This window comes from Cervus elaphus, chromosome 14, assembly GCF_910594005.1.
Source record: "Cervus elaphus chromosome 14, mCerEla1.1, whole genome shotgun sequence".
Classification (NCBI taxonomy): domain Eukaryota; kingdom Metazoa; phylum Chordata; class Mammalia; order Artiodactyla; family Cervidae; genus Cervus; species Cervus elaphus.
In genome coordinates this window covers 72,259,674-72,403,852 of record NC_057828.1, presented here as the reverse complement: position 1 = coordinate 72,403,852, position 144,179 = coordinate 72,259,674, and the positions used below count along the sequence as shown (strand labels likewise).

Here is a 144,179-nt window from a genome sequence, read left to right as displayed (position 1 = left end):
CCAAAGTATCAACAAGGGTAGGTTTCATTCTGACGTCCTTTTCCTGTTGTAGGCGACCTCCATCTTATTGCGTGCTCACAGGACCTCTTCTTTGTGGAAAGAGAGACAGAGAGAAGGTTTCTTGTGTCTCTTATTAGGCAGCAATCCAGTCGGGGCGGGGGAGTCCCACCCTCACGACCTCATCTGAACCTGGTCACCTCCCGAAGGCCCCACCTCCAAACACCATCACACTGAGGTCGGATGTCAGCACACGCGTCCTGGGGGAACAGGGTCATCCAGTTCACAGAGCAGTTAAGGCTGCTGGACTCTGCTTTGGTTCGCATCCTGACCTTACCCCTTATTACCTCTGTGACCTTGAACAAATTACTCTGTGATTGTCTGTGCTTCTGTTTCCTCATCTGTAAAATGGGAGATATAGCCAGCCCCCAAATCCAGCATCTGAGGGGAATTGGTTCTAGGGTTGCCCATAGATATAAAAATCCAGGGTTGCTCAACTCCCTTATATATAAAACAGTGTGGTATTTGCACATAATACACACATCCTCCCATATACTTTAAATCATCTCTAAAACGACATACTATACCTAATACAATGTAAATGCTATAGAAATAATTGTAAATGCAATGTAAATGCTATGGAAATAGTTGCTGACATGCAGCAAATTCAAGTTTTGGGGGAACTTTCTGGAATTTTTTTTCTTGAGTATTTTCTATCCAAGGTTCGTTGAATCCTCTGCAAGACTGGTTGAATCCTCCGATATGAAACTTTCAGGATCAGAAGGCTGATGTAGTAACAATACTTACCTTGCAGGTTTCTCTGCGGATTAAACAAGTCAATGTGTATGAAGTGCTTAGAACAGTGTTGGCATGTAAGTATCAGTGAATGCTATCTGTTATCATCATTATAATGATGCAATTCATTAGCTCCTCCTGGTGATTTTCTCAATGTATTATACATAAAAGTTGTCCTGAAATCAGATATGTTTGAGAAACACAGCAACAAACAATGGGAAATCTTTTTTTTTTTTAAAGGGTTTTGAGCAGGGAGAATCCGCCCCCAGTGTTGTACTTTCTCTACAGATGTGCCCATCAAAGGCGCCGGCCAAAGTGACCGTTTCCTTCCTATGTTCCTTACCTCATTTGTCCGGCTGGAATTTTATGTTCTTGGCACATACTGACTTTTAACTTAGGGGGAAAAGGATGAAGTTATACACACATTCAGTCAATAAGACTGCAAATCTTGACTCCGTCTCATAGTCTTTTTCAAAGGGAGTGAACTATAGAAATAAAAACAGACATCTAATGAATATAGTACTTAGTTCTGCATTCAATTCCACGTGCATTCCAAGTACAATTTTAATTTCTTAACAAATGCCTCCCTCTATTCCATGGTTGAGTTTTTAACAGTTATTTCCTTCCTTAGCTAGCTTGTGGTATATCACAGTTATTGATTGCACTTCCCTCCAATTAAGCTAAAATCTTCACCCATCTTCCACCATAACTTGTACTCTCACATGTTCCATTGCTCACCTTACTGCTCTTATTTTAGTGCCTGGCACCATACACAGACTGTGGTTTGTTTGTTTGTTTTCAGTTTCTAATTGTGGTAAAAATACAACATCAAATACATCATCTTACCCATTTTAAATGTCCAGTTCAACATGGACTATATGTTTATTGTTAATGCTTGTTTTATGGACTTGCCTGCATTTAACTTGTGGACGGTGTAAACCCAATGAATGTGTGCTCAGGTGCTAAGTCATGTCTGACTCTTTGCAACTCCATGGACGGTAGCCCACCAGGCCTCTCTGTTCATGGGATTTTCCTGGTAAGAATACTGGAGTGGGTTGCCATTTCCTCCACCAAAGGATTTTCCCCACCCAGGGATTGAACTGGTGTCTTCTGGGTTACGTGTGGATTCTTTACCACTGAGCCAGCTGGGAAGCCCCTGAACCCAATGAATATGTATTTTCTAAAAAACAGAAAAACAAAAAGTCCTCAGGTACATGGTAACAACCTCCAGAAAGAATCTGTGAAAGGTTTTTCTTTGCTTCCTTTTTTTCTTTTAATGGTCTAGGTCTGTTCCATGGGAAAAGACTTGGATTTCTAAGAAAATCTTAATAATATAGATAGTGGTAATTACTGTTGTACAACTCCCTGAACGGTTGATAATGCTTTCTGTTTCCCTGATACTTTATCTTTTGAACAAAGATAAAGCCTTCTAGTTCTCCCAGCCTTCTATTAAGGTAGAAGCGGTTCCTGTTTGGTCCAGAAGGGAACCAGGAGGGAGTCAGCAGAAGGCAGGGTGTCCCAGGGCATGCTGGGAATGGGAAGCGGGAAGGTTCCAGGCTGATAGCTGCTTCCCTGGGCTCCTCTCTACAGCTCCTTGCTCAGCTCAGCTAGACACTGTCTCTCACACAGCTCTGCTGGTGAAGGGTCTACATCCTGGGAGCATCAAAACCATAGTTAAGTGGCAAATGAACAGTGCAGATAGTAAAGTCAGATGTTCTGTGGTTGAAGCGTTAGAAAAGCTTCATGGGAGAAGCAGAATTCTTTTTTTTTAATAGGTGGAATCTTTGATGCACCTTTAAAGAATAGATTGTTGGAGAAACGGAGGGAAAATCAAGGACCTGCTGTGCAGGAAGTGTAAAAGCAGAGGAGGAAATGAATAGAAAAATCAAGAAAAATTGTATCTCTTTAAAACATTTTACTATGAATTTTCACCTTCTCTCCACCTTGAGTTGGTTGGATTGGCTTTCACCAGTTGCAAAGGCTTTTTTTTTTTTTTTGCTTTCACCTCTTCTTGAATCCTTGATGCAACCTCTAGCATTTACCTTTTTATATTTCCATGAATGAAAAATAGATCTATCTTTTCCGTGTTTTGGACCTTGACTTCCTGAGGGTAGAGGTCATGGCTGTGATGGGCAGTAAAGTTCCTGGGAAAAATACAAGGAGCTATTCCTTGCCTGAATGTGGCATGGACCCAAGGTTAGACCTCTCCTGGCAAGAGATCCTGGGAGCAGTGTTGGGGGGCAGGGGTAATTATATCTTCAGACACTTCTGGGGTGCCTGTGACCGCTTAGCCTTGGGAAGGACCTCCCCCATCAAGGACCTTGAGTGTCTCCTGACCGAGATCACAGGTGGAATTTCTGTGTTCATCCAGCAGCAACATTGACCAGGTCAGGGGTCAGGTCTGGCTGACATCTGTACCCTGAAGGTATTGATCAGTTTTGCAGTATCTCCTGACCCTCTGGGGTCTTGATTTGGTTACTCAACTTATCCTGATCATGTGGTTTAGACAAGAAGAAAGGGCTTCTGGGCAGAAGGCCAATAGGAAGATTGTCACTCAGAAAACAACACACCCTTTTATTTATGGTCTTTTCCTTTTCCACCATCAAATTAGATTTTGCTTTCTCACACTACTTAGATGAAAGAGACAAAGACCTGCGTTTAATATGCAAAAGCTGTAGTTCACGTCCCACTTGCTATTATCGTTGCAAAAAGATTTCTTTCAGTGCTTTAAAATCCTTTAGCTATTTACTTTCATTGCGTGGGTTACATTTACCTATTTTTTGTTACAAGTTTTACATAGCATAATCACAAGGAAAGGGAAGCGGTTCTATTCCACCTTTTTTTTTTTCTAGCTAGTCATCCCATTGAATTTTTGTTAAAAGAGAAAGAAGAAGAAAATTCTACCTGGATTTCATGTAAAGGAAATGTAAATAAGTATAAGGTTTGATTTTAAAAATAATCTTTTATCTTACTTTTCAAAACAGAGAATAAAATCACTGATATAGTAAGTATAAAAGCACTATATCCTCTAAATTTCTTTTGGTTTCCTTATCTGTAAAATGAGACGTTTACCCTGAATAGATTATTTTTAAGTTTCCTTCTAGTTTAATATTTATGACTTACAAGAAGGTATGGTACTATTGTTGTTGGAATACATGATTTAAAAAAAAAAAATAAGAGACAAAATTTGGCCTAGAGTAGATTGGTGATCACCATTTAAAACCCCCAGTTTTGAAAATGGTCAGAATTGGAGTGAATAGAAGGAAGTAGACTGTCCTCCCAAGGAGTCATTGTATCTGGAGTTTAAAATTTGCAGCTAAGGATTTTGAGGCAAGTAACAAAGAATGTGAAGTGGTGGAGTGAGAGTCCAAGCGGAATGGTAGGAGCCCTAGGTGACAGGAGAGCTGCTGAAAGTGAAAATTGCTCAGTCGTATCAGACTCTTTGCAACCCCATGGACTAATACAGTCCATGGAATTCTCCAGGCCAGAATACTGGAGTGGGTAACCTTTCCCTTCTCCAGGGGATCTTCCCAACCCAGGGATCGAACCCAGGTCTCCCGCATTGCAGGTGAATTCTTTACCAGCTGAGCCACAAGGGAAGCCCAGGAGAGCTGCTGACCCCTACTTAAAACGATGTAAACACACAGATCTATGCCTGTATTTGGTCTACAGGCTTCTAGCTTCCCACTCTTAAATTCAAATCCAGCCAATCTCTTTATTTTTCAAGTAAAATCAGAGGTCCAGAGAGGGGCAGTAATCTGCCTGAAGTCACGCAGCTATTTAGTGATATAGCAAGGATGAGAAGCTAGGTTTCCCAAGTCAGTGTTCTTCCCTCTGATTCACCCCCAGCTTAGATCTATTCAGGTCTACTGATTGTCAACACAGAATGGGTTGTTATAGTCTTGCTGCCTTTGTCTGAAAATTGGTTATAACAATATCTACCTCTTAAAAATATCAAAAGGAGATCTATGTTTTAAATAGTGTTGGCCTGATAAGTCACTATTAAATCATGAATATTCTAGAACAGTACCTTCCAACAGCCACAGAGGTAGTTTGAAATCTTCCAGTAGCCACATTAACAAAAGTAAACACATATGTCAAAAATACTATCATTTCAACTTTTAATAAGAATTATTAATGAGGCACATATTCCTCTTTTAATACAAATCTTTAAAATCCAGGGTGTATTTTATACTTGTAGCATATTCTTAATTTGGACAGTCACATTTCACATTTCAGCTCAATAGACACTGTGGCTACCATACTGGACAGTGAAATTCTGGAAGCTTCTTTATAATTCATTCTCACTCTTCTGAAAGCCAACCAGAGCAAATGTCCCCAGAGGTTTGTCTCTTTCAAGCCTCCGATTGCTAGTTAATTAAATCCCTAAGCAACGGCTGAGTCATTGTAACTGCGGAAGACAATTTAAGAAATCTGTCTTAAAGCCAAGAACACAGCTCCCCGCCTTGAAGGTGGAAGAGTCTGCACTGAATCAGATGCCCTTGTGTGGGCGTGGAGAAGAGATGTCATTGACAAGGACTGAGGAAAGCAGAGAAATGAATCCCTTTAGGGTCACTATTTCCCTCCAAGCCGCTATGAAGGAGAGTCTACAGTGCTTTCCTCAGTCCTCACAGCCTGTCCAGAGGTGAGAACTACATTACATCCCATTTTACAGGGGAGGAAACTGAGGCACAGAGAGGTCATAGAGCTTACCTGAAGTCTGTAGCTAGTAATCAGCACAGCTTGTGCCCAATACCTAGATCTGATGGACTTCAGCACCTAGTTCTTAATCTCTAGACCGTACGTGGGGGTATTCTCACACCATCTCCAAATACCCTGAAGCACCACATGAAATACTTGTATTAAAATGTGCATAATTGTTTGGTGTTTACATATAATTTATTATTGTCTGTATGACTGCATGGTCTATTTTTAGGCATCTTTTCATCTAAAATGGTATCACTGCTTCCCAATAAAGTGGTCAGTTCCGTTCAGTCCTCAGTCATGTCTGACTCTTTGTGACGCTACAGACTGCAGCACGCCAGGCTTCCCTGTCCATCACCAACTCCCAGAGCTTGCTCAAACTCATGTCCATTGAGTTGGTGAGGCCATCCAACCATCTCATCCTCTGTCATCCCCTTCTCTTCCTGCCTTCAATCTTTCCCAGCATCAGGGTCTTTTCCAGTGAGACAGTTCTTCTCATCAGGTGGCCAGAGTATTGGAGTTTCAGCTTCAGCATCAGTCATTCCAATGAATATTCAGGACTGATTTCCTTTCGGATGGACTGGTTTGATCTCCTTGCAGTCCAAGGGACTCTCAAGAGTCTTCTCCAACACCACACTTCAAAAGCACCAATCCTTTGGTGCTCAGTTTTCTTTATAGTCCAACTCTCACATCCTTACATGACCACTGGAAAAAGCATAGCGTTGACTAGATGGACCTTTGTCAGCAAAGTAATGTCTCTGCTTTCTAATATGCCATCTAGGTTGGTCACAACTTTTCTTCCAAAGAGGAAGCATCTTTTAATTTCATGGCTGCAGTCACCATCTGCAGTGATTTTGGAGCCCAAGAAAATAAAGTCTGTCACTGTTTCCCCATCTATTTGCCATGAAGTGATGAGACTGGATGCCATAATATTAGCTTTTTGAATGTTGAGTTTTAAGCAGCTTTTTTGCTCTCCTCTTTCACTTTCATCAAGAGGCTCTTCGTTCCTCTTCCCTTTCTGTCATAAGGGTGGTGTTATCTGCATATCTGAGGTTAATGATATTTCTCCCAGCAATCTTGATTCCAGTTTGTGCTTTATCCAGCCCAGCATTTCACATGATGTACTCTGCATATAAGTTAAATAAGCAGGGTGACAATATACAGCCTTGATGTACTCCTTTTCTTATTTGGAACCAATCTGTTGTTCCATGTCCAGTTTTAACTGTTACCTCTTGACCGGCATACAGATTTCTCTGGAGGCAGGTAAGGTGGTCTTGTATTCCTATCTCTTAAAAAATTTTCCACAGTTTGTTGTGATCCACACAGTCAAAGGATTTGGCATAGTCAATAAAACAGAAGTAGATGTTTTTTCTGGAATTCTCTTGCTTTTTCTATGATCTAACAGATGTTAGCAATTTGATCTCTGGTTCCTCTGCCTTTTCTAAGTCCAGCTTGAACATCTGGAAGTTCTCGGTTCATATACTGTTGAAGCCTGGCTTGGAGAATTTTGAGCATTACTTTGCCAGGGGGTGAGGTGAGAGCAATTGTGTGGTAGTTTGAGCATTCTTTGGCATTGCCTTTCTTTGGGATTGGAATGAAAACTGACCTTTTCCAGTCCTGTGGCCACTGCTGAGTTTTCCAAATTTGCTGGCATATTGAATGCAGCACTTTCACAGCATCATCTTTTAGGACTAAAATAAAGTGGTAGGTTTTTTTAAAATTGAAGTATAGTTGCTGTACAATATAAGTGATTCACAATTTTTAAAGGTTATAATTTTTAGTTATAAAATATTGGCTATATTCCCCATGTTGTACAATATATCCTTGCCGCTTATTTTATACCTAGTAATTTATACTTCTTGCCCCTCTACCCTAGTATTGCCCCTCCCCCTTTCTCTTAAAGGGGTAGTTCCTTAATCATTCTCTGTGCTATTCCTTCGCACCCACCCACTGTTTCTTGTGGACTTTTAGAAGCAAAACTGCACGAAGAGGAGACAGAGAGAGCAAAGAAGTAGGAAGCAGATGCCAGGAATCAGTGGCGCTGGCTATTGGCAGAGGACTTGGCATATCTATAGCATCTGATCTGATGTGGGAGGGGAGGGAAATAGCAGCAGCTCTGTCTGTTAATTTTTCTTCCTTCAATATCTCCTATTAGAATGGATGCTGATGTCTGAACTCATATGATGTCCGTAATCCAAATGTGGCTTCAGCATAGATTGTATTCGGTTATTTCTCAACATTCTCAGAGATGTGGCCCGCACTGTGTTCATGGAGGCAGCACCAAGAGTGTTTCACAGACTCAGCCCGGGGGTCGGGCGTGGTCCTGAAGCTGAATGGGAATGACCTGGGTGTTACAGCTTCAGAGGAGAAAAGGCTCCAGGCTGCTTTAGGGACACAAACCTCTAGGACAGCCTCAGGCTAAGCTCGGTCTGTGAATGGCTCGCTTCATTGGGCTCCCTTCAAAGTGCTCTCCTCACCTTGTGGACTTACTGAAACATCCAGCCCAGTGCCTAACACACGCTAAGTGCCTAAAACCTCTGGGCCACAACACTGAACCCGCTAGTGAAACCTCTTTACAAAGAATAAAGACTGTCACTCACATACTTCTTTATAGAACGTATTCATAGAAACCTTATTTCTTGAATTGTCACAACCTCTTTGTGGGGCAAGAAAGGAAAATCCTACATTTTCTTGGAAATCAGCAAACAAACTGAGGTTCAGAGGGCTTAAGTTAATGGTCCTTATAGTTCCGGGTTTCAGATTCCACATCCCGGGTGTCTCCCGTGGCCTGGGGGAGGAGCTGGAAATCTGTTGATTCCTCTCCTCCCACCACCCCTCGTAGACCCTTCTGCTCAGTCAAGCCAGTGATGGACAGAGCCACCCTTCTCTAAGTGAGTCTCATTTCTGGGACAATAACAAGCTGTTCCCCTAGCTCAGCACCCATGACTGGGGACCACCCTGATGCCAGGTACTGGGCTAAGTGCTGAGGATGTAACGCAGACAAGACAGGTGAGGAACTCACATTCCAGTGGAGTTCCTGGAGGTTTCCACTGCACACCTGAGAGAAATGGGGTGCATGTGCTGCTGGAAACGGGGCAGGAGCCAGCCAAGGTCAGAGTAAAGGCAAATGTCAACAAGAGCCCCAAAGCCAGAAAAGTCACAATGTGAACATCAAAGAGACAACTGCAAAGAAAGCTGAGACTGAGCTCCAAGCTCCTCATCCCACCCCTGTTCCCAATATTCCCTGAGAATGTCTTGTGGCTAGAAAGGTCTTGGTAAAGACTGGCCATATCTTGAACTAGTTGACCCTAAGAGCAGTGGGGAACAGCTCCCCTTTGAGGGCTTCCTCCTCGCCCGGACAGATGGGGGGCTACAGCTGGGGTGCCAGGGTGGGAGGTGGGAGATGAGAAGGGGGTGTAGTGTCTGTCGTTTCTATTGACTAAGCCTCTTATGGTTCTGGTTTGGCTGTGAGTTACTGGTTTTATGTTATAAGGTGTGTGACTCTGTTCGTGAACTTAATCTTGGGAGTTAGATTATTTCATCACAAGAGTGTAACTCAGGGAGCAAATGGAGGCAGACATCAAAGAGACTCTTCCTCTGGCCGGGTGGTTGGATGAAGGGGACCCCACCACCACCAGCCATCACAGAGCTTGCTTTGCTCTTCAGTAGGGTGCCCCCCAGGCAGGAAGTTTTTGTTCCATTGGCAGGGAGGGAATACCCCGTAGGCTAATATGAAGGCTCTTAGCTTCTGGAAACGAACTGGAGACCATTTTTCAGTAAGGAAGAAGCCAATGCACCTCTCCGCACTGCCTGTCTCAGCCCTGCCCAGCTTCCCAACTACTGTAACCTCTGAACTGTTACCCGTCCTCAGTGACCCACCCACCAGGAACACTGACCAGCGACCTGGCAGATGTTCCCCCGGCAGAAAATTCAGCTCCATTTAATGCCTAAAGGCCAGCTGCATACCTGAACGGCTCCATTACTGCCGAGGATGCTCTCAGAAGCTCTATCTCCCACCTTCTCAGAGGGGCTTGGTATTGAATGGTGTGAGGGCCCCATCCTGAAAAGACAAGTGATGCTGACATTGACTGACTACTAGGCACTGTTGGGCCTAAATGAATCCTCACCACAAGCTTAAAGAAATCTATAGTGATCTCTACTGCACAGATGAGGCCACTGAGGTTCAGAGAAATGAAGTGCCTTGACCACAGTCACACAGCCAGCAACTGGCTGGGCCTGCATCTCCTTGCAGAGCTGTGTAACACCAAGGCCCGTGCCATCCCCACCACGTCACATGGCCTTTGGTATTTTGGGCACCACACAGGTAACAACTTACTATTCTGGTGCAGAACTGCCAGCCGAGGCAGGGGACAATTGTGGCTTGTTTGCAGCCCCTCCCCGTCTTGGGAAAGTAAATCTGCTCAGCCCCCAGGGTTCCCCCTCCATGAAAGACCTGGGCCCTGGTATTTTAGTAAACTCCTGGTGGTTCCAGTGGGAAATCCTGGTCAAATACCACCGGACGAGGCATTCTCTAAGCCCACACTGCACGCACCCTTGGATTACTGGCTACTAACTGTCCAGCACTTTATGTTCCTCATCTCATCTAATCCTCCTAAAAGCCCTGTCAAGTGAAGAAATGTCAGTAAACTGTGCAAGCTACCACAACTAGAGAATGGCAGACCAGGGACACAGACACAGGCACCCTAGCATCAGAGGTTGCAGAATTAGCCACTACCCCACATGGCTCAGGGCTTCCCTTGTGGCTCAGTCGGTAAAGATCTGCCTGCAACGCAGGAGGCCTGGGTTCGATTACAGGGTTGGGAAGATCCCCTGGAGAAGGGAACGGCTACCCTCTCCACTGTTCTGGCCTGGAGAATTCCATGGACAAAGGAGCCTGACGGGCTACAGTCCATGGGGTCACTAAGAGTCAGACGCGACTGAGCGACTTTCAGTTCACCACATGGCTCACCACTCACTCTGCCACCTCTTAACAGGGAAAATATCTTCCCTCTGGGGACATGAATTGACTAGTAGGAATAACTCACTAACCACAGGCCTGAGGTGGGTAGAATATTTTGAGACAAACAATTTTCAACATTTCCCTCCTTTTCTACCTCAGATCAGCTGCCACAGATATGCCAACTTTTCTGATGTTGGCCAGTTCCACCAATTCCTGGAATTTACCTCCTACTTCTTTCCTCTCTGTGTCCCCCACCCCCCCACACCAACCCCATGCAGTTTGCTTCTGGGAGCACCGGAAACAGTAAGTGAGTGAAAAGGAATAGCAAAGAGAAAGATTAAGAAGCCACCTCTTTGTTGGGAAGCAGTGATCCTGTTTCAGATTGAAATTTGCCTAAAAATGGACCACTGAGTCATGCTGACAATAATAAATAATGTTAGCTAATACTTGCTTTTACCCATGGGCCACAGGCACTATTTCGAGTAATTTACAAATATAATTCATTTAACCCCACTAAGGAAGGTTGTATTACTATTTCCATTTTCTATGTGAGGACACTGAGGCTGGCAAGATTTAAGTAACTTGACCCAAGTCTCTCAGATTTGAATGTTGGGGGCATGGTTTGAACCCTGGCATTCTTGCTCCAAAGAAAACTGGGTTAGCTGCTAACCTTAGGAGCAGCCTTTAAGATAGTGGTGGACTCTGCCCAGAAGTAGGGGAGTACACTCTGAATGACCTCCCACTGGTCATCACCTCTGTCCAACTGGTTTCCATATTACAGTCCATGGGCTTGCAACGAGTCAGGCACAACTGAGTGACTGCACTTTCACTTTTCACATATATATGTTTATACATATGTACAACTGATTTACAATGTTTCAGGTGTACACAAAGTGATTCAGTTTTATATATATATTTATATATATTCTTTTTCAGGCTTCCTTGGTGGCTCAGACAGTAGAGAATCTGCCTGCAGTGTGGGAGCCCAGGTTCAACTCCTGAGTTGGAAAGATCCCCTTTAGAAGCAAAGGGCAACCCATTCCAGTATTCTTGTCTGGAGAATTCTATGGACAGAGGAGCCTAGTGGTCTACAGTCCATGGGGTCATGAAGAGTCAGACACGACTGAGTGACTTAGCACACACACACAATGAGAGGAGTAGGCAGATGTTCCCACTGACTCAAAGGAATCCAAAGGACAACACATTTATCAATCAGGAATAGTGCAAAGAATTTGCAAATAGATATAAAACTGGTTTTTCTAGGGTGGGGAGAAGAAATGTTTCCCTCCACTGGACAGAATTCATTTGAATGTCCATAGGTGAGCATAATTAATTTATACTGCTATCAGTTCTCTACTACCCACAGAGTTTTAAAATAAATCAAAGGCAATGAAAAGTTAGAATCAAATAATCCTGAAGGGGATGCTTTAAACAATGCACAATCTCTGCAGTCTGATTCTTCTGTTGGTTGTTTCTTTGGACTCTCATTCGTGGTATTTTATTTCCTTGTATATTTTGCCATTTGTTTTTCAAAACTGTGAGTTTTGTTTTGCTTTTGGCCATGCCACTTGGCCTGTGGGATCTTAGTTCCCCAACCAGGGCCCTCAGCAGTGAGAACATACAGTCCTAACCACTGGCCCACCAGGGAATTCCTTAAAAAACTGTGAGTTTATATTTATTGGGTCTTTACCTGCTGGGATTCTCTGAGACCTGGCTAAGCCTGGTGTGTTCCTCAGGAGAGGATTTACACTTGTTTCTTATAGGCGCTCAGAGTCACCACCTACCTAGAAACAATTTAAATGAAATTCTCAATTTGAGGTTTTCTAGAATATGTAGGTAGAGTGAATTTGAACCCTAAACCTGAGTCAAGAAATGGCTTATGCTGACACATATCTCAAGGGAAGTTTTTGTTTTTTTCTCTCAAACTGAGAGCAAAAGCCAAGAGAAGTAATTGCTTGTTAAGTCCTTTTGTAGGGTACCCCACTTCCAGTGCAAGTCAGCCCTGCAGAAGTCCAGGTGTTTACTGGGGTATCTGATCCTTAAGCTGGGCCTCTGGTTGCTAGAAACTGACAGATGTCTCTTCATGGTGCCTCTGGCTTTAGCACTCACTTACCTCTCTAGACTTTTCTATTGCTTTGATTTTTTGGCCTTTTAGTTTTTCCTTTTCTGTCTGTGTGTATATGAGGAGGGGGGTGATATATAGGCATAGCAGCTCAGCAATACATTTTTAAAGTTTTTTTAAAAAATTTAGGTTATTTTTAGATATTTGAGGTATTTTTTACGGACAGGATTTTTAAGAATGTCTGCTCCACCATATTGTGGGAAATAGAAGTTATCTGCTAGTGCTAAAGTGTAGATCACAACAAACTGTGGAAAATTCTTTAAGAGATGGGAATATCAGACCACTTACCTGACTCCTGAGAAATCTGTATGCAGGTCAGGAAGCAACAGTTAGTTAGAATTGGACATGGAACAACAAACTGGTTCCAAATAGGGAAAGGAGTAGGGCAAAGCTACATATTGTCACCCTGCTTATTTAACTTCTATGCAGAGTACACCATGTGAAATGCCAGGCTGGATGAAGCACAAGCTGGATTGAAATATTGCTGGGTGAAATATCAATAACCTCAGATATGCAGATGACACCACCCTTATGGCAGAAAGTGAAGAGGAACTGAAGAGCCTCTAGATGAAAGTGAAAGAGGAGAGTGAGAAAGTTGGCTTAAAACTCAGCATTCAAAAAACTAATATCATGTCATCTGGTCCCAACACTTTACGGCAAATAGATGGGGAAAAAATGGAAACAGTGGCAGACTTTATTTTCTTGGGCTCCAAAATCACTGCAGATGGTGACTGCAGCCATGAAATTAAAAGACGCTTGCTCCTTGGAAGAAAAGCTGTGACCAACCTAGACAGCATATTAAAAAGCAGAGACATTACTAGGCTGACAAAGGTTCATATAGTCAAAGCTATGGTTTTTCCAGTAGTCATGTACGGATGTGAGAGCTGGACTACAAAGAAAGCTGAGCACCAAAGATTTGATGCTTTTGAAGTGTGTTGGAGAATTCTTGAGAGCCCTTTGGACTGCAAGGAGATCCAACCAGTCTATCCTAAAGGAAATCAGTCTTGAATATTCATTGGAAGGATTGATGCTGAAGCTGAAACTCCAATACTTTGGCCACCTGATGAGAAAAGATGGCTCACTGGAAAAGACCCTGATGCTGGGAAAGATTAAAGGCAGGAGGAAAAGGGGATGATAGAGGATAAGATGGTTGAATGGCCTCACCGACTCAATGGACATGAGTTTGAGCAAGCTCCAGGAATTGGTGATGGGCAGGAAAGTCCGGAGTGCTGCAGTCCATGGCGTCACAAAGAGTCGGACACAACTAAGCTACTAAACTGAACTGAACTGAAAGTAGTAGCATATGGTAATAATATAAACCTGGGATTTGGGCTAGTTCATTTAGAATGGCTACTGTATGTCTGGCACTGTACTAGACATTGTGGACAAAATTCTGCCCTTGGCCTCAGGTTGATGCCTGGTTCCATCTCTTTCATAAAGTTAGAACTGCACTGAATTTGTGCTATTTACCAGGTGTATTAACTTAAATACATTTCTTAAACTATAAAAAGGAGCTATATTCCTCACAGACAATGGTGAAGACTAAGTGGACTAACCTATGGATATCAGAACAATTTCTGATGCAAGTACTAGAACCTCCAATTTAATATGATTTAAACAATAAAAACAGTATCACATCACGTGCTAGGAAGTTCTGAGTTATCCCAGGCTTCAGGGGAGAATAACAGGACTCTTGGCTCTGCCCTCCTCTCTGTGCTGACATTCATCCTGAGGCTGATAACAGGATGAATGCAAATAATTTCAGGAATGTCATCCAGACCCAGAGAGAAAAGCTATCTCTTTCTGAGTCTCTTTCCCAGAACCCTCCTCCTCCCCTCCAAAAAGAGTTCCCTTCTTGGTTTATTGGCCAGAATTATATCACGTGACCCTTCCTAAGCCAGTTAGTTAATATCAAGGGAAATGGAAATATTGTGATTGGTTTAGACTGATTAATATTTATCTTTGGAACTGGGGGATAGGATCACCTTTCTCTGGGCCTCAGAATGAAAGAAGAGATGAATAAGACTGCGGCCCTGTCAACAGGAAAGAAAGGGAGAAATCCAAGTTGAGCAGGCCACCAACAGTTTCTGCGGCAGTCTGCAAATGCCCAGGATAACGACGACCACTTGGCAGATGCCTGTCCCAGAAATGTTAGTCACCAGTGCTCTCAACTACAACCAAACCTAATCTATACAAGCTGGTTTGAGGGCAACCTCTTAATTCACCTCTCCACTTGGAAATCAAGTCATTTGTCAGTGCCAATGAAAGATTTTCAAAAGCCTGAGATTACGTCGTCTCCAGACGTGGATGCCGGCTCTACACGCCTTGTTGCCCGCTGCACAGCACAGCATATGGCCAACCAGTGTTCTTGGGTTGACCAGCTGTTCCTTCTGCTCTCCTCTGTGTTGAGGCTGGGCTTCCATACAGCTTTTATTCCACAACTGGTAAAGAAAGCCTCATCTGGATAGCACCTCCGTCCTCCCTGTCCCACACACAAATGCCCTGCCTGGGTGGCATGACAGCCAGCCCTGTCCTTCTACTTCATATAAAATACAAGAAATATGGAAGTAAAAAACCAGACAGGCAAACAGCAGGCTTAGAAAGACAGAATAAGGAAAACACACATATTTTCACAAAAGCAAGTAAGGACAAAAGGAGGCAGAGGAACCATCTCTGAGTCTACTGGGGGGCTGGGAAATCTGGTATCATTTTTTTTCATCATTTTTTACTTTTGAGATTTAAAGATTTATTACTATCTTCCCTTCCTAATAGCCCTCTTTTCAGCAGTTTCATTATTCATCTGGAGGCAGGAGGACGAACAAAGGATTTTTCCTCCTCGAGAAACACCCTCTCCTTCCTTGCCTCCACACCCCTGTCCTAGGAATCCATGACTCCAGGAAACGTTTTCAGATAAAACAATTCCAGTTACTGGAAAATCTTAAGGTTTTCCTCTGTGGGTCTGCTGCAGTGGCCTGGCCTCTGACTCACAAATAAAAGAGATTTACTGAGAGATAGTAACACCTTTTGTGTAATTACAAATTACTTTTTCTTTCCCATATTGACTTCTCAATCGCATAGTGATGAAGGTTGAAATGAATTAGTGGTTTTCAAATTGTGTATGTGTGTGTGCATGCATGCGTGAATATATGTGTCTGTATTTAAACAGCAGAACATCTTTTTGAATTATTCTATTTTATGTGGAACCCTAACATGAAAACCAGATAAAAGCAGATATGTTTTGGTTGAAGGGAGAGTGGGAGTGGAAGGATGGAATAAGTGAAGAAGGGGTGTCAAGCGAAGAAATAAAACTTGGCACATAAAGGTAAATTTGCTTAGTTCATCTCCCCCATTCTATTTTCTTTCTTCTCTCCTCAGATAATGGCTATCAAGACAATTTTGTTGCTGCTTAGTCACTCAGTAGTGTCTGACTCGTTTGCAAAACCCATAGACTGCAGCCTGCCAGTCTCTTCTGTCCATGGGATTTCCCAGGCAAGGATACTGGAATGGGTTGCCATTTCCTTCTCTAGAGGATCCTCCAGACCCAGGAATCAAACCCACGTCTCCTTCTTTACCACTGAGCCACCAGGGAATACTGGCCTCCTAAAATTGTTTAGGTCCTAGTCCACTAGCAGCTGTGGATACATTGCTTTACATGGCTAAAGATAATTTACAGATGTAATTTAATTAAAGATGTTGAGATGGGGAGATTATTCTGGGTTATCCTACTAGGCCCAGTGTAACCATCAGTATCTTTACTAGAGGGAGGGTCAGAGTCAGAAGACATGTCGTGATAAAAACAGAAGTTGGTATGGTGGAGCCAAGAGCCAAGGGATGTGGGCAGCCTCTAGAAGCTGGAAAAGGCAAGGATTCTTTCCTAGGACCTCCAGAAGGAACTCAGCCCTGCTGACTCACTGCAGACTTCTCCCTTGAAAACTGTAAGATAATAAGGTTGTATCCTTCAACATTACTGAGCTGGCGCTAGTTTGTTATAGCAGCAATAGGATACTAGTACAATGCGTTAAACATGTTTCTGCCTGGTCCGTGGTTTTATACTTGAACTAAGTGGATAGATAGAAATAAATAGAAAAGATAATTTTGTTTTATTTATTTTCTATCCTCATTTCATGTTTTTGAGAATTTATCTATTTAATACATGAATAAAGTTCACCTGGTTTAACTGCTGTATAGCATTTTGTCATATGACCATATCATAGTTTATGTCATTCTCTAACATGGGGATTAGGATGTTAAAAATTTTTCACAGCAATAAATATCCTTGTTCATAGTTCCTCACACACATATGTCCTGTACATATACATGGAAGTTTCCTAGAGTATATAACTAGAATTTTCAGATTCTAGCTTTTCCCCAGTGTCCAGATTACACATAGCTCCAGCCTGCTGAACCAGAGGCTGCCTCTGAGAAAGAGAATAGGATTTGAAGGGAAGGACTGGGAGAATAACGTTCTCATTCACCTTAATTCTTTGATGTTTGTATTTTTTATGGGTATGTATTATTGCAGTAAAAACAAACATTATTCAGATGTTTAGGACATAAGATGGAGAGCCTCAGGCTGGCTGCGGCTGGCAGACAAGTTTTGTTTGGCTTGCACAGGGTTTAAAACATATTAAAACATAAATTACAATGAGGTAGCACCTCACACTGCTGGGAATGACCATCATAAAAAAGTCTACACATAATAAAAGCTGGAGAGGGTGTAGAGAAAAGGGAACCCTTCTACACTGTCGGTGGGAAAGTAAATTGGTGCAGCCACTATGGAGAACAGTATGGAAGTTGCTTAAAATACTAAGAGCTGCCCTATGATCCAGCAATCCCACTCCTGGGCATTTACTTAGAGAAAACTCTAATTCTAAAAGATGCATGCTCCCCAGTGTTCACAGCAGCACTATTTATAAGAAAATATGATACAAATTAACTTACAAAACAGAGACTCACAGACACAGAAAACAACTTCATGGTGACCAAAGGGGATTTCTCCAATGGCTCAGCAGGTAAAGAATCTGCAGGATGCCCACTCTCACCACTACTATTCAACATAGTTTTGGAAGTTTTGGCCACAGCAATCAGAGCAGAAAAAGAAGTAAAAGGAATCCAGATAGGAAAAGAAGAAGTGAAACTCTCGCTGTTTGCAGATGACATGATCCTCTACATAGAAAACCCTAAAGACTCTACCAGAAAATTACTAGAGCTAATCAACGAATATAGTAAAGTTGCAGGATATAAAATTAACACACAGAAATCCCTTGCATTCCTATACACTAACAATGAGAAAACAGAAAGAGAAATTAAGGAAACAATATCATTCACCATTGCAACAAAAAGAATAAAATACTTAGGAGTATATCTTCCTAAAGAAACAAAAGACCTATACATAGAAAACTATAAAACACTGATGAAAGAAATCAAAGAGGACACAAACAGATGGAGAAATATACCGTGTTCATGGATTGGAAGAATCAATATTGTCAAAATGGCTATTCTACCCAAAGCAATCTATAGATTCAATGCAATCCCTATCAAGCTACCAATGGTATTTTTCACAGAACTAGAACAAATAATTTCACAATTTGTATGGAAATACAAAAAACCTCGAATAGCCAAAGTAATCTTGAGAAAGAAGAATGGAACTGGAGGAATCAACCTGCCTGACTTCAGACTCTACTACAAAGCCACAGTCATCAAGACAGTATGGTACTGGCACAAAGACAGAAATATAGATCAATGGAACAGAATAGAAATCCCAGAGATGAATCCACGAGCCTATGGACACCTTATCTTCGACAAAGGATGCAAGGATATACAATGGAAAAAAAACAACCTCTTTAACAAGTGGTGCTGGGAAAACTGGTCAACCACTTGTAAAAGAATGAAACTAGAACACTTTCTAACACCATACACAAAAATAAACTCAAAATGGATTAAAGATCTAAATGTCAGACCAGAAACCATAAAACTCCTAGAGGAGAACATAGGCAAAACACTCTCCGACATAAATCACAGCAGGATCCTCTATGACCCACCTCCCAGAATATTAGAAACAAAAGCAAAAATAAACAAATGGGACCTAATGAAACTTAAAAGCTTTTGCACAACAAAGGAAACTATAAGCAAGGTGAAAAGACAGCCCTCAGATTGGGAGAAAATAATAGCAAATGAAGAAACAGACAAAGGATTAATCTCAAAAATATACAAGCAACTCCTGCAGCTCAATTCCAGAAAAATAAATGACCCAATCAAAAAATGGGCCAAAGAACTAGACAGACATTTCTCCAAAGAACACATACAGATGGCTAACAAACACATGAAAAGATGCTCAACATCACTCATTATCAGAGAAATGCAAATCAAAACCACAATGAGGTACCATTACACGCCAGTCAGGATGGCTGCTATCCAAAAGTCTACAAGCAATAAATGCTGGAGAGGGTGTGGAGAAAAGGGAACCCTCTTACACTGTTGGTGGGAATGCAAACTAGTACAGCCGCTATGGAGAACAGTGTGGAGATTTCTTAAAAAACTGGAAATAGAACTGCCATATGACATAGCAATCCCACTTCTGGGCATACACACCAAGGAAACCAGATCTGAAAGAGACACGTGCACCCCAATGTTCATCACAGCACTGTTTATAATAGCCAGGACATGGAAGCAACCTAGATGCCCATCAGCAGATGAATGGATAAGGAAGCTGTGGTACATATACACCATGGAATATTACTCAGCCATTAAAAAGAATTCATTTGAATCAGTTCTAATGAGATGGATGAAACTGGAGCCCATTATACAGAGTGAAGTAAGCCAGAAAGATAAAGACCATTACAGTATACTAACACATATATATGGAATTTAGAAAGATGGTAACGATAACCCTATATGCAAAACAGAAAAAGAGACACAGATGTACAGAACAGACTTTTGGACTCTGTGGAAGAAGGCGAGGGTGGGATGTTTCGAGAGAACAGCATTGAAACATGTATATTATCTAGGGTGAAACAGATCACCAGCCCAGGCTGGATGCATGAGACAAGTGCTCGGGCCTGGTGCACTGGGAAGACCCAGAGGGAGCGGGTGGAAAGGGAGGTGGGAGGGGGGATCGGGATGGGGAACACATGTAAATCCATGGCTGATTCATGTCAATGTATGGCAAAAACCACTACAATATTGTAAAGTAATTAGCCTCCAACTAATAAAAATAAATGAAAATTTAAAAAAAAAATAAAAAAAGAGCCTATTGGAGAAGCAAAAAAAAAAAAAAAAAGAATCTGCAGGAGACACAGGAAACACTGGTTCGACCCCTGGGTTTGGAAGATCCCCTGGAGGAGGAAATGATGACCCACTCCAGTATTCTTGACTGAAAAATCCCATGGACAGAGGAACCTGGCGGGCTACAGTCCATGGGGTCACAAAGAGTCAGATACGACTGAGCGACTAAGCACACACGGCACAAAGAGTGGAACGGGGTTAAAGGAAAGTCGCTCAGTCGTGTCCGGCTCCTTGCGACCCCATGGACTATACAGTCCATGGAATTCTCCAGGCCAGAATACTGGAGTGGGTAGCTTTTCCCTTCTCCAGGGAATCTTCCCAACTCAGGGATTAAACCCAGGTCTCCCTCACTGCAGGCAGCTTCTTTGCCAGCTGAGCCACAAGGGAAGCCCAAGAATACTGGAGTGGGTAGCCTATCCCTTCTCCAGCTGATCTTCCCAACCCAGGAATCAAACTTGGTCTCCTGCATTGCAGGCGGATTCTTTACCAACTGAGCTATCAGGGAAGCAGGGGAAAGATAAATTAGGAGTCTGGGGTTGGCAGATGTAAGCTACTGCATATAAAGTAGATAAACAACAAGGACTTACTGTATAGCACAGGGAACTATATTCAATCTCTTGTAACAAACCAGGGGAAAGAATATACATATATTTATATATACATATATTTATATATCAATCACTTTACTATATACCAGAAACTAGCACAACATTATGAATCAACTATAGTTCAATTAAAAATATTGAAATGTTTATTTATATTAGATAGGAGATTTCACATTAAATGCAAAGTTCCAGCTTCCCTTGAAATGTTAGAAGAGTTGGAAACACTGGCAATAATTGGCAAGAGCAAAGTTGGGTTGCTCCCCTAAGTGGAGTAAGTGTTCTCTTGTTTTGCTGCAGTCCCCATCTCACCCTGTCGCCTGACACCCTGCTCATATTCCTCATTCATTTTATATTCTAGCCTTCTGTAGGCATTTGAACTTGCCACCCCAGCTACAGTTGCCAGACAGAAAAACAGAACTTCAGTTAAATTTGAACTTCAATCAGCAAATAAGATTTTAGTATTTGTCCCAAATAATGCTGGCCCTCTTGAATTTTTTTTTTCCTCTTGAATTTTTTTTTGTTAAATTTATCAGCTCTGACCCCAGGTCCCCAGCTCTCCATAACCTGGCCTCTTTATTCCAACTTTATGTCTCATTAATCTCCTTTACGGACTTTATCTTCCAGCCACACCAGACTGCTCACCAGTTTCCTGAACATGTTATTTACAGTCTTCTCCTGTCTTGGAGACTCTAGTTCTGCTCCTCTCCGGTCACATAAGATTAAATGAACACTCTTCTAGAACAAGTGGGTGTCTCCACCCCTGCAGAAATTTCCTCTGCCTTGGGGATCCCTTCTTTCTGCCAGCTCTTGTAGTAGTATTGGTAGAACTCCCTCAGCATTTATCATTTTGAACTGCAGTGATACTTATTTTTTCTAGGTAGAACAGTTCTCCAACTAGATTGTAATCTTTGAGCTCTTACTCATTATTGTATCCCCAGGGCCTAACAAATCTTTGAACATAGGCGGGGAGTTGGTATGAGTGCATACATACATGTAAGACGTAAGGATGGTGTATGAGTTAGCTTTTCATAACAAACTACCCCTAAACTTCATGACTTAAACTAATAAGTATTTATTGTAGCTCATGATTCTGTAGGTTGATTGGGTGGTTCCTCTAATCTGGGCTGGCTTGTTTGGGACTGGATGGTCTGGGATGGCTTCACTTGTAGATCCGGAGCCTCAAGTGACTTGCAGGAAAACAGTGGGTATGGTCAGAGCCTCTTTCTCTTTGGTACCTGTCATACCCGAGGGGACGTGTTCACGTGGTGGCAAAGGGTTCCCACCAGAGAGAGCCTCCATGGTGTCAAATTTGCTATCATCCACTTGCCAAAGCCTTCCCTGGTGGCTCAGACGGCAGAGAATCCACCTGCAGTGCAGGCGACCCAGGCTTGATCCCCGGGTTGGGAAGATCCCCTGGAGGAGGAAATGACAACCCACTCCAGTATATTCTTGCCTGGAGAACTCCACGGACAGAGGAACCTGGTAGACTACAGTCCATGGGGCTGCAACTCCACGGACATGACTAAGCAACTGACATATACACACTCGCAAGAGAAGGTTGTACAGCCAAGCCCAAGTTCAACAAAGGGAGAAATAGACCACTGCTTTTGGGGGAGAGGGACAAAATCACATGACAAGAATAAACTGAGGCAATTACTGCAACAGTCTACCTGAGATGATAACAAGAACCCAGCTTTCATCTCAGTTGAAGTGGTATGCTTCAATCTTGGTCTCTACCCATCAGTTAAACTGGACTTCTTGTGATATGCCAAACTCCTTCCCCCAAGGACCTTTCCCTTACTGTTTGCTCTGCCTGGAATGTTCCCCCCCCAACCTCCTTGGCAGGATAATTGTTGCATTTCCTTCAAGTCCTTTTCTGAAGTGACCTCATGTGGTGAGCCTTTCCTGACTCTTCAGACCATGTCAGGTCTCCTGCTCTGCACACTCAGGACCACAGGCGCTGCTTTTACAGGACTCACACCATTGTTATGAATTTCTTTGCTGTGTAGTTTTTTTTTCTTAATATATATATTTTTATTGACGTGTAGTTGACTTACAGTGTTTCATGTGCCCAGCAAGGTGATTCAGTTATACATATACACATATATTATTTTTGAAATTATTTCCCATTATAGGTTATTACAAGATATCGACTATATTTACTTGTGCTAGATAGTAAACCTTTGTTGCTTGTTGCATATCTATTTTTTTTTAATTAGACATCTAGCATTCTGTTCACACTAAGTCAAATGAGGGGAATGAAAATGTCATAAATTTTTTAGTTAGGCAAAAATTCGTTACGTTTTCTAATGTTGTGTAGTTTTTGTGTTTAGTGTCATCTCTCCCTCTTAGCAGAAAGAGCTCTAGGACAGAGATTGGGTCTATCTTGTTTGATGCTGGAATCCTCAGCATCTAGCATCATGTCCGGCACATCGTAGGTGCTCAGATTTGGAGGAATAAATGAATAAACATATGAATGAATGGCTGACGTTATGCTCAGCCATTCCATGCTCAGAATGGAATAAGACTGTTAAGAGTACTCTGACTCTGTGGGGGTAAAAGACCATGGAAAACTGCAGTCTGTCGGGGACATAAGAATGGGTTGCACAAAATTATTCAAGAACAACTTAGGAGCAAATAGAAAAGTAAACACCAGATTAGTTCAGTTCAGTCACTCAGTCATGTCTGACTCTGTGACCCCACGGACTTCAGACGTCCCTGTTCATCACCAACTCATGGAGCTTGCTCAAACTCATGGCCATCAAGTCATCCTCTGTCATCCCCTTCTTCTCCTGCCTTCAATCTTTCCCAGCAGTTACAGTCCAGCCTCTGATGTTTCATACTGAGAACCCCATGGACAGTATGAAACACCAGATGCTGGACTATAATTGCTGTGGGAGATTAGGGAGAAGAAATCTGGATATGCCAAGTAGTTACTGAAGGCTTCACCTAGGAGGTAGCACTTGAACTAGGTCCAGAGAGGAAACAGGATTTCGATGCGATGAAATTAGGGAAGGAAGATAATAAGTTGAGATTATGAGTTTGATCCGCTATAACACTTAGTGTACTGGGGTCCTCATAAGCCGCTGATCACAAGAGGAACCAGGAAGGAGAGTAAGTGGAGCCATTCCCGAGATCACTGAAGCAGCTCAAGATTGTTTCAGAGGACCCTGCCAAGTCCAGTGTCATCCACATGAATAAATAACAGTTCATGCGGAGACCAGACCCCTCTGCCCGGTTAAAAGAGAACAACGTAAACATCTGCTACCACTCTCCTGGAAACCTTGTAGTTCTAATGCTCTGTCCCTCCCTCACTTGTTTGTCCCCTTTTGTGTTTATTTATTATGAAAACTTCCAAACATACACAAAGAAAAGAGTACAAGAAACCCCATCATTAAGTTCAACAAGCATCAATGTTTTGCCATACTTATTTCACCTCCCTTCCTCTCTATTTTCCCCCAAAAACATTTAAATTTTTTATTTTCTTTTTGGCTGTGCTGGGTCTTCATTGCTGTGCAGACTTTTCTCTTGTGGCAGCCAGCGAGGGCTACTCTTTGTTGAGGTGTGTGGGCTTCTCGTTGCAGTGACTTCTCTTGTTGCAGAGCACAGGCTTTTGGGCCTAAGAGCTTCAGCAGCTGCGGTGCGTGGGCTTAATTGCCCTGCAGCTTGTGGGGTCTCCTGGGTCAAGGATTGAACCAGTGCCTCCTGCCTCGCAAGGCGGACTCTGTACCACTGAGCCACCGGGGAAGTCCCCCACAAAGCATTTTAAAGCAAATCCTAGACACCATGTCCTAACATTCTGAACCCAGAGAAGGCAATGGCACCCCACTCCAGTATTCTTGCCTGGAAAATCCCATGGATGGAGGAGCCTGGTAGGCTGCGGTCCATGGGGTGGCTAAGAGGCGGACACGACTGAGCGACTTCACTTTCACTTTTCGCTCTCACACATTGGAGAATGAAATGGCAACCCACTCCAGTGTTCTTGCCTGGAGAATCTCAGGGACAGGGGAGCCTGGTGGGCTGCCGTCTATGCGATCACAGAGTCGGACACGACTGAAGCGACTTAGCAGGAGCAGCAGCAACATTCCAAACCACGTCAGTATGCATCTCCAAAGGAAATAAGATCGTTTTCTTACATAACCACGATACCTTTTTCACACCGAACAAAATGAAGCATTATTCCTCAATGTGACTTAATATCCAGTCCATATTTAACATTTTCTGAATATTTAAAACATCTTTTTGCAGTGGGTTTATTTGAATCAGGATCTAAACAGGTTCACAGATAGTTGACACATTTCTTGAACCTCTTTTAATCTAGACAACTGTTAAATCAATTAAACAGGGAAGTCATTAGGCAGAGGTGGCTCTAATTCTGTGGCAGACTACAAAAGCAAACCAAAATCTAAGCCTGTGAACGCCTCACGATTATGAAATCAAAATGCTGAGGAGAACCAATGACAAGCAGCCAATGAGGCTTTAAGCCAAAGCCAATCAAATAATTTCCTTTCTCTGCTTCCTCATTTTTTCTATATAAGCCCTTCCCCTGATTCCTCTTGTAGAGTGCTCCTAATCACTTTGTTTGACGCCACCCAGTTGGGAATTGATTTTTGCTCAAATAAACTTTTTAAATGTTTACTACGTCTCAGTTTATCTTTTAACACTGCGGATGTTCTCTTTTAATTGGGGCTTCTCTTGGCTGCCAACCACCTCAGCCTCACAGCCTTGATCTGTCCCCTGAACAAGCAGGGAGCTGAGAGCTTAGAAGATTTCAATATGGGAAGAGGACGGGTGGATGGAGTGAATATCAGAGTCCTCAGATCTTACAGAAAAAAAAAAAAAATTCCTAATGGGCTCTAGAGCAAACATTCAAATAAGACACTCTTAAAACTAGAATTGACCTACATACTCTCCTAGCACTTGAGAATGACAAGAATTTACCAAATTGTAAGAATCTGATTCCTATAAACAAGAGAGGGACGGTGAGAGAAAGGAAATCTGAATGAGCTGATAGACAATATACAAGCGCAGGCAGGACCAGTTACACAATTTGCAGGGGCCCAACACAGAATAAAAATCCCCGAGCCCTGGTTAAAAAATTATTAGGAATTTCAAGATACTACGTATAAAATAGATGACTAATGAGAACATATTGTACAACACAGAGAACTCTACTTAATGCGCTTTAGTGACCAGAGTAGGAAGTCAGTCCAAAAGGGAGAAGAAATATATGTATATGTACATGGATGGCTGGTTCCTTTTGCTGTAGAGTAGAAACTAACACATTATAATGGAGAAGGAAATGGCAACCCGCTCCTGTATTCTCGCCTGGAGAATCCCAGGGACAGAGGAGCCTGGTGGGCTGCTGTCCATAGGGTCGCACAGAGTCAGACACGACTGAAGCGACTTAGCAGCAGCAGCAGCACATTATAAAACAACAATACTCCAAAAAAATTTTTTTTAAAAGATGACAACAGAAGAGCATTAGAACAAAATGCAGGGCCCTCGTGAGCACAGGGACCTAAACGACAGCATAGTTCGCATGCCCACCCATGAAGCTGATCCTTGCACAGGTGGCAGAGTTAAGAGGCCCCAGGGAGTTGTTCTATAAGACAAAGCTCTATCAGTCTGTCTGTCTCTTGCATTTCAGAGACATGAAAACACAGTGGGAACTGGTTCCGTGTTGGGTGGTCACTACCAGCACCTCAGGGTGGTGAATGGCTTTAGGAGCATCACAGTGATGGGCACTACATGGTTCTCAAATCACAAATAGTGATGGTTCTGGCTCTCTTAGCCTTTACACTAATCTATGTGAGCACGGGCCCTACAGCCAGAACGCCTGGCTTCCCGTGCGGGCTCTATCACTTACTTGGTCAAGTTACTTGAACTGTCTGTGCTTATGTCCTCATCTATAATATGGAGCTAATCAAAGTACCTGCCTCATAGGGTTGCTTGAAGATTAAATTGGTTAGAATTTGCTGGCACATGGCAAGCACTATAAGTGTTTGTTAAATCCAGAATCTAGAACTGGAAGGGGGCCCACACAGATCTCTGGTAACGGTGGTAAACAGGGTGAAGACCAACTCTGCTCTTCTAGTGGAAGGGGGCTCTGCCTGGCGTGTTTATCCTGCTCCCCAGCAACTTACATAATGGTCATTCACCCCACAACTATTTACTGAGCATCTGTAATGTGGCAGACGCTTACCGAGTAGAGAGTGAGCCAGGCATGGTCCTTGTCTTTCTGGTGCTGACTGTCTAACAAAGGGAGGACTCTGCTGCAGAGTCAGCCCTGCCCGGGTGTGGGACCAGGCCTGATGCCTGGTAGGAGGAAGAGGAGACGTCCTGGCCTGTTTCCCATCCAGTTCTGCAGCAAGTAACTCGGTTTGACTTCAGTATCCTGATTCCCTGTTATCAATCCTCTTGTAAGATTCTATTTTGACCAAGCCCCTGCCTGATAATCCATCATTCCCCCTCTAAGATTCAACATTACTTCCTGCCCTGGAACCTAGACACCCCAATAACTGCTGTTGAAACCCTGAGGTGCTGTCCGCTGCCTGACTGACCCCCTTGGAGAGGTTCCAAGGAACTTAGGCTAGATGAAGTCCACCTTGATTAACAACAACTGTCACACTAGCCTTTCCAGGGTAACCTGAATACGAGTGTCCATGTCTCCATTAATTAGTCTCCACCCTTGCCCTCCTGTCCGTAACTCCTGGTCATCTCTTGCCTGTGAGCAGCTGTGTAGATCTGAATCTCTCTCCTATGAACAGTCAAGCCCAGCATCCAAAGGATACAGGCAGGAGGGGCTGTGGGAGCCCACTGAGGGGAAGGCTCCTCCCCTTCGACTAACAAATTCTTGGCTGCCTGCCTTTGAGGGGAGTTTGTGGCAGGATGACGTGGGAGGGTAAGGTCGGGTCATAGAGGTGGAGGGTGAGTGGTGCGTCGAGATGCCAGCTGATTTCCCTGGGACCATTTTGAGGCTGTTCTAGAGCATCCTAGTGACACTGTCTAGTTCATCACCATCCTGGCTCAAGGCCTCGGGGCAGCTGGACTCTTCCGTAGCTGGTGATAAAAAGTGGCAGGTGGGAGCCAAGGGTGAGTTTTTCTGCATATTGTTCTCCTCCCCGAGATCTGCACTTTAGAATTTCTGAAATGGTGAGGCTGAAAAAAATTTCTCCAAGGTCACTTTGAAAGCAGCAGTGTCTATGAATTTCCCTGCTTAGGGCCACGGAGACAATGTAAGTTAGAGAATTGCAGGACCTGTCTGTGAAGTATTATCGGAACATCAGAGATCCACACACCACAAGGGTAACCCTGAGAAAGTCGGAAGGGGACTTCAGTGTGTAAATCTAGGGTTGCCTCGGAACACATTCACCCTGGGAAGGGAGCACAGTGCCCAGCCTTCAGGAGCCCAGGCGGCAGGACACACAGAGGGGACAGTGCCAGGGCCCAGGGCCAGGACCTTTCCCCCTACTAGCCCTTCACTTTCCTGCAGCTTCCTCCATCCTATAGAAACCCTGGCTTCTGAATGGAGAACAAATGGAGTCAGTCTTTAGGCTAAACTTTGTAAACTGAAAGATTTGAAAACAATTGATGTTGATGTCTTAAAGAACAAGCCAACAAAGCAATCAACAGTATCTCCTAAACAAAACCAGAGGGGCTGGTCGGGGAAGGGAAGGAGTAAACAGTGCGACTTCCCTAAAGCGTATTCTAGTTTTGTAAACTTTTTAAATTCTAGAAAATAGTAGCAAAATATTCAGGAAGAGAGAAGTAACAATTTACAGACCATATAGGATACCGAGTTCTGCGGTGGCAGAAATCTTGCCTGTCGGGTGTCTGGGAAGACATGGACAGGGTAGAATTCGAGCCCTGGCCTCGCTGGAAAGAATCTGCCTGCAATGCAGGATACCCAGGTTTGATCCTGTGTCGGGAAGATCCCCTAGAGAAGGGCATGGTAACCCACTCCAGTATTCTTGCCTGGAGAATCCCATGGACAGAGGAGCCTGGCGGGCTTCAGTACATGGGGTCGCAGAGTCGGACACAACTGAGCGACTAACACACTTAGCACACTTGCTGGCTGGGGAGAATCTAGATTCCTTCCACATTATGAAGGACCTACTGGGAGCCAGGCACTGTGATAAAAGCCAGGAGAGTGAAGATGAGCGCTGGGTGGGCTCTGTCTTGACGTTAGTGCTCCCAGCCCACGTAGGCAGCAGGTATGCGAACAGAGGGCAGGGCAGGGCCCTGGGAAGAGATGTGATGCTTGAACGGCCAGGGAGGTAAGCTGGGAGCATGGTGTGTGTGTGTGTGTGTGTGTGTGTGTGTGCGCGCGCGCGCGTGTGTGGCTTCTGGTATGTAGAGGGAGAGAGAGTTTTCTGGATGGGCTCCACTGAGGATGTGAACTGAGTCTTGAAGCCTCAGTTTCGTCTGTGGACCCAGAGGAAGGAAGAAGAGCATCTTAGGAGGGGAACAGCTAGTGAGAAGGTATTGTGGGGAGCCACAGATTAGAGACAGGGCGAGAATTCAGAGAAATCTGTGTGACCGGGACAAAGGTTGCTTGTGAGCACACCCCTATCCCATCATATCAGGGGAAAGGAGGCTGAAGGAGTCTTGAAGTCCTAGGTGTCAGATAAATAATGTGTATGTTTATCATATAAGGCATCGGGAGCCAGCCACAACTTTTAAGCAGGAGAGGGTGGCTTCATGCTGACCTTTGCCAAGATCATTGGGAGCGGGGAGTCCTGGAGCTCAGAGAAGCCAGAGGAAGGGGGACCAGTTCTGGCGATGAGCAGGTGAGGTTTGTAAATGAGGAAATAGCAGCAGCTAATCAGGTGCTTACAGCCAGGCGGTGTTCAGGATGGATTAAGGACAGGAGTACTGTTTGAGGGGGAAATGCCCTGTGAACGCTGTTTATTTGGACAAATGTTCTCCCATTGCTGCTTCCCTGCCCTGGTGCCTGTTTCATTTGGGGATTGTTAAAAGAGCTGTCATTTCTGTAGCTTTCTGAAGTTTGGGTGATGGTTTCCTTTCCCACTGAGTTGAAATTCCTGCTTCTCAGGAATCATGAGAGACAACTTCAACGTTTTGATTCCTGAGGGCTGCTTGAGAGTCTGTTGCTCCTGGTCTTTGGCTGAAGAAGGGTCTGTAACTGTCACAATGGTGTGAATTTTCTAGAAATATCTACTGAGATCAGCTGGCATGATTGTGCTTCTTTAAAAAGCAAGCAAACTTGCCAGGGCAGTCCCTAGATTCTGCACAAGGCAACCCTCTGCCTCCCTGCACAAATGGTTAATCCCATTACTCAGCACACCCCACTAGATGGAGGTTTTATAAAGTAGTTCTGCCCTCAGAGGAAAAGCTGGGCTATAAGAAAAGGGCACTGAAGGAAGCGACTTTTGTTCTAATGCCAAACCCCTGGGAGACTGGTGTTTGGAGTGTTTACATCCTCCTGACTTTTTACCTGATTTCCGCAACTCTTACATTTCATACACCAAGAGCAAAATAGAACTTGACCCTGGTTTATTACACAGTAGGTCTGCCAGGCTGGCTCCGGAATGGTGGCTTTGGCGTGTGCATGGGCTGGTTAGTCAGGAGACAGGAGCAGAGGGCGAATAAGTTGAGGTCATGGTTGAAATTCCTATAGAGGCCATTGGCCGGGCACACCCTGCCCTTAGCGCTCTCTGGCCCGGGTCACCAGGGGTAAGAGGGTAGGGATGGCAGCCCAGCCCCGCTCTTGTAAATCATATTGCTTGTCCTGAATGGTGGGTCAGTGAATAGGAATTGCAGACATAATGAGACCTTGATTAAGAAGCCCTGTGGGAAGAAGATACCATGATAAGTCTCAGCTGTGATTTTTTTCCCCCAGCCTTCGTTAATGATGTGGAGCAGTGTTGATTGTAGTAAATTCTCTACTAAACAGAAAATACTTTGCTGCTCCAAAGAGAAATACCTGCCTTACAGCTTCAATCTGTCCCCAAATCATTGTGGGTGCACAAGGTAAGACCCAGCTTCCTCCTTCTCCGCCCTTCCCTGCTCACTGGTAGCCTCTCCTCCCCTCAGCCCCTGGAGGCCTTTCTTCTCCTTATCAAAGCAGGACAGGCTCTTGTTTGGGCTCATAAGCTGACAGATTGGCCTTCTTGGAAACAATTTCTATTACCATCTCTTCATCTAAACGTTGCATTTCAAAGTGTTTCCTGGGGATTGTGGCTAAGAGCTCCTGGCCTAGAACCAGATCAAAGCCAGGCTGGGATCTGGTCCTGAGGGTTACCAGCGGTGTGAGGTGGGCTGAGTGCTTCCCCTGGCCGAGCCTCAATTTCCCCTCTCTGTGAAGGAAAGCCCACAGTGATGCAGGGCTGTTTTGAGGACTGAAGGAGAGAATGCATGCTGGGTCTCAGAATTTCCTGGCACCTGGCAAGTGTCAGCTACGATTGCTGGTTGGTGAACTGCTCCATAAGCGGCTTTTTCTACTGGGAACTCACTGTAATAGCTAGCAATGGGAGAGAATGTTTTCAACTGATTGTATTAGGAAAAGTTTCAAACGGGTGGAAAAGCTGAAGGAATAGTACAAATGACACTGGAATCCCTCTTCTTGATTCTACAATTGCTTTCATTTTGCTATATATATACATTTTTTTTTTCTGAACCATTTCAAAGCAAAATATAGATGTGACCCCTAAACAGACATCTCTTGAGCAATAAGGACATTTTCCTACATATTCACAATAATCTTTGTTACATTTAATAACATTAATGATGATTACCCGAATTACCTAATTCCTAATCTATATAAAGGGGGCTTCCCTTGTGGCTCAGCTGGTAAAGAATCCGCTTGCAATGCGGGAGACCTGGGATCGATCCTTGGGTTGGGAAGATCCCGTGGAGAAGAGAAAGGCTACCCACTCCAGTATTCTGGCCTGGAGAATTCCATGGACTGTATAGTCCAAGGGGTCGCAAAGGGTCAGACACGACTGAGCGGCTTTCACTTTCAATCTATATAAAGAGTTTCAAAATGTCCCCCATTAAGCCTTCTAACAGATTTTAAAAATATTTTTCTCAAGGCCTTGCAGAGTTTAACCTTTATTATTTATTAATGGCTATGTGGTATGTGGGATCTTTAGTTCCCTGATCAGGGATCAGACCTGTTCTCCCTTCAGTGGAAGCTCTGAATCTTAAACCATGGACCTCTAGGGAAGATCCTTCTAATAGTTGTTTTTTTTTTAATCTAAACAAAATCCAATCAAGAGTCTGACATTGAATTTATTTGTCTAGTCTCTTAGTTCTTTTATATTTGAAGCAGTGGAGAAATACTGAGAATGACCTTGCTCCTGAAAGGCTGCCAGGTTAAAATGGCCACGGTTCCCACTGAGGTCCCCTGGGTCTGGCACCTCTCCTAACACGGGCCCTGTGATATAACTGTGTTGTTTGCTTTGTTGAGCACATTCACTACTGGTTTTACTGCTTGATAACGTGAGGTTAGGAACTCTTATTATCTTCACTTTCCCACCACCCACACGGGACTGACACACAGACGGTCAACAGAAACCAACGGAAGGAAAGCAGGCGGGGAGGGAAAGAGGAAGAGGAGGGGACTGGGAAGGAGGCCGGCCTGGTCCCACACCTGCTTCTCGGCCCGGTGGGTGCCTTGGGGGACGGGGGACCTTCTGCTGTCCCGGAGGCGCTGCCCTCCTTGGCTTTGGAGAGGACAACTCCCCTCTGTGGCCTGCGCCTTCTTCCTTCTCAGGCTCTTCCCCACTTCCGCCTCCCTTGCCTGAGCGCTAGCTGGGCTCCCCTCGGACCCTTTGTTAACTGTCATCTCTTCCTCTCCAGAGACACAATAAACGTTTGACAGTATTTTTAGAAAGTAGTCTATCATAGATTGTCTCCTCCTACCACCACATTCATTTCTCCAGTACCCTAGGGGGTAACTGCCACGTGATTTCCACCTTCAGGAAGGAAATTCCTGACACAAAGGGAATCCTGGGGAGCATGCACTCTTTGTCTGGAAGATGTCATGGTACCTATGAGAGCAGGATCTGCTGAAGGGAGAGGACAGGTGCGGGTGGATTAGCCCCCGAGGCCAAGGGGAGCTGTCTCCAAACAGGACTGACACAGCTGGGCTCAGGCTTCAGGGTCGTATTATTGCTCCCCTTCAGTGTAGAGAGAACAAAGACTCAACTGGCTGGAACAGACCAAAGTCTGTAGACCAAAGTTTCTCATGCATGCATGCATGCATACTAAGTCTCTTCAGTCTGTCCGATTCTGTGCGACCCCATGGACTGCAGCCTGCCAGGCTCCTCTGTCCTTGGGCTTCTCCAGGCAAGAATACTGGAGTGGGCTGCCATGCCTTCCTCCAGGGGATCTTCATATCTAATCCCTCTGTAAAATTCTGAGCTGAACAAATGCAGAGAAGATATAGGGGATGAAGGTAGGATACTAGATTATCTGTATGGTGGGTTGGCTAATTTCCATTCCAGGCTCACCTCGTGGATATGGTTCTCCATCACCTCTCCTTGCTGAGAAGTTGGCTTCCAGTCAAAGTACACAAGGCCATTTAATTATTAATCTGAGCAAAACATTGTTAGGAAAGTTAAACTGTTGAGTGTGCGTGTCTATGTGTACACACGTGGATGCTTTCTGGGTTATCTGACTGTTTTGTTTTTCCTGTTTACTTTTCTGGGCCCCTGTTCCTCCTCATTGGTGGAGATACCTATAAGGTGATCATGACCAACAGTGAACCCCTATGAGCTGTTCGGTCCCCAGCTCCTTGGATGTGTGTGGAAATGTTTGTCAGCGGTAGACGGCTCTGTATGCCAGAAGTGACTGACCTTGACCTTTGATTGGACGGTGTATCTATGACCATGGAGAAGTTCAGTGTTCGTGTTTGATGATGGTTTTATGCCCTCCTGTCAGTAGAAAGTATTTTATGGAGCTTGCTGATGGCCCAGGGCTCCAGGAACTACCATCATTATTTAGCCAATGATTTTAATGAGTCTATATAAACTCACTCTATTTTTACATTAATAACAGGGAGGGAGAAGTTGGAAGATTAAATAGAGGGGAGGATGGGTTTTAGCTTCACTGCTCAGGGTCACTGGGAAGAATTTTACAGAATTAGATCCAGCCTGTTCTCATTATTTCCTTCTTCTTATGGCTGTTGTTCTTTCTTTCTCTTTCTTCCTTCCTCCTTCCCTTCTTTCTTTTCCTCTTTCTTTCTTCCTTCAATATTTACTGCTTGCTTACAATGTATTACACAGAGTGCTAAGTGCTAGGTATACAGAGATGAACAACACATGACCCCAGCCCTCCTGGAAAGTGGTTTAGCGGGGAGGCAGAGACACAGTTCATTCCAACACAGTGGGAAACAATGGAGGTAAGCTTGGTGGAGAGGCCCTAAATCCAGCTTGGCTTGAGAGAGAAGGCAGAAATCTTCCTAGAGAAGATAACTGGATGATTGATTAGGAGTGGGCGTTGGGGGTCAAGCAGGGCCCAGAGCCTTTACCTGGGAAACCATGTTATTCATGTGGTTAAGGAGTGCTGGACAAAGAAATTGGGATGAAGAACTCTGGGGCTGTGGGTTTTCCATGGATGAATGACCACAGACTTTGATGTCACTTGGTATGGTTAGGACCACATGGACAGGTAGAAATGAGGCCTCCTTCTACTCTGGGAAAGTATAGGTGACCTACCCAGGAAGTACTGACTATGATCCAAGGTGCCTGCTCAGATAGCTGACCCCAGGGAATCCTGGCAGACACGAGAGAGAAAGTGAGGGGAAGATCACCATTGAAGACCAGTGCTCAGGTCTGAAGAGTTATGTTAAACGTAAGCAGGCAAAGTAATGACGTATGGATAAAGATCAGTGTGTACCAGGGTGGGGCAATGCGGGTTGGAGAGTCAGAGAACTCCTCGCCTCCTACCAAACAAGGTCTAACTTGCGCTGCAAGTTTTATTGGGAGCTCAGGACTCAGGAGTCCTTTGGTCAGTAGTCAGGCAAGTGGCCACAGTAGTTCTTCTGTTCTCTAAGAACAGAGCCCTTCATGAGCTGTTTCATGAGCTACAGGAAGCAGGAGAGCTTAGATAATCTCAGAAACGTGAGAAGGAGTCAATTAAGGGAAATTTGATTCCTGTTTCTTGGAGGTCTCAGTTTGAGTGGAAAACGCATATGAGCCAGAAAGATATGTATCATGTCCAGTAATATCAACTGAAGCAATATTAATACCACCGTTTCAGTCAATGTCTCCTCTGTGGCAGTGTTTCATGTATATTTCATTTAGCCTTCACACAACTATAGAATATGTAATAGTAGAAGTTATTATGACTCACTCATTTCACAGGTGGGGAAATTAAAGTTTAGATGGGTCATAGGTGTGGAATCATAGAATCGCATTTAAACCCAGATCATTCTAATTCTTAAGCCTCTGATCTCCTTACTGTGAATATTCAGCGCCACCCATCTTGGACAGCAGTCCAACAAAAATGGAGGCGTGGAGAGACCCTAGACACAGGTGAACTGCCTTTCTGTAGCATGACTAGCTGTTATGAAGATGTATAATTTTTAAATTTCCATTCCTTTAATTAATATAGCCCTAATACAATAAAAATATTAGTATTAGCCACAAAAATACGATTTATCAAGAAAAATATGGAACAGAGAATGGGCTCTCTGAAGTCGATTACTTTGATAGTTATACTGTGTCCCCACAGAATTCATCTCTTGAGGTCTGATCCCTAGTGTGACAGTATTTGAAGGGGGGCCCTTGGGGAGATAATTAGATTTAGAGGAGGTCATGAGGACAGGGCTTCCATAATGGGATTATAACCCTTAAAAGAAGAGGAGAGAGACCCAGAGTGCTTTCTTTCCCTTCTCTCTTTGCTACCCCTACCCCTGCACACCATATGAGGACACAGTGAGAAGACAGCCAGCTATATATAAGCTAGGAAGACTCATCGAGAACTGAATATACCAACACCTTGATCTTGAACTTTACAACTTCCAGAACTTTCAGAGAATAAACCTCTCCTAAATTACCCAATCTATAGTATTTTTCTAGAGCAACCCCAAAAGACCAAATTAGTAGTTGGTACCAGCAGCTGGGTAGACACATGTGTGTATGTCTGCAAACTAGATCCCCTTAGTCAGAGGGTTGTTGGCCATATCTTGAAGCTCTTGCACCTTCCACGTGACTTTTGGGTGTTCTTTGTCTCACTGATGTTTATGAATAATTCTTAGCACAATAGGCGGCATGTCAGTCTCATAATCTGAAGGTCCTGAGTTCGAGCCTCAGAGAGGGCAGTTTGTTTGGCTTCCCTGATAGCTCAGCTGGTAAAGAATCCGCCTGCGATGTGGGAGACCTGGGTTCTATCCCTGGCTTGGGAAGATCCCCTGAAGAAAGGAAAGACTACCCATTCCAGTATTCTGGCCTGGGTCACCGAGAGTCTGACACGACTGAGCAACTTTCACTTTCACTTTCGTGCAATAATGACTTTTACAAAGTTTTCTAGGGGAAATATGTGAGTTGCCTTGTGACTCTTCAGCAGATGACATGTTGACCATTGCCCACCATCTGTGGGGCCCAATGAATGAATGGGGAGGCATGCGATAGTTCTCACCACTGAGGGGAGAGCTAGGGTCTGCACAAACCGCTGGATTGCCTGCCTGGCTCCTCGCTCTGGGTGTCCTTGAGGGGCCTGAGGGAGGCACACTTTAAGTGTCAAATGTATTGCAGCTGCAGTCCTCTTGACCACCCACTGGACTCCCAAGCTATGTGGTCTCCCAGCAATTTGCCACAGGGAGTCTGGTATGTGTTCAGAGGGACTGCAGCTGCGGTCCCTGTGAGGAGAAATGTGTCCTCTAAAAACAGATGAGCAGAGAACTGTGGCTTGGGATGGGGACAACAGCATGCCTCAGACTTCCTTAGCAGCCTGGTCCCCCCTCTCAGAGGGACCACATTGCTTCTCAACATGGGCAGCCCGCCAACTCCCTGACTAGGAGGAACCTGCAAAGTTCATTCAGTCCAGTGCTTCTCAGTCTGTTAGGTACAAGAGTTTCATCTGGGAATTTTGTCAAAGGGGAGATCCTTACTCAGTAGCTGGAAAGTTGGGCCTCGGAGTCTGTATCCTTGACAATCTCCCAGGTGAGGCTGACGCTGTGGTTTGCATACCACTCTTGGAATAGCAAGCATCTACTCTTTTCCTCTGTGTCAATGTAGGCTGAACTTCAGTGACCATCTCAGTCCAATAAGAATCTGTCCTGCTGTAGAGAAGGAAGTTCTCTTATTCAGTTTTCTTACCTTGCGGGAGTTCTTACTTAGGAGGACCAAATCCCTTTAGTCAAGTCCTCTGAGACCCTTTGGCCAAGTGTTCCTCTCAGTGGAGATGGAACTCTAAAGTAGCCCTCTCTCATATCATAATACTTGATTATTTAAAGGCTACTAAGTCAGATCTACTTTTTAAATATAATTTGATTTATTTATTTGGTAGTACTAGGTCCTCTTTGCTATGCCGGCTTTCTCTAGTTGCAGCAAGCAAGGGCTACTCTCTAGATGTGGTGCATGGGCTTCTCATGGCAGCTTCTCTTGTTGGGGAGCACAGTCTCTAGGACTCATGCACTCAGTAGTTGTGGCTCCCAGGATCTAGGTTCAATATTTGTAGTACATGGGCTTAGTTGCCCCTTGCTATGTGGGATCTTCCCAGACCAGGAATCAAACCCGAGTCTCCTGCATTGGCAGGCAGATTCTTTACCAATGAGCTACCAGGGAAGCCTGACCTGTTTTATTTTTTTAATATCTATTTATTTGGCTGCATCGGGATCTTCATTGCAGTGCTTAGGGTCTTTAGTTATGACATGCGGGATCTATTAATGTTCCCTAATCAGGGATCGATCCTGCCCCCTCTGCCTTGGGAGTGTGGAGTTTTAGCCACTAGACCAGCAGGGAAGTCCCAGACCTATGTTTAAAAGCACTGCTCCTCTTTATGTTCTTACCCCTGCATTATCCAGTTTGGTCAGGAGGAATGAAATTATTGGGATGCTTTTGGTGGAGGAATTAGCATTTGGAACATTCATGTCACGGCTCATCCAACTGGAACATCCTCACACACCCAAACTCTATCCACTCTGTTTTCTTTAATAAACAGGGTGGCAGATGTTACAAAAGTCAAAGCCTGAGGGGAGAAGGAAAATCTCCACTGAACCTTGAGCATCATCACTATACTTATCAGAACCTGATCATAGCATTGATCACAGGTGACAAGGACCTACTTTGGGTTTTCCCTTTTCTCCCGGACTTTATATTTCTCCCAGTTGAGAGACGGGGAAACAAGGATTCAGTCATCTACTCTGGCTGAGCAGAGGAATGTGAATTACCCACAATGTGAACAAAAGTCAGTAAATTGTATTTTAAGTACCCAATCATCTGTGATAGGTACCTCATCACTTTCGTCTCTGCTGTAAACCCTGTTTACTTTCTGCCCCAGAAAGGTCTGCCATCTACTTTTTGCACCTTTGTATGTTAGTCCCTCAGTCGCGTCTGACTCTTTGGAACCCCAAGGACTGTAGCGCGCCAGGCTCCTCTGTCCATGGAATTCTCCAGGTGAGAATCCTGGAGTGGATAGCCATTCCCTTTTCCAGGGGGTCTTCCCAGGGATCCGAACCGTGGTCTCCCGCTTTGCAGGCAGATTCTTTACCACTGGAACGAACAGGGAAGCCCAAGTTGTATACAGCACTCTTTAGAGTGCCTGACACTTAACAGGCACGTAACTAATGTAAGCTGTTAGCTTCTGCCAAGAAACAACTGGAATGGGACTAAGATTACTGATATGCTGATATGCCTGTTGCCACAGTTAAATCATCCCCTGAACCCGGGGGACTTAACCTCATCCTCACTCATTTGATCTAAATGGAGCTAGGTAATCAGTTAGTGCTTGATGGTCAAGATAACAATGATGATGATAAAGAATCTGTGTAAAGTGTAACTTAGATATATAGTCATTCATTTTATGAACTCAGTTTTATAGTCATCATTCATATCCACTTTAGTATGGGGAGTCACCCAGTCAGACAGCTGCACAATGAAACAAAGTCTGGGAATGCCAAGGTGTGTCATTTGTCGTAGTCCCACACTGGAAAGGGGAAAGTCAAATTGGAAAGTCAGTGATGCCCGCCTTCAGTTGACAAACTCTGCTGCTTCTAGGCCTGCAGTTTCTCTGGACCTCAGATTCTTCTGCAGGTCTCTGTCTAAGTGAAGTTTGTGGACACCTGCAAGTACTGGTCGCTTATGGTTGGAGTACTCACATAAAACTCCTTATAGACATCTGGTAAGACAGTCTCACAGTGTTATCATTATGAGTAGGTGAGTTTCTCAATGGATCCTGTTTCTTTCTAAATTCCTAGTGATCCTTCTAAGGGCTCCTTCTGTTTAGAAAAAGGCAGAGTAAGCCCCCTGCCTTCCCCAGTGAGGACCTGGCTCCTGGTGGTATTAGGAGACTGGCAGGCAAAGCCGTTTTGAGAAGACAGTGCCAGCATCAGCCTCCATTTTATGATTCCAGGCAAGTCCCTGAAATAGCTCTACCACTAGTCAGTCACTGAGCCCATTAATAAGGAGCAAGTCTTCTTCCTCAGGTCAAGGGGAAAAGATTTAAACATACAATAAGAGGTAGAAGTTGCTTTAATTAGCCTTGACAAGGGACATTTATTATCTCTAAGGTTCCTTCCAGTTCTGGGATTCTAGAATCAGAACAATCTTGAGCTGAAGATAGTTTGAAGCTGGGCTGGAAAAATCCCAGTGGGAAGAAGAGAGAAGAAAAACTACAAGATGGTTTAGAAAGAGAGTGAGAAATGCTTTGAGATTTTTCCATTTAGTGACCTGGCTGCATTTAGAGTCATTTTTTCAGCTCTAGTGGGTTCACCTTTCTAAAAGGCCTGCCACTCTGAGATTTAAATCAGCTCACCCGTGTCGCTAACTGGTACAGGTTGAAAGTAGCAAAAGAGCAGGTAATTCGAGGTCTGGCTCCTTTGTTGTGCTTGTGCAACCTCCAGTTCGCACATCCCCGATCCTTGTGGTCCTTCAGTGGCCTCCTTCCTCTTACAAGGACTTCTCTCTGTATCAAGATGTCATGGAGTCAGATAGGCCTGGCATGAATCCCACTGATCGCTACGTGACTTGAACATGTTTAAGCTCTCTAAGCTTCAGTTTCCTTACCCATAAGATGGGACCACACTAACCTATAAGCTATTATAGAGTTACTATGAGAATCAAAAGTGGACATCCATACATGATCATACTTAGACATTAACTGAAAAGCTTTGGAGACTTCCCTGGAGGTTCACCGCCACCACGTTAAGTATCTGCCTTCCAGTGGAGGGGTGGACTCAATCCCTGGTCCGGGAACTAAGATTCCAAGTGCCAGGGTGGGGGGGCGGGCAACTAAGCCTGCATGCTGCAATTAGAGAGCCCACAAAAAGCTTGCACTCCACAGTGAAGACCCAGTGTAATCAAAAAAGGGAAAGCCTCTGATACATGTCCAGGTGTGCCATTTAGTAGCTGTGGGACCTTAAGTGAATTCTCAATGTCTCTGTGGCTCGGTTTCCTCATTTGTAAAATGGAGATAATAACACTACCTACTCCATCGGTTTGGGGTAGTGATTAAGTGAGTTGATATGCATAAAATGCTTGGAATAGTCATTTGCAGGTGGCAAGTACTACGTGCTGTTAATATTATTGTTATTATTGTGCAACACACCCAGCATAATATCTGGCACAGGGTAACACTAAAAAAGTAATTCCCGGTTCCCCAATAGCTTTGGTACTAAACCTGCTGCTGGGCCTCTGGGATGTCTTCCTCTCTGGTTGCCCTGCTCAGCCAAGCTTCTCTCCAGCTAACAGGAAGCTGGGGCTCAGGAGCCGCGTAGCAATCACGCATTTGAGGCGCGTGTTTGGTGGTGCAGGTAAGTCAGCAGCTGTGTCCAGAGGAGACTGAAAGGGTGTTGTTCAGTCAGTCAGTCATGTCTGACACTTTGCGACCCCCATGGACTGCAGCATGCCAGGCTTCCCTGTCCGTCACCAACTCCCAGAGCTTGCTCAAACTCATGTCCATCAAGTCGATGATGCCACCCAACCATCCCATCCTCTGTCGCCTCCTTCTCCTCCTGCCCTCAATATTTCCCAGCAAGGGGTGAGAAGGACCAACAAATTTCACTGTTTTTATTCCATTATTTGTCTGCGGCTCTAACCTCAGTGGGGTTCGATCCTTGGGTTGGGAAGATCCCCTGGGAGAGGGCATAGCAACTCACTCCAGTATTCTTGCCTGGAGAATCCCCATGGACAGAGGAGCCTGGGGGGCTACAGTTCATGGGGTTGCAAAGAGTCAGACATGGCTGAAGCAACTGAGCACGCACGCTAACCTCAGGGAGACCCCGGAAGGGGAAACCAGAGAGTGGTTTGGAGCATCTTTAAGGAAGCAGGCAGATGTACTGTTCCCTGGGGGGGAGGAGTCCCCAAAACAGATTGTACCCCTACAATTTGTCGGCTCTTGGCACAAGCCAAAGGAGGATCTCAGTGAGCCTTGGTGGGGATGTTTTCCTAAGCCTGCAGACGAGGATACAAGATTCTAGTCCCAAAATTTCGGCTCTGCACGCAGCACTAGGCTTCCACACGCTGGGAAAGGTTCCTGGCGCTGGGCCATCCAGGGAGAACAGCTTCAGGAAGGCTGTGGTGGGGGAGGGCGAGGGGAGCAGACCGCGGTCCACTGCACTGGTCCAAACTGGTTGTGCTGAGGCTGCGCAGAAAGTGCTCTTTCACCAAAGAGCAGAATCAGTCATGAATCAGACACTTACCTGGCAGGCCTAACCCATGCCCTCAAGGAGGTCACAAATCCGGTGGAAGAAACAGAAGTACTTAAAAAGTAAACGAATAATAGCAAGATATCTGAAGTCATCTGCTTGTCCTTGCAGATATCAGTGACCTGTAGGGCTCTTTAAATTCCTGAGATTCTAGGTAGTGCAAACCCTACTAGCAGAGGCAGAATAATAATATCTGCTAGATACTGGGTACTCTTCCAAAGGTTTTTCTGTATTACTTCTTTTAGTTTTCACAGTAGCCTTTTGTTGTCGGCCTTGTTGTCCTTATTTTCACATGAGGAAACTCGGGAACAGAGAGGCTAAAAGACTAGCCTAAAGTCATACAGGAAGGAGCCAGGATCCAAACCGAGGCTCTCTGGCTCCAGAAAACACACTTTCACCCTCCTGGTTAAACTACCTGGAGCCAGGAAAGGTGAACCCGGGGCCTCACACACGAAGGGATCCTTTTCTCTCTCAGGTTGTAGGGAACCCTCTGGTTACAGTTAATGGGGTTTAACTCAGAGTTAACACCCTGCCTGCCCCTTGTACAGAAGCTGCTGTCTCACTAAGTCCCTCAGTCATGTCCAAATCTCACATGTAACCCCATGGTCTGTAGCCCGCCAGGCTCCTCTGTCCATGGGATTCTCCAGGCAAGAATACTAGAGCAGGTTGCCATTTCCTTCTCCAGGGGATCTTCCCGACCCAGAGATCAAACTCGAGTCTCCTGCTTGGCAGGTGGATTCTTTACCACTGGCAACAGAGGTCACTAATTCAGTCACCATCCAGGAAAGGAATCCCTCTAAGGGCAGAGGTCTCCTGCCAGGCCCCACACAGCCCTTTGGCCAGCCTCCCGATGGCTGCCTTTGTGGGGGAGAGGATACCAGTCCAACCAGCTGTGACCTGGATGGTGGGAGGTCATGTAGTGCAGAGGAATCAGATGGTTCCCTGCAGCCTCAAAGAGCCTGACTCAAACATGTGGATGGGCTGCATCCCTAACTGCACTGAATTGCTACTGGCTGCTCACTTACAAGTCTTAAAATAAATGTATATATGGGCTTCCCTGGTGGCTCAGATGGTAAAGAATCTGCCTGCAATGTGGGAGACTGGGATCGATCCCTGGATCAGGAAGATCCCCTGCAGGAATGCATGGCAACCCACCCCAGGATTCTTGCCTGGAGAATCTGGTGGACAGAGGAGCCTGGCAGGCTCCTATATAAATATATAGAAAATATATATATATTTATATATATATAAAAAATATATATATGTATGCTGTGTGTGTGGGCTTAGTCACTCAGCTGTGTCCGACTCTTTGCAACCTATTACTCCTTTCTGAACAGATAGTAGACATTTTTTTGTCTTTTTTTTTCCATTTATTTTTATTAGTTGGAGGCTAATTACTTTACAATATTGTAGTGGTTTTTGCCATACATTGACATGAATCAGCCATGGATTTACATGTGTTCCCCATCCCAATCCCCCCACCCACCTCCCTCCTCACCCCATCCCTCTGGGTCTTCCCAGTGCACCAGCCCCGAGCACTTGTCTCTTGCATCCAACCTGGGCTGGTGATCTGTTTCACCCTTGATAATATACATGTTTCGATGCTGTTCTCTCAAAACATCCCACCCTCGCCTTCTCCCACAGAGTCCAAAAGTCTGTTCTGTACATCTGTGTCTCTTTTTCTGTTTTGCATATAGGGTTATCGTTACCATCTTTCTAAATTCCATATATATGCGTTAGTATACTGTATTGGTCTTTATCTTTCTGGCTTACTTCACTCTGTATAATGGGCTCCAGTTTCATCCATCTCATTAGAACTGATTCAAATGAATTCTTTTTAATGGCTGAGTAATATTCCATGGTGTATATGTACCATAGCTTCCTTATCCATTCGTCTGCTGATGGGCATCTAGGTTGCTTCCATGTCCTGGCTATTATAAACAGTGCTGCGATGAACACTGGGGTACACGTGTCTCTTTCAGATCTGGTTTCCTCGGTGTGTATGCCCAGAGGTGGGATTGCTGGGTCATATGGCAGTTCTATTTCCAGTTTTTTAAGGAATCTCCACACTGTTCTCCATAGCGGCTGTACTAGTTTGCATTCCCACCAATAGTGTAAGAGGGTTCCCTCTAAATATATATATATACATATATATATATTTATTTATTTAGGCTACACCAGGTCTTAGCTGAGGCACATGGGATCGTTCATCTCTGTTGCAGCACATGAGATCTCTTTAGTTGCAGCATACAAACTCTTAGTTGTGGTTTGTAAAATCTAGTTCCCGGATCAATACCACGCCCCCTGCATTGGGAGTACACTGCCTTAGCCACTGGACCACCAGGAAAGCCCCTAGACATTTATTTTTATGCAGTAAACTTATTTTTAAAATTTAATGGTATATTAGAAATAACCCTAATTTTATAAAAAGAATCATCTCACCTTAAATATGAGAAAGCAAAATGATTGAATTTCTTCTTCTCTCTCCCACTTTTGGTGGAAAGCAAATAGTAGTCACTGTGGAGAATGATACTAGGCCAGTAGCTTACCTTTGAATCACAGCATATAAGGGCTGGAAGGGATCTCAGAGGTCATCCAGCCCAAACAGAGGAGCCTGGCGTGCTGCAGCCCATGGGGTCGCAGAGTCAGACGTGACTTAGAGACTGAACAGCAGCAACAACAACTAGCCCACCCAGTTCCTTGTTCAGCAGATGAGGAAACTGGTCTTCTAAGTGCTTGGTGGCAAAACCTTGACTGAAATCCCAGTTCAGGGCATTTTCTACACCATCATGCCATGCCAGTCCATTTGCCCCATTGACACACAGAGAGGATTGGAGTCATTTAGTGTGGAGGTGACAACTCTAGGCAGGGGACAGGCTTTCTTCTGATGATGGTCTGTTGCATTTTTCAGGTCTACTGAGAAGCAGACATGGAAATTGGGTTTCACTTACTGTAGATCTGATAGTGAGAGTTGATATCTTTTTTTTTTAATCTATACTTCTATATTTATTCCAGTGGGATGAAACTCCTAGATCTAGAGTTACTGTTTCAAAAGGAACACACGTTTATAAAGCGGACAGGTCATGCCACATTGCCACCCCGAACCAAAGCAGACGCATTGACACGGGTAATGATGACCAGCCTCCTGTTTTCCACACTGAAAAGGTATGGCATATTAACCAGGTAAGATTTTAACCCATCTGAGAGCCAAGATTTGTACTAAATTTGTAATTTTCTGACCAATGGGATTAAGAACCCAACATGTGTTCTTTATTCGAGTTCTTCGAGCATGAAGCATCTGTTGGCATGCACCACCTATTTCCCTGCTTTGTATGTGTCAGAGCACTCTGTTCTTAAATGACACATCTATTTGTACGCATTGTTATTTTCTGCCAGTTGTCTATTACATCTTTTTGGCACCTTCTGCCATGCCAAAGTTGATTTAGTCGTGTCCGACTCTTGCGACCCCATGGACTATAGCCTGCCAGGCTCCTCTGTCCATGGGATTCTCCAGGCAAGAATACTGGAGTGGGTTGCCATTTATTTCATAATTAGAGCTGCTAAATACAATTGTCTCGTATTTCTTTGTAACATCTAGGTATTTTTTTTGGAGAGTGGATAACTGATTGTTTTTTTTTTTTTTTTTTGTCATACATTGATATGAATCAGCCATAGATTTACACGTATTCCCCATCCTGATCCCCCCTCCCACCTCCCTCTCCACCCGATTCCTCTGGGTCCTCCCAGTGCACCAGGCCCGAGCACTTGTCTCATCCATCCCACCTGGGCTGGTGATCTGTTTCACCATAAATAGTATACATGCTGTTCTTTTGAAATATCCCACCCTCACATTCTCCCACAGAGTTCAAAAGTCTGTTCCGTATTTCTGTGTCTCTTTTTCCGTTTTGCATATAGGGTTATCGTTACTGGATAACTGATTGTTAAAACATCATTTCCCCAGTGATGAAAACCTAATCTTATAGGTTGTTGTTTAGTCACTAACTTGCATCTGACTCTTTGGGACCCCATGGGCTGTAGCAGCCAGGCTCCTCTGTCCGTGGGATTCTCCAGGCAAGGATACTAGAGCGGGTTGCCATTTCCTTCTCCAGGGAGAGTTGATATCTTAATGGGAATCTCCTATCTGGAAAACTTCTATGTGATTCCACGTGAAGGCAGGGGCCAGACCATGAGTCTTCTCCCCGTATTCCTTCGTCTTCTTCAGTAGTTGAGTCATACATACTGTTTGGGGTATTTTCACCATTTATCTTTCTGGGAAGTAGGGTAGTGACAGCAATTCAGTCAGCATACTATAAATACTTCTCTTAACCCTTTGTGAAACTAACTTTGAGAAGCTGCACTGATAACATTACTTTGTCAACTTCCTAGAGAATTCTTGGCATCTAGCCATATTAGTCAAGGCTTTTCAGTTGCACATATCAGAAACCTCACAGGAACAAGTTTAGGCAAAAAAGGGAATATATTTGTTCATGGGATTCAAGGGAAGTTGAGTATCTAAACTAAGCAAAGCTTCAGTCAGTTCAGTCACTCAGTCGTGTCCAACTCTTTGTGACCCCATGGACTGCAGCACACCAGGCTTCCCTGTCCATCACCAACTCCCGGAGCTTGCTCAAACTCATGTCTATCAAGACGGTGATGCCATCCAACCAGCTCATCCTCTTCAAAGCTTAGGGATGCATGGATTCAAGAACCACTAGAACCAAGGACTTCAGGGCCAGGCCTTTGTCCCTGCCTCGTGTCTCTGGTTCTCTCTCATGATTGCTTTGTTCTCTTTCATGGCACAAGCTGGCTCCACTTTCCATGGCCATATTTCTTCTAATAGCCTTCTCTAGAGATGAACTTTCCTGATGATTTTTTCTCATCCCAGGTTAAGAAATCCCATGGGAGGGCCGGTGTGGGTGAGCCATGACCAGGGTGCTGGGATGTGTAAGAACATGATAGTGCCAGCAGGAACACATTGTTGTCTAGAAGGAAAAGCAGACTTCCCTGGTTGTCCAGTGGTTAAGACTCCACACTTCCATTGCAAGGGGCATGGGTTCAAGTCCTGGTCAGGGAACTAAAATCCTCCATGCCACACGATGGGGCCAAAAAGCAAAAACAAAACAAAATAAAATAAAATAAAAGGAAAAGCAGGTCCCAGAAGACTGGGAGGTATTTAATGAGACAAGGATAACCTCCACCCTCTCCTTTGAGATAATGAGTTTGAAAAGAGACTGAAAAACTAGAAGGTGAGTGAGAATCTTAAAAACATCAAAATAAAAATCTGGAAAAGGGGATGTGCCTCACCAGGGACATTCCTTTTTATAATGATTGACATCCAGTGGAAAAAAAAGACTATGGTGAATCTTCCTTGACAAGGCCCCCAAAGAGACACACCTGGGTATTTTAGTACTTAAGTTTCAAGAGCTGTGCCCCCTCCCTCCTCCCAACCTGTCTTTCAGAGACCTAAACTGTGGGGGTAACAATCCTATAATTTTAACTGTATTTATAAACCCCTGATCCTTTGTGTAGTGCCTTTTTCTACTCGGCGCTTAGTCTGAATGTTGCTATTTTCACAGAGGAAATCAGAGGAAAGAGGCTGTAATTACAGGTCCAACAACAGCTCCGGAAGCAGCGAAGGCAAAAGAGAGCCGGTGGCTCCATGCCCTCTTCCGGGTTGCAGCCTGGACGTCTCCCTGCTCTTCTCCTTGGGCCTCGGTCAGTTCTTCACAGCTTTATCTCATATCTTTCTCCCTTTTGTTTGCCAGTCCAGCATGTCACAAGACAAAAAGAGAAAGTTAGAACTAAAAGCCAAGGACTTAAAACTGCACGATGCTGGGGCAGACCTGTGTCTTGGAGATAATTCAAATGGAAAAGAAAAGGGGGGGAAAAAATCCAAAAAACCACCATTTCAGGTCATTGGCCTTTTTAAACAGACCGCCGGCAATATTTACTCCTCCTGAAATAGCACAGTCACATGAAATAAAACCGTGTTCAGTAAAGCCTGCAAAACAAAAGGACAATTTACAGGCTGGCACGCTCACTGAGGGCCCTCTGTTTGCAGGCGGATCAGGGCCTCTGCTTCCTGACTCTCCTGGCTACCTTCTGCCCAAGGCCTGCAGGAGGTCTGTGGGGGGCAAGGTCAGATTGCCTTGGAGACCCTTCCAGCCAATTTTTCCTCCTCAAAAAATTTGGAAAGGTAGCCAGAGAGTTGAGAGAAGGGTTGGGTGTGACAAATGGGGCCTCCACCACAGCACCAGTGCCTGGGGAGCCCAGGACATGGGATGTGGTCGTTACAGGAGCAGCTGCCAGTGGAGTCCATCACCCTCCTGCAAGATCCACTCTCTCCCCTCTCTTTCCTTTATCCCTACTTCTTCATCTGTCACCTACCCACCTGTCCTCTCTCATCCACTTTCCCCCATTTTCCCCTCACCCTTTCTTCTATTCCTCTTTTGCCTTCTCTCCCTACTCTTAATTCTGCTGGGGCTCCTCATGGACCTTTATTATTTTTCTTTCTTTTTTTATTTTTTAAATTGCTAAAGAATGGTAGCACATTTACAGGAGGCTTGGGAAATACAGGACAAAGTTACATATAGTTCCATTATATATTACAAATTATTTTTTAAGTAGATAAATTAAGATTTTTAGTTGCGGTTTCAATATCAAACTCTCAAAAACAAATAGAATGAATAGACAGGAAAGTAGAAGGCTATAGTAGACGTGAAAAACACTGTGAACGAATTCAACATAATTAAGATTTATACAATTTTCACCCAGTAGCAGGATATAAATTCTACTCAAGTTCCCATAGACTATAAACCAGGAGACACTAGAACATATCCAGGGACATAAAACAAGGTGCAAAAATGTCATGGTCTAAATGTATTGAAATCACACAGTCTGTTCTCTTACCACTGTAGAATTATGTTAGAAATCAGTATCAAAAGATATTTGAAAATAACCCACATATTTCCAAGTATAATTGGACATTTGTCAAGAGACATCTTTGACTTGGCCATTGAAAGCCTCAATAAAGTTAAAAGACTGATTGCAGAGAAGAAAGCATTTAAATGAGAAATTGCTATCAAAATCATAAATTAATACAAAAGATACTTTAAAAACCCTATGTATTTGGAAATTAAATGTCCACTTTTAAATGACGGGTATATCTAAGAAACCATAATAAGGAAAATTAGAAAATATTTATAATAGAATAAAAATTAAAAGAGAATCTATCAGAATTGTTGCATGCAGCTGAAGCTGCTCAATACAACTAAATACAAAGGGGAATAGAGTAAGGAATGAAAACAAATAATGGACATTAGCATAAAATTTTGTGAAATTTGAACAAAGTCTGTACTTTAGTTAATAATACTGTAGCACATGTTAATTTCTCATGGACATTTATGGATTAGCCCTGCTGGAAGGTCTAAACAGGCTTCTGCTGGTGGGTGGCATGGTCACATGCCAGGTCTGGTCATGGTAAGACCCAGACCCCGCTGAGGACTCAAGGGGACATTCTCAGCCTCACTCTTTGAGACATCCCCTCTTAGTTGCCCAAGATTCTCTTTTTAAAAAAACAGTCAAATGCTATTTTTTAAAAAATTCTTTATATTTGTGAGTATGTTTCTCAAAACCTTCTATATCCATTGATTTAAGCTTTATACCTTGGAAAAAAGAGAAGTGTTAGTTGCTCAATCGTGTCTGACTCTCTGCAACCCCATAGTTTAGCCCTCCAGGCTCCTCTGTCCCTGGGATCCTCCAGACAAGAATACTGGAGTGGTTATCCTTACTCCAGGTTATCCTCGGGATGTGAGCAAATTAGCTGAGAAAACGGAAATATAAAGATGTTTGGACTTGACACACCCAAGTCAGTCAGAGTACTCGGTCTCTGTGGCCGGCCCTGTCAGTCCCTGGTTGAGGACCGTTCCCCGGGTGTGTAGACTGCAGACCCTTCAGCCTACAGAGACCCCAGGCCAAGGCCACCCTGAGGCCTGAGAGCAGCCCTTTGACATAGCAACACAGGTGCTGACTCCTGGGAGTGAAACAACACACAGGTTCTGCTATCCTTTCTTCTTTTTTATCCTCTTTTTCCACAAACATGTGTGCGTGCATGCTCAGTCGCTTCAGTCGTATCTGACTCTTTGCAACTACATGAACTGTAGCCCACCAGACTACTCTGTCAACGGAATTCTCCAGGCAAGAATTTTGGAATGAGTTGACATGGCCTTCTCCAGGGGATCTTCCCGACCCAGGGATTGAACCTGCGTCTCCTGCATTGCAAGTGGATTCTTGACCACTGAGCTACCGGGGAAGCCCTTCCACGAGTGTATCAGAACCTAGTACATATTATCGTGTAGCATGGTGCTAAGACCCAGTATTTGTTGATAGAGAAATCACATGCTGATTGACTAATCAATCAATGGACAGACTTCATTGGAGTCCTAAAAGTAATTGTCTTTGCAGCTACTCAGTTCTCTGTTTCTTTGGCTTCTGTGCTTCAAAAGAGACAAAAGGAGACCCATGGCAGATGCCAGAGAGAGGCCCTTCCAGAATCCAGGGTGAGAAATACATTAGCCTGAATCCCTGGCTTATCAAACTTGGACACTGTGTTGATAATCAACTTTGTCACCTGGAACTGCATGAAGTCAGTTTCCCTACGTGTATACATTTCTTTCCTTCACACCAACAATCCAGCAGGTACCACCTTCATTTTCTTTTGTACGTACAATAAGAGGGAAAGAGCCAGAGACGTATATACAGTGTTCCATTTCCCCAAGTCTGAATGGGATATGGCTCCAGTTCCTAGAGGGCAGAACTGGTGGGAACTGAATGCTATTTGATGTTTCAGGTGTTTCCAGTTCAAAGAACTGGAAGACAGAACCAAGGCATGGAAAACAGCATCCACACAGAGGGCAGAGGTAGCCGCTGGAAGGCACTTCTCCCAAGTGGCTGCTGGAGAGCAGGTGTCCATGAGCACACAGGCCACCATCTAGGATGCCCAGAAGAAACTGAGGAAAGGAACAAAGTGCTGGTGCATGCCACAGCATGGATGAGCCTCGACTGTATGCTAAGTAAAAGACGCTAGACACACAAGGCTGCATATTGTATGACTCCCTTGACTTAAAAATATCCAGAAGAGGCAAATCCATAGAGATGAAGAGTAGATTAGTGATTGACAGGAGCTGGGAGGAGAAGGGAATGAAGAGTGACTACTTACTGGGTATGGGCTTCCCTGGCAGCTCAATGATAAAGAGCACCTGCAATGCAGGAGCCATGGGAGATGAGGGTTCGATCCCTGGCCCAGGAAGATTCCCTGGAGGAGGGCATGGCAACCCACTCCAGTATTCTTGCTTGGAGAATGCCATGGACAGAGGAGCCTGGCAACCTATAGTCCTTAGGGTCGCAAAGAGTCAGACATGACTGACATGACTCAGCACGCACTTACTGGGTGCAGGGTTTCATTTTCAGCAATGACAGTGTTCTGGAATTAGATAGTGGTGATGGTTGCAAAACCCTGTGAATGTATTAAAAACCACTGAATTGTGTACTTAAAGTGGTAGATTTTTGTGGTATGTAAATTATATCTCAATTTTTTAAAAAGGAAGGAAAGAATTGGGAAACTTTGGGGTGATAGATGGATGGCCCAAGGTCCTAATCCACCAGAGCTACAAGCTAATAACATTTTGGTTATCCATTTAATGCACCTTCTTCTGTTATCCAAATTGTTCCTCATTAGGCTGGTGATGATTGGGATTATGGCTTTCCATAAGCACTGAAGGAGGTGTGGTCTTCCACATTGTACAGGGGTTATGACCTCTGTGGCTGTCCATGGTGGCCCTATATCTCTGCGAACTTCTTCAACGCTTAGAATCCCCACTGCCCGTGACAGAGGGATGGAGACTTTTTTCTAATTGTTTCCTGAGTGTCCATTTTATTTTCCTAGCTGCAATGTAAACTTTTTGAGGGTAGAAACTGTGTCTTTTTAGAAAATTAGAAATTCTCTCTTCTCCTGCCTTAAGCTGAGCACCCATAGGTGGTCCTCGATCACGTGACCTTCTCACGCTGACTCTAAACTGGATATAGACCTGGAGTCTGGCAGCAGGGCCCACACTGTGTGAGCCTTCAACTCTGGACAGGGCTGCATTCTATTTGCTGCTAATCTCTTCAGATTCTTCTCTGAAGGTCAGGGATGGTTCACGGAACCAGAGATTTTTCCTCATTTCTGTCCTAATGCTTGGCATCATTTGTTCCCTTCAATGGAAAACCTAGAATGATCTCCGCAGGTCATGTGTCACCTGCTTCTTCTGGGTCACAATATACTCTGACATGGAGCAGGCTGATTATGATAATAGATTTGATATTATTAATAAACTCCATCAAAACTGAGGCCTAAGCAACAAAGCCAGTTCAAAAGTCACTACAAGTTTTCTCTTTTTTTGTTATTGATACTTTTTCACTGAAATATAGTGGATCATAAAATGTTGTGCTAATTTCTGCTGTGCAGTAAAGTGATTCAGTTTTATATATTTATTTATATATATATATATACATTCTTTGTTTAATATTATTTTCCATTATGGTTTATCATAGGCTATTGGATACAGTTTTCTGTGCTATACACTAGGACCTTTTTGTTTATCCATTCTATATATAAAAGCATACATCTGCGCATGCCCATTTCCCACTCTATCAAGTTTTCTCTTTCAGTGGAGGGAAAAGGAACTTCCAATTAACGTGTTAGCGTTTATCTCCCTCCATCCAGTTCCTCCTACGTTTCCTAAACTTTCGGGAATAAAAACAAATCATTTCTGACAGTGGTGAGCTCCCCCCGCTCCGGGAAGCCCGGTCGGGAAGGTCGTCACGTCCCAGCCGTCCTTCGAGCGCTGCACAGCCGTCTGCCTCTCACTCCTCCAGCAGAGAAACAGGCCCGCACAGCCGGGCCTCCCCTTCAGGGCCTGCACTTTGGAGTCTCCAGACACGCAGGTTGGATGTTGACTGGAAGGCTTGGATGAATAGGAATGTCACTTCCTTGTTGCAGAGCTGGCAGACTGCCCGCCGTTCCTGCTGGCTACGAGCCAGAGATGGCCTGAGGTCTACACGTCCTCTCTGCAGCCACATTCTCAGCCTCCCTGTGGCTGGGGCACGTCTGGACTCAGCATTTCTGCCTCCCAAGGGGATATGCGTGCTTGTGTGCATTATGTGGATGTTTGTGGAGTTTTATGGCGAGTTTATGTGCATGTATGGGTGTGTGTATTTTGGGAAGTGAAGTTCTAAGTATATGTAAAAATCAGTATTTGTTGTAGAACAGTCTAATAATAAAGAAAAATGTAAGTGAAAAGCTACTCAACATCACCTTAGTGAACATTCTCCCTTGTCTCTCTTTCTCTCCATATATATATATATATATGTGTGTATATATATATATAGTTCAATTTCTCCATCATGTTCGACTTTGTGACCCCATGGACTGCAGCACACCAGGCGTCCCTGTCCTTCACCATCTCCTGGAGTTTGCTCAGACTCATGTTCATTGAGTCAGTGACGCCATCCAACCATCTCATCCTCTGTCGTCCCCTTCTTCTCCCACCTTCAATCTTTCCCAGCATCAGGTCTTTTCTAAAGAGTCAGTCTCCACATCAGGTGGCCAAAGTATTGGAGCTTCAGCTTCAACATCAGTCCTTCCAATGAATATTCAGGGTTTATTTCCTTTAGGATGGACTGGTTGGATTTCCCTGCAGTCCAAAGGGCTCTCAAGAGTCTTCTCTAGCACCACAGTTTGAAAGCATCAATTCTTTGGTACCTATATATATATATATATATATATATATATATATCTGGCCATTCTATGAGGTAGGTACTATCAGTATCCCTCTTTTACATATGAGGAGATTAAGTCACAGAGAAGGTCAGCAATGTTAGCCTCCAGTCAGTGGCCTCACAGCTGGTAAAGGTGCAAAACCTGGATTTGGACTCAACTGATTCAAGAACTCTGTTCTTCACCATAGGGCCCAGCAGCCATGGATTACACAAGCCAGCAAGGGAGTTCATTCATTCATTCATTCAACATTTACTGAGTGCCTAAATGACATGGGCTATGTCATGAGGGTAAAAATATGAATAAGACCCAGATCTTTTTGAGACTCAAAGTCTTTTGAGGGAGGAAGATATGTAAATAAATCATTGCAGTTCAGAGTAATAAGGCAGATTACAGAGATAACAAAGGGGAAGCCATTAATACTAGCTGGAGAATTTATAGAGATGACATTTTACTTGTGTCTCAAAAGAAAGAAAAAGAGAAACTATTTACAAGAGAGTTAGGGTGGGGGACCTTAAAGGGTAGGGACATTTCAGGCTGAACAAATAGCATGTGCAAAGGTACTGGAATCTCAAGTCTGTGGTGTGACTGCAGGGAGAGTAGAAAAGCCAGAGCAGGTGTGTGTTGGAGGGTAGCTTACAGATAGGAATGCAAGACTGTTGAGGGTCTGGATGCTCCACCGAGGAGTTTGGCCTTCATTATATAGCCAGGGGGGAGCGACAAGGGTGTTTGATCATGATGATGTTTTAAAAGAACAGCTAGGCGGTGGCTCAGATGGTAAAGAGTCTGCCTGCAATGCAGGAGACCCAGGTTCAATCCCTGGGTCGGGAAGATCCCCTGGAGAAGGAAATGCAACCCACTCCAGTATTCTTGCCTGGGAAATCCCATGGACAGAAGAGCCTGGCAGGCTATAGTCCATGGGGTTGCAAAGAGTCGGACACAACTGAGCAACTAGTACTTAGCGTCCTGCAGGAAGATTCAGAGTGGAGTGGGATAGGGAGTAGAGATGGTATTAATAGTTATGTGTAAGTCAGAAAAGCAACGATTCTCAGTCCTGACTGTCCAGGAGCACGCCTGAGGAAGGAGCCTAGAGCTCAAGAGAGAGGTCTGGGCTGGGAAGATTTTGGAAGCTATGAACATATGGGTGGAAAGTTGGAAGTTGTAGAAGTAGATAATGAGGTGAACTCAGGTGAGTGAAGTCACTCAGTAGTGTCTGACTGTTTGCAATTCCATGGACTGTAGCCCGCCAGGCTCCTCTGTCCATGGAATTCTCCAGGCAAGAATACTGGAATGGGTTGCGATTCCCTTCTCCAGGGGATCTTCCCAATCCAGGAATCAAACCCAGATCTCCTGCGTTGCAGGCAGATTCTTTACCTCTGAGCCACCAGGGAAGGAGATAATGTTTTGATGCAATTAGCCTAGGGTGGGGCTGGATAACAGGAGGCTTTAAAAACTCCCCAGGTGATTCTCCTATGCCCACAAGGTTGGAAGCATGTTAGCACAGGGTACTGGTTATGGCTACAGGCTCTTAGCTCTAAGGCTTACCAGCAAGCAGGGGACCTTGCACAAATTACTTAATATCTTTAAGCTTTCAGAAGCCTTCTCATCTGTAAAATGGAGATGGTAATAACTAACTCATTAGCTTGAAATTGAATCAGGTAAGGTATCTAGGAATTTGATCACTGTCCTGGCACATAGTAAGCATTCAATACCTAGTAGTTATTTTTATATTGCTGTGATTTACAATTCCAAGAGCATTGAAACTGAGTCAAAGGCAGGGAAGATGGCAAGAAGAATATGAAATATAAAGACATTTCAGGGTTGGAAGGATGGGGCTCAATGAGCAGGTAGATAGACGGTGGGTGAGGAAAAGAGAAGTGAAGAGAATTCCCTGATTTCAAGCTTGAACAACTCGAGTGGTGCTGATGCTGTAACTGAGTTTGGAAATGCAGGAGGAATAGTGTACAACGCAAGAGAAAAGAGAAGAGAAGTGTTGGGATGGAGGAAACAAGTCGGACTAGACGCTAGACATACTGACCAGGGTGCTTGAGGGCCACGCAGAGAGGCATCTAACAGGAACTGGAGTTATGCGTGGTCTGGAGTCAAGAGAGGTCTGGGCTGGAGATGTTTTTATGGGAGCCATGAATATACAGGTGGAAAGTTGAAACTAAAGAAGTAGATGTATCTCTCAGAGAAAGTATACGTAGTGAGAAGAGATGAGGGCCAAGTCTAGAAATTCGAATGCCACAGGTAAGGGGCAGGGGGTAAGGAGTCTATCCCCCAAGAATGAGGTAGAGAGTAGAAAGAATAAAGTAACAGGAATTAACATAAGGAAAACACTCAGAAATAACTGACTGCAGGGAAAGAAACAAGCCCAGGATGGAAAGAGGTCTGGTTAAGAGTGTTGAGCAAAATAACAGATTTTTAAAATTTGGTCCCTTTGATTCAACGGTGCTCTTAAAAGACTTTCCAGTTCCCTCATCTTGCCCACTCCTTTCAAAGGGCATCTTTTCCTTCCAAATCTGGATGGCAGACCTGGGGGCAGGAGCCATGGCACAAAGCCTCAGCCACACCCAGCCCGGCGACTGGTCTAGACAGGACTGCTGTGAATCACTGTACGGAGCATCATGGCAGGCCGTGTACGTGGAGAACCTTGACGGAAGCTCTCAGGAACCAGCCTGGGGAAAGCCCGTGCCGCCCAGCACTCTTCCCCAGCTCTCTGTGACTCACAGAACCTAGCTGACCTCTTCCTCCTCAACTCTACCCTCCAGTCAGGCATCCTCACCTCCCCCTTCTCCACTTGGAGGAATGTTTTCAAAGTAGCTCCTCCCCAGGAAAGATTTAGAGGAACCGGCTTACTCACTGAGCCCAGAGAGAGACCACAGAAGCGGGCAGTGTTGGGAACCGGGACTGTGTAAAGAGCCTGGCCGCTGAGGACTGGTGGAAAACCTTCTGAAGCTCAAGTCTGATTTTAGTGGTTCTCAAAGTTTGGACCAGCAGCATCACCTAGGAGCCTGTTAAAACTGCAGATTCTCGAGGTGGGTCCCAGACCTACAGCTTCCGGAGCTCTGGGCATGGAATCCTACAAGCCCCTCTGGGTGGTTCTGACACATGTTCAAGTTCCAGAGCTGCTGTCCTGCATCTTTAACAGAACTGGAAACACCAAGGTTGAGAATCTTTTCTGTCTCTCTCACCCTAGTACACAATTCTGCAGAGAGAAGAGCATAATAAATGCTAATCAGCAAGTATTTCTTGAGGATTTGGTATGTGAAAAATTCTTCACAACACTGAAGCTAAACACACACACACACATTCACACACAGACTTTATCTTTGAGAGCTCACGGCACATGCAAAAATTAGGTTGAAGACTAGGTAACACAAGGTTTAAGTGTTGAAATGAGTGGATTTAGACAATACTACAAGGAAAGTGAAGTCGCTCAGTCGTGTCTGACCCTTTGTGACCCCATGGACTATAGCCTGCCAGGCTTCTCTGTCCATATGATTTTCCAGGCAAGAGTACTGGAGTGGGTTGCCATGCCCTCCTCCAGGGGATCTTCTCAACCCAGGGATCGAACCCAGGTCTCCTGCATTGCAGGCAGATTCTTTACCATCTGAGCCACCAGGGAAAGACACGTTGCTTTAAAAGGAGTTAAAAGAGATCTCACAGACAAAACTATTATGATAAGTAAGTGTGACCTTGTTTGGATCCTAATTAAAAAACACAGCCAACTCTAAAAATGATTTTTTTAAGAACAACTTGGGAAACTTGAATATAGACTGAATAATAGGTGTTAAGAAGGAATTATGATCAGTTTTATTAGGTATGATCATGGCTTGTGGCTATGTGTAAAAACATCCTTTGGAGGGATGCAAGCTTAAGTATTTGCGCATGAATTTGCACTATGTCTACAATTTGATTTAAAGTGTTCTACCCTCCCCCGCCCCACACATACCCCTCCCCCCCCAAAATGTGGAGACAAGATAGACGAAATAAATATGGCAAAATTTGATGGCTGTTAAAGCTGGCTGGTAAGCTCATGAGGGTTTTATATGAGTTTGGAAATCTTCATACTCCAAGTTTTTGCTTGTATGTCAGTGAGTGATGTAGACCTGAACGGCAGAGCAATTTGGAGCTGGGTGCTAGAGAAAGGACTGGAGCCCCCAGAGAAAGATTTGTTAAGGGGATGTTGCCAAGTACTTCCTTCCTCCTTGCCTGTCTCTCTCCCTCTCTAGGAGTTAGCACCTCCCACATACCAAGTGGGGTACAGTATAGTAAAAGCAGCCCAATGGGAGCAGCAGGTGTCCTTTGGGGAGAGGGGAGGTGGTTGCAGAAGTCAGCTGCCAGACTGCAGAGGAGTGTGGGAAACGCCAGGCTGTGTGTCTGGCTGGACTTTGTGTTGTAGGCAGTGATGAGGCTTCTGTGCAGAAAATGCAGTGATGAGATCTGTGCTCTGGGTGGATTCATTTTGACACGCTGGGCAGGATGGAATGAGCTGGAGAGATCTGGGAGGGGGCTGTTACCAAGGTCCAGGCATGAAGAAGTGATAAGGGCTTGGGCTTTACAGGAGTGACATTTTAAGATGAACCAAGAAGCAGACAGAGCTGCTGGTGACAATTTAGGACGGTGGCAGGTGTGAGTCAAAGATTCACCTGAAGGACTGGGTACATGGAATGAAATGACGAAACTGGGCTGATTTGGGAGATGAGGATGAAGAGTTGATTTCAAAGGTGCAAAAAATCTAAGGTGAGGTTAGAACTGAGCTGAGTTATATCAAACAATGCATGCATGCTTAGTCGCTCAGTTGTGCCAAACTCTTTGGGACTCCATGGACTGTAGCCCGCCAGGCTCCTCTGTCCCCAGAATTTTCCAGGCAAGAATACTGTTGCTGCTGCTGCTGCTAAGCAGTGGGTTGCATTTCCTTCTTTGCAGTATCTTCCCAATCTAGGGATCGAATCCGTATCTCCTGTGTCTCCTGCATAGCAGGCAGATTCTTTACCTGCTGAGCCATCTGGGAATAGACTGTTCCAAGTAATAGGCCAATTTGAGGGGAAGTGAGGAACTCAGAGTCAAGTAAATAGACCAGTTACGTAAATAAAGCCTGATGAAAGTTTGGAGACTAGTCTGAAAAAGAATACGGAAAAGTGAGCAGCTGAGCAGAGATAAGAAGTGAAACTCTGGGGACAGTGGGGGAGGCAAGTGGGTGTTTCCAAGATGCTGAAGAAACCCTGCTTTTGAAACCCTGCTCTCCTGTGGCGTTTGCTTCCCGTTTGAGATGGGAGAAACTTCCTAGGCTTCCATCCATTGGGCATGGCTCTAGGGGGCATCGGTCTGCACCACGCTGCATCTCGGTTGGATACTGATGGCTGAAGGACACAGCCCCAGGCTAGAAACTCCAGAGGGCAGGGATCGATCTATTACTCCAGTCCCAAGGGTCCAGGATGCAACATGCTTTCTGGAGATGCTCTGCTAGCTGCTGCTGAGCTCCCAGCTTTGAGCCTCACAGAACTAGGTGACTAGTTCTTGCCCTGAGAACCCCATGAACAGTATGAAAAGGCAGAAAGATAGGACACTGAAAGATGAACTCTCCAGGTCAGTAGGTGCCCAATATGCTACTGGAGATCAGTGGAGAAATAACTCCAGAAAGAATGAAGGGATGGAGACAAAGCAACACCACCACCCAGTTGTGGATGTGACTGGTGATGGAAGCAGAGTCCAATGCTGTAAAGAGAAATACTGCATAGGAACCTGGAATGTTAGGTCCATGAATCAAGGCAAATTGGAAGTGGTCAAACAGGAGATGGCAAGAGTGAACATCGACATTTCAGGAATCAGCAAACTGAAATGGACAGGAATGGGTGAATTTAACTCAGATGACCATTATATCTACTACTGTGGGCAGGAATTGCTTAGAAGAAATGGAGTAGCCATCATAGTCAACAAAAGAGTCCGAAATGCAGTACTTGGATGCAATCTCAGAAATGACAGAATGATTTCTGTTTGTTTCCAAGGCAAACCATTCAATATCACAGTAATCCAAGCCTATGCCCTGACCAGTAATGCTGAAGAAGGTGAAGTTGAACAGTTCTATCAAGACCTACAAGACCTTCTAGAACTAACACCCAAAAAAGATGTCCTTTTCATGATAGGGGACTGGAATGCAAAAGTAGGAAGTCAAGAAACACCTGGAGTAACAGGCAAATTTGGCCTTGGAGTACAGAATGAGGCAGGGCAAAAGCTAACAGAGTTTTGCCAAGAGAATGCACTGGTCATAGCAAACACTCTCTTCCAACAACACAAGAGAAGACTCTACACATGGACATCACCGGATGGTCAACACCAAAATCAGATTGATTATATTCTTTGCAGCCAAAGATGGAGAAGCTCTATACAGTCAGCAAAAACAAGACCAGGGGCTGACTGTGGCTCAGATCATGAACTCCTTATTGCCAAATTCAGACTTAAATTGAAGAAAGAAAGGAAAACCACTAGATCATTCAGGTATGACCTAAATCAAATCCCTTCTGATTATACAGTGGAAGTGACAAATAGATTCAAGGGATTAGATCTGATAGACAGAGTGCCTGAAGAACTATGGACGGAGGTTCATGACATTGTGCAGGAGGCAGGGATCAAGACCATCCCCGAGGAAAAGAAATGCTAAAAGGCAAAATGGCTGTCTGAGGAGGCCTTACAAATCACTGTGAGAAGAAGAGAAGCAAAAGGCAAAGGAGAAAAGGAAAGATATTCCCATTTGAATGCAGAGTTCCAAAGAATAGCAAGGAGAGATAAGAAAGCCTTCCTCAGTGATCAATGCAAAGAAATAGAGGAAAACAATAGAATGTGAAAGACTAGAAATCTCTTCAAGAAAATTAGAGAAACCAAGGGAACACTTCATGCCAAGATGGGCACAATAAAGGATAGAAATAGCATGGACCTGACAGAAGCAAAGGATATTAAGAAGACATGGCAAAAATATACAGAAGAACTATTCAAAGAAGATCTTCACGACCCAGATAATCACGATGCTGTGATCAGTCACCTAGAGCCAGACATCCTGGAATGTGAAGTCAAGTGGGCCTTAGGAAGCATCATTACGAACAAAGCTAGTGGAGGTGATGGAATTCCAGTTGAGCTATTTCAAATCCTAAAAGATGATGCTGTGAAAGTGCTGCACTCAATATGCCAGCAAATTTGGAAAACTGTGGCCAGCAGTGGCCACAGGACTGGAAAAGGTCAGTTTTCATTCCAATCCCAAAGAAAGGCAATCCCAAAGAATGTTCAAACTACTGCACAATTGCACTCATCTCACACGCTAGCAAAGTGATGCTCAAAACTCTCCCAGCCAGGCTTCAACAGTACGTGAACCGTGAACTTCCAGATGTTCAAGCTGGATTTAGAAAAGGCAGAAGAACCAGAGATCAAATTGCCAACATCCGCTGGATCATCAAAAAAGCAAGAGTTTCAGAAAAACATCTACTTCTGCTTTATTGACTATGCCAAAGTCTTTGACTATGTGGATCACAACAAACTGTGGAAAATTCTTCAAGAGATGGGAATACCAGACCACCTGACCTGTCTCCTGAGAAATCTGTATGCAGGTTAGGAAGCAACAGTTAGAACTGGATATGGAACAACAGACTGGTTCCAAATAGGAAAAGGAGTACGTCAAGACTGTATATTGTCACCCTGCTTATATACAGAGTACATCATGAGAAACTCTGGACTGGAAGAAGCACAAGCTGGAATCAAGATTGCTGGGAGAAATATCAATAACCACAGATATGCAGATGACACCACCCTTATGGCAGAAAGGGAAGAACTAAAGAGCCTCTTGATGAAAGTGAAAGAGGAGAGTGAAAAAGTTGAACTTTTTCAACTTAAAGTTAGAAGTGAACATTCAGAAAACTAAGATCATGGCATATGTTCCCATCACTTCATGGTAAATAGATGGGGAAACAGTGGAAACAGTGACAGACTTTATTTTTGGGGTCTCCAAAATCACTGCAGATGGTGACTGCAGCCGTGAAATTAAAAGACGCTTGCTCCTTGGAAGAAAAGTTATGACCAACCTAGACAGCATATTAAAAAATAGAGACATTACTTTACCAAGAAAGGCCCATCTAGTCAAAGCTATGGTTTTTCTAGTAGTCATGTATGGATGTTAGAGTTGGACTATAAAGAAAGCTGAGCACCAAAGAGTTGATGCTTTTGAACTGTGGTATTGGAGAAGACTCTTGAGAGTTCCTTGGACTGCAAGGAGATCCAACCAGTCCAGCCTAAAGGAAATTAGTCCTGAATATTCATTCGAAGGACTGATGCTAAAGCTGAAACTCCAATTCTTTGGCCACCCGAAGTGAAGAACTGACTCATTTGAAAAGACCCTGATGTTGGGAAAGACTGAAGACAGGAGAAGAAGGGGACAACAGAGGATGAGGTGGTTGGATGGCATCACCGACTCAATGGACATGAGTTTGAGTAAACTCCGGCCGTTGGGATGGACAGGGAGGCCTGCTGTGCTGCAGTCCATGGGGTCACAAAGAGTCGGACATGACTGAGCGACTGAACTGAACTGAACTAGGGGACTGTTTGTCAAGACTATTTAATTACTGGGCTAACAAACAAGGAAAAAAAAAATGTCACACGGGGCAAGATTTCAAGACCAGAATTACTTCAGCTGCCTGTGGAAATAACACCAAGTTGTGCAACAAGGCTTTTGGGGTGAAAAACACACATTTGATCTTGGTCTGACAGTCTGACCATTTGTAAAGCACAGCCCATTTTTCCTTTTTCGGAGCTGTGGACAGGACAGTGGTGAGATGCCCACCCTCCACCAGGAAAAAAAAAAAGAGAGAGAGAAAGGCCTGATATTTTGCAACACCCTAGAAGCTTTGTGTTGGGTTCTGTTTCTGATTCTTTGTTTCCGGAAAAGGCCACCAAGGAGCCAGTAAGACCCAAGGTGGGTTATTTTTTTTCTCAACTGCTTTCCTTCCTGCTGAACACCTCTCTAGCTCTGCTCATCCCCTCTTCTTCACCCCACCCTCACCCCACCGCAAAGCCACTTCCTCCCCAGAGTCTGAGCTCGCCCACTGACACCCCATTTCTCCTCTGCTCCACGCTCCTCCTCTCACAGCTGCCTGCCCAGGGCTCACGTCCAGGCAGCTCAATCCTGGCCGAGATTCCGCCCTCACTCAGCAGCCTGTACAGAGCTGGCATGGCCAAGAGGGGTCACCTTGGGAGAAGACAGGCAGCAGTGACTGGGGTGGTAGCCTGAGAGCCCGGCCCATCTGGGCCCTGTCTTGCTGGAATCATTTTAAATATGACTTCCTATTATTACTCCTCTTAATATCCTTAATATATGAAGAAAAGCTACCATTGAGTGAGTACCTGATTACATGCCAAGCGCCTTACAAGACTTCTCATTGAATCTTCCAGGAAACACATAAAGTAGGTGCTGTCACCGTCCCCTCTGTATCCATTCATCCATTGATGGACACTTAGGTCTCTTCCATGTCTTGACTTTGGTAAACAGTGCTGCTATGAACACAGAGGTGCATGTATTGAGTTGATCAAAGAATTTGTTCGAGTTTTTCCGTAACTTCCTATGGAAAAACCCAAACAGACATTTTGGCCAACCCGATACCTTTTTGAATAAGAGTTTTTGTCTTTTCTGGATATATGCCCAGAAGTGGGATTACTGCATCATTTGCTAACTCTAATACTATCCCCTTTTAAAACATAAGGAGGTAAGGGTCAGAGAGGTTAAGCAACCTGCCCAAGACCAGACAGCAGCCAAGAGGCCATGCTGGGATATAGACTCAAATGCCTAATTCCTGATCCCCTGCTCTTAACCGTCATGTTACGCTGCTTAAATGGCATTTAGCTCAACTTATTCCCACCCACTGAAGTAGGGAAGACCAATTCAAACAAGAAGGTCTTTGGAAAATGAAGCTGGTCACCAGACGTCTGGGGTTATACTTAGCCCCAGAATCCACAGGGACCTGTACCCGGTCATCTGCAGGGAACCCTGCTCTTTCTGAAGCTTGCAGTCACCAAGGCCCTGCTTTGCCAGGCCTCTCAGACCACATCCTACTTGGGCAAGTGGTAATAGGGCCAAAGTCACAAATCTGATTCTTTAGTGGTCATGTTCACATCCATCTAACCTGTGGTAACATGTGGTACTCCTAACTTGGGCCAGCATTTCTCAAGTGTAGACCCCTGGATGGCAATGGAAGTGCTTAATATGATCCTCTATTTTAAAAAAATAAACAATAAACTATGAAACTATGTCCCCTAGAGATCAATTGTCAAAAGTTACAACTTTATATAAAGATAGTTATCTATTTGCAATAGAGACCTGGCACCTCATTGAATCCTAATCTCTGAAAGGCTAACTCCCAAATTTACTCCTTTTTCCTTAAAGGTATACTGAGAAGCTGTAGAGGTGTTCTAACCCAGGTGAGATATCAAACTTTGTTTAATTGTTCTGAGCTTGTTGAGGTCATGACATACCACACCCTGACATCCCTGAGACAGCAGCGATGAGACAGCAGTGAAGAATCTAGGGTTCAGTACCTTGGCACAGATCTGGTCTCGGGCTAGGTGTACTGCAGAAATGAACAGCTCCAGAGAAAACCATACAAGTTGGCCTCCTGCAACCATGGCTGAAGACTGTGGGGATTGCGAGTTGTCCAAAACAGGCTCAAGGCCAATGAAGGAGGTGAGTTCCTCTGTGTACACAGCACCGCAGAGGGCCTGGTGGAGAGCCAGGGCCATGTGCAGAACTTCGACCTGAGTGGAGGTGGCAGGGAACACACTCATGCGGGTGAAAATAGGCATGGAGACGTGCACCCAAAAGTACAGTACATACCGTGATGAGGGGGGCCGAGACATGAAGGGAAAAGAACCCAGTGGGTTGAAAAAGAGAATAGATGTCCAAAAGAGGGAGAGCATGGAGCTTGGAGTTGAACAGTTTAAGCCTAGATGGGGAGAATAATGTGTCCCTGTGTGTGGACACGGGGCCCAGGTCAGAGAGTGCTTGTGGACCTCAAGGCTTATGCCCAGGAGAACACTGGAGATGAGACCAGCTGCTTTCTGTGGCACCATGCCAGTGCCAGATGGTTGGGATGGTTTTACCCCCAATCTATAACCTCATTGATTAATTCATCAACATTTTTTGCATTTCAGTAAGTGACTAGCATTGTGCAAGACAGCAGAAATATGATTACAGTTTAAAGATGGTCTTACCTTCCAAGAGCTTATGGTCCATAAGTCTAGTTAGGGAGATAGTAAAGCAAAGAGATGATCACAGCAAATGGTAATAGAGAACAATGATAGAGACACGGTCTCAGGTGCTCAGAGATAACCTAGGAAGGAGACCAAGCTGGGGGTGTGTCAGGGATGGTGGCACCCGAGGCATCTTAAAGAACAAACAGAAAATGGAAGTGGTCCAGGTGGGAGAATGCATTCTCAGAGTTCAACATGGGCGATGCTACTGAAAGGAGAGAGCACATGGGGAACTAGGAGTATTTAGGTGTGGCAGGGAGTGTTGAGGAAGAAGATACAGGCAGGACTGAATGTCAAACCAAGGTTGCAATGGCAAGCATCTTGGGATTAAAGATCTTAAGGAGGGAAATAATGGTATTAGCTTTAATTCTTCAGCAGTTGATAGTCATGGGTCTAGAGTGAGGAGAGAGAATAGTTTTATGGAGAATAACCACAGCGCCTCTCCTGAATGCATGCCCACCATCTCTCCCAATATCTTTACTCCCCTCCCTTAACATTTCTGTTTTCTTTTTTCGCCCTGTACTATTCAGTGCCCACACCAAGAATGTTGTGACTATATCTTGATTCTACTCTGCTAAGGAACAGGAGCAGGCTTGGGGTCAAGTTCAGAGGCCTCCATGTGAATTTCTAGATTTCATTCCAAGGTACCCCTCAAAAGTACCCAGGAGACTGAGAAGTAGTTTGGCAGGAAGATGTCTTGCAAAGTCTTGCAGATATCGCTTACCTCTGCTCCAAAATCCCAGGGTAAAGGCAGGCTCTAGGAGACATGAACATGAACACATGTTCATGATATTTTTGATATTAGTTCAGAACAATCTGAGAATAGGTAGAGTAGGTAGATGGATGGATAGATAGATAAACAGATGGGCAAATACTACTGTTGGTATCACAATCATATTCTGCTACCCAAGTTTCTCTTTTCAATAGCTACCTTCTCTGTTGTAAGAACTTTAACCTATTTACATATAATTATTTTCCCTCTAAAATGATTTAAAATGTCCATTTGATTTCTAAGACACAGTGGGTATTGGGGGCACGGACTAGCTTTTTAAATGGACTGGTTTCTTTGAAAACAGGAAGCAGTACTGGCCAAGTTCATTAAAAATCAGCATCAGAGAATACTTACTAAGTACTTAATTATGTAATCAGATTTTGGCTTGGGGGCTGGGGACAAAGTTAGAAAGGAAGAGAAAGAGACTGGTTGTACCTGTCTGGGTGAAAAGAGAGCAAGGGACTGAGACAACTGGGTCCCTCTCCACACATGCTGGCCTCTGTCGGCCCATGTCTCTGAGCCTGGGGGCCAAAGCCCCAGACTTGAGATGTCCTACTTCTCCAAGTCCAGTGATTAGGGACCCTTTTCCCTGGGGAGGATTAACCCCCTTCTGGGAATGATTGTCATTGGTGCACTCGGCCTAATGACACAGTCTAACTTCAGAATAGAAGAATGGTTTTAAAGATGTACATGTATGTTTAACTGGGAAGATATTCCAGGGGTTAAACCCCGCCTCTTCCCTGCCCTTGCTATGTACTCCTTTGTACCTCCTTTTGATTTACCTCTCTGTCTCAATGTAGCAGTCAGCCTTTTAGAAAACATCTTCGTTATACTTTTTAGATTTCATAGCATTATATCATTATACAGAATAATAGAATTTTGAGGAGGGAAGGCACCTCCTCAAACCCACATGAATTGCTACCCAAACTCACACTGAACCTAGTGATAAAGCCTGAATCCTGTCTCTCTTGTCTCTACCTTATTGCCTCCCTTTCTCCTTGCCAATTCACCATCACCTTAAAGCCACAAAAATGCAAAACAAACTTGAACCTTGTGTTGAGAGCTAAGCCCATGAGTCATGGTTGAACAACAGCTTCTTTCTCTCCACATTAGCTGTGTTTCCTCCACTGTAACCCAAACAAGAATCACCCGTGCTACCATGAATGTCATTAAAATGATGTTGCTTCCCTCAGTGGCGCTGGAGTGGCATTCAGGGGCTCCTGTCGTGGAGCAGGCACTGTTTGGATCCTGTAGTAACCCAAGTAGTAAGTTGTCTTCTCCTGATGGAGTGAGCAGGGGGATTTGTGAGTGCAGAAGGCACCCGACCTCATTAACTTTCAGATGGTCAGCAAAGCCTCTGGTGGAAAGGAGGATTTCCAAACATCTGAAATACCTGAGGATAGGGAAGGCTCCCAGGGCAAAAGGAAGGAATTTCTGGGAATAAGCTGTCTGAGATCAGCAAAAGAACTGATTGGAATGAGACCTTGTGTCACTTTCTAAAATTGGACATGGCTAAAAATAGCTGTTGGAGGGACTTGGGAAAGAAGGAGCTTTGCCTTGAGTTCTAGGAATGTCCCGCAGGGTGGGTGTCTGCTTTGCTTCCTGACCTCTGCTCTGTCCTTTGCTACCACCTCTGCCCCTCTTACTTCCCACATCAGCTCTGTTCTGCCTGTTCAAGCTTATCTCAAACTTTTGCTAAAAACTTCCTCTCTCCAGTGATGCTCTATGTTCTTTGTAGAGGATACTTGAGTCTCCCGAGTTCAATCTCAAAAAAAGAACTTCCCTCTAATGTTTTCAAATGTTCCCCACTTGTGGACCAAATATTTTTTGAGCAATTATCATGTGCTGTTGGAAAACTCACAATTTATAAAACATACACCCTACATGATTACTTTAAAACAATACGAAGTAATATATGATTAAATGTCAAGGAAATGGCAACCCATTCCAGTACTCTTGCCTGGAAAATCCCATGAACAGAGGAGCCTGGTGGGCCACAGTCCATGGGTCACCAAGGAGTTGGACACGACTTAGGGACAACAGCAGCAACATACACACCGGGTAGGAGGTGTCTCAGGAATTTAGAAGAGACAGAGAGATCATGTTGGGGCTGGAGTCCATACCGAAGGCTCCACAGGAAAGCAGACCTTCAGACTAGATGGTAAGACGGTGGAACTGGGGAGATTCGAAATAAAGCCAAGCTGAGAAGTACTTCCCCCCCTCTACCATCCCTACACTATTGAATTTAAGAGCAGTGAGCTGAAACAATGTCCTGCTGTATAGAGGGGGAACCATATCCAATCTCCTTAGGATAAACCATGATGGAAAGGAATTTTTTAAAAAAAGAATGTATATATGTGTTAAAAAAAGAATCTGAGAGTGGATATGTATGTGTGTTGTATATCTGTAACCAATTCACTTTGCTGTATGCATGAAACTAATGCAACTTGTAAACCAACTATATTCCAAAAAACAAAAAAAAAGAGTCATGAGCTGAGCCAGATCACAGAAACTTCTGAACACCAGCTAATGCATGGAAGATTCAGCAAGTTTGTGGTGGGCACCTACCTCCTATCAAACAATTCTGCATCCCTTATCTCATTTAATTCAATAACTAAACTTGTGAGAAACATGTTGTTATCACTATTTTACAAATGAGTGAATTAACAGTTAAGAAATTTCTCAAGGATACATAGTTAATAATAATAATAAAACTACAGCGATGGCTATTACACATAGTAATTCCTAGGTGTTAGATACTATTTAAGAATTCTTATAACAACTCTTATAGTGAGGTAGGAACTATTGTTATTCCCCATGTTTTAGATGGGGAAAACTGAAGCATGGAGATGTTTAGCAACTTGCTATACAATTAAGAAGTATCAAAGTCTAGACTTGAATTTAGGCTATCTGAAGCCTAAATCTTAGTCTCTGAAGTCTCTACCCTAGAGTAGAGTTGCCAATAGAAATACAATGCAAGATACAGATATGAGCCACGTATGTAAATTTAAACGTTCTGGTGAAAGTGAAAGTTACTCAGTCGTGTCCAACTCTTTGGGACTCCACTGACTATACAGTCCATGGAATCCTCCAGGCCAGAATACTGGAGTGGGTAACCTTTCCCTTCTCCAGGGGATCTTCCCAACCCAGGGATTGAACCCAGGTCTCCCACACTACAGGCAGATCCTTTACCAACTGAGCCACAAGGGACGCCCAAGAATACTGGAGTGGGTAGCCTATCCCTTCTCCAGCCAATCTTCCCAACCCAGGAATCGAATCAGGTCTCCTGCATTGCAGGCAGATTCTTTACCAACTGAGCTATCAGGGAAAGTAAAAAGAGGCGATTCCCTGGTGGTCCAGTGGTTAGGATCCCATCCTTCCCCTGAAGGGGGCACGGGCTCAAATCCTGGCCAGGAAACTCCCTGTAAGCCATGTGGTGCAGCCAAAAAAAAAATTTTTCTTTAATAAATAAAAAGTTTAAAAGGTAAAATTAATTTTAATAGCATATTTTATACCAAATATCTTCAAAACATTATCATTTCAACATGTAATTATTATCTTTTTGTATTATTTATATTTTTGTATATTCAGTTCAGTTCAGTTCAGTCGCTCAGTTGTGTCCGACTCTTTGTGACCCCACGCACTGCAGCGCGCCAGGCTTCCCTGTCCTTCACTGTCTCCTAGAGTTTGATCAAACTCATGTCCATTGAGTCGGTGATGCCATCCAACCATCTCATCCCCTGTCGTCCCCTTCTCCTCCTGCCTTCAATCTTTCCCAGCATCAGGGTCTTTTCCATTGAGTTAGTTCTTTGCATCAGGTGGACAAAGTTTTCATGTCACATTTTTATTCTAAGTCCAGGGTGCATTTTTAAACTTAGACCACATTTCAATTCAAATGTTAAATTTTCATCAGAAATAGTTATCTTCTATTTCATACAATTTATGGTTTAAAAAAGTAGAGTTTTTTCAAATTATTTCAAGCATACTGAAGTTTTCCAATGACTGAGTTCAGTTCCAAATATCACTCTTCCAATGTGGGCATCTGTATTGTCAAACTTAGTTTTTTTGTTTTAGAAGAAATGACCTGACTTTGAAACAAATTGAAATCAGTTTCGGTTCTATCTAAGTTAAGTAATTCACTAACTTTTCTGCAAACCCAGTATTATTAACGTTCAAGTCAAAGAAGAATTGTACAAATTGAAAAGCAACTATGAATTCATCGATATTCATATTTATATAAAATATTCATGTTTTTATTTTAGTTTTTGCAGCTGACTTACATAATGCTCTTGGTTAAAATGAAAATCTTCTGTATATTAATTCAAGTTTGAAAATATGAAAATAAATTATTATTATTATTGTGAAAATTTTCAATTTCAATATAAATTCTTATACCTTCTTGATAGTACTGGTGCCTGTTGGGGATCCCTGCTGTAGAGTCTCTTCTAAAAGCAATAGGAGTTCAACAAGTTCTCTCCATTCTGCCTGGTTGGAACTTCATTGTTTCCCAGCTCTGCTAAGAAGCTTGGTTAACTTTTAGCAATCTGAATTCTCTTTCCTAAGTCCCATACAGTTAGTTGTACCTTATGCAGTTTAGCATTCAGCTTAAGATTCAGAGGGACTCAGGATTTCTTTCTCCATATACCTCCCTGTTCTCTGGTATTCTGCCTCAAAAAATACAGCCACCTCATCCTGCCCAAACTCTGATCGTTTTGCCCTCGTTTTAGCAAGACTGTTTTGTCTACTTGGATCCCTCTTCTTGTGATCTGGAAAGTGCCCCCAGGCAGAAAGTTAGGCACATTGTACAGATACGTACTTCCTTTGTTTCTCTCCTCCCAGGAATCACAGTCCTGCACTATGTGTTGTATGATGAAAACAGTTATTTCATGCATTTTTGCCCAAATTTCTTGTGTCCTGTGAGAGGGTTAATCCAGTTTCAGTTAATTTTCATGTCTGGAAGTGCAAGTTTTTTCACTGTGATTTCTTTTTGCATTACTAAAATAGCTCTTGCTTAAGTCAATAAAAATATTTTTCTGTACACGTCAAACTGTCTTCTAACTTTCCTCCTTGATGTCACTAACAGGCTATTACTTCCTTTCTCCCCAGGAATCTAAGTCAATGCATTTCCTTTGTTTTTGTTTTTGCAACCCATCTGTTCTGGCTTTTACTCTGCTGGTGCTACTTCAGTGTCACTTTTCCTGTGGGTGGACATTCTCTAAAGTGGTGCTCAAGTCTCTCTTTCTTCCTTTAGCAAGCTCGCTTTGGGGAATCCTTACTCTGCTACCTGAAGGTTGGCAGTCTGTCTGCTGGCTGGATCTAACGCACATTGCAGAGCATTCTCTCTGCGTCTGGGTTTCCCCTTTCACAAATGCCCAAGTCTCAGCAGGAGGAGAAAGGGGCGACAGAGGATGGGATGATTGGATGGCATTGCCGACTCGATGGACATGAGTTTGAGCAAACTCTGGTAGTTGGTGATGAACAGGGAAGCCTGGCGTGCTTCAGTCCGTGGGATTGCAAAGAGTCAGACATGACTGGCCGGCTGGACTGAACTGCTCAGCTCAATTTCACCATTTTTAAAATACAGTGACCCCGACCGGGGAGTTAGCTGGCGCCACCCTGCATTGGAAGCGCTGAGTCTTAACCACTGGGCCACCAGGAAAGTCCCTGCTGAGCCCTATTTGTGAGCGGCAAGGGCCGCTGTGTTCCTCATCCCTGACTCGCTGCCACAGCGGCTGGGCCCTGCTTCTCCTAGTGCAGCCCTTCTTCGTGTTTAGCCCTGGAGATCCCCGAGGCACACGGCAGGCTGCACATCTTTTGCCCATTTGCTTCTGTCATTCTTTTTTTTTCCTTGAAGAAGAAAGAGAGGTTTGTGTTGTTTGTGTAATTTCCCTCTTTGCTCTGGCCTACTCCAGGTGGTCAGCCCAGTCTAGTCTTCGTTTTTCCCTCTGTTAATATCTAGCATATCATCGCCTCTTTTTAAAAATAAAGATCCAGCTCTCCGCCTCAGTGACCTTAAGAAACTGTTAACTCGACGTGCCTAGCCTCAGATTCATCTTTGCGTCCCCTTTCCTTCCTTCCTCTGACACTCCTTTCATTCCCTAGTCACAAGAGAAAACTGGCTTAGCTTTTGACCTTTTGGTTAAAGGCCTCCAGTTCACGTTGCCCACCAATTCAAATTCTTGGCACCATTTGTAATTCTTCCCTTTGAATTGCCATCCTCACATCCATTCAGTGTCGCTAGTATTCCCTTGTAATGTCTTTCATACCTGTTCTCAGGGCCATTTTAAGTTAAATCCTGTGGTCATTAAGGAAGGGGGAATGGGGTGGGGGGCTGGGTAGTCTGGACTGTCATTTGGGAATTTTTTCAAAATACTGTAGAGCTTAGAAAATCTCCACAGGGGGCTGATACACTTTGCTTAGCACCACTCAGCCAAGTCCTTATCCTGGACACTTATCCTCACTTCCACCTAATCTCATTGGCTTCCACTTTCCCCACACAGCACTGTTAAAACACTGCTTTCCAGGAGACGTCTTCCATTCAGACATTCTTTGACATCTCTGCACTGACTCCAGCATGAAGTCCAGACTTACAGACACTCCATCTTCTGATACATCTTCTTTGTCTGCTGCTTCCTCAAAGTTTCCATACCAAACTCCCTTCAACTTCCTGATGTATGTACCTGCTTCTTTCAGGGCTTTGCCTTAAACATCTTCTTCCTGCTTCTTGGAATAAGTTCCCCTTTCTGCGTTTTCCTGACTAACACCTTATGTGCTTCAATTCTCAATTCTAGAACCTCTTCCTCCAGAAAAGCTGTCTTGCTCCCCACCCCCATAGATTCTGCATTCTACTTCTCTGCTTACTTCTGACACAGCAATTATTATACTGTTTATGGTGGTTTGTGGGGTTTTTTGCTTTTGTGATTTGCTTTTGCTTACTATCCCAGACACTCTGAGGGAAAAACCTATTGTTGTTGTTGCTTTCTTTCCTATCCCCAGAACCTAGGGCACCAACTAGCCAATAATAATCATTGAATGTTTCTTGAATGATTCAATAATCATTGAATGACCAACCTAGACAGCATATTGAAAAGCTGAGACATTACTTTGCCAACAAAGGTCCATTTAGTCAAGGCTATGGTTTTTCCAGTAGTCATGTATGGATGTGAGAGTTGGACTATAAAGAAAGCTGAGTGCTGAAGAATTGATGCTTTTGAACTATGGGGTTGGAGAAGACTCTTGAGAGTCCCTTGGACTGCAAGGAGATCCAACCAGTCCATCCTAAAGGAGATCAGCCCTGGGTGTTCATTGGAAGGACTGATGCTGAAGCTGAAACTCCATTACTTTGGCCACCTGATGTGAAGAGATGACTCATTTGAAAAGACACTGATGCTGGCAAAGATTGAAGGCAGGAGGAGAAGGGGACGACAGAGGATGAGATGGCTGGATGGCATCGCTGACTCAATGGACATGAGTTTGGGTGAACTCCGGGAGTTGGTGACGGACAGGGAGGTCTGGGTGCTGCGGTTCATGGGGTTTCAAAGAGTCAGACACAACTGAGCGACTGAACTGAACTGAACTGAATGTTTCTTGAATGACTGAATGAATACAGTTTTTCCTGCTTTCTCTCCCACTACTCCTTCAGAAATCATCTTCTTGAGTCAAGACATCTACATGCCTATACTTCCCAACCCAAGTGCCTTCACACCCTTCCTGCCCTCACTGACTGGTGGACACTCATTCCAAGCAGTGAGACAGAGGGTGGGTGGAGGTGGGGCGTAATAAACTGGACCCTTTGTGTTGGAGAGGTGTGTAATAAGCGCTTAAATGGCACTCTCCCTCAACACTTCTACTTTACTTAGTTAATCATGCCCACTCCTCTGGCTCCAGCCAAGATCTCAGCACCAGCACCACCTGTGAGCTCCCTTGGACTTTGTCTTGGCTCTCATCAAATACTGTCCTGAGAGAGAAGTCATTAATGTCTTTTCCTGGGCTTATGCCTCATCTCTCCCTCTCGAGTTGGTGCTCCCTTAGGGTTGGGACCACATTATTTAGCCATAAGCTGTGTGTTTATAACAGGCCTCATAAATCGGTGATGGTGCCTGTTTGGTCCATAGGATGACCAGCCCTCCTGGTTAGCCCATCTGTGTTTGTAAATTATACCCTATTTCCTCTGGTGTATATTCCCTGCTTTGTTCTCTTAGTTGAATTTTTTTTTAGTTGAATTTTTAAAAAAATATTTATTCATTTATTTATTTACTTGGCTGTGCTGAGTCTTAGTTGCAGCATGCAGGACCTTCCATCTTTGTTAGGGCATGTGGGATCTAGCTCCTTGACCGTAGATTGAACCCCGGCTCCCGGCAATGCAAACGCAGAATTTTAGCCCCTGGACCACCAGGGAAGTCCTCATGGTTGAACTGTGATTGGTGTGCGCTCTCCCCACTGATGGTCAGCTCCAGGAAGTCAGCCTTAAGTCACTCACAGCTACCCTCCGAGCACCTGGAATAAACCAGGGACATTACAGATTAATGAATATTTTTTGAGTGAATGAATAGGAAACATTGGACATCATTATATCTCTTGATAAGCTCATTTTCCCACTAGGTAACAGTGCTTCAGAGCGTCACATTTACAAATTTTTTACAGTGCTAGGCGTCATAGCAGTGAGAGTTCAATCCAGTCAATTAAATTTCTTTGTGAATGCCTCTATGCAGACTGAATAAACAGAACTCGAATTTCCACTTCTTTCTTTTTTTTTAACTTTTGGGTGTCACTGTGTACAAGTTTTGATGCCTGAAATTCTTTAGATTATCTTACAACCACAAATAAGTAAGCAAGTGTTAGTCACTCAGTCTTGTTTGACTTTTTGTGACCCCACGGACTGTAGCCTGCCAGGCTCCTCCATCCATGGGATTCTCTAGACAAGAATACTGGAGTGGGTTTGCCATTCTCTTCTCCAGGCTCTACTGATTTCTACAAGAGAAGAATAGAGAAACCCAGAGATGCTAGAATATTAAAAAACTGTTCCAGGACATGAAAGAAGTCATTGGAAACAAGGAGAATAGGAGAATCCTAGGAGAATAGAGATGAGTGTCACACAGATGAGAGAGACCTTAATAATCTTGTTTGATCTCTTTCTGCCAGATTCGTTGTATGAATAGTGCCTGGTGTATGGCAGGTGTTAAATTTATGAAGGTGATTACATATACCTACCCAGAGACACACACAGTTTAAAAAGAAAAAAACAACAGTGTCCTTTGGCACAGAAGTCAAATCTTAGGATCTGGAAACACTGGAGAATTTCCAGTTCAATAATTCCTGAAAATCCTGTAATGTTACGAGTACTGCTTCTTCAAAGCATAGACATCACCTGATATTGAGGATATAAGGTTAATTTCTTAGATTTTCAGACTGACTATTTTTTGGAAGTTTGAGCCAAAGTAGGAAGCCAGTAAGAGGAAAAACATTGCTGGCATGCAGCCACTAGGTATTTTAAGACAAGGACTGCTCCAAAACTTGCTATATGCTTCCTCCAGGCAGATGAAAGAAGATCAGTTACAGGTTTGTACAAAATCTTCATATGAGTGGAACAGTAAGGAGCCATATAGTAATTTTATGGGCTTTCCAGGTAGCACAGTGGTAAAAGAAAAAAAAAAAAAATCCACCTGCCAATGCAGGAGACGCTGGAGATGGAGACATGAATTTCATCCTTGAGTCAGGATCCCCTAGAGAAGGAAATGGCAACCCACTCCAGTATTCTGCCTGGAAAATTCCATGGACAGAGGAGCCTGGAGGGCTACAGTCCATGGGGTCATAAAGAGTCAGACAGGACTGAGCAAGAATGATGACAGTATTTTTAGAATTACTGTGCTGCAAAATACAGCCAGAGAGCAGTTCTGTTTTGAATTTAATATGCTTTTTTTTTTTTTCTTTTTGCTCATTCACCTCCATGTCAAATTTTGACTCAAGGTGTTGCATAATATATTCTTCTGCTGAAATGGAATTTTTTTTTTTTTTTGGTAGCATATGTGAAATAAGTAAATTCATTGGCTGAGATATTGAAATCTTTTTCCTCAGTTCCCTGACCAGGAATTGAACCAGGAACCATGGCAGTGAAAACCCAGAATCCTAACCACTAAGTCACCAGGGAACTCCCTGAAAATCTTTTTAGTAATGAAGAAATGTGGGTAAATTAATTTCTTGAATGGCAAGTATTCTCTGTTGTTTTTGTCCTTATCCATATAAAATTTTTGTTTTGTTTCAAGACTCACTTCAAACACTACTCTCTCTGTTACATTTTCTCTGACCCTCTTTGCAAACCAAATTTGCTCTTTCCACTGTGTTTACACAGCGCTGTAAGGAACACTTAGGATATATGCTTTGATCATTTGTTTGTGCTATCCCTCCTCACTAAATTGAAAGGTCCTTGCTTCATTTATCTTTTCATTCCTAGTGTCTGGCATATTGCCTGGCACATGGATGGCACTTGAAAATACTTGCGGGGTTGATTTAAAGAGTGGAGAGTTCACCAATATCGGTCTTTTAAACCCCACTCTGCAAGGATGAAAAGATATGTCATGAGCTGAGCTCCTTCAAACTATTCTAGTTCCTCATCTAGTATACAGGTAAATTATTGCCCACATCAGGGGTTATCCAGTATTTTCGACTCAGCCCACTTAGATGGGGCAAAAGACCTCACAGCTATGGGAAAAGGATTCAGAGATAATCATAAAGTGTAAGTGTATCAGCAAATATTTTGGGGGAATTAGTAATACCTCTGCTGTACCAGCAGCTCACATTCATTCCTTCTGAAAGTCCTATGTAATCCTCCACTAAGATAAATCTCCAATCTAATCATCTCTACAGCCACTGACCTAGTCTGGGTTCTTGGTTGGCCAACACAATAGCCTGTACAATAGCCCACAACAAACTTATTTAATCATGACAAGCTTAACTGACAGCAATTTATAGCAAAAATGGCATCAACTGAAAACCATGACTACTGATCTTGCCCTGTTGACAAAGGGTCCTTCCTGAAAATTGCTGAAATTCCACTTGTCTCAATGTGCACTTGTGTTTGAACAGTGGCCAGAAAGACAACACAGAATCAGAGTTCTTGGGAAAAAATCTAAAAAGTGCTGAATTTAGTTTATGAAAACCAAGTGCCTGAAATCTTTGACCACTTGGTGAGTAAGTTATTAGTCAGAAGATTTCATTGTATAAGAAACAAAAGTCTCCTGTAAGTCTGAGAAAAAAAAAAAAGGACTTTCCAGTTTGGATCAGTTTGAGGTCTGTGAGGAGGACCTGCTTGGTCTACCTGGGTTCAGGTAACAACTTGACCTGATTAGCATTTAAGGTCCCTTCAAATTTCATATTCTGTTGATTCATAGCATGCATGTATAATGTCTGTAACATGAGTGAGTTAATAAGATGATGAAAGAATGAATGCATAGATATGAATAAATCTGTAAGAACTCTGGAAGCTTCACTGAAGTCTAGAGCGGTGGTTTTCAAACTTCTTCAGTGATGCGTGCTCAGCTGCTTAGTCGTGTCCAACTCTGCAAGCCCATGAACTGTAGCCCGCCAGGCTCCACTGTCCATGGAATTTTCCTGGCAAGAATATTGGAGTAGATTGCCATTTCCTACTCCATCTTCAGTGATGAAATACCTATAAATCATGTAGCTTTTGGTGGAGCCTCTAAAAATGTTAATTTATTAAATCTTAAGAGAATAAACTGATTCTCTCTCTAGAAACACAAAAAAGAATCTGATAGCATTGATTGCCTCCCAGGAAGGCAATTTTACATAATTTAAATGTATTTAAATAAGAAGGAATGATATATTAAAAATTAATGGTTTATGATACTATCTTGATTTAGATTCAAGTACAATAGCACAGTTGTAAGAATCAAAATTCTAAGAAAGATACAAGGAAAAAGTTTATTTTGTTTCTGTAAATTGGGAAAAGATCACTACTATTTGATTTTCAGATAAAGCATATTTGTTTGGTGTTCTATAGGAGTACCGTTTGGGAATCATCTTAAGGAAAGAGAAATGTTGGCAGCCAAAACTTTGCTTGGACATGCTTTAGAGAATTTCACAGTGATTTGCACATAATAATGTCTCTGATGCACTCTTTAAAAAAATTGCTTCTAGTATTCTTGAAATTTAAAGCATAAATAATATGCTTAGCCAACAGAGTTGCTGGAATGTTTTTTCCTCTAATGCACACTTTAAACCATTAAAAGACCATGATTCTGCTATTGTAGATATTGTCATCTCATTCAGTTCAGTCGCTCAGTCATGTCCGACTCTTTGCAACCTCATGGACTGCAGCACACCAGGCTTTCCTGTCCATCACCAACTCCTGGAGCTTGCTCAAACTCATGTCCATCGAGTCGGTGATGCCATCCAACCATCTCATCCTCTGTCATCCCCTTGTCCTCCTGCCTTCAATCTTTTCCACCATCAAGGTCTTTTCCAGTGAGTCAGTTCTTCGCATCATGTGACCAAAGTATTGGAGCTTCAGCTTCAGCATCAGTCCTTCTAATGAATATTCAGGACTGATCTCCTTTAGGATTGACTGATTTGATCTCCTTGCTTATTTTCCCCAGCAAGCTAGTCATTGTGAATAAAAGAATGAAATCAGTAAAGAATTCAAGTCTTGTAAGGATAAAGTAAAGCAAAGAATTTGCCAGTGATGAAGTCTTGGCCTCTGACTTATATATGGCTCTTCAAATATGGGGAAAAACAGGAGTTCTACAGCATGGAATCATCACTGACACTCTTGCTTGTCAGGGGTACAAACAGTTCAGCACTGAGATTGCTGTTTTCTGTTAGATGATTCTTAGGGACCAAATCTGTTTATGAGTCAGATACCTTATTTACTTAAGACAGTGCATGGAAGAGAAGTGATTAATATCATGTACATGATAATACATATGTTCATACATATGTTCATAAAATTATCAAGTGCATGATATTCACTTTTCCAAGTGTTGTTATTTTATGTATCATATTTAAAACTCATGCCAATATTGTAAAGAAGGTTGGTTACTTTTTTTTTTCTGACATAAAAATGTGGAAACCAAGCCTCTCAGAGGGTAAGTGACTTGATGGGACCATAGTATACTTAATAAAGTCAGGCCTTTTGAGTCTTTGGCTATGGTCCTTTCCATCCCACCGAAAATGTTTGGTAACTTGAATCTAGAATGCCATCTTGCTTTCTTCTTCGGTTTTGACTCACACTTTCTTTAAAATTTTTCTCAAAATTCTTCTCCAAGAGGCTGTTTCAGAAAACCCAGACAGTTTTGCTGGTTCCAAGCCTCCCAAGAATTTTGTTTCCAGTATCTATTTTCTAACTGTTCTGTTCAGTCTCTATTTTCCATTATTTATTATCTGTCATATTCCAGTATGAATTTTACCTTTGTTGGTGTGCTTTCTGCTATCTATTTCCCCTTCTTAGCCTATGCAAATTCTCTTTATTACAAATTCTGGACATTTATGATCTATTTTAAATAACATCCAGGTGACTAGAGAATAGAGTTTCAAACGTTCATGTGCATTAGAATGACCTAGGAAACTTAGTGAAAATATATTTCTCAGGGGACTTCCTTGGCAGTCCAGTGGTTAAGACTCTGTGCTTCCAATGCAGGGCGCACAGGTTCAATCTCTGCTTGGGGAAGTAAGATCCCACATGTTACGCCATGCGGCAAAAAAAAAAAAAAGTTAGTGCTTTTCCCTTCGGTTCTGATTCTGTGTGTCTGGGAGAATTCTGTGTGTCAGGCCCAGGAATCTGCATTTTAAATAAGCCCCGCAGAGGATTCTTATGCAGGTAATCCAATTAATATACTTTTAGAAACTTTGTGCTTGAGAATTAAAAATTAGATTGGTACATACTGCATATTTATACTTTGTTCAGTAAGAGATACGAAGGTATAAAATAACCGAGTCCTTACTCTTTTTTTTATTAATTTCATTTATTAATTTCTTTTTGGCTGTGCTGGGTCTTCATTGCTGAACGCAGGCTTTTGCTAGCTGCAGAAAGTGGGGGCTACTCTCTGGTTGCAGCGCTTGGGCTTCTCACTGAGGTGGCTTCTCTTGTGGCAGAGCACAGGCTCTAGGCTCGTGGCCTCAGTTATAGCGGTGTCCAGGCTGAGTTGCTCTGTGGCACGTAGGATCTTCCCGGACCAGGGATGAAACGTCCCCTGCACTGGCAGGCAGATTGTTTACCACTGGACCACCGGAGGTCCCTTATTCTTTCGATGTTTACAAACATCCAGGGAAGAAAGAGCATACATAGCATCTGCAATCTCTGACCTTATATGAGGACAGACTTTGTGAGTGGTGTAGGTGATAAATGCTTTGTGCTTAGTCGCTCAGTCGTGTCCGGCTCTTTGCGACCCCATGGACTGTAGCCCGCCAGGCTCCTCTGTCCACAGGGGTTCTCCAAACATGACTACTGGAGTGGGTTGCCATGCTCTCCTCCAGGGGATCTTCCTAACCTAGGGATCGAACCCAGGTCTCCCACATCGCAGGCCGTTCTTTACCGTCTGAGTCACCAGGGAAGCCCCAATAAATGCTTTAGGAATGCAAAGAAGGAAGGCATCACTTTGAGCCAGATTATCATGAAAGGCTTTGGGAAAGATAGGGGTTGAGCTAAGATTTGAAGAAAAGATGGGCCTCAAAACGATGGGGGGGGGGGGGGAGGAGTGGATTATTTCAAGATATTAGAGCTAGTGATGGTCAAGGAAGCTGCTTCTAGGATATCAGTATGTAGAATGATGTGTCTAAATTGAAAAAAGAATTTGTGTAGAGACATGGCACAATTTATGCCTGGAAAGACATCCGCGAGTTAGAATGAGGAGAACCTGGAATTGGGACTTTACTCCACAGGTACTGGATGGTTCTTCACACGTGCCAATAAAATAAATGTGGCATTTAAAAAGACTTATCTGGCAGTGAGTTTGAAAGCCCTGAACTATATTTGGGGATCGGTTAAGCAAATTGTAAGGAAAGCTTGGTTTGAACGTTTGTTAAGATAGATTCAACACAGTCTGGAGCTTGATTGGATGAGAAAGAAGTCTAAGACACTGCTGAAGTTTGAACCTCCTTGACTAGGACGCTTGTGTACAATTTCACTACTCAGTGAATATAAGGAGGGAAATATTTTAAGGTAGCGTTTGATTCTAGATCTAGAATTCAACTTCCTACCACCTTCTTTACCTGTGCATCAGGTAGTGTTGCTTAAATATATGGCAGCTATTTTTAGCACGTCGAAAGGAAAAGATCTGCGGCTGGTGGAAGAGAAATGGAGATTGGGGTCCACTAAGCCAAAGACAAGCTGTGCAGTTCACTTATTTTTATTAGGCATCATCATACAGAAAGAATCGGACAAAAAACTAAGATGACCAGCATTTCCGGTCTTTACGAAAAATCTGGATGTAACCGGTAAGAGATCCTAGTAAGAGTAAAAGGCCAGTCCTCAAATCTACAAACTTCTGATCAGCGAATTCATACTCGTCCTGTAGAAGCAGTTCAAGGTCTCCGGCTGAAGAAAAGGGAAAATTAGGATGTTAAATTGGGAATGAGAAACCTCTTCTTGGAGGATGTGGATTTGGGAAAGGGTTTGAAGTAGTAGGCACCAGACAGTCCGAACTCGCGTTAAAACAGCTCTCAGGAACTGAGCTGCCAGAACTTTGAGAGAGCTGTAAATTTATCCGGTAACTTCCAAGTGCGCGGCTCAGGGCCAGAGAGGCTCCAAAGCCCGCCCAAGAGTCCAGCGTCTCTCTCCCATTGGACAAGCTCATTTCCTCGCCTTCCTCCGCGGGGCGATTTCAGCCATCAATCACACGGCTTGTTGCTCCACCCCTTTCCAGTGACATAACACTTGGCACGCCTTCGCGCTCCCGCCCTCAAGCTCCCCACCAGTCGCTTCAGCTCCTTATTGGCCAGGAGAGAGGGGAGGAAAGGGTACGAGCCTTCCCTTTTGCTCTCTAAACTCCCTATTCTAGTTTCCCGGTCTCCTCATAGGCTGTCCACGTACCCATCAACTTGATCTGTCGCGCAGGCGTGCACATACGCTCGCTGCTGGAGCGGCACCTCCCCTCAAGCCTTCAAGAGTTACGCGGTTGTGACGTAAGAGGGGCACTCCGCTCAGCCGTCTTCACTTACGATTGGTTGTGGCCGAGGTCCGTCACGTAACCACGCCCCCCTCGCGCCGCCCGACCTCCCAGTTTGATAAGACCTTGCAGGAGGCCACGCCTCAGCCCGTTGGGCCGCTTCGCCCTGCGATTGGTTGAGGGAGCTGGCATGCTTTCCTACTCCCAACTCCCCAACTCCTTCCCTAGCTTCCGAGAGGCTGGCCGGACCCCGCGGAAGTTGTCAGTCAATCTCTTCCCTCCCCATCCCCCCCGAAGCCCCGCCCCCGGCCCGCGCGCCCCCAACGCGCGCGCGCACACACGCTCGCACTCCCCCTGCAGCCGCCCGCCCCTCTCCTCTCCCAGCACCTTCTCAAGTTGTAGCGGCCGCTCGCCAGGGGTTCTCTGTGGGCGGCGGAAGGGCGCGTGGGGGAGGGGGTTCGGACCGCTGGGCGCTTCGAGGAGCGAGTGTGTGTGTGTGTGTGCGCGCCCGGGGCCGGGGCATCGGGTCACCGCCCCGGGAGATGAGGGGTCGGCGCTGACAGGGAAGAGCGCCGGCGGTGGAGACAGCGGCTCGGAGGGCCCCGCGATGGCAGCGCCTCGGGAGGAGGCTCGAGGCAGGGCGGGCTGCCCTGGCAGCGGCCACTGAGGTGCTGGCGGGCCGGCCGGCCGGGGACCCGGGCCGGCAGGGACGAGAGGCGCGTTCGACGTCCGCGCCCTCGCAGCCCTCGCCTCAGTTGTCTGAACTTCGGGCTCCTATCCACTCGCCCTCGGAACTCGGAGTCAACAACTTCTTCACACACCACCCCTCCTCCGCCCCCGCCAGCCCCGGGGAGCTCGCCGAGCGGCGGGGACCGGGAACCTCCGGCCCTGAGATGTGGCCGTGAGGCGTCGGCGGGCGGCGAGGAGAGAGCTCGGCGGGCACCCGGGAGCGGGAGGGCGGTGCGGCCGGGGGGCACGGGGCGGAGGGGCGCGAGCTCCTCGGCGCCTCTCCCCCGCCTCCTCCTTCTCGTGCCGCTGCCCGTTCCGTGCAAGCAGCAGCCCGAGCTGCCAAGCGCCAGGGCCGCGGAGATGTCGTCGTCGTCGCCGCCGCCGGCGGCGGCGGGGGCTGCCAGCGCCGCCATCTCGGCCGCCGAGAAAGTGGACGGCTTCACCCGGAAATCGGTGCGCAAGGCGCAGAGGCAGAAGCGCTCGCAGGGCTCGTCGCAGTTCCGCTGCCAGTGCAACCAGCCGGAGCTGCACCCCTTGCCCCAACTCAAAGGTAGGCAACCTCCGAGGGCGCAGCCCGGGGAGGAACGCACGGGTTCTCCTCGGCGCCGCTGGAGTCTTTGCTTTCTCGGGGGCGGGAGGTGGGGGGTACCTTCTGCCCACTTGGGGCTCGCGTTGCCCAAGCTTCCTTGGCGTCCTCCCACCCTCTTTATGATTTCAGACAGGTTGGATGTTAAAAGAGTCTTGCTTTTTCTCCCCCCTCACTTATCTGAGTTCACTTTAACTCTTCCCTTCTTGGAGGAGGCCAGCACCCCTCCCTCCCCACCTGCGCGCTCAGGTTCCTGCCCTTGGGATTGCAACTCTCCTCCTGAATTCGGAGGGGTAGACTTTTTTTTTTTTCAATCTTCTTCCTCGAATCTTGCCCTTCCCCATCTTGTTGTAACAACCTGTCTTACGTTCCGACCTTCACTTTTCTGAGACCTGCCTCCTCTTTTCGGCCTCTCTTAGCTAATCTTTTGCTTTTCCACTTATAAAGCGTCTTTGCGCGCACTCTTTTTCTTCCCTCTGATCTTTCCAAAGAGTCTTAGGACCAGGAATCCTAATGCGTACACCGGTTAAGAGTTGCCTGCCTTCAGATTGATTTATAAAGGAAAAGCCTAAGAATCTGACCAGGGTAGTGTCTTACTTACTGGGTCATTAGATTTAAATGTTACTCTTTAGCCCAAAGAATGGGGAGGCTTAAAATATTGTCTGAGAAGATACACACGGTAGAGTTGGAAAATTATTAAGGAGTAGGTCGTGGTGCCTTGCAATGGAATGGGAACTCGGTTCGCCAAGCAGTGATTCCAGGGACTCTGTAGGTTTGTACAGTAATTCAAATTGGTGTCCGTGCCTAATGCCTCACAGGAGAGCTTGGCACTCCTTCTGGCTCACTTACTTTTCCCACTAGGTTTAGAGGATTTAAAAAAAAAAGAAGTTGGTTCCTGACGTTCTAGTTTATTTTTTGTGGATTACTACCTTTTAATTTTATAATTTTAAGGTCTGCTTTTTATGAGATAGACATTGTCATGGAACAAGATGATAATGGTTCTAAACATTTGAATTTCTTTCTTCTGCAAAAGAAACCTGATTGAAATCTAGATCATCTGTTTTGCAAGACCAGGAAATAAAGTTTCTGTTCCTAAATAGATAATGTTCAGGAGGTTTTTCGATCAATTTAAAAGAGCTCCAGCATCCGGTTCGAGGCCAGCTTGGTTCTGATTTGTCTTTAGGCCTAGGAATCCAGTTTTGGTTTGGCCAGGAGTCTAGAGAAAACCCCAGATCAAATCACAGTTGACCTGCAGTAACTTTGGAGCCCCATTCACATTCTACACTACCCTGCTTCTTGGGGTGCTTCTAAGCATCCCACCGCCATAATCAAACTGGCTTTTGAAAGAAAGTTTTATTTAAGATGAGTAGCCTGTGGTACTGCGTTTATCATTTGCTCTTTAGTATACAAAAATTGTTCAGACGTACATATCATAGCCTACAGTAGACCACGATGGTAGATATTGCCAAGACTTTAATTCTTGAGTGATGTCATAGCTATAAAACAGTATTATCTTACTTGTTAGGACATTGAACTGCTATTCATGAATTTTAAATTTTAAACTTAACTAAAACATCATAGTTATTTTTACATTATTGGGTTTTTTCCCCATTAAATTGGCAAATTATTTTTGAAGGTTTGGTGGTAGTGTTAGTGTTTTTCTTTCATATGTCTTTGCTTTTCAGTAAGATATTGTGGTTCTTTATATTGTTTTTTCATTTTTTATTAATTTTTATTAGAGTATAGTTGCTTTACAATATTGTGTTAGTTTCTACTGTACAACAAAGTGAATCAGTTCTACATATACCCTCTGTTTTTTAGATTTCCTTCCCATTTAGACCACGGAGCACTGAGTAGAAGTCCCTGTGGGTTCTCATTATCTGTTTATTTTCTACATAGCAGTGTATATATGTCATGCCCAGTCTCCCAGTTCATCCCACCACCCTCTTTCCTGCTTGGTGTCCATATGTTTGTTCTCCACATCTGTGTCTCTATTTCTGCTTTGCAAATAAGTTCATCTTATATTGTCCTTTTATATATAATATTTATTTGTATTTAATAAAAATAATTGAATTTTAAACCTATATTGATAGTTACTTCAAGCCAGGAGATGCAACGTTAGTATATTTTGCTTTTAAAAGCCTAGCAAAAATACACAGTCAGTAATCATCTAAGTTATATGGTGTATAGTTCAACAAGTTGAAGGTGCCATTAAATGTTTTATTTATAGTATTTTGCTCACTAGTAGAGAAAAAAATCAGAATTTTAGATTTAATCTATGTGTTTCACATGAAAATACAGTATTCTTTATAAGGAAATTTATGTATTCAGGATAAATTTATGTAAATTTAATTGAGGAATAAGATTCTTACTTAGATTACCCACTAATAGGAAAAATGACTTTTACTCCAGTTGCCAAAATGCTTGAAAAGTGGTTTTTTAAAAATTCAGTTGCTTCACTTAGTACTTTGGCAGTGTCCTTGATACCACATGTTGTGTGCTTTTTCTGTCAGTAGTAGTTTTTTCCATTTGTGGCCTTTACAGAAACCAGTGGAAAGCCCTGTAATATGTGTATGAAAGAGAATTTTTCTTCCTTTTCTGAAATACCATCTTACAGTGGAGTGATTCAGATATTTGTGGGCATCCAAGATCTTTTCAGTGTTTATACCAACCTGCTTATATTACACTTTGTCCACATAGATCTGAGCTGGAAAGGTGCCAGCTATTTTCCTCAAAGCATACTGTGGGTAAAGATTAACAAAATAACCCCATTTTTTCATCTAAAGAAAGTTATTTGTGCAAAATAACTTAGTAATGGTAAAAATGTTCAGAGACTATTTTATTAAAGAAAGTATTTTAAAAACAAGCCTTGTTTAAAAGGAGTTTTTAAAAATGAGAAACTGTTATGTAGGCCCTCAAATCTGCCTTGTATAGCTTAAAAACAAGTTTTTTCCAAAACACTTGAAATTTGTTACGTTAGTTCTATAAGTTCCTCTGAGAACTAAGTATGAGAAAATAAAAGTAGGGACATTCTATTAATCATTTCTCTGTATTTATATTTACATTGGTATTGTCCTTAATTTTTCTACCTTAAAATTTTCCGCTAGTAACCAACAGTTAGGAAACGTTTAACTTTCAAAAAGAATAATAACCTGTTAATGGGAAGTTTTTCTGTCGGTTTAACCTGTTTTGTGTCTCTGAAAGAATTGGTTTGGTTAGAATAATAGATGTCATACAGTTATATAACAGCATTTATAAATTATTTTCTACTTTTCCTTACATTTGTAAATTATAAAAATAATATCAATCATAATAAGTGAAACAGTCCAGAAAGTTGTGTAATACCTAATCCCGGCTATCTGTTTCTTTTTCGCACCTACTGAGGTAATGTTGTGTGAGAATCCACTACCCTGTATTTTTACAAAAATTACATATCATTGTGTTATCCCAGCAACTCTGTGCAAGACCAATATTATTCCCAGATGTGACGTTGAGACTTAAAGAGCTTAGTTTCAGGCCTGTGATTATTTCTCTGGATGGCAGTTGACACTGGCACCCAGGTTAAATGATTTCAGTATTTTTGCTGTTAACCTGCTTTATGAACATTTGAGCAGGATGATAATCAAGTTGGGTCATTGGGGTCAGCCCTGGGTCAAAGGTAAACGTTTAATCTTTCTGAGTTGCTTTCCTTATCTGTAAAATGGGGATAAAACCTTCTATCTCCCTAGGATTGTGGAGTTTATGTGAAATAAGGTAATTGGTGCCTAAAAATAGGCAAAGAATATTAGTTCCCATTCTCTTGATATTTGGAAATTCGAATTAAAAGTATTTTTTAAATGAAGGGTTCACATAAATAGTACAACTTTGCTAGTGTAAAGTATTAATTATTTATAATCAGATCTCAGATATGATTTATGTGCACTGAGGTGAAGCCATACATCAGCATAAGTGTGGATATGGAAATAGGGTAGAATGACTTTTTAAAATGTTGAATGCTATAGTTAGAAGTTTTTTTTATCAAGCAAAGAAATTGAATTAACCAGTAGAATTACACAGGTGTGCGTCTCTCATAGGAGACAGACTGTAAATGGCAAAGAACAGAATGAAACTGGTGTTGAGATTAAAGTCCCCTTCAGATGAGGTAAAGAATTTCCCAAATTTCCTCAGTTTCTTGGTTGTTACATTCTTAAAAGTTGGGTCCTCCTGGAGGTATTGAGGCTTGTAATAGTGGTGTTCATTTGAAGTGTTCCCTTATCTATAGGGAACATTTTTTGCTTTTGTTGTTGTTTTTCTTGATATATGTGGTCACAAAGAGTCGGACATGACTGAGTGAACTGATGTGGTCTTTTAGGGTATCTGGTACAAGAGCACTGACATGATTTGAAATTTCCTAACTAATGACTTTTTTTATGCTGGTGAGGAGCACTACTGACTCAACTTTTAAGGTTTATAGATTTTTTTTACCCAGAGTTCATTCATCTAAACCCAAAACCCATTTTAGTAAATGGGATAGCATTAAAGGAGAGTTGACATTCACCTGAATATGTTAAAAGTGTTTGTTTACAAAGGAATATATAACATTTTAGTCATTTTACAACTATCTTCTGGAAGTATTAATAATACCATATTTCTTCTAGTCAACTTATTTTTTAATTTTTAAAAACTTTTAGGTTAGGGTATACCTCTAGAGAAATTACTATAGTGTCATCGTTGGCCTTCACATGAAGGAAAAATGTTTCCATTTAAGTCTTAACATTTTCAGAATTCCTGTTTAGGGTCAGATTTCTTTTTCCCCCAGTTTTATTGCCACCTCTGATTCTTAATTGAACTTTGGATCCTTTTATGAAGTGCCTGTAAAGTAAGACTCCAGTTAAATGTGTTTAAGTAAAATAGTGTGATCATTGGGCCAGAGTACCGTCCTGTAAATAGACTGAAATTGTCTTCCTGCATTATTGATGAGTCACAATCACTTTGGGCTGGTTGGTTAACCCTTCTGAACTTCAGTTAATAATTTTTACTTGTAAGAATAGTATTTTCCCTTGATACAGTCTTAAAGATGAATTAGTCTTTAATGAGTTAAAGACTTTGGATGACAAAGACAGGTTTATCAACAAAAATAATACATTTGGGAAATAATAGATTTTTGAATATTCTTTGAATTTTAACTTTTGTAAAAAGCTGGGGGTGGAGACTAGCTTATTTTTATTTATATGTGTTTAGCAGAGTTGTCGACCCCGGCTGTACTCTTAGAGAGTTTTAAAAAGCATCAGTGCCTGGGTCTCACCCTCAAGTGATTCTAAATAAATTGGTCTAAGGTAGGTTGAAGGCATTTGTATTTTTGAAAGCTCCCAGAATAATTCTAATGTGCAGCCAGAGTTGAGAATCACTGGTTTGACATTATCTATCTATTGATTTAATTCATTAATTGAGGCTTTGTCCTTTTCTCTAGATACTCATGGCTCATTACCCAGCCTGTTAACATTTCCTGCTCTCACTTCACCTGCTGCTATTTACTTTTCACTCTCTTAACTTTGCTGCCCCCTATGGCTAATCAGCTGCTTTCCTGAAGGGGGAGAATGCTGTTGGATTCTGGAGTTTTAGGTGTGATCTATTGGATTTTGTTGTAGTTAGCGTAATTAAAACTCCTCTGTTATCCTTTGATACAAGGTGATCAGGTTTGTTTAAGGTGATCAGGTTTGTTATTTTCTGTGATTTTTGGAGCTGTGGCTGAGTTGTCAAGCAGAAGTGAGAACATAGGAAAGCAGTTTGCCTAGTTTTAATCCCATCATTCAGGGTAACATCAGTTCAGTCAGTCGCTTAGTCGTGTCCGACTCCTTGCGACCCCATGAATCGCAGCACGCCAGGCCTCCCTGTCCATCACCAACTCCCGGAGTTTACTCAAACCCATGTCCATCGAGTCGGTGATGCCATCCAGCCATCTCGTCCTCTGTCGCCCCCTTCTCCTCCTGCGCCCAATCCCTCCCAGCATCAGGGTCTTTTCCAATGAGTCAGCTCTTCACATCAGGTGGCCAAAGTATTGGAGTTTCAGCTTCAGCATCAGTCCTTCCAGTGAACACCCAGGGCTGATCTCCTTTAGGATGGACTGGTTGGATCTCAGGGTAACATAATCCCAACCAGTTTGAAATGTAAAACTATTTGCTGTATATTCACAGCATTGTTCCACCTCTTGAAAATTTAGAACTAATATAACTACTGTATAAATTGACTATTTGGTGTTGAACAAATGAGATACTGTTGATCATAACTGTGTTTTTGGTAACGCCTTATATTTATTTAGCATCAAGTAATGTTTTTCTTGTGGTTGCCTTGGCAGCACATATACTAAAATTGGAACTATAGAAGATTAGCATGGCTTCTGCACAAGGATGACACATATTTGTGAAGCATTTCAGAATTTTGCAGAATAAACAGAGCATTTTGTGGGGGGGGGGGAAGAGAGAGAAATTTTTTCTTAGAGGGTTTTCACATCTGTCCTCTAAATTTTTTTTTTTATCCTCTAAATCGTGACCGTGACCGTAGTCTTTTACTGAAGGTAGGGCAACAATGACCTGGGGCCGTTCACATTTTATAACCGTCTCTTGTCTTTGGTCTTTGTATCAGCCAGTTTGAATAATACCCGTATTTGTTGATTTGTTGTTTTGAGTCAGTGTCAGTCGTTACGTAGTGAAGTCCTCTCTCCAGAATGAGATGGTAAGATTTTTGTGAAAGCAGAAGTCATCTGTGTTTTCATATCCTGTTATAGTACCAAAATACAGTGTTGTGTGCATAACAAGTGTGATCATGTAGATAGTCACTGTTTTGATTAAGAAATTACCTGTTAGCCCTCCCTTTACACCTTTATTCAGGGTTTTTTTAAATAAATTAATTTTGGATTTTTAATACCATGATAAATAGTAGATATAGTTTTGAAACAGATGATTGCTCCTGTATTTGGGGCTTTGCCAGTAACTGGTGTGACATGGAACATTATTGCTAGGGAAGGTATTGTGTAAGATCTGTGTGGAAAAGTAATACTGGGTTGACTTCCAGATGTGAACAGCTGTATATAAATACCAGATAAACTGAAATAACTAATTTCCAGTAATTTCTAAATTTAAGGTCCAGTCTTTATTTATAAGGATGTCCTTGGGGAGATGAAAGGAACAGATTTTAAATATATAATTACTTTTAGTGCATTATTATGTAACAGGTAACACACGTGATGTATCAAAAGAGTTTTACATGACAGACTACGTTTATATGAAATAAGCTGTACTTGTCTGAGCAGGATATTCACTAATAAGCAGTTTCAGACCACTTTTTATGTATATGTTTTTGAACTCTTCCCTGAAGAAATTTATTCATGTGGGTTTTTGTGTGAGTAATGGTGCATTTTAGAAATCCTGCAGTTTTGATCAGATTTCTTAAAGAAACCTATTAGGATTTTCTGGTAGTTTGCTGAGTATCATAGGTTCACATTATAAAATCCAGAGAACCTATTTCTAACTTGGGTACTGAAGGCAAGGGATTTCTTGGGCACTCACTCCTCCTACTGGAATGGTGATGCTAATTGCATTTACTATTGACTTACTGTGCTGTTGTATCTAGTTGAGCCTTCCAGTGCTGAATGGGACCTCAGGAGTCATTCTGGTTTAGCTTTCATTGGGAAAGAGTTTTACTGTTGTTCTTTAAAAAAAAAAAAAAACACATCTATGCAGGAGACCTGGGTTTGATCCCTGGGTTGGGAAGATCTGGAGGAGGGCATGGCAACCCCCTCCAGAATTCTTGCCTGGAGAATTCCCCATGGACAGAGGAGCCTGGCGAGCAACAGTCCATGGGGTCGCAAGAGTCAGACACGACTGAGCGACGGAGCGCACACACACACACACAAAATAAGTAGCTATCTTATTTTCTCACCAGAAGAGCCTTCTTTAAGATAGGGAGAAAAAGTATAGGGTTTTTAAGCTCTTAGATGCTCCCTCAGAATTTGCTTAGTTAGTGAGTAAACTGCACAGACAATAACTAAAAAAAATGTTATCTGTATGAAACCAGAATTTTTTAGTGACTGGACTTAACTTGTAGTAAAGGAGTATAAAATATTGACTCTAGCTTCAGAAATGATACATTTTTTCTGTTTAATTGGTCTTTGCCTTTGATTCACACTCACTGATAAAGGTGGAGAAGGAAGTAGCCCCCCACTCCAGTACTCTTGCCTGGAAAATCCCATAGATGGAGGAGCCTGGTAGGCTACAGTCCATGGGGTCGCAAAGAGTCGGATACAACTGAGCGACTTCACTTTCACTGATAAAGGATGTTCTAGAATTATAATTATTATCAGAAGATGATGATTATTTGAACTCATGGTTAATCCTGTGCCTTTAAACTTATAAAGTAAAAATGATGAGACAGTTTTTGTCATAAGCTCTGAATTTTGATTTAGCAAAGCTGGGTGTCTTTAAAACGATTTTCCAAACAGACTTTTCTAAAGATAAATATTTGTTGGAAGTCATAAGTAAAATAAAATATAACTTCTATAGGAATATATGCTTTTTTCCCACTTGCAGTACCATTCTTCTTTTAATTAGCCAGAGGAAAAATATTTTGTTCGCCTGCTGTGAAACTGGAAATATGCTTTGCTTTCAAAATCTAGTACAGAAATATTTTCCTCTTTGATGTTCATAGTGCTTAAATTTTAGGTGAACCATTGTAGAGGTTAAAATTTATTCAGTAAAGTTAATAAAACGATGAATACTTTTTCTTTTGAAATGTCTTTAGGAACTTGTGGTCTGGTGGGGTACATCTAGACATGTAAGCTGGTGGTTTCAGTTAGCGACAAGTGTTGTGATAAGAGTAAGCAGTAAAAGCCTAGGGGAGTGTCTGAGGGACCCAACTCAGTTTTGTGTGTGAGGAGAGATCAGGGAAATCTCCCTGGAGGAAGTGATAGGTAAGCTGAGACTTGCAAGGCTAGACGTATTAGACCAAGACAGATGGGTTCTAAGAGGCCTGCCAAGGACAACGTGGGCATCCTTAGAGGTAAGTAAGTGGCTGTGATGTAATTCATCTCTTTGCATGCTCATGGGCTGTGGCCATGGGATTCTCCAGACAAGAATACTGAAGGGGGTTGCCATGCCTTCCTCCAGGGGATCTTCCTGACCCAGGGATTGAACCCTGGTCTCCCGCATTGCAGATGGGTTCTTTACCATCTGAGCCACCAGGGAAGCCTGTGACTTTGATAAAGAATGTTAGAATAGGGAACTGGCTAGAGAAGAGATTGGAGCAACATGTAGGATCTAGGTAACAGCCTTGATGCTGTGTCCTGCAGTTATTCCTGACAGTAGTGTGAAGAATGTATTGGGAGATGACAGTGAAGAATCCTAGTTAATGCTGGCACAGTAATACAAGCAAGAGATAATGGTCTCCTTGTCTAAGTGGGGATGAGTGGTATCACAGCAGGGGCTTGGAAAGAGGAAAAATCAGTGATGATACATTCCTGACTTGGGCAACTAGTTGTATGGCAGCAGTTTACTGAAAGGGAAAAAGAGTAGAAGATCATATGTGGGAGAAGATAGTGGTTCTACATGTGGGACAGGTTGAACTACCTATGGAAATAGAAGTGAAGAGTCAAGTAGGAAATTAGATATTTGGATCTGGAGCTAAGTAGAAAGAGCTGCGCTAGGAATCAGCATTTAGAAAGTTTAGATTAAAGATGGTTTTTGAAGAGATGCAAGTAGAAGCAACTGCCTACTGGAAATGTATAGACCAAGAAAAGGGCAAAGAATATCATCATTTAGATGATGATCAGAGGAAAAGGAGCAACAGCTTGAGTGGAAGATAGGAGAGAGTAGGGACAAGGTGGTCAAAGGAAGAAAACGTTTTTAAATAGGGGTGGGGCTAGCAGCAGTCAGAAGAGCTGCTGACAGGTCAAATATATAAGAACTGAAAAGCTTCCATGGGTTTGGTAGTCTTCAGGCATCACTGGTGACTCAAGATGCATTTCAGAGGGTTGATGATCTTGAAACCAGAGTTCTCTAAGGTGGGGAGTGAATGGAAATGGAGAGCCAAGTCAGTAAGTATGGGCATCTCTTTCAAGAAGCTTGACAATTAAAAAAAGTATCACTCAAGCTGCTGGGTGGAGAATGGATTGTAGCAGAACTAGATTTTTAGAAGGAGGACCAGTCAAGAGTTTGTTTTAATAGGCTAGATGAGATATGATACGGCTAGGGCTGGGAAGGTAGCAGTAAAGATGGAGAAAAAGAGATGTGTTCAAAGTACAGCTAAGCTGGGACCTGTCAATGAATTGTATAGAGGAGATGGACAGACAAAGGTAGGTTATAGTCTGCCTTTAGACTAGAAGTTGAATACTTTAGGACCTAAGATCCATAACTTCCTTCCCAGTATTTAGGCAGTTAGTGCTTGGTTTTAATATTTATTGAGTGAAATAATGAAGCAAATGCTATTGATTGATTTAAAGAAAAACACCATTTTGTGCCATGCAGTAATTTATAATTTTATAATGATTTATAATGGAGTGCTAGTTTACATACAGCTCCAAATTGAGCATTTTGTTGATGAAGAAACCAAAACATATAGGTTATATTCTTGTGCAAGTCATTTATAACTTCATCTTCTCAATTAATTCCTCCTCTTTAATGTGAAGCTGAAGATATGTATTGTCTGCAGTAAAGCAAAATTAGCACTTTATTTTTTAATTTTTAGCACTTTATGTTCTAACAGTGCAAAGGAGAAATAGTTGAAAGCCTTACAAGAAAGATACTGATTTCTTACAGGACCTGGGCAGGTAGGCCAGTACTGAACATAGGTTTATCCAAGACCCTGTAAAGCAAAAGATCTTTACGTTTTAAATTCTTCTGGTATAAAAATGCTTTGTTGATCTTCTTTGCAGATCTTCCTTTTAGCACAGTTCTTCCATTTTTTAAGTAATGTAAAGTTTTTCTGTAGAAGAAATTGGAGAGTATCTGTTTTATGAATGAGTACTGAGAAGCAAGATGAAGTGAACTTTTAAATCGGTTAGAACATTTGTGTCAGCTAGATTTATAATTTGGTGTCTCTACTCAGTTAAAAGTTATAATCTGTAATTAGCAGCTTTGAGGAATTATGGAATTGTTATGGGATATCACAAACTTATTAGATTCTGTCCGCTTATTTTTTCCTCTCTGTTCCCTGCTGACACATGCTACGTACAAATAATTTTTGAAAAATTTTTTTTTACCTGTGACCACGTTAACATTGTACTTTCTAATCATTATTTCCCAATTCAAGGAAGGAAAATAAATTGGAGTCAGATAACTGAGACTTGAATATAATAAAAGTCAGTTGGGCCAATTCATCTTATCACTTGACTGATATTATTCTCCTGCTAAATTCCCCCCAAAAACTGAAATTAGACAATATGTCATCTCATTAAGTAGTTATCTACATACATTTGTGCTCCCAGACTAAATTTGAATCCGAAGTGGAAATAAAGTAGCAAATGTAACAGTGAAATATTTTTAAGGTGCATTTAATTTTCACAATTGTGTTTTCTTAATTTCTATGATTCATGTAAGACAGGTTAAAAAAATAACCCAGCTTTTATCTACCTACCAGATACCTAGGCACTGATTTTGGTACTTCATAAAGTTTGATAATTCTGTTTTTAATTTGTACCACCTGGGTAAGCTTACACATAACATATTTTAATATTTTGAGAACTGCTTTTAAAAAAATCTAGAAAAGTAGTTTCTCCTGTGGAATAAGAATGACTATTTTAGGATACAATACTTGCAATGAGTCATGAGTAATCTCAGTTTTCATGGTTTTCTAAAATAAACTCATTTAAAGACTGTGCAATGAGAAATATCATATTCTTAACTTCCCTATTTTTTGTATAATGGCTTTATTATTTTTGTATAAACTTACAGACTCACTCTTAAAAAACAAGCCAAAAGAGAGTCTTAAAAGATAGAAAGTAAAAATCCCCAGCCAGAAGAAACTTCTAAAATTTTGAGCATCTTCTTAGATTTTCCTATTAGTGAGATCATATAATGTATGCTGTTCTATAATTCATTACTTTGACTTTAATAAAATATTATAAATAGCACATTTCTGAAACAGTGAAATCTGTTTAGAATTGTTTCTGAATATATTTTATTATTTTTGGAAATGCTGAGTCAAATAATTTTAAACCTTGATTATGAAAATTCCTTATATTATCCATAAAAGGAGAGGAAATAATTTCTAAGAGTAGTGGTACTTTATTTTAGGGAGATTATACATGGATCTCGTAGTAAATCTAATTAAAGGAATCCATTATCTTTTCAGAAAATATATACAGTATTTTATATATAATTTCAGGGTCCTTGAATTGTACTACTGTCACCACCACCCTGAAGCCCATCTCTGGTCAGATGAGGAGGGGAATGGGTAGGGTGTTTTGTGGACTACCATAGGCCTTGCTCTGGAAACTTCAACAACCCTGTTAAAGTAGGTAATCCTTTTTCTTAACACAATAGCAGGTGTTTCTCAGGGAGTGCAGGTAGGGTTAGCTAAAAGACGAAACTCATCACAGCTATCAGAACCATCTATAAAAATGCTTAATACTTCTTGTTCCCCAAAGGCCCCAAATGAAACAGTTCAGTTCAGTCAGTCACTCAGTCGTGTCCGACTCTTTGCGACCCCATGAACCACAGCACGCCAGGCCTCCCTGTCCATCACCAACTCCCGGAGTCCACCCACACCCATGTCCATTGTGTCGGTGATGCCATCCAACCATCTCATCGGACTCTGTCGTCCTCTTCTCCTCCTGCCGTCAATCATTCCCAGCATCAGGGTCTTTTCAAATGAGTCAGCTCTTTGCATCAGGTGGCCAAAGTATTGGAGTTTCAGCTTCAACATCGGTCCTTCCAGTGAACACCCAGGACTGATCTCCTTTATAGGATGGACAGGTTGGATCTCCTTGCAGTCCAGGGGGCTTTCAAGAGTCTTTCCCAACACCACAGTTCAAAAGCATCAGTTCTTCAGCATTCAGCTTTCTTTATAGTCAACTTTCACATCCATACATGACCACTGGAAAAACCACAGCCTTGACTAGACAGACCTTTGTTGGCAAAGTAATGTCTCTGCTTTTTAAAATGCTGTCTAGGTTGGTCATAACTTTCCTTCCAAGGAGTAAGCGTCTTTTAATTTCATGGCTGCAGTCACCATCTGTGGTGATTTTGGAGCCCCCCAAAATAAAGTCTGTCACTGTTGCACTGCTTCCCCATCTATTTCCCATGAAGTGATGGGACCAGATGCCATGATCTTAGTGTTCTGAATGTTGAGCTTTAAGCCAACTTTTTCACTCTCCTCTCTCACTTTCATCAACAAGGGTGCTTCTAAAAACCTTTACTGTATTTAATGAATAGTAGGCTTTATAATCAAATTAAGCAGATGATAGAGATATTCCATTTATTCTCCTAGGAGTCTGTTTTTCAGTATTCTGCTTCTCAAGGTTCTACATGCCAAGAAATCCATCTAATATGCCCCACTAACTTATCTTCCTTTCTTGTTCTTATCTACTTTAAAGTGGTTTTTTAATTTAAAAAAAATGGTAACAGTGAATTGTTTGAGATAAAGATTGAGCAGTTACGTCAACCCTTCTGTAGTGTAGTAATTCTGGACATACTCATATTTGAATGGTAGTTGAGTAAGACATGTTTAATATTTATGTTCTTTAAAGTTTTAGATAGTGTTCTAGGGGTTTTCTTAAAATGGTATATACAGTTGTATATTAGAATGCATTATCAGACTGGTAGGGTGCATATATTCAGATTCCTAAAATGTGATATCTACAATTTTCCCAGCATTTTCAATTTTAATGAAATCATAGACCCTTAACTAAGTCATATTTAGTTACAATGCTATGAATCATTTGTTAATAAACATTTCCGTTGTTACTTTGTAATAGCTTGATCCTCTAAAGTTTCAAATAAAAGCTGATTTTAGACTCCTGGTTATTAATGTTCTAGGGGTATTGCCAAAAAAAGCTACATGTCCTATATTCTGTGCCAGTTTCTTAAATTAGAATCTTGGATTGCATCCTCAGCGTGTCACTGTAGTGGTATTGCTGGGTTGCTATGATACGGAGCTTGTTCTATAATTTGTAGCATGAATCTTATATGAGAGCCTACTTAAGATTTCAAATATGTGAGCAGCAGTAATTGGGAGTATGTTACCTTTTTTCTTTTAAGAAAAATTATACCTATAAAACTGTTATTTCTGTTACGAGTTCTGATACCTAGACCTTCAAACTGTTCTTAGATGTAAAACAATGAACAACTTGAAATAATTTAGTCATCGCTAAGAAATTTAGTTTATCATATTAACTTTTATGAAAATGGACAAGAGAAAGATTTTATAATAATGAATATTTTAAGATTTCAATGTTCTCGGTATTTGAGGTCTTGAAAGAAATGAATGTAGACTAGGTTTTCTGATAATAGTCATTTAAGACAGTACCAGTAAAACCATATGACAAGGGAAAACTCCAAGCTATAATACTGTTCTGAGTGTAATTATTTTTATTCAGTAAACTGTTCTTAAAACCAGCCTTACATAGCCATTTTAATAAACCATTATTATCATCTCTTTTAAGAAAAATGTTATTGAAGTATAGTTTTTTTGCAATGTGTTAATTTCTGCTGTATGGCAAAGTGATTTAGTCATACATGTATATATATATATTAACTTTAATATTATGGTTTAATATTATGGATAATATTATATATTATCATTAATATTACGGGCTGTGATCAACCTAGACAGCATATTAAAAAGCGGAGACATTACTTTGCCAACAAAGGTCCGTCTAGTCAAGGCTATGGTTTTTCCAGTGGTCATGTATGAATGTAAGAGTTGGACTATAAAGAAAGCTGAGTGCCGAAGAATTGATGCTTTTGAACTGTGGTGTTGGAGAAGACTCTTGAGAGTCCCTTGGACTGCAAGGAGATCCAACCAGTCTATCCTAAAGGAAATCGGTCCTGAATATTCATTGGAAGGACTGATGTTGAAGCTGAAACTCCAATACTTTGGCCACCTGATGCAAAGAACTGACTCACTAGAAAAGACCCTGATGCTGGGAAAGATTGAAGGTGGGAGAAGAAGGGAATGACAGAGGATGAGATGGTTGGATGGCATCACTGACTCGATGGACATGAGTTTAAGTAAGCTCCAGGAGTTGGCGATGGACAGGGAGGCCTGGCGTGCTGCAGTCCATGGGGTCATGAAGAGTCAGACTCGACTGAGTGACTGAACTGAAACTGATTATGGTTTATCACAGAATATTGATTATAGTTCTCTGTGCTATACAGCATGACCTTGTAGTTTATCCATCCTATATATAATAGTTTGCATCTGCTAATCTCAAACTCCCAATCCTTCCCCTCCCCACTCTCCCCTTCCCCTTGGCAACTACAAGTCTGTTCTCTTTATCTATAGCCTGTTTCATTTAATATGTTCATTTGTTTCATATTCTAGATCCCACATGTGAGTGTTATCATAGGATACTTGTCTTTCTGTTTCTAATGTACTTCATTTAGTACAGTAATCTCTGGGTACATCCATGTTGCTTCAAATGGGATTATTTCATTCTTTTTATGGCTGAATAATATTCCATTGTGTGTGTGTGTGTGTGTGTGCGTGCGCGCGTGCACACGTGCATGTGTGTGTATATATAAAATACTACAGCTGCTTTACCCATTCATCTGTTGATGGGCAATTTTGATTGTTTCCATGTCTTGGCTATTGTAAATAATGCTGCTATATGAACATAGGTGTGCATGTATCTTTTCAAATTAAACTTTTGTCTGGGTATATACCCAGCAGGGAGATTGCTGGATCATATGGCAATTCTAGTTTTTTGAGGAAACTCCATACTGTTTTCCATAGCAGCTGCACCAATTTACATTCCCATCAACAGCGTAAGAGGGTTCCCTTTTCTCCACACCCCCTCCTACATTTATTATTTGGACTTTTTGATGATGGCCATTCTGACCTGTGTGAGGTGGTACCTCATTGTAGTTTTGATTTGCATTTCTCTAATAATTAGTGATGAGGAACATCATTTCATGTGCCTTTAGGCCATCTGTATGTCTTTGGAGAAAAGTCTACTTAGGTCTCCTGCCCATTTTCCAGTTGGGTTGTTTTTTTGTTACTGAATTATAGAAGCTGTTGGTTTAATATTTGTTTATTTTAGAAATTAAACCCTTGTTGGTTGCATCATTTGCAAATATTTTCTCCCACTCCATGGACTGTCTTTTCATTTTGTTTATGGTTTCCTTTGCTGTGCAAAAGCTTATAAGCTTGATTAGGTCCTATTTGTTTTTGCTTTTATTTCGGTTGCTTTGGGAGACTGATCAATCACTGATATTATTTTTGTCAGAAAAGAAAAGAAAGTTAGTTGCTCAGTCATGTCTGACTCTTCGCGATCCTGTGGACTGTAGCCTGCTAGGCTTCTCTAGGCAAGAATACTGGAGTGGATTGCCATTTCCTTCTCCAAGGGATCTTCCCAACCCAGGGATCAAACCCCAGTCTCCTGCATTACAGGCAGATTCTTTACAGTTTGAGCCACCAGGAAAGCCCCAATAAAATTTCTGTCAGAGAATTTTTTTAAAACTGTTTATTTTCTATTGTGATATAGCTGGTTAACAAAGAGTGTTGTGATAGTTTCAAGTGAACAAGGAAGGAACTCAGCCATACTTATGTATGCATCCATTCTCCCCCAAACTCCCCTCCCATCCAGGCTGCCACATAATGTTGAGCAGAGTTCCATGTACTATATAACTTAGGTCCTTGTTGGTTATCCATTTTAAATGTAGCAGTGTGTACCTGTCCTTCCCAAACTCCCTTACTATCCATTCCCTCCAGCAACAATAAGTTCATTCTCCAAGTCTGTAGGTCTTTCTCTGTTCTGTAAATTCAACTGTATCATTTCTTTTTAGATTCTATATATAAGGAATGTCATACAGTATTTCTCTATCTATGTCAGAGAATGTTTTGCCTGTGTTCTTATTATTAACTCTTACATGATGGTTTTTAATTTTCATTTACATGTTCCATGAAAATTTCCAATTTAGTATGCTAAATTAGTATAGGCAACATAAAGACAAAACAAGAATATTCTAAGCATCTGTTGTAAACATACATTTATGGTGGAATGAAGTTTATGTGATTATTATGTGTATATGATCGTTAAACTGTAATTGATCTTTAAACTTTTACTATCTTTGAATAATATCTTAGGTATTTGACATATAAAAGTATTTTAGAGATCAGGACTGGATTAAATTTTTTTCCATTTATTTTTATTAGTTGGAGGCTAATTACTTTACAATATTGTAGTGGTTTTTGTCATACATTGACATGAATCAGCCATGGATTTACATGTATTCCCCATCCCGATCCCCCCTCCCACCTCCCTCTCCACCCGATTCCTCTGGGTCTTCCCAGTGCACCAGGCCCGAGCACTTGTCTCATGCATCCAGCCTGGGCTGGTGATCTGTTTCACCCTTGATAATATACATGTTTCGATGGGGTTCTCTCTAAACATCCCACCGTCGCCTTCTCCCACAGAGTCCAAAATTCTGTTCTGTACATCTGTGTCTCTCTTTCTGTTTTGCATATAGGGTTATTGTTACCATCTTCCTAAATTCCATATACATGCGTTAGTATACTGTAATGGTCTTTATCTTTCTGGCTTCCTTCATTCTGTATAATGGGCTCCAGTTTCATCCATCTCATTAGAACTGATTCAAATGAATTCTTTTTAATGGCTGAGTAATATTCCATGGTGTATATGTACCACAGCTTCCTTATCCATTCATCTGCTGATGGGCATCTAGGTTGCTTCCATGTCCTGGCTATTATAAACAGTGCTGCGATGAACATTGGGGTGCACGTGTCTCTTTCAGATCTGGTTTCCTCGGTGTGTATGCCCAGAGGTGGGATTGCTGGGTCATATGGCAGTTCTAATTCCAGTTTTTTAAGAAATCTCCACACTGTTCTCCATAGCGGCTGCACTAGTTTGCATTCCCACCAGCAGTAGGTCTGCTTTTCTTGAGTTTCCGTAATTCCTGGATTCCATTCCTTTCCCTCTCTCCCTATTGCTGTGTCATGTCCTCAGAATTTCCTGTGAAAGGTTGTTTGAGGGTGCTAAGTTTTCCAAGGAGTTGCATGTCTGAAAGCGCCGTTTTTGAACCTGTATACCTTGTTGATACTTGGCTAATTACAGCGCTCTAGATTGGCATAAGAATTCTAATGGCAGAGTCCCATCATATGCTGGCTTCTTCCTTGCTGGTAAGAAATCTGGTGGAGATCTGCCTCTGGTTCTTTTGTGAGTGACTTTTTTTAATTTGAAGGCTTTTAGTCTTTTTACCTGGGCATCTGAAATTTCAGTGTTAGCTAAATTATCCCTTTGTTTTGGTTTTGTGATTTTTTTTTTTCTGTTTATTTAGTTTTCTTTCATGTTAAGGTCTTTTCCTTGAATATCTGGTGATTCTTTATAATCTATTGATATGTATGAGTGAACAAAAAAATGACTTTAGAAGTTGGGTGGGATTTATTAATGGTCTAGTTTTGTTTACAGTAATTGGGCAGGGAACTAGTTAAAAGCTAAAATGTATGAATATTTCTCTGGGACTGTTTGGTTTCTTTAGGAGCAACTTTCCAAGTTTGGTTTTTCTTTGTGTTTGCTTTTTTTTTGGTGGCAGCGGGTCTTTTTGTTTTTTCCTGGAGCATGAATGACTGTCTTTTGGAATGGGGTAGTAAACTGTTTAGCACATAACAGCTTTATATACTGCCGCCCCCCCCCCCCCCCCCATTTTCAGTTCAGTTCCCATCCTCTATTTCACCTGGCTTTTCTGATCTGGAGTTCTGTAGGAACCTCACCTGTAATCCCTTTTTCTGTTTATTCTAGGATGTGACTTCCTCTCTTTTAGTTTTGTCACTTACCACTTCATATACTTTAAATTTTCTAGAAATTTGACTAAGTCTGTTGCATAGGGGACCATTCTTCTATTCTCTTTGATATTGTGAATTTCTCTCTCTCTCTGTCTCTGGCCTAATCATTTACAGTAAAGGGAAGGAGATAAACAAATTTGCCATTTTTAAGTAATATGCATTGTGATCGCTAAGTGGGTGAAGATGTAGAAGATAGCTGTTAAAGGAACACTTGATATTTCAAAGACAGTAGTCTTATACTTACTCTCTTTTCATTCTAGGTAATTTGAATCCCAGTTTCTTTTCAAGCATTCTTTGTGATCTTGGGCATACTATGTAGTGTGAGGTCTTATAGTATTAATACTTTACATATTGTAGAGCTGTGGTTTTCAATTTGTTTCTTGACTGAAAACTGTAATAAAAAACACATTTTACTTTACAGCTCAGTTCTCATATAGTGTTTCATAAAATAACACTCTTACATACAATATGCTGATATTTTATATTTGTTTTTAAATTCTGGTTGTGACCCTTGATTCTGTGTCTACCTAAGGCCATGCAAGGATCTCAGTAGCGGTGAGAATTTTTTAGTGGGATCAAGTTTCAGTCATAATAAAATAGAATACAGTTAAGTTTTTTAAAAATTCATCTTTCAGCCAAATTTAAACTAATTATGTGTTTTGCAAGACATACCTGATTTTTAGATGATTCCTTGATCATGTAGCTTTTCTTGTATCTCTAATAATTTACATGAAGAGCTTCTTATATTGGGGATTTAATAATATTTTTTAAAAGAGCACAATATCCTTACCTCTGATATTGATAACAATATCAGAGGTATTTTGAAGCAATGACAATAAGTATGACTATATTGATATTTCAAGTCTATTACATTGGCCTAGTAAAAATACTCAAGTAAAAACAATATGTGACCTTACCACCTGAAATTAAGACATTGCCATATTGAAACACCACTGAGTATGCTTCATTTGCAAGCATGCTTGTAATAGGGAAACTGAAGTATAACATGATCAATGTAGACACTGTCAGTACTTTTTACATTTAGTGAACAAAATTATTATACATTCTTTTTCTCACAAATTACTTTTTACTCATATTTATGAAATACAGCCAGGCTGTCGTCTTATTTTTTCCGCTTATTGAAATAAATTTTTTGTCTCTTTTTCTTATGAGAAAATTCTGAAAATTGATGTTTCAGAAAGATCCCTAAGACTTAGGCTATATTAAACATCTGCAAGTGCAAAATATTTTCTAATTTTTGAATGATGTAAACATTGATCTTTTCTTACTAGGATAACCATTATAAAAATGTTTTTGACCGATGTAAAAATGTTACATGTCTTGAACCTAGAAGTAGGCCAACCAACAGTAGACGACAGGAGCATCCTCTCTTCTCTCACTTAAACCTTTTACAATCTGATCAACTCTTCCACCATTGTTTTACCTTGGCTTCCAAGAGACTCAACACAAAGTGCTTAAATACAGCAGTCAAATACCTTGTATAGCTTTCCTCCTTTTAATTAATCCTGATTTTATTTTTAATTGTTCTGTTTATATTTAATCTTGCAAGCACTCTCAAATTCTTTTTGACTCCAGGTTATATAGAAAATAGATTGTGTGGGTGTGTATATGTGTGTATATATGTGTGGTAAACAGCAATATCTTTTACATTTGTTTGTTGCCTGATAGCATTATTTTTTAAGGTTTTATATCTTGCCTTTTCAACTTGCTTCTAAGCTCTTGAAGACAGGAAATCATCTCTAACTTTCAAAACTAGCCTCAAAGGACTGCTTTAAAAGTTAAATAAATAGACATAGGAAACACTTAGAATTGTATTTGGCATGAAGGAAGTGCTAATGTTTTGTTATGTAGCACGCAGACTCTCCATAGAACATGTACTTATAGGAGGGGTTTAGGTAAGAAAAGATTTTTCTATTCCCCAGTACCTACAAAAATTTGAGGACTGGACATTTCTATTTTAACTCAGTCCAAACAAGTTGAAATGTTAACTTCTTTCTAAATACATCTAATGTTTGGTAAAATCCAAAGGTGACCTCTCCCATCCAAATATTAGGTAATGCTGGGACATAATTCTGGAGGAGAAAGCAACTTGAAAGAAGTCTTTAGACTAAGTAGCACATTACTGAATGGAGAAGCTATGAAAAACATGAATTTCTTCTGAGAGGAGGTTGAAGAGATAGGTGCCCAGAAAAAGAAACTTCCTTTTTATATGTAACATGTTCCTGAATCTACTATTTGCTAGTCTTGAAGATCATATTGTGTCTTCTGACATGTTAGCGGTAGGCTACTAGCCTGTTATGTAAGAGAACCCCATGGACTTTAGCCCACTAGGCTTCTCTGTCCATGGGATTTCCCAGACAAGAATACTAGAGTGGGTTGCTATTTACTCCTCCAGGGGATCTTCCTGACCCAGGGATTCAACTCGAGAATCCTGCATTGGCCAGTGGATTCTTCAGCACTGAGTCAACCTGGGAAACCCTCTATATATCCCATGTTAGTAGTAAAAGAGATGAAAAAGAAAGCCTGCTCAATGAATGATCCTTGCCCTTGAGGAACCTTCTCTGAGTTGGAAAGACCCCTTGGAGTAGGGCACTAGTAGGTGGTGGTGATGGTGGTTGTTTAGTCTCTAAGTCATGTCTGACTCTCTTGCGACCCCATGGACTGTAGCCCGCCAGGCTCTTCTGTCCATGAAATTTTCCAGGCAAGAATACTGGAATGGGTTGCCATTTCCTACTCCAGGAGATCTTCTCAACCCAGGGATTGAACCTGTGTCTCTTGAGTCTCCTGTGTTGGCTGGCAGATTATCACCACGTCATGTGGGAAGCCCTAGGATGTCACAGCTATAGTCTAAATGATGAATGTGTGAGTCATTAAAGTGGCAGAGGGAGTGACAAGAAGAGGACAGATTCCAGATAAAGAAATGGAATCAATAATATTTAATGATTTATTATGGGTAGTGAGAGAGGAGGAACGTAAAATTTTATTCCTGGCATGAATAATGGGATTATATGGTAAATTTCTCAGTAGGCTTGTGAGAGAAATTTTACTTTATGTATGTGAATAGTTTCTACACAATAGTAAACATATGAAGGTAACTTCTGAGTAGGTCATTTCTAAGTTTCTCTTTATTTTTATTTATAGATGCCACCTCAAATGAACAGCAAGAGCTTTTCTGTCAGAAGTTGCAGCAGTGTTGCATACTGTTTGATTTCATGGACTCTGTTTCAGACTTGAAGAGCAAAGAAATTAAAAGAGCAACATTGAATGAACTGGTTGAGTATGTTTCAACTAATCGTGGTGTAATTGTTGAATCAGCGTATTCTGATATAGTAAAAATGGTAAGCTTCTAGACTTTAAGTTCCTCAGATTTATATAAATTCAAGTAAGATCTGAGGTGTAATTATAATTTCATGAGATTGATTTTTAATAAATGTACGATAGTTGATGTACTCAAAAGAATGTTTTTTTAAAATGATCCATTTGAAAGATACATTCCAGTGATGCTGTCATTGCTTTATAATAGTTTGGAAATTCAGTAGCCACAATGACTGGTGGCTACCACATTGGAGAGTGTGGATATAGGGCTTAGGAGAAAGACGTAAGCTCAAGATTATATGGGTTGGTAATTAATGTCATGCAGCTGAATGGAGAAAGAAGATCTAAAGGGGGAAGAAAAGACTAGTGAAAAAATATGGGGCTCTCCATATCTCAGAAGTAGATAAGGGAGTCAAATCTAAACCACTCTTATTTAGGACATTTTGATATCATACATGTAGATTCTGTAGCACTGAATTGTAATCAAAACTCAGGACCCTTAAGTTAAATGATATAAACAAACATTTGAAATATCTGATGTGAAAAAAAAAAGTATTGAAGAAAGATTGTTTAGGGTACTATTTATGAATTATTTAACCATATTCTTCAAACTGTAGAAATTTGTTTAGGACATATGATTTTTGTATTTTAGTGCATAACAAAATATAAAAAATTCATTTGGAATAATTAGAGTCACCAGGCACACAGTTTAAACTTGTGTTGGTTATAAAAAATTTCAAAAGAGTCAGATATGACTGAGCTACTAACACACAGAAGGTTATAGCAAGTATGATCTAAACTAAAGTATACTCTTTGCATTGGTCACTTAAGAAGGCTTTCTTATCTCTACTTGATATTCTCTGGAACTCTGCATTCAGTTGGGTATATCTTTCCTTTTCTCCTTTGCCTTTTGCTTCTCTTCTTTTCTCAGCTATTTGTTAGGCCTCCTCAGACAACCACTTTGTCTTCTGGCATTTCTTTTTCTTGGGGATGGTTTTGGTCATCACCTCCTGTACAGTGTTACAAACTTCCATCCATAGTTCTTTGGGTAGTCTGTCTACCAGATCTAGTCCCTTGCATCTATTCATTACCGCTACTGTATAATCACAAGGGATTTGATTTAGGTCGTACTTGAATGGCCTAGTGGTTTTCCCTACTTTCTTCAATTTGAGCCTAAATTTTGCAGTAAGGAGCTGAAGATCTGAGCCACAGTCAGGTCCAAATCTTGTTTTTGCTGACCATATAGAACTTCTCTGTCTTCGGCTGCAAAGAATATAAGCAGTCTGATTTCAATACTGGCCATCTGGTAATGTCAATGTGTAGAGTCATCTCTTATGTTGTTGGAAGAGGGTGTTTTGCCAGCATATGCTGGGTCATAGAAAAAGTAAGGGAATTCCAAAAATAATCTACTTCTGCTTCATTGACTGTGCCAAAGCCTTTGACTACATGAATCACAACAAACTGTGGAATATTCTTAATGAAATGGGAATCCCAGACCATATTACCCACCTCCAGAGAAACCTGTATGCAGGTCAAGAAGCAGTTGTTAGAACTGGATATGGAACAACAGACTGGTTCAAAATTGGGAAAGGAGTACATCAAGGCTGTATGTTGTCCCCCTGCTTATTTAACTTACATGCAAAGTACTTCATATGAAATGCTGGGCTAGATGAATCACAAGCTGGAATCAAGATTGCGGAGAGAAAAATCAACAATTTCATATATGCAGATAATACGACTTTAATGGCAGAAAGTGAAGAGCAACTAATGAGCCTCTTGATGAAGGTGAAAGAGGAAAGTGAAAAAGCTGGCTTAAAACTCAACATTTAAAAAACTAAGATCATGGCATCTGCTCATATCACTTCATGGCAAATAGATGGGGAAACAATGCAAACAGTGACAGACTTTATTTTCTTGGGTTCCAAAATCACTGCAGATGGTGACTGCAGCCTGAAATTGAAGGATGCTTGCTCTTTGGAAGAAAAACTATGACCTACCTAGACAGCATGTTGAAAAGCAGACACATTACTTTGCCAACAAACGTTCGTCTAGTCAAAGCTGTAGTTTTTCCAGTAGTCATGTGTGGATGTGAGAGTTGGACCATAAAAAGTGCTGAGTGTCAAAAAATTGATGCTTTTGAACTGTGGTGTTGGAGGAGACTCTTTATTTATTTATTTATTTTAATTGGAGGCTAATTACTTTACAATACTGTAGTGGTTTTTACAGTACATTGACATGAATCAGCCATGGGTGTTCATGTGTTCCCTTGGACAGCACAGAGATCGAACCAGTCAATGCTATAGGAAATCATGCTGAAGCTCCAATACTTTGGCCACCTGATGCAAAGAGCTGACTTATTGGAAAAGACCCTGATCCTGGGAAAGATTAAGGACAAGAAGAAAGGGGTGACAGAGGATGAGATGGTTGGATGGCATCACTAATGGACATGAGTTTGAGCAAGCTCCAGGAGATGAAGGACAGAGAAGCCTGGTGTGCTGCATTCCATGGGGTTGCAAAGAGTCAGACACGACTTAGCTACTGAACAACAACAAAATAAACTATACTAACATATTTGAGTCAAATTATTCTGTAATTTGCCGTATGTTAATAAATTCTGGGATTTAATTTGTTTTCTCAAGCATAAAGGTGTGTGTGTGTTTTGTTTTTTTTTTTTTGTCTTTTAAAAAAATTTCTTTTAACTTCTGGGTACTTCATTTCTAGTTAAGAAGCCTACTCACTCACTCAGTTGTTTAAAGCTTTTTGGTGTATTTGCAATATACAGTTAATTTTATTGGTGGCTACAAGGTTTACTTTTTCTTTTACTACAAACAATAATGTATGATTTCAAAGGCAAATTATGCCCTTCTTTGGGATGTATTCCCTTTTTGAGTTCTAGCTATGACTTTCTGCCACTTGTGAAATTGATATTTATTAAATTGTCTATTGGCTCTTCCCCATATACAGGTTTTGAGTTTTAGAAAATCAAATTTTAGATTTTTACTTTCTAAGTCTTACGGTTGTGTGTGTGTGCATGCTAAGTCAGTTTAGTTGTGTCCAACTCTTTGCAACCCTGTAGACTGTAGCCTGCCAGGCTCCTCTACCCATGGGATTCTCCAGGCAAGAATACTGGAATGGTTTCCATGCCCCACTCCAGGGTATCTTCCCAACCCAGAGATAGAACCCACATCTCGTGTGTCTCCGTGTGAATATGCTTTGCAGGCATATTCTTTGCTGCTGAGCCACTGGGGAAGCCCCTTATAGTTAAAGTAATTGACAGTTAACAGTTATTTGGCATACCATAGATGACTTTATTTTTCTGGGCTCCAGAATCACTGCAGATGGTGATTGCAGCAATGAAATTAAAAGACGCTTACTCCTTGGAAGGAAAGTTATGACCAACCTAGACAGCATATTAAAAAGCAGAGACATTACTTTGTCAACAAAGGTCTGTCTAGTTAAGGCTATGGTTTTTCCAGTGGTCATGTATAGATGTGAGAGTTGGACTATAAAGAAAACTGAGCACCGAAGAATTGATGGTTTTGAACTGTGGTGTTGGAGAAGACTCTTGAGAGTCCCTTGGACTGCAAGGAGATCCAACCAGTCCATCCTAAAGGAGATCAGTCCTGGGTGTTCATTTGTAGGGCTGATTTTGAAGCTGAAACTCCAATACTTTGGCCACCTGATGCAAAGAGCTGACTCATTGGAAAAGACTCTGATGCTGGGAATGATTGAGGGCGTGAGAAGGGGACGACAGAGGATGAGGTGGTTGGTGGCATCACCAACTCAATGGACATGGGTTTGGGTGGACTCCGGGAGTTGGTGATGGACAGGGAGGCCTGGCGTGCTGTGGTTCATGGGTTCGCAAAGAGTTGGACATGACTGAGCGACTGAACTGAACTGAAGATGCCACTTCATAAGAATCATTGTGAATTTGCTTACACCACCAAACAACACTTGTCTCATCCTATTCCCCAAATAATTTATCTTAAGTGACTGATGCCTCAAGTGTTAGGGCTTTACGTGTTTACTGAACCATTTGGTCTATCAGTCTGTTCATCATTCTTCAGAGAATTTTGAGTTGGGCTCATAATCTATTCTTTACTAGAGAAGAAGGATTGTAGCGTACTTTGGTACTAAGACAATGTGAGAGATGAGTTATAATCTAAAATGAAGAGTTTCAAAGCATACCCTTATTTCAGAGAGATCAGTATTTTTTAAAAGGCTCAGAGTAAATGAAATCAAATCATCTAAATCAAAGCATCATGGGGTATTATAAACTACGTCTGTAATGGCTGTGAAAATGTTATACCCCCATCCTGTGGAGTGTGTATAAGAATAGAGATATTTACCAAACGCTTTTGAGTTATAAGGTAAGTAAAAGTCTGGGTTAAAGTATAGGAGAAATTGTGGAAAGATGAATAAGTTAGGGATAGGGAGAGTTAGGAACTTTATGCTCCCCTCCCCCAATTTCCTCCCCTCCACTTTTTTTTTTTTAAAGCAGAACTTTGAAAAACAAAAATTTGTAATTTAAGGAAGCAGAATCTGGAGGTAGTCTGTATGAAATTTGATGTCTGTAGAGATCAGAGTTACGGGGTAGAGAAAAGAAAGAAATGGCTGCCTTCATATCTTGAAGAGGTTTATAGGTTTTCAGTTAAACTTACAGTCACAACTTTTTTCTTAATGTTATCTTTAAAATATTTCATTTTGCATTTTTAAATTTAACTGAACAACAGAATAGAAGTCTAAATGTATTTTTCTTTACAGATCAGTGCTAACATCTTCCGAACTCTTCCTCCAAGTGATAATCCGGATTTTGATCCAGAAGAGGATGAACCCACACTTGAGGCCTCTTGGCCTCACATACAAGTATGGACCATAATTTTATGTTGACAATTTTTACATTTATGCTGTTCTTCTGAAATCATGGAACTCTGTTTTAGATTTGAGTGTCTATTTAAAGTACTAGATTTTTAATACATTTTCTTAACATTTCCTTTTCCCAAAGTACTGCTTTTCATTTTTTTTTTTTACTGTAAATTACACTTAACATTTACCTTTTAAACTGTTTTAAAGTATATTCCATAGCATTAAGTACATTCATAATGCTATGCAGTTATCACTGTTACCTAGTGTAGTAGCCACTTTGTCATTACCTTTTCATCATTCACACTCTTTTCATCACCCCATATGGAAACACCCTTGTCATTAACAGTCAGTTCCCATTCTTTACCCACCCCCTACCTCCCAACCACTGGCAGCTATTAATCTACTCTGTGTGTGTGTGGATTTGCCTGTCCTGGATATTTAATATATATGGACTCGTAATATGTGACCTTATATGCTTAACATAATATTTTCAGGGTTCATCAATATTGTACCATGTATCAATATGTCATTCCTTTTAATGGCTGAATAATATTCCATTGTGTGGACATACCACATTTATCCATTAATCAATAAATGAACAGTTAGGTGGTTTCTACTTTTTGGCTGTTGTGACTAGAACTGGTATGAATGTGTAAGTTTTTGTTTAATGTGTTTCCTATAAGTTTTGACATGTTGTGTTTTTATTTTCATTCATTTCAAAATGTTTTCTAATTTCCTCTGTGACTTATTTGGCCCATTAGTTATTTAGGAATGTGTTTAGTTTCTGGGCTTCCCTTGTGGCTCAGCTTGTAAAGAGTCTACCTGCAAGGCAGGAGACCTGGGTTCCATCCCTTGATTGGGAAGATCCCTTGGAGAAGAGAAGGCTACCTACTCCAGTATTCTGGCCTGGAGAATTCCATGGACTGTCGTCCATTGGGTCACAAAGAGTCAGGTACGACTGACTTCCCTAGTAGCTCAGCTGGTAAAGAATCTGCCTGCAGTGCAGGAGACCCTGGTTCAGTTCCTGGGTCAGGAAGATCCACTGGAGAAGGGATAGGCTACCCACTCCAGTATTCTTGGGCTTCCTTGGTGGCTCAGCTGGTAAAGAGTCCCCCTGCCATGCCAGAGACCTGGGTTTGATACCTGGGTTAGGAAGATCTCCTAGAGAAGGGAAAAGCTACCCACTCTAGTATTCTGGCCTGGAGAATTCCATGGACTGTATAGTCCAAGGGGTCACAAAGAGTCGGACACGACTGAGCGACTTTCACCTTAATTTCTACATATTTGTGGCTCCCGTATTTCTTTCTGTTATTGATTTATAATTTTATTCCATTGTGGTTGGTGAATATACTTTGAAATTTTCAATCCTTTTAAATGTATTGGGCCTAGCATATAGTTTATCATGGAGAATGTTTCATGTGTGCTTGAGAAGAATGTGTATACTATTGTTATTGGATGGAGTGTTGTGTTGAAATCTCTTAGATCTAGTTGGTTGTTTAAGTTTTCAATTTCCTTGTTGATCTTCTGTCTAGTTCTCTCCACTATTGGAAATGAAATATTGAAATTTCCTACTGTTACAGTTGAATTGTCTGTTTCTCTCTTCTGTTACGTCAGTTTTTGATTCATGTATTTTGGGGTCTTATAAATTATGTTTATAATCATTTTATAGTTTTTGTGTTAAAATTCATTTTGTCTGATATAGTATTCTGCAATCTCTATTTAAATACTATATATAAATACTATATAAATTTATATAAATACTACATAAATTTATAGCCACTATATAAATACTATATATAGTATTTGACAGCCACTGTCTAACTCTCTTTTGGTTACTGTTTGCATGATATATCTTTTCTGTACATTTACTTCTTATCTATTTGTTTCTTTTAATCTAAATTGTGTCTCTTGGGAATTCTTTGTTGGTCCAATGGTTAGGACTTTTCAGTTTCACTGCTGAGGGCCTAGCTTCAATCAATGGTCAGGGAACAAAGATCCTGCAAGCCACACAGTGTGGCTAAGTAAATAGTGTCTCTTGTAAACAGCATGTGGTTGAAACCTGTGGTTTTTTTTAATCAGTTCTGACAGTCTCTGCTTTTGATTGATGTTTAATCCATTTATATTTAACGTAATTGCTGGCAAGGTAGAACTTAACGTTCGTTTGCTGTTTCGGCCTTCCTTGGTAGCTCAGTGGTAAAGAATCAGCCTGCAATGCAGGAGATGTGGGTTCTATCCTTGGGTTGGGAAGAACCCCTGGAGAAGGAAATGGCAACCCATTCCATTATTCTTGCCTGGGAAATCTATGGACAGAGGAGCCTGGCAGGCTCCATGGGGTCACAGAGTCGAACACAATCTAGCGACTAAACAACATTTTGCTGTTCTATGTCTTATGTCTTTCTCATTCTTCTACCCCTCCATTATTGGCTTTTGTATTAAATAACAGATTTTCTGGAGTACCATTTTAATTCCCTTGTTTCTTTAACTATACTTTTTTGAGATATTTTTTGAGATAAAGTTTCTTTAACTATACTTACCCTAGGGATTACACTTTAAAACGAGCTAGTTTGGTTGAATAGTAGTAGCATACAAAACTTTGGTCCAGTATACCTCCATTCCCTCCCCCTTCTTCTGTGCTGGTATTGTCATACAAATTGGATCTTTATGCAGGCATTTTATTGAGCTTTGCAGATATTGCATTTTTTTACAAATTGAAGGTTTGTGGCAACCTTGTGTCAAGCATGTCTACCAGCACCATTTTCTTACTTCATGTCTCAGTGTGACATTTTGATAATTCTTGTAATATTTCCAGCCTTTACATTGTTATATTTTTATGATGATCTGTGATCAGTGATCTTTGATGTTATTATTGCAAAAAGATTACAACCTGCTGAAGACTCAGATGATGGCTAGCATTTTTAGCAATAAAGTATATTTAAATTAAGGCATGTACATTGTTTTTATAAAACATAATGTGATTGCATATTTAATAGACTATAATATAAACATAACTTTTATATACATTGGGAAACCAGAAAAATTCATATGACTGCTTTAGTGCAAAATTCACTTTATTATGGTGGCCTGGAACCAAACCTGCAATATCTCCAAAGTATGCCTGTACATTGTACATCCATCAACCCAGTTTTGTAATTATTGCTTTATGTGGTTGTCTTGTAAAACAAAATGAAAGAGTTATAAATAAAAGTACATTTACATTCTTTGATATTTACCTATGTAGTTACCTTTACCCATGCTCTTTCTTTCTTTCTATGAATTCAAGTTACATATGGTGTCCTTTTGGCTCAGCCTGAAGGATTCCCTTTAATATTTCTTGTAAGGCAGGTCTATTAATCTGGGAATATCGTAATTTTTCGTTCATTTTTGAAGGACAGTTTGGCTGAATATAGAATTCTTGGCTAACTGCCTTTTCCCCTCAACACTTTAAAGGTGTCCTCCCATTGATCCTCAGGTGTCTATGGTTTTCTGTCCAAGTCAGTTATTAATCTTATTTGGATCTGATGTATGTGATACATTATCCCTTGCTGCTTTGAAAATTTTCCGTTTGTCTTTAACTTTTGTCAGTTTGATTATGATATCTCTAGATATGGATGTCTTTGACTTGATTGTAGTTGGAGCGCCACTGAGCTCCAGTTGAGTTCATTGTATAAATTAATACTTTTCATCAAATTTGAATTGTTTTTAGCCATTTCTTCAACTATTATTTCTTCCTCCTTCTCCTCTCCTGAGACTCCCATTATGTGTAGTATGTTGGTGTGATTGATTGTATCCCACAGGTCTTTGAAACTCTGTTCATTTTGTGTTCAGTCTTTCTTTTCGCACCTCAAACTAGATAATCTCTATTGACCTGTCTCTGCCAGCTCAGTGTTTTTCATTGTTGTTTTTTTTTTTTTTTTTTTTGTGGGAAAGCAACTTTACTGAAGTCCTCACTCTGCCATTGCAGAAGTCCTCTCTGAAGCACATCTTTTTAGTTGAGACTGAGGGAGGGATAGTCTTCCTGCCTTAGTGCCATTGTGTGACAACTCACTCCTCATAATTATTGGAAAACTGGTAATAAAAACTTACTATTTAAGTAGGACCAATTCTTCCATTAAACCCTCTTCAGCTAATTGTTTCTAGCCCTAACTTCTTTATTCAAACATTCCCCTCAAATACGTGGCTTTAATAAAAGGTCATCTAAGGTTCACTCAGTTAACTGAATCACATTGGCGCTACCACACTTAATACTTAAATAACTAGGGCTCTTCAGATAAGATTCAGAGCAGAACATATTGTAACTCTTATGCTGTATTTAAAAACTGTTAACAAAGGTTCCATTATAGCTATGAAATATACTTATGTGTGTTTAGGGTTTCTTCTGCATGGGGGTGTGTGTGTGTGTGTGTGCGCGTGCGCGCACGCTCAGTTGCTCAGTCATGTCCAACTCTTTGCAACCCCATGGACTGTAGCCCCCAGGCTTCTTTGTCCATGGAATTTTTTGGCAAGAACAGTGGAGTGGGTTGCCGTTTCCTTCTCTAGGGGATCTTCCCAACCCAGGGATCAAATCCATGTCTCCTGCATTGGCAGGTGGATTCTTTACCCACTGTGCTGCCTGGGAAGCCCTTACAGGGTTTCTTTGCACATGTTCTTATATGGCTAGTCTTTATGATTATTGGCTTTTTTATTGTATACATTAGGTTTTATTTTTGTTCTCCAGATTGTCTAATTAAAATGCTCTGAGAAGACCCATATTATGCCTTCAGGTTACAGATATTTTCTTACTTTTAAAATAAGCAAAGCTCTGAGGGAGAAAGTAAAAGGAACTCTTGCCTAATGCTTCAACTATAATGACTTTAATATTTTTTATTGGGGTATAGTTGATTTACAATATTGTATTAGTTCCAGGTGTATAAATAGTGATTTGGTATTTTTATAAATTATACTCCATTTGTAGTTATAAAATATTGGCTATATTTCCTGTGCTATATAATATATTCTTGTAGCTTATTTACATTATAAATAGTTGTTTGTACCTTGTAATCCCCTACCCCTTTCTTGCCTCTTCCTACTTTCCTGTCCCTAGTGTAACCACCCGTTTGTTCTTTATATCTGTGAGTCTGCTGCTTTTTTGTTATATTCATAGTCTGCTTTATTTTTTAGATTTCATGCTTAATTGATACCATATTTGTCTTTCTCTCACTTACTTCACTTAGCATAATACCCTCCAGTTTCATCCATGTTGTTGCAAATGGCAAAATTTCATTCTTTTTATAGCTGAGTAGTATTCCCTTGTATATATATACTGTATCTTTTTTATTTGTTGATCTGTTGATGGATACTTAGGTTGCTTCCATATCTTGCCAATTTTAAAACTGCTGCTATGAACATTGGGATGCATGTATCTTTTCTAATTGGTGTTTTTGTTTTCTTTGGATATATGCCTAGGGGTGAAATTGCTGGGTCTTATGGTAATTTTGTTTTTAGTGTTTTGAGGTACCTCTGTATTATTCTGCACAGTGACTTCATCAGTTTACATTTCCACCAGTAGTGCACAAGTCTTCCTTTTTTTTCCATATCCTCACCAACATTTGTTGTTTGTGGTCTTTTTGATGATAGCCATTCTGAAAGGATGATTTGTGTATTTTTAAGATAGTGACCTAAAATCTTCAGGCAAGCACAATGAAATGTTATTCTAGAGAATTGAATGTATTTGCCTACATACGACCAATAATATTGGTTTATCAGATGGCTTGCTGATCGTGCTTAGCTAATTAAATTATGTATGTCTGTGTGTGTGTGCTCAGTCATGTCCAACTCTTTGCAACCCCATGGACTATAGCCCGCCAGTCTCCTCTGTCCATGGGATTTTTCAGACAAGAATACTGGAGCGGGCTGTGTAATAACACTATAAAAAGTAGATATTATTCATATTTTATGGATAAGCTTGAGATTAAGCTAAAATAGATTCAGAATCCTGCCCAAGATTATACAAAAAGTAAGTGGTAGGATAAGGTTTATAGCAAAATATTGCTCCAGTGTCTTTGTCCTACATTATTAAAAGCTTTACTGCCTCCCCTAGAGTCCATCTACGGTCCAAGACAGATACATACAAATTCCTATGAAGTTTTAATTCATACCTTTTTAGCTTCATTTAACACCAATAAATAAGGTCTCCCACTAGCTGTCACTTTTTTTTTTAGCCCTCATAAATGACTTTTTAAAGGTATAATTATACAGGTACAGATGTGCCTTAGTTAAATGGTACAGAAATTTATATATACAATTCTAACAAGATATAAGAAAATTATTATTACAAAGTATGGTGAAGTGGAAATGATTCTGGTGACAGACATCTACTCACATCTCAGTTTCAGTAACTTTCCTATGGAAATGATCTTAATTAAGCTGCTAAATTTCTCTGCATCCTCCTTTACAAAGCTGGCATAAAACAGAGTTGTATAAAAATTGAATGGGATAACACATGCACAAAACATAGCACAATTTTTTTTTAACTCTAGTATCTGTTTTCTTTGCATTCCCCCCATTTTTAAAAAGACATACTTTTGATATTAAGAAAGAAGTATATATATCAGTTCAGTTCAGTTGCTCAGTTGTGTCCAACTCTTTGCGACTCCATGAACCACAGTACGCCAGGCCTCCCTGTCCATCACCAACTCCTGGGTCCACCCAAACCCATGTCCATTGTGTCGGTGATGCCATCCAACCATCTCATCCTCTGTCATCTCCTTCTCCTCCTGCCTTCAATCTTTTCCAGCTAATGGTTGCCTTTATGCTGATACCTTAAGAAATACCCTTGGTGCCTTCTTTTGTAGCTAGTTTATTGATTCTCTAGAATGAACAATATTGAAATTAGTAAGTAGTCTTTTCTTCCTCCACTTCCTGCCTCTCTAGCTCTAGTGTAAAGCAATACACTTTTACTCTCACAGTAAATACCTATATGCCCATCACTTGTCATTAGTTATACAGGAAATGTATTTAATATTTACTGTTAATCCTTGAAATCTTGTTTTTCTTATCTCTTTCTTCGTTTTGTTGAATTGTTTTTAATTTCTCTTTTTTCTTTACTCTTTCATTTTTCCATTACTCTAGTTGAAAGGCAGACTGACAGAATGAATATTTAGTTTTTCCAGTTTCAGTAGTAGAGACATACAGGGGGAAGGGAATGGGTGTTATATTGGCTTATCTATAATGCCTGCCACAGGCTTGAACCATTGGAGGCAAGAGTCCGTCCTGAATAAAATGAAAAATGATAGCTTTGTTAATGACAATAGGATAGATAACATCAGCTATTTTCTACATAGTTCCTGGCAGATAGAGAAGAACCTTGCTTTATATATGGGTACACAGTGTTGCTTCAGATTATACTGTTTGGTTTGGGGAAGGTTGGGGTTTTTCTGGCCCCATCATGTGGCTTGCATGTGGCTCTTAGTTCCTCCTAGGCCTTTGTCGGTGAAAGCACAAAGTCCTAACCACCGGACCGCCAGGGAATTCCCCCAGATTGTATTGTTGATTTTTATTTTGCAAGGACTTGAATTTTTTAGTGACATTTCATTTTATATTTTATTATAAAAGACAAGAGAAAGGAATTTATATTCTAAACTGTTTGGGACATTTTAAAGCAATAGTGTGCTTCCTTATTTATTTGATTTGTCTAGCACCTATACAGAGAAGGAAATGGCAAACCACTCCAGTATTCTTGCTTGGAGAATTCCATGGACAGAGGAGCCTGGTGGGCTGCTGTCCATGGGGTCACATAGAGTTGGACACCACAAGCGACTTAGCATGCATGCATGCATTAGAGAAGGAAATGGCAACCCACTTCAATATTCTTGCTTGGAGAATTCTGTGGACAGAGGAGCCTGGTGGGCTGCTGGCCATGGGGTCACACAGAGTTGGACACGACTGAAACGACTTAGCATGCGTGCATGCATTGGAGAAGGAAATGGTAACCTACTCCAGTGTTCTTGCCTGGAGAATCCCAGGGACAGAGGAACCTGGTGGACTGCTGTCTATGGGGTCACACAGAGTTGGACATGACTGAAGCAACTTAGCAGCAGCAGCAGCAGCACTTATACATCCAAATAGAATGAAAGAGGAATCCTAGGATTAGTGTAAATTGATAAAACTTTTATCAGCACAATAGAGCTTATGGAATAGAAAATCTGAAGTGGTAAACTACTTTTTAGTAGCACTGCACACAGTTCATCTGAAATTTATGCCACGGTTTCTGTAAAATTAGCAATACTAAGTTAAATAATACAGAGATTTTAAAAGCACAAAATTCTTATTAGTTGGTAAGTTGTACATGTTTTTAATCACATGTAGTTGGATAATCTCAAAAGAATCTCCTCAGTCTTTGAATTTTGAAAAATAGTTTTTCCATTAAGATATTTGTATATGCTCTTGAGCATTAACAGTAAAAATTCAGCCATACATACAGTGTGCTTTCTGTTTTTCACTGGTATGATTTGAAATTTCACTTAAATTTGCTGAAACTAGTGGTTCTTAAATTTTAGGGGATGGTGAGTTACTTTCAAAATATGATTTTTTAAAAATGGGTTTTCTCTGAGACAAATTCACAGAGACACACAAGAAATATTATACACCCATCATCTTCTGATTAAAAGCTCTGGTCTGTATATATGTGTTTATAGTTTAAAATATTTCTAGTAATTAAATTTGGTATACAATTTTTAAATCTGGCAGTCAGATGGCCTGCTAAATATGAAGTGAACTGATTGATAGCATTTGTTATTATTTAGTCATCATATTTTCTTTACAGTAAAATGTTGAAGCTGTTCTAATGAATGAAATTATAGTGTAGCACTTAGGAAATTTGCTAATTAAAATTTCTGTCCTGGTTTTTAATATTATTTGAATCAATTCACCTGAAATTTTTTGTTTTGTACTAAGTTTGCATTTTATTAATTCATTTAGCTTATTGGATCTTTGCTGCTAGAAAATAACTTGGTAGGGTGAAAAATAAACATTAAATTTAGTTAATGAGAGGAATAATTTCAGATAATTTCAAAACCTTTCAAAATTTTGTTTCTTCAACCTTTTCATGAATTTTCTTAAAATGTGCTAATTTACAGTTTCTTTTTACTTTTTTTTCCACATGGTAATGGAAATACTAATGAACAATGGAATAAAGAAACACAGAAGAAAAGAACAAAAGAAAGGCCATTTCAGTACTAGGGGATTGGTGGATTGGTCATTATCTTTTAATTTACTAAATATTATATGATAATTATTAATATAAAAGTTCTGTTACTTTAAAATTTTCTTTCCTAAATATTATTGCTTTATATTTATTGAAGACCAAAAAGATAGTAATTTTCTATGTACCTCCTTTTAGATAATTAGAGAAGCATGACTGTTCTACTAGCCTGGAATACTGGCAGATTATGTCGTATTTTTGTTTTCTTTTATCAATTCTCTTTTTGGCACAGATAATTAAGATGCAATTATGGGATGCAAGGATTCTTCAATATCTGCAAATCAATCAGTGTAATACACCACATTAACAAATTGAAAAATAAAAACCATATGATTATCTCAATAGATGCAGAGAAAGCCTTTGACAAAATTCAGCATCCATTTATGATAAAAATCCTCCAGAAAGCAGGAATAGAGGGACATACCTCAACATAATAAAATCTATATATGACAAACCCACAGCAAACATTATCCTCAATGGTGAAAAATTGAAAGCATTTCCCCTAAAGTCAGGAACAAGACAAGGGGGCTCACTCTCACCACTACTATTCAACATAGTTTTGGAAGTTTTGACCACAGCAATCAGAGCAGAAAAAGAAATAAAAGGAATCCAGATTGGCAAAGAAGAAGTAAAACTCTTCACTGTTTGCAGATGACATGATCCTCTACATAGAAAACCCTAAAGACTCCACCAGAAAATTACTACAGCTAATCAATGAATATAGGAAAGTTGCAGGATATAAAATCAACACACACACAAAAAATAAAATAAAATCAACACACAGAAATCCCTTGCATTCCTATACACTAACAATGAGAAAACAGAAAGAAATTAAGGAAACAATTCCATTCACCATTGCAACGAAAAGAATAAAATACTTAGGAGTATATCTACCTAAAGAAACAAAAGACCTATATATAGAAAACTATAAAACACTGGTGAAAGAAATCAAAGAGGACACAAATAGATGGAGAAATATACTGTGTTCATGGATTGGAAGAATCAATATAGTGAAAATGAGTATACTACCCAAAGCAATCTATATATTCAGTGCAATCCCTATCAAGCTCCCAACAGTATTTTTCAGAGAACTAGAACAAATAATTTCACAATTTGTATGGGAAAAAACCTCAAATAGCCAAAGCAATCTTGAGAAAGAAAAATGGAACTGGAGGAATCAACCTGCCTGACTTCAGTCTCTACTACAAAGCCACAGTCATCAAGACAGTATGGTACTGGCACAAAGACAGAAATACAGATCAGTGGAACAAAATAGAAAGCCCAGAGATAAATCCACGCACCTATGGACACCTTATCTTTGACAAAGAAGGCAAGAATATACAATGGCAAAAAGACAACCTCTTTAACAAGTGGTGCTGGGAAAACTGGTCAACCACATGTAAAAGAATGAAACTAGAACACTTTCTAACACCATACACAAAAATAAACTCAAAATGGATTAAAGATCTAAATGTAAGACCAGAAACTATAAAACTTCTAGAGGAAAACATAGGCAAAACACTCTCTGACGTAAACCACAGCAGGATCCTCTATGACCCACCTCCCAGAATATTGGAAATAAAAGCAAAAATTAAAAAATGGGACATAATTAAAATTAAAAGCTTCTGCACAACCAAGGTAACTATAAGCAAGGTGAAAAGACAGCCTTCAGAATGGAAGAAAATAATAGCAAACGAAGCAACGGACAAAGAATTAATCTCAAAAATTTACAAGCAACTCCTGCAGCTCAATTCCAGAAAAATAAACGACCCAATCAAAAAGTGGGCCAAAGAACTAAACAGACATTTCTCCAAAGAAGACATACAGATGGCTGACAAACACATGAAAAGATGCTCAACATCACTCATTATCAGAGAAATGCAAATCAAAACCACAATGAGGTACCATTTCACACCAGTGAGAATGGCTGCTATCCAAAAGTCTACAAGCAATAAATGCTGGAGAGGGTGTGGAGAAAAGGGAACCCTCTTACACTGTTGGTGGGAATGCAGACTAGTACAACCACTATGGAGAACAGTGTGGAGATTCCTTAAAAAACTGGAAATAGAACTGCCATATGACCCAGCAATCCCACTCCTGGGCATACACACTGAGGAAACCAGATCTGAAAGAGACACGTGCACCCCAGTGTTCATCGCAGCACTGCTTACAATAGCCAGGACATGGAAGCAACCTAGGTGTCCATCAGCAGATGAATGGATAAGAAAGCTGTGGTACATATACACAATAGAATATTACTCAGCCATTAAAAAGAATACATTTGAATCAGTTCTAATGAGGTGGATGAAACTGGAGCCTATTATACAGAGTGAAGTAAGCCAGAAAGAAAAACACCAATACAGTATACTAATGCATATATATGGAATTTAGAAAGATGGTAACGATAACCCTGTATGTGAGGCAGCAAAAGAGACACAGATGTATAGAACAGTCTTTTGGACTCTGGGAGAGGGCGAGGGTGGGATGATATGGGAGAATGGCATTGAAACATGTAAATTATCACATGTGAAACGAATTGCCTGTCCAGGTTCAATGCATGATACAGGGTGCTTGGGGCTGGTGCACCGGCATGACCCAGAGGGAGGGGATGGGGAGGGAGGTGGGACGGTTCAGGATGGGGAACACATGTACACCCATGGTGGATTCATGTCAATGTATGGCAAAACCAATACAATATTGTAAAGTAAAAAAATTAAAAAACTGAAAAATAATTTTTAAAGAAGATGCAATTATGTAGGATACTGAATAGAACATAGACCTTTTTAAGATAACTTGGCTTTAGGGCCTAGAGGCTCTTCTTTATGATCTGTTTAAGTAGAAATTTAAACTGGGGACATATATATTTTATAATGTACACCTTCATGTTCAAATACTTCTCAACCAGATACTATATTTTAAATATTTGCATGTTCTCAGAATCTAAAATTGTAGGAACCATAGCTTAATGTACTAACACTTACACACAGAAATAGAAAAGAAACATCTTTTATCCTTATTTAAGATTGAGAAATATTTTTATTACTTTAAACTTTTTATCATAGTTATATGTTGTTAATTATCTTTTTTATTATTATAGTTAAAAGCTGGAGGAAAACAGGTTGATCCTATACAAGCTGTTCAGGGTTCACGCAGAATATGTCTTACTTTTAAAAGGATTACAGAGGGGAGAAAAAGATTCTTACACAACTAGGATTTTGTTAGTGTTTGCTATGTCCTTGGCAACAGGTGGCACTAGTGGTAAAGAACCTGCCTGCCAATGCAGGAGATGTGAGAGATGTGGGCTTGATCCTTGGGTTGGAAAGATCCCCTGGGTTGCATGGCAGCACATTCCAATATTCTTGCCTGGAGAATCCCATGGACAGAGAAGCCTGGTGGATTACAGTCCATAGGGTCACACAGAACTGGACATGACTGAAGCGACTTGGCACACATGCAGGCAATGTTCTAGGCACTTACTGTCTCTAATTTATTTAGTTTAGTGTATGTTAATTCTTACATAAATTCAATCAAATATTAGATGAATTTTTAAAACTCCATTTAAGTTAGCTTCCTCTTAATAGAGGTTGGAAAACGTTCAGTCAGCATATTCCTTGAAAAAAGAGCCTTTTGTATATTTGCAAATCATTAAAGTTGCTTTTAAATCTTTGCCTTTCTAGGTCAAACATTTCTAGTTCCTTTAGCTTTCTGTATAAGTCTTATTTTCAAATACAGTAATACATTACAAATACATTAATAATTTATGCTGTTCTGTGTTGTACCTTCTAGAACCTTTTATTGGTTAAGACCAGAATTTTATATATTTTAACTATCATAGGAAATACACAGTACTGAGTAGAAAGGGAAGATTATCCTTCATTCCTTATAGTTTTTAGTTGTCTTAGTTATCAGTTTTTAGGGTGCTTTTTGGCTTATAGGGCTAGGAAGACCAGCCATACACTGAGCATGCATGAAGTTTGCCATTTTGTTAGAGAATTAAACTCATTGCTGAAAGTATCTGTTCTCTTTTGCAGTATGGTTTCTTAGGTTCTTGGGGCAAATCAATTTTTCATGTGGAAGAAGATAGAGAAACTTTAATACAGAAATAGTTTCTCAGCAGCCGTGAGTTTTCATTCAGCAAATACTTATCTGTTGTTTTTAGGCATTACTCTAAATATTGGGGGTAAAGTATTGAACTAATAAGCAAACTGTCTTACATTCTTGGGGGAAAGAATAACTAATACTATGTCAGGGTGTGATAGATACAATAAAATAAAACAATAGTTCAGGATAAAGGGTATAGAGAGAGTGACTGTGGAGATAGGATGCAGTTTTATAGAAACGTAGTCTTAGTTGTGCCAGTCTTAGTCTTAGTCTTAGCTCTGTAGATCACTCGTGTTTATTCTGCTCCTGATTGGGATTATTCAACATGTGTTTAACTTTTTGTCATCATCTCTTCAGTGGTGCTAAGTTGGTAGCGTAAAAGCAATTCGCTGAGAATCCTGACTGGTTGCTTAATTAATGTTCACTGTGTCAGGTAAACAATGCTGATGAAAGCTCTATAAGAAATAACATGTCATATCTGTGATAAGTGCAGGTTTCAACTGGGTATGTGATGTAGAGGGTGCATTTTGATCTGGAGCTTGATGTCATGTAAGTTTCCCAAAAGACATGCTATTACTGTTAAAATTAATAGCCTTAATTAAGCCCTCCATTTCTGACGCACATCTTGAGAGGGAGAGTATACAGGCTAACGTTTGCCACCCCTGACTCAGGATTGACTTGGTCCCACCTTACCATGGCTTTTAACTTGGGGTCTGCATAAAGGTTCTGCATCTCCTGATTCCATACCCACCAGCTTCTCCCCTACACTGTCGTCTTCTTGAGACAGGTTCTACTTATCTTATAAAAGCCCTCCTCTTTCTTCTTGTCCAAAATTAAATCTCATGCAGGACTCAAATTGTGTGTCCTCCTTAAAACTTTCCCTGTTGACCTTATGCCACAGTGATATAGCCCTTTTCTGAATATCTCCTGCACTCATAGTTCTTATGTATATACCATCTTATATGTTTTTATTTTTGTCTTACCTCCCCAATAAGTGAATGAGCTTTACCGTGCCTACTATCTGTTCATACTAAATGTAGCTAAAGGAAGACTTGTTTTTTCTACCCCCAACATTTCTGATGCCAAATATATAGATTTTCCACACCAAGAAATTCTCCAATTCTCACTGGGTGTCCTATAGTTTATTCATTCTGATACTAACTACCCGCAGTTAGCAAGGACCTCTAGGGTGAAGGGCTCAGTCCAATAAGACTGTTCTTCACTGAAGATGACAGTCATGATTCTGGGCCTCCCATCCGTCTTAACTAACTGGCTATCTGAGGTTACCATGACCCACTCTTCCAGTTCAGTAATTTGTTATAAGAGCTCACAGACCTCAAGGAATCACTTTACTTACTGTTACCAGTTTATTATAAAGGATAAAACTCAGAAACAGCCAAATGAAGAGAGGCATGCATACTGTAAGGTGCGGCAAAGGGCTTGGGTTTTCCATGTGCCACCCTCTTAGCACCTTGATGTGTTCACCAACCCAGAAGTTCTTAAGACCCCTTTGTTAGGGTTTCTGATGGTGGTGATTGTTGTTCAGTCACTAAGTCATGTCCAGCTCTACCTCTGTTACCAAATTGACTGTCATGGTATTGCACTACTTGTCTTCAAGTAACCCTGATTTTGGGGCTAAAGTATGCACCTGCCAATGCAGGAGTTTGATCCCTGGCTTGGAAAGATCCCTGGGAGAAGGAAATGGCAACCCACTCCAATATTCTTGCCTGGGAAATCCCATGGACAGAGGAGCCTGGTGGGCTACAGTCCATGGGTCGCAGAGCTGGACACGATTTAGCGACTAAACAACAACAACCTTTAGGTATGCCAGAGAGAAGCTGTAAAGTGCTTTAAGGAAAAGGTGAAAGTTCTCAATTGAATAAGGAAAGAAAGAAAGCATATGCTGACGTTGCTAAGATCTGTGGTGATAAGTATTCTATCTGTGAAATTCTGAGGAAGGAAAAAAAAATCACGCTGGTTTTGCCGTCACACCTCAGACTACAAAAATTATGGCCACAGTGCGTGGTGAGTGCTCAGTTAAGCTGGAAAAGGCATTAAATTTGTGGAGGGAAGCCATGAACAGAAAAGGGTCCAGTGCCATTCAGGGTTTCAGTCATCGGGAGGTGGTGCTTAGAACTTAGCACTCAAGGTTAAGAGGGAAGTACTGTATTTTTAAGATGCTTAGCACTTTTTAAGTAGAGGCTTATTAGGGCGTTTAGTTTATTCGCTGTGGTGCACAGACATTTATTTCTGAGCCCTGCACTTATGTGATTTGGTTAATTATTTCTAAAGTGCGGATTAGATATCCTGGTTTCGATTTAGTTACTTTTTTCCCACTGTAGTTTTATATAGAAGGACTTGAAATTTTTCTCTTTTTTAAAACTGATACTGATACACTGTCCCTTACAATTCAGTTTATTCTTATCTGGAGGTTCCTGATCCTGCATTTAAGGAACTCTGGAAATTAAGCTGAGGTAGTTTGGTAGACCACTGAAGAAAGGTTCCCAGTGAGTATGGAGTGCAAAATAGTCTTCTGACTTAAATATTTTATGGGCATCGTCTTTGTTTTCTGGCTCCTGTAAGTTAATATTTTCAATGAATGATGCAAAGCAATAAATCCAAAATGTACCAACTTAGGAGAGCAAATTGTGCGTATATATTTAGTTTTGAAAAAACTGTTACCAATTCACCCCTTTTTATAATGAGATCTGAAATCTCATTACTGAGTTGTTAAAGGAGGTGTGTTTTTGATATGAATTCACATAGGGTGAATTCTATGATAGGCTTCATCTTGGCTTTTATTTCATTTTGTCCTTCAGTTGGTGTATGAATTCTTCTTGAGATTTTTGGAGAGCCCTGATTTCCAACCTAGCATTGCAAAGCGATACATTGATCAGAAATTTGTACAACAGGTAAGGAATTCTTCTGTCTTAAATTTCCTTACATTCATTTCAGCAGTGATTTATTAACTTGGGATTAAAATGGTCTTTCAAAACTTTAAGGATTTCTTTTTAACAGCACCTAATATTCTTGCCAGATGATGAGAATAAAAGTAAAGTAGCTTTGAGAATACAGGAATATTTTTAATCAAGATTCACCTTCTCTTATATCAATTAAATTATCCTGTCTAAATCCTAAATTTTCATAGTTGTTTTATGAAGACCAGAAAAGCAAGCCTTGTTGGAATATCTAACTTAGAAAATTTGGTATAACTAAGGGGAAAGCATTTTTTAAATTTTTAAGTCTTTGAGCTTGAACTTGACATATGGTTCTAAGCACTGTGACAGAGAGGGGGAAAAATAAATATGGAATTATTTTTAGAAGTTTGGGCTTTATGTCACTATGTCACTTTTCTCCCCTACTCCTTCCCACCTTATGAATTCTAGCCTCCCAGTTCCTGAACCACAGATAAAATACTTAGGAAGGAAGGGCGCTAAATATATGTGATACCTTCTTTCTTTTTATAAGTTGATTGTTAGCTGGGGCTTGGGGTTTTTTTTTGTAACCTAATACTTAAAATTAGTTTCTTAGAATGTGTTCATTTTTATTTTCAAAATCTTTCCAATAATTTACAGGCATCTTTCCCAAAAAAAAAAAAAAAAAAGGCATCTTTCAAATACAAAGGACTTTGCTGGCCCTAGACAAAATTGTGAATTTTTGGACCAAACTTCTCTGAGTCCATTTTCTCTTTTGAAGTACTTAGCTGTGAGTGAGGTCTCATTAGGAATTTGATACTCTCCTTTTCTAAAGTAATTAGCATATTAAAGAAAGGCAGAGGATGAGTGGAAGGGTAGTGATGAAGTGCTGAGGCCAGGATTTTTTTTTTTTTTTTTTTTTTGAGGCCAGGATTAAAGATCATTACAAGGACCTTTGCTGCCTTCTTCCCACCATTGTGTGTCCCCTAGAATAAAGCTTATACCAACATGAGCTCCACATATTGGAGTTAATTTCTGGTCATCTGCCGTAGTTACCACGTAAAGTATTTTCACTAGTTGCTGTGAAGTATTGATAAATGAAGAACATTATCATTGTCCTTTAACCTTTCAAGTATTTCTTCAAGAAATACTAGGTGTGTGTTAACTGTAAAATCTTAATCTCATTTCAATACCAAGTTAGAAGCAGTCATTAAATGGAGCTATGTTATTTTGGTATTAGAGATGAATGCATGTTTCCTTCTGTAGTTCTCGTGTGCTATGGAGGAAATACAGTGTATTAAGGAACTTTAGTAATGCTGTGTTAAATTGTATTTAAGATAATATCAGGTTGAGTGGAATAGTTGCCGTAGGGCTTCTTCACCCTGGAACTTGAGGTATTTTGGCTGCTGGATTATTCAGGGGTTTTGAGGGGGAGCAGGAAGAAAGCTGGTAGGATAGGACCCATTTTCTACCTTCTACTCTAAATGCCTGAATTATCCGAGAAGCCAAGGCCCCGTAATTTGTTTCTAGCAGTTTATATCACTGTGCTTTCACAGATCATTGCTCTGAGGTATTCATAGTGTGTTGCTTTAATAAATACTACTATGACATTTCTTGGCTTTTATATTTTGAAATTATTTAATTAGGTGGTAAGTTTAAGACTTAGAAGTACAGGAGAAAAATCTGAAGTATAAATTTGGACGTTTGTTATTGTAAGAGAAGAAAACAAGTATATAATTCCAGGTTATGCTCAAATCATTTCCCAAAGGAGGAAGCTAAGAATTGTTTAGTGCTTTTTATGTGCCAGGCACTGCCCTTATCTGCTGTTATGTAAAGAGCTAGATCATGTCCAAATTTGCAGAGCTGGAAGATGGCACAATCAGGATTTGATTACATATAAATAGATTATAAATTTGATCATATAAAACAAATTATTTTATTTATATTATAATATTTCAAAATATTTACTTAAATAGATTTTCTACTTAGCTAACAACTGTTCTCTAATACTTCACGTTGACCCCGAGGATCAACTTGTATTATATTATATTTGTTCTTGAATTAGACATAGTGACCTAAATAATTAAGGATTCCTTTTATTAATTTCAAAGCATATTTTCCAAGTAAACCCAACATCAGAAACTTGTATTTGAGTGTCTTAAGTGAATAACTTAGCTATTTTAATTAGAATAATTTGAAGTGACTTAATTAGGTATAATAATACAAATTCTTATGCTTTATGGATTATTTTTAGCTGGAACCTCATGCAGTACTTAATAATCTGGCAAACACCAAATGCAGACAATAAGCAAGACACTTTAGGATTATGACTGAAGTTATCACTGCTCTCAAAGAATACCCACTCTTGTAGAAGAGATACACAAATTAACAATTACATCTAATTTAATACAGAATGGAAAAAAAAACTTAAGGTTCAGAGCTTGCTATCATGACAGTAATTATTAGATTGATGAAAAAGTAATTGCAGTTTTGGACTGTGAATTTTAAATCATTATAACTATGCTCAAATACATCTTTATTAATAAAATAGGAACCATTACAAATCAACACATTTTTGCCAGTGAGATATGTTTGTTTATTCCTGTAAAAAACCATGCTTTAGGATTCAACGAAGTCTTGAAAAGCATTTTCTGCCTTCTGCTGGTTGTGGAAGCATTTTCCCTGAAAAAAGTTGTCGAGATGCTTGAAGAAATGGTAGTGGGTTGTCAGGAGGTCAGGTGAATATGGCAGATGAGGCAAAACTTTGTAGCCCAATTCATTCAACTTTTGAAGCATTGATTTTGGGACTTGCAGTCAGGCATTGTCATGGAGAAGAATTGGGCCCTTTCTGTTCCAATGCTCACTGCAGATATTGCAGTTTTTGGTGATCTTGTTGATTTGCTGAGCATACTTTTCAGGTGTAATGGTTTCTCTGGAATTCAGAAAGCTGTGGTGGGTCAGACTAAACAGTGACCATGACCTTTTTATGGTGCAAGTTTGGCTTTGGGAAATGCTTTGGAGCTTTTTCTCAGTCCAGCCACTGAGCTGGTCATCAGCAGTTGTTGTTTAAAATCCACTTTTTGGTGCACGTCAACAATCCAATCGAGAAATGGTTCATTGATGTATTATAGAATAAGAGAAGACAACACTTCAAACTGACGATCTTTATGATTTGCGGTCAGCTCATGAGGCACCCACTTACTGAGCTTTTTCACCTTGCCAATTTCCTTCAAATGCCAAACAACTGTACGATGGTCAACAACGTTGAGCTCTTCAGCAACTTCTCACGTAGTTGTAAAAGGATCTGTTTCAATGTTGCTCTCAACTGATCATTGTCAGTTTCCAGTGGCCAGCCACGGTGTTCCTTATCTTCAAGGTTCTCATCTTCTTTGCGAAACTTCTTGAACCACCACGGCCTGTACATTTGTTAGCAGTTCCTGGGCCAAATGCATTGTTAATGTTGTGAGTTGTCTCTGCTGCTTTACGATCCATTTTGAACTCAAATAGAAAAATCGCTCGAGTTTGCTTTTGGTCTAACATCATTTCCATAGTCTAAATATAAAATAAACAGCAAGTAATAAGTCATTGGGCTTTATTAGCAAAAAAACATAAAGCAAGAAAGACGTGTTAAAATGATATATAACATAACCACATTTACTTAAAAATGTATTCCAATATCAAACAGCAGGTTTCAACAGTGCAAAACAACAATTACTTTTGCACCAACCTAATAACAATCCCAAAGTACAGAACATAAAATTCCTTGATGACTTTATAGGTAATTGTATTTTATAAATAGGTATATATTTTTTCTTAAGAAAATTCAACTTTTCATTTAAAACACAGTAATTTAAACTTATTTTTTTAACAATTTGAAATCTACAAGCTTAAGATTCTATGTGTAGTTTTGACATACTATCAAAAAACATTTTAAAAATGTCTCAAATTTCAAGTTTAAAATTATGAGCTATGTTTAGTAGTCAAGAGTAGGACAGAATTTTAAAATGAGTGGGAAGGCAAAAAAAAATTACACTTTATTTTTTGAAGTGTTTATTTGATTTATTGTGCCGCCTTTTTCAAAATGAAATAAAAGAAATACTCCTTAAGCTTTTCTTTAGTGCCATTATTTAGCAATAATTAAGTGAATCTGATAAGGCGCAGAGTCTTTTAAAAAAATACAAAGATTTTTGTGGGTTATCTTAAAATCAAAATTAGAGTGAAGTGTTAGCTCGATTATTTTTAAAAAGTAATTTCTCAGATTTTTTTTAAAGCTCCTGGAGCTTTTTGATAGTGAAGATCCCAGAGAACGTGACTTCCTGAAGACTGTTCTACATCGAATTTATGGGAAATTTCTTGGATTAAGAGCGTTCATCAGAAAACAAATTAACAACATTTTCCTCAGGTATATTGTTTGTATATTCATATATAGCACTTTTTTTCCCTTCCATATTTTTTTTATTCCAATTTCTTTAGGTTAGTTTTTAATGTCTGAAACTTAAAAACAAACTTAACTGATAGTAGTTGAGTCATTTCTAGCCTATTTTGTGGATATCATTAGATTGCATCTAACTTTTTCTTGTAACTTCTCATCTAAGTGGATAGTACTAATGACAGTTTCTAATAGATAATACAAATGTTATTCATGTTTAAATTTTATTGAGAAGAATTTGTTTGAGCACTTGTTTAAAAAAAATCTGTATAAATACTGTTTAAATCAATAGCTCTTAAAGTATTTTCAGTTGATGTTCTGACAAAGCTAATTAAATGTATGTGGACCCTATCTTGACTACTTTATAAATGAAATCATTAAGTAGGTGCTTCAGAATTAGGTTTTTCTTTAATCTTTGTACCTTCTTGCATCTTTCATTCAGTTTAGTTTTCTGGTATTTTTCTTTATATCTTTGTTTTAAATTCAGGTTTATATATGAAACAGAACATTTCAATGGTGTTGCTGAACTCCTTGAAATTTTAGGAAGGTAAGTTAGTTTTTTGTTCTTTTTAAGAATTAAGTAACTTTGAATGCTTTATGTATGAAAGTATTAGCTGGGATTAGAGAAATTATTTCACATTTTAGAATTTGAATATATGGTGTAAGGCATAGTTTCTCAACTGAATTCTTACTGTAGCTGTTTAGGGGGTCAGCACATTAAAGTGGTCCACACAAAGCGTCTGTTTCAGAGCAGACGTCCTGCTTTTGAAACTGTGGCGTATTTTATGCCTAATCTTGCCAGACCGCCTCAGAAGTTCACAGGATCTGATTGGGAAGAGATGAAATAAGCTATAGTGAATCTTTGATGAAGTTATAGGAGTTCTTGTTCCAATGTTGATGGACCATTCCCATACATCTGTTCTTTTTAGAAGAATCTATAGCCTTTGATTTTAGTTCTATGAACTTTTCTGCCTTCTTGTTCACCACATAGCAGTATTAACCTGAGAGTTTAGACCCTCTATTTAAAGAATGGTTTTAGTCTCCTCTGTTAATATTTACGGCATGATTACGGAGAGAACTGTTCTTAATTTCAGAACTTCCAATAAAGTAAGAGAAACTACCCATTTACTTCAGCATATATTGAAAATTCTAACAATATTGATATTGACTCTCCTGTGCTTTAGAGAAGAAAAATAAAGGCATAAATAAGTGATAGGCTTTATAGAAAACGTAAAATTTCTTACTGGGACATTAAATTGGCAGTTCTCATTTTCTTTGGGGACCACTGCATGACTTAGAGGAACAGGCTTCCTAGTGATAGTCTGTCTAATTTAGGTTGCAGATAAGTAAGTCATTCAACACCAGGCCTGAAGCAGAGCAATTCCTATGTACTTGGGGATGTAATAACTTAGAAATAAAGTAGTAACTACGTAACCCTTCCCCTGCCTTTTTTTCCCTCCAGTATTATCAATGGCTTTGCATTGCCACTGAAAGCAGAACATAAACAATTTCTAATGAAGGTTCTTATTCCTATGCATACTGCAAAAGGATTAGCTTTGTTTCATGCTCAGGTAAGTAGCAGATTTCAGGTGAAATGAACATTGTTTCAAAAACCGATATAAAGGCAGAGAAACTGAGAAATACTGAGGTGGAAATTTTAAGTATACTTAAGCAATTTGCTTTGTAAGTTGCCCAAAGCAAATTTTTAATTATATCATAATTTTTAAAGCATGATGGTATTTAGTATTCTTAAATAAGCTCAATGCATTTTAAGTATAGATATAGGAAAAATCAAGTTCTTTTCTAGTCGAGACCCTGACCTAATTAACTGTGTGACTTTGAATACATCCCACATATTTGCAGAATGTTCTGTCTAGCGTCCATGACCTAGTTAGAGAATGATTTTGGTTTCTTTTATTAACACTCAGAGAATATCATATCAGCATAGGCATACATGTTAGAAACATGCTAAAAAACTAAAATGTTAGCGCTAGTCTTATTTCACTCAGCTTTACTCATCTATCTGTTTATTTAGTGGGCTATGGTTACATTTCTGATTTATAAGACAAAGACAGTTACTTTTAATTCCCCAAAGAACTGGTCTACTGCCTCAATGATATCAAAAGATTGATATGCCCTACTACATTTTCTTTAATAGTTCAGTTAATATTCAGAAGTTACTACTGAAAAAAGGACATCTTTTTAAAGTAGAAGTTATTTATATAATTATGGGTATATTTATTTTTATATATTGCCATAAACTGAAGTTTGTTAAAATGAAGTAGTTTTGTTAGCTAAATATAAAAATCCTGCCTTACTAAATGTTATTTCATTCAGTAATATTTATAAACTGTCCCTTGCATTTTAGCTAGCCTACTGTGTTGTACAGTTCCTGGAGAAAGATACAACACTAACAGAACCCGTAAGTGTTTTATTTATTTTTATGGTTTTGGTCTATATCATAGCATTTTATTTTAGCTTCCTTTTATACCCTTATAGTTCTACCAAACAGTTGTAGTAACATATTTTAAATTAAAATCAGGAAAGAAGGAAGAAGGAAAGTGAGGTTAATCTGTATTTAAAGAATGAGAATGGGATGGCAAGTTCTCATGAATTATGTGTCTTGAATAACAAATATAGGTTAAAATTAATATATAGTAGTTAAGATGTGTGATGACAGGCTCAAATGACTACAGTGAAATCTTTTATACATTTACTATCTTCAGTGGTGGTCTTTTTCATCTTCATTCACCTTTTAAAATTAAAACATACTCTAAGGGTTCCAAAACTATTTCCTCGAATTTTGTTTTACCTTTAGAAATAGGATTTTCCCTCTTATTTATGATAAACCATGTGATAGGGATTGAAAATATTTCCTTGTCTTTGGTGACTGAGCTATAATCTTGGAGTAAAGATTATTTACTTTTTCAGCATAGCAATTTAGTCTTAGAATTCTCCTGCTTACTAATTATCTATTAATACAAAGATTCAGGAGAGAATAAAAATGTTACCATGAAAATTGACTGAAGATTCTAGAAAAACAAAAGATAAGTTTAGGGAGAAACAGGAAAGGATAAAAACTTAGAAAACAATGTTTCAACCTTGGTGAAATTCTGAGAGAGTGTCTTCTAGGTATTCTAAGTCTAAATAGTTAAACTAATAAGAGTTCTTGACAAATAGCACAGGGCTTGAAGGATTTAAATTATATGATTTTCTTCGTATTAGAACTTTCTGAGGCTAGGGGCACTTGAAAAAATTACATACTTAGTCTTCCTTTGACTTGAGTTTTTTGTGTGTAGAGGAACAAAAGGTATTTTTCCACTTGCTGATATTTAGAGCTTTAGACTTTTTAGATTTGCAGTTCTTTCTGAAATAGCTAAAAACAGTTTTTAAAGACAAATAGGAGAATTAGAAGCCCAGTACTTACATAAAACCACATTAACCTCTAAAGTGGATTAAAACTTAATAGAAATCCATGATAACATATTAGAACTAGAGAAAGAAAGCCCATAATATGGTTTATGTTTGGTGGCTAATAAACAGATATACATTAAATATGATTAAGTTAATATGGAGTGGATTTGGGAGATAGCTGATTTCTTTTTAAAGAGTGAAAGGTTAGGGAGAGGGATTAGGGCCAGACATTTGACTTAGGTGAATTGAGTTAATAGCAATAGGAGCAGCATGAGGAGGTAAAATGTCCAAGTTGACAAAGGAAAATATTTTTCAATTCATTAAGATCTGCAGATAGTAGAGATCTTGGAATTACTACTCTAGGCCATCCTAGCACCAAAATTATGGCCATAGTACTTGGGTTTGAGCCCTAATAATCATTTTCTAGAAGTCTGGCATTCATATCAAGGCTTCCTACAAATTGTAAATAAGTCAGAAGTTTGGCTGGTTTGTTACATTTTTCATGTTCCTAGATCTTGTATTGAAATTATTTTATTTTCCAAAATGGAAATGACTTTATTGTTACATTCATTTATCAAAGTAATGTGTCGATTCACACAAGACAAATCATAAAGCATAATGTGAAGGAATTCCTTGAAATCTGATCCCCTAAAGATAACCATACAAATTGGTGAATACATTTCTATAGATTTTTTCTGCATGTATATTTATGTGTAAACAGTGGGAGATGCTGACTGGGTTTTTTCACCTCTCAGTATAACATGGATATCTTGCCATATTAGTCTGCTTCATAGTTTCATCAAATTCCATTATATGAATTGCCATAACATATTTAATTAATCCTCAATTCATGGACACTTGAGTTACTGGAGTTTTTGTTGTTATAAACATGTTGCTGGGTATGGAGATGTTTTAGTGTGTTGGAATTATTCTTTGTCGTGTCTGTAGTGTTGCTTACAAAAAAATCTTAATGTGTGTATTAAAATAGCCTCAGAACTGCACACCAGAAAAAGATAAGGTTTACTGTATGTAATATTTTTAATAAACCAAGTTACTGAAATTAAAACCTGTTTCTGGGTCAGAGTATAGTATGTGATAGTGCCTGTTTCCCCACATCAACCAGTATTTTAAATTTTTGCTAATCTGATAGGTATGAAATATTTTAATTGGATTTTTAAAATTATCACAGCCATTCTCTTATAAAGTTATTGGTCATTTATATTTCTGTGTCCTTTGCCTACTTTTAAGCCTTTGCCTGTTGTGTTTTGCAAGTATTTTTTTTAACCATTTAGAGTTTTCCTTTTAACTTTGAATATACTGTTTTTAATATTTGCCTCTTTAAAGAACTAAAAAAAACTTGTAATGTTGGTAAATCTATTCATCATTATAGCTTCTGGCTTTGGTGTCATGCTAAGTAAAATCCTTCTACCTTTTGAGATTCTAAAAAGACTCTCTAGTATCATGTTCTAGTTATTTTACAGATTTAGTTTTTACATGTAAAAACTTTATTCCATCTATAATGTTTTTCTAGGGCTGCCATGACAAATTACCACCATCTTGGTGGTTTAAAATGACAGAAATAAAAAAATAAATAAATAAAATAAAACGACAGAAATGTGTTCTCACAGTTCTGAAAGCCAGAGTCCAAAAACAAGGTGTCATCGGGGCTGCGTGCCCTCTGGGTGCTCTGGGGGGTCATTCGGTTCCTTGCCCCTTGTAGTGTCTGGTGTCTGCGGGCGCTCCTGGTTTGCGGCTGCATCTCTCCAATATCGTATAAGGATTCTCGTCATTTTGGATTTAGGGCCCATCCAGATAACCCAGAATGATTTCACCTTGAGATCCTTAACTTAATTATTCTGTAAAGACCCATTTTCCAAATAAGTCACATTAGTAGATTTCATAGAAATTAGGACATGAACATACCTGATTGTGGGCCACCATTCAACCCACCACACTATTGGAAACTGAAATTTTCATGTGACAAGGACAAGAAATTGTATTCGTCTTCTGTTGCTGCATAACAAATTGTCACAAAGTTCAGTGGCTTGAAACAACAAACATTTATTATTGGATGGTTTCTGTAAGTCAAGAATCCAGGCATGACTTAGCTGGGTCCTCTGTCTCAGGGTCTTTCATAAGACTGCAGTCAAGGCGTTGGCCAGGTAAAGTCTCAGATGAGGGAGGAGCGGCTTCTGAGTTCATGTGATGGTTGCTGGTAGCATCCAGTTCTTCACATGCTGTGGGACTGCTGTTCCTAACTGGGAGTTGGCGAGCAGCCACCCTTAGTTCCTTGGTACCTGGGCGTCTCTGGCTTCCCAGGTGGCGCTAGTGGTAAAGAACCTGCCTGCCAGTGCAGCCGATGTAAGAGTCATGGGTTTGATCTCTGGGTGGGGAAGATCCCCTGGAGGAGGGCAGCACAACCCACTCCAGTCTTCTTTCCTGGAGAATCCCGTGGACAGAGGAGCCTGGCGGGTTACAGTCCATGGGGTCACAGAGTCGGACGCGACTGAAGCAACTTAGCATGAGGGGCCTCTCCAGCGTAGCAACTTGCTCCATCAAAGCTTGCAAGACAAGAAGGCCCAGGAGAGTCTGTTCATAAGGTGGAAGTCACAGTCTTTTGTCACTTTCCCATGGAAATGACATTCTGTCCCTTTTGCCACATTCTGTTGGTTAGAAGCAAGTCCCCAGGCCAGTCCACACTTAAGGGAAGGGCTACACAAGAGAGTTAGTTCAGGAAGTCAGGACCATAGGAGATTCTTTCAGGCGTCTGCCTCCTACAGGAGCTACATTTTTTTTCTAACTGGTGACCCACCAGTTCAAGTACCACCAATTCATTGACTAATGTAGCTGTCTTCCAGGAACTGAAAGGCCACCTTTGTCACATATTAAGCCTTGTATATACTTGAGTCTGTCTAGACACTCCTCTGTGTCATATCTTTTCTGTCAGTTTCCATGCTAATACCTTAATTGTTTTAATTATTATCTGATTATTATAACTGATATTTTTTAAAGGTATTGATTTTTATATATTTATCTTTTATCTGACCACATACTGAATTTTCCTACTCATTTTAGTACTTTTTCAGTTCTTTTATTATTTAAGGGGGGTATATAATTAATATTTATACACTTAGGCAAGTAAGTATAATTCTGGTATTCCTTTCCAACATTATTTATCAAGTTCTTACTGGATCGGCTCCAGAACAGTGTTCTTCCCCAGTTTTAATTTGAATGAGTGTTCATTACTGGACAAGACCAATAACTATAAACTTACTTAAAAGGCTGTCAAAGATTTACCTCTACCAAAAGCACCAGACCCAAATGGTTTACTGCCTATTTCCAGGAATCATTATATAAGTTGATTGCAGATGGTTTCTGATAAATTCTTAGTTCAGGCTTACAAAATTGTTATCAAAATATACAGTCAGTCAAACAACTGTTCAAAATCTTTTGAGATGATCATATAGTTTTTTTTTTTTCCATCTCTTTTAACCTATAACTATAAAGAGTTGAATCATTTTGGAATTTCTGGAATAACTTATGGGGTAGATAGTATTATTCTGTTAATATATTGTTATTTTCAGTTTAATACAGATATTTTACAACTGTGTTTACTTGAATTCATGACCTCTTGTCTCGTATTTGGCTTATCAAAACTGTGCTAGCCATGAAATAAATTTGGAAGCTTTCTGGCTTTTTTGGGGGTGCTTCATGATGGTTTAAAAAACGGGAATTATCTGTTCCTTAATTTCTCTGTAAAATAACGTCCATTCTTCACCCCACCAAGTCATTATCTCATACTTACTTAGTAGGAAGTAGCCCTTACTACTATTAAAATTACTTTATTTATGAGTTTAATTGCTAACTATTGTCAGTCTTCCTGCTTTATGAAAATCAGGGACCATCTTCGTCTTGTTCATCAGTGTGTCCCTGATCGAGAGCAGTATTTGGTACAAAGGCACTCAACAAGTATCTGTTGAATGGGTAAAAGCCTAAATAAAGCTGAGCAGATTAAGGGGAGATGCAGAGGTGTTGAATAATACTCTTCTACTTCAGAACGAATATTATCAGTTATTTAAAATTTCTTGAGGTTAGCCAGTTTCATTGCCTAATTCAGCTAAATTTTTCCCTTTTTTGCAGGTGATCAGAGGATTGCTGAAATTTTGGCCAAAAACATGCAGTCAGAAAGAGGTGAGTTTTGTTCAACAAAAACAGTGCATTTTATTAGAACTTTTCAATCTCATGGCTATAAACCATGCTTCCTTGGGTTGCGGATATCACCACCACTACCTACCAAGTGGGAACTGTTCTGCGGGTATTAGAGACTCTTGGTAGAAGAGCTGTACATTATAGTAAGTTGCATATACTGTCAAGATATTTTTCGTCCACTGTTTAATTTGTAGATCAACCTTCTCATTTGTGTTTTCTATATTACCATCATATAATTTGTCATTATGTTTCTTAAAATTTTTTTAACCTAGGTGATGTTTTTAGGAGAAATTGAAGAAATCTTAGATGTCATTGAACCAACACAATTCAAAAAAATTGAAGAGCCCCTTTTTAAGCAGATATCCAAGTGTGTATCCAGTTCTCATTTTCAGGTATGGTGTTTTCAGTGAAGCCATTTATATTTTATATTACTTTTCTTAGTTTTGATGTTTCTGAATGTCTTTTTTAGGTTGCAGAAAGGGCACTGTACTTCTGGAACAATGAATATATTCTTAGTTTGATTGAGGAGAATATTGATAAAATTCTGCCAATTATGTTTGGCAGTTTGTACAAAATCTCCAAAGAACACTGGAATCCGTAAGTGTCTTTTATGTCGATTGTGTCATTTTTGTTTTTCTAACATCTTTGTCATTTGATCTCATAACCCATATACATAGGAAACCTATACAGATTTGGAACTCCCAAGGTTAACATCACATGGTTCTATTCTGCAATGAGTTTTATGAAGTTGTACATATATGTGGGTCTGTATGTTTGTTTGTTTGGAGCAGAGAAAGGTTTATTGCAGGGCTAAATGAAAAGAATGGGGTGGCTCATCCTTAAAAACTCTGAACTCCTGCATGTTCTTAATTCCAGTTTAGAATTGCAAACCTAGGGACTGTTTGGTGTGACATTTTGCCAGTATCCAGGTTCACCTCTCAGCTGGCTTAGCCCAGGGAGAAGTGTCAAGTGCTCAAGGTCGTGTCAGTGATGTTTAGATTGCGTATGTTCTAAATCCTGTAACATCCTTATCCTGTTGTCTACTTTTCTTCTTACAAGTCATAGTAATTGCATCTTTTTCAGCTTCTTTTAATGCTGTTATTCAGGATTTGTGGTAGTAGACTCTAGAGCAGACAGGAAGCTGGCCATAACATTTTTAGGGTTTAACCCAAGCATGACACAGTGGGAAGGACATTAAGTTTTGAAATCAGATAGACCATCTCTGCTACCACTGGCTGGGTGACCTTCAACAAATTACTGAACTTCTTGAGCTTCAGCTTATCCTCACTAGTGGACTGACTGAGTCAGTCAGTGTCAGAGCCACCTCAGAGGTGATAGTGTTCGCTTCCCCATCTGTTAGTGGCATCAGTGACCCAGCACTGGCTTGCTTCACTTTAGGACCATTGTAGCGCTGGTGTACAATGTGCTGAAGACACTCATGGAGATGAACGGCAAGCTTTTCGACGACCTCACCAGCTCTTACAAAGCTGAGAGACAGAGGTATTTGACATTTTACATTACAAACCTAACTGTGCATTTTAGATTAGTTGAATGTGATTCATTCCATAAGGTTGTTTAAAAAGCCACTTACATCAGTCATTACAATTTGAACATCTCAGGTGGTGTTAGTAGTTTAGAACCTGCCCGCCAGTGCAGGAGATGCAAGAGACACGAGTTCAATCCCTGGGTCAGGAAGGACGAAATGGCAACCCACTCCAGTATTCTCACCTGAAGAGAATCCTACGGACAGAGGAGCCTGGAGGGCTACAGTCCATAGGGTTGCAAAGAGTCAGACAGACTGAAGCGACTTAGCAAATAAACACTTTATGGGCTTCCCCAGTCGCTCAGGGTAAAGGTTCCACCTGCTAGTGCGTATGAGCAGAGGAGCCGGGCAGGCTGCAGTCCAGGGGGTCGCAAAAAGGTGGACCAAACAAGAACCACAGTAATACTTTAACGTCAGATGCGGGTGAACTCCTGATGGTTAGATTATGGTTTTAATGTGGATCGTAAACTCTGATCTTGTGAGCCTTAGACTGCATCAGTCTTGGTAACATCTACATTGTGAAATACAATTTATACTAAACTTTAAATACTATTATACTCAATTTTATTTTTACATTTATGAGAATTGCTTTTGTCCACATGGGCTTCCATAGTGAGCTTATTCTTTAACTGTTTCTTGCATAATATTTAAACTTAAGGTGGACAATAACTGATGTACCTGAGCCCCTTTATTTCTAATAAGTGTATCACTGATGATGTTTGGAAAAACTGATCTACTTTGACTGTAAGTTCCTGGTCCTGGTTTTCTGGTGACAAGTAGAGAAGGGATCTCTCTTCTTCAAGGTCATCCTAGTCCATCAATAACTCAATGCATTATTTCTCTTAAATAGCACCTTTCAGGCAGGAATACAAATTACATAGTTAAGAGCCCTCGGAAGCAGTAGGAAGAAGGAAGAGATGACTGGGATCATATGAAACTTACATTGAAAAATGCGTATTTCACATAACTAAGACTGATCCTTGTATCTCACTATCTGCGTAAATCAGCACTTTTGTCCCCTTAAAGCATATGTAACTGCAGAACTGTAAGCCTGTGGGTTTTTCACACATTTATATAGCCCTTCAGAATAGTTTGGTCCACGTTATTCAAAAATGTTCTCTTTAGAACTAAAATTCAGTATTAATAGTTGAAGCAACATGTTTTGAGTTCTGTGGGGTTTTTTAGAGATTGTTCAGACCAAAGTTTCCATCTGACGTGTAAGAGACAAGAGACAGTAAGGCACAGACTGGTTGGTGGCTTAGAGATGGGATGCTGAAGGACGTGGGTCCACCAGGAAACGGCTCCAGACCGACTCGTGGCCAGCCCATCAGTCTGTTGGCAAAAGAGTGGTCGTGACCACTATAGCCCCTGCACGGGGTTTACGTGACTGAGTCCACGTTAAGAGTGCTTTGTCAACCAGAAAGCACTAATACAGTGGCCATGGCGATGGTGATCCATTTCAGTTGGTGCAGGAGATGCACGGACATGGTTAAGTACACTGAGGAGAGTAATGGCAAGGAACGCCGTGCCCTAGGTAAACCTGAGTCTCAAATGCTTTAGGTGGAGGGGTTTAAGTGAAACGTGAGTCAGTAGTCTATTTTCCAGCAAACTGCCAAACAGCATGTTTCTTCAAGCTATGAAATAAGTTTCTAACTACAAAATTCTTGCTTTGTTTACAGGGAGAAAAAGAAGGAATTGGAACGAGAAGAATTATGGAAAAAATTGGAGGAGCTAAAGCTAAAGAAAGCTCTAGAAAAGCAGAACAGTGCTTACAACATGCACAGTATTCTCAGCAATACAAATGATGAATAAAAAAAAAAGCCTGCCACCTCTGTTGGCTAGGCGGTTTTGTACACTTTTTTGAAATATGTAAAAATTATGAAACAAACCTCATTGGTATAATATAATTAAAAGGCCAATTTTTTTTCTGGCAACTGTAAATGAAAAAATATATGGACTAAACATAGCCCTGTGCTGTATCATGGCCACAGTATATTGTAACCCTTGCCTAATCATTGATTTGTGTCACTTGTCACAGTTTCACAGAAATGAATGGACTTTATCATCGATGTGATACGAGTGAAATAATTGTGGGCGTGCTAAGAACCATGACTTGAGTCCTGGTTTTGGTTGTGCTGCACATAGGCACAGTAGTCTGCTCTGTGTGTTTTTCCCTTTGATAATGTGCTTTTCACATCGCTGCAGACCTTTGTTACATCCTAGGAAAAAAGACTATTTCCTAAACTAAAACTAAGGTGTAATTCTTATCCTTTCTTTCATCTCTTCCAGAAGTATGATGGAGGGAACTACTTGCCCTAAGCCTTCCTTTTGATATATTACTGTACTCTGGAATTTGAGCAAAAACTTAATTTCCAGGCTTTTAAAAGCACAAATTATAAATAAAAGCTGGGAAAGTAAACCAGGTTTCTGATCAGTCCTTATGAATCTCCCCCTTCATCTGCAACTCCCCAGGGTGATGAGCACAGACGCGTGGAGGCAGCACGGTGAACACCGCCTGCCTCTCAGTCCATTCCTCCTCTTCCTCCCAAAGGCTGAAGGCAGGGCCTTCCCAGTCCTCGCAGCCTGCCCTTCTCCGGCCCCTCCCGACAGGGACGGAGGCGTTGAGCCCCACGGTGTGGTGGTGCGGAGCGCGTGTCACTGCCTGGCTGTACTTAAAGGAGATGCAGTAGGCGTCCTCTGTAGGGTTCTGAAAAGGCGGCCAGTAGGAAGCCATGTACGTTTTTACTTGGTCAAGTATTTCTCACATTTTATTATCAGAGTACCATTCCAATCTCTTGCAGTTGTGTGGAAAACTGTTTTGTAATGAAAGATCTTTATTGGGGGATTGAGCAGCATTTAATAAAGTCTATGTTTGTATTTTGCCTTATGTCACCTTTGCTTTTTTCAGCACTGAGACATCCAGAAGCCCCGCCCCCTCCATTCATTCATATGTATGTACAAACGTATGTAATACATGTATACAGAGAAAACTTGTAAGGCAAACTGCAAGTTGTATGCCAATTAGAGAATAGGAAGACTGTGTGCCAGAGTTGAGTGTTGCAGCCATTTACCAAAGTTTTCTGTTTTACAGAATTTGTACATAAAATTCTAAATTTGAGGATATCTCTCCATCTCCCTTCATGTCCCTTTATGTTAATAGGATGGGTTTTAACTTACCTTAAATGTGTATACATACATACACAGTGTTAATTAAAACAGACCCAGGAGCAAAACCTCAAAATCTGTAAGTAATGGCACTGTTTTTTATGGGGGGCAGGGAGATTGTGGCAGAATCAGAAATTGTTACCAAGCTTTCCACTACTGATACCTGATTCTGCTCTTTCACAACCATAAAAAACTCTAGCACACTATCCCTAGGTCACTGCGAAAGCAACTCGTTCCACTCATTGTGGCCCCAGGAGAAACTTTCTTTCAGGATACGGCTCATATTTTACACTGTTTCCAAGTGGCAGCCTTACTGCAACCATCCAGATCCAGTGTTTCTGCCCAGTGCTCCACGCTAACCGGAGGCCAGCTGGGATTACCGACAGCTGGGGGCAGCACACGTAGAGGAAGAGGGATCCTACTGCTGAACACCACGGAAGGCAAACCCAGCCTCCCCAGAGGCGAAGGCTGGGTCTGAATGTCTATTTTGTTCGTCTAAGCATATATCCTTTTACTAAGAGCAGCTAGAGTAGGTTTTGGCAGACTGCAGTTAGTTAACAGCTGTTAAAGAGCTAGAAACACTCACTTCCGACCAGGTACTCTAAAGCATATTCAAGAGGTTTCTCAACTTCCTAAAATAACAGGAAGTGCAGTTTTAGTATGTTCATTGGAGCCAATTTTGTGAGATACTTAGTCTGAAAATGGTGTGTCAACTTTAGAAATACTTTAAAAATACACACACTTGTTTTTCAGTACTGTTAATGTAAGCTTCTATGCTGGACTTTGCCTTACAGAAAGGTGTTACAAGACCTCAGTTAAAGTTCGTATGCCTGCTTCGGTGCCACAGAAAAATGGCACGGAATATTTCCTTACACAAGTTCACTTTTAATAATTCAACCAAAAACCACAGTTTCTTGCTAAGTTAGACATGAGATTAAAATTGAACCCCTCATACATTGGAGTTTTTCTCTTTGAATTACCTAAAACCAAGTTATGAAATTGAAGAAGTGCTACCCAAGTCCTCTCTGGATGCAAAGGGCATGTAAACAGTTTAGAACTCCAAAAAATAATTTCCAAAACCTTAAATCAGTCAATGGCTACCATGTGAAAAATACCCAGACGGTACTCCTTTCAGGCTAGGCTGAAAGCTCTGAGGGTCCATGCTGAGTGTGCCTTTCTCAGATGGGTGGGCTGCAGGACAGCAGAGTTAACAGCTTATTCATGGGGTTTCACCGCCACTTCCTGCCCACCCTGCACGTGGTCATGACGTACCTCGGAGTCCAGGCTAACACTTCCTTTTATTGGGAGGTCATGGGATAAACGCGTACCGGTGCCTACTGATGTAGCAGATGCGCACACCG

The 144,179-nt window shown here is 41.0% G+C and overlaps 1 protein-coding gene, 1 long non-coding RNA gene and 1 other non-coding gene across 4 annotated transcripts; 2 read left to right on the top strand and 1 right to left on the bottom strand.

Moving 5' to 3' along the window:
• Positions 1 to 44,447: 44,447 nt before the first annotated feature.
• Positions 44,448 to 142,535, top strand: PPP2R5A (protein phosphatase 2 regulatory subunit B'alpha). Of its 2 annotated transcripts, none has more exons than XM_043924434.1 (13): positions 44,448 to 44,468; positions 104,765 to 104,961; positions 109,703 to 109,804; positions 125,963 to 126,055; positions 130,330 to 130,460; positions 130,975 to 131,034; positions 131,950 to 132,058; positions 132,856 to 132,909; positions 138,042 to 138,092; positions 138,383 to 138,502; positions 138,580 to 138,707; positions 139,509 to 139,610; positions 141,333 to 142,535. In XM_043924434.1, exons 2-13 carry the CDS (start codon positions 104,836 to 104,838, stop codon positions 141,463 to 141,465), a joined length of 1,209 nt encoding a protein of 402 aa, XP_043780369.1. In that variant the 5' UTR covers positions 44,448 to 44,468; positions 104,765 to 104,835; the 3' UTR covers positions 141,466 to 142,535. The 2 variants fall into 2 exon arrangements, with proteins under 2 accessions (XP_043780369.1, XP_043780368.1); XM_043924433.1 differs by lacking the exon at positions 44,448 to 44,468 and adding an exon at positions 81,673 to 82,573.
• LOC122708230 lies at positions 80,520 to 81,576 on the bottom strand. The gene is made up of 2 exons (XR_006345065.1): positions 81,219 to 81,576; positions 80,520 to 80,723 (listed from the first exon to the last, which is right to left on the bottom strand). It is a non-coding gene; the product is annotated as an uncharacterized LOC122708230 (long non-coding RNA).
• On the top strand, positions 88,928 to 89,028 carry LOC122708361. The gene has a single exon (XR_006345146.1). It is a non-coding gene; the product is annotated as a U6 spliceosomal RNA (small nuclear RNA).
• Positions 142,536 to 144,179: the final 1,644 nt, after the last annotated feature.

Bases quoted from the DNA above. Each gene is read 5' to 3' on its own strand.
- PPP2R5A (XM_043924433.1), top strand. From the start codon at position 82,384: ATGTCGTCGTCGTCGCCGCCGCCGGCGGCGGCGGGGGCTGCCAGCGCC. The intron at 131,035-131,949 runs GTAAGTTAGTTT...TTTTCCCTCCAG, and splicing joins CTCCTTGAAATTTTAGGAAG to TATTATCAATGGCTTTGCAT. The intron at 138,093-138,382 runs GTGAGTTTTGTT...TTTTTAACCTAG, and splicing joins AAACATGCAGTCAGAAAGAG to GTGATGTTTTTAGGAGAAAT.